This window comes from Euprymna scolopes, chromosome 5 (assembly GCF_053919585.1).
Source record: "Euprymna scolopes isolate OS-2025 chromosome 5, ASM5391958v1, whole genome shotgun sequence".
Lineage (NCBI taxonomy): Eukaryota > Metazoa > Mollusca > Cephalopoda > Sepiida > Sepiolidae > Euprymna > Euprymna scolopes.
Genome location: NC_136486.1, coordinates 108811410 through 108955588, shown reverse-complemented (window position 1 = coordinate 108955588; position 144179 = coordinate 108811410). Strand labels below are relative to the sequence as shown.

Sequence of the window (144179 nt, the reverse complement as noted above, 5' to 3'; positions counted from 1 at the left end):
AAACTAAGGAAGGGCGGTTGATTTTGTGTGGACCAGCTGGGACAACCCACGCAGACAGCACTGCGTTGCGCACAAGTATCCGACAGAACAAACAAACACAAGCACGCACGCACATACACACACATTTGATGCATACATTTCCTTCTCTATCACACAGTTTCGCGCTTTTTGTTAACGTACACGCGCGCACGCGCACGCACACATCCGCGCACACGTTTCCTGATAATTTTGTATTGGACCCCTGTTTACTCGTTTCCCAAAGAACCAAGGACAGACATTAATTAGCTTAACATAATATAACTTGTTCCCCAGAACCGAAAAAGTTAATCTGAATGGGATAAAAATGTAACCGATAAAAGGCATGTCGGTATTCGTCAGTAGGGGTACCTCAGACAATCAGTAAAAAAAAAAAAGCCGCCCCCTACTGAAGGAGGAGGTAACTATGAAAGGAATGAAAAAAATAAGCCGAGATCGGACTCATCAACTTTCCCCAATAAGCGCACCTGCACCTGAGACAACAGGCAAAAACGCCCTTGCCCCTCTCGAAAGAGAAGGTAACTTTTAAATGGATTAAAAAATAGTCGAGAACCAACTCGTCGGTATTCATCAGTTGGAGCACCTCAAGCAACGGACAAAAACCCTCCCTCCATCTCGAAGGAGGATAACTGAAAGGAATGAAAAATATCCGAGATTAAACCTGTCAGCATACCGCAGTAGGAACACTAGCCCAAGAAAACAAAACAATAAAAAATACCTCTTCCCGAGGGAAAAGGTAATGCCTGGAAGAAGTATCCCCCCCCCCCAGGATCGAGCCCGCCCATACCTCGTCCTGGAAAACAAATGGCTGATGGTTGAGGGAAGTTTCTAAGCTGTTAGAAGGATACCAAACACAGACATAGTCCGATAGCGTTTATATATATATATATATATATATATATATATATATATATATATATATATATATATATATATATATATATATATATATATACTAGCATTTCAGCCCGGCGTTGCCCGGGTGTTTGGAGGTGTATGCTGAGCAAAAAAAAAAAAAGAGTAAATTTTTTTTTTAATTTGACCCCTATTATGACCCCTTAAAATTTATAGTTTTGGGCTCAAATTACTTTATTAAGTTAGATCCAGGTTCAAGGAACCTATATCTAAGATTTCAAGTGTCTAGACCCAAAATTGTCGGAGGAGTTTGGTAGAGTTCTTAAAGGTCAAATCGTTGAAATTTGACCCCTTAACAGCCAAATTTCTGGCTGACACCCGTCACATCGATTTTCCCAAATCTCAGTACCCGGTATTTCAAATTTCGAGTCTATAGACTAAAAATTGACAGAGTTATTGCGTAGGGAAATGTGCACAGACAGACAGACACGTTCACTTATATATATATATATATATATATATATATATATATATATATATATATATATATTCAAAAAGAACATTTCAGACTTTACATAATTTTTACAGGAAAAATAATATAAAATATAAAAATGAATCTTTCCAAATGTGGCATGAGGCCAAAAATGGTGTGGGGGGGGAATGGGGGTCGGGGGTCGTCCGCTTGGTCTATTCCCTATAACTAGTTGCAGTCACCACAATACCGCATGCACTCTAGGGGTTGGGTCTACTTAAAGCCCCAGATGACATGAACAATATTTACAATATGTTTTTTTTTTTTTGTTTTTTTTACAATGACTTTTTTTTTAAATAATTTTATTTACAATGACAAAATGAAGGTGATGCGTATGATATATGAAGGATGAAATGGTGATGCGTATGATATATGAGGGTGATGGGCGGGGGTAATGAGAGCCTTAAAACACCCCAAAATAAAGAAAAAAAAACAGTAATAAAAAATAGAGAGAGAGAGAGAGAGAGAGAGAGAGAGAGAGAGAGAGAGAAAGAAGGACAAAACAAATTATGTGTTCATCAACGTCACGTTTTTATTCCGAGACTTCCTCTCGATGAATGAAATTAAAAAAAACAAAAACAGGTGCAAATATTTGAAAATATAAATGTAATGAAATGTATGACCTTGTTCCAATTAAAAAACACAAAAAGTCGTTGGAAATTCAAAAAGGGGGGTATAACGTTGTGACATTTTTATTTTTTATTTTATTTTTTTTATAACGTCATATAGACGTTATTATATTTAAAAAGATATGATGCAATTCATATACTTTTTGGAACAAACATGTCTGTTATAATATAAATGTGGAAGTGTAATATATATATATAGTCTTGGACTTCCGGTTCTTTGACTGTCATGGCTCTTGAGGGCTGCGACGTTGTTTGGCTGTGGAATTTATTTTATATATATATATATATATATATATATATATATATATATATATATATATATATATATATAGTTGGTAAAACTGGTAATTAGTAAAAGCCTGAAAAGAGTGCTCAATACTATTGCAGAGCAAATATGTGCTTTAACCAAACAGATAAAATGGTAAGAAAAAATAAAAAAGATATGTATATGTATGCGTGTGTTTGTATCTGTGTATGTGTGTTATTTATTATCATAATTATTCCTTAATTTTATTAATCTATTATTTAAGTTACTTACTGAAATTTTCACCTATTTTATTTTATTAAAATAAACCTGTAACGTATAATTTCTACCTGCCCGGTTAATTTATATATATATATATATATATATATATATATATATATATATATATATATATATATGTGTGTGTGTGTGTGTGTGTGTGTGTGCGTGTGTGTGTGTGTGTGTGCGTGTATGTATATGCATTTATATATATATATATATATATATATATATATATATATGTATACATGCATATGTATGTATATGTGTATATTTATATTTTTATGTTTACGCATCTGTGTTTTTTTATATATACTTAGGCATGTGTCTCCGTACGTTGTACAGGTGTCCGCGTGTATGTGTATTTATGTGTGTGTTTTATTTACTTATCATAAACAATTATTTATTAATATTTTAATTTTTAATTTATTTTATTTACTTACTGATATTCTTACCTACCATTATACTATCAAAATAAACCTGTAACATATAATTCATTAATTTGTCCTTCTATTTTTCCTTTTCTTTTTCTTTCCTTTTTTATAAACAATAAATATCCTTCAATCTCTCCCCGCCCGGCTAAATCACTTTAAACCCCATTTTCAACCCGTTCCTTCCTTCTCCCATCACACCATGCCCACTAACATTAACTCTCCAACCTGTTGCCATGGTGATCCTTTAAATTAACTGTTACTTATGCCGTTATAAATATGAATAGCGTCTTTTAATTTTAAACCGTCATAAACTAAAAAAAAACGTTTATAAGAATTAACACATAATTAATATTTAATTATAAACTCCTCTCTTATCGTATACACTCCTACTACTTTAAATTCCAACGTCCTTTCCCCTCTCAACTCCCCCTTCTTTTCCATTCTTATTTGATTTTATAACTTCTGACGATGCTAGTTGGATATTTCCTCTCTTTGAGGATCTTCCTCTAGCTGAAACAATATGTAAACTCATTCTGGACTCACAGTAATAAATTTCATATATATATATATATATATATATATATATATATATATATATATATATATATATATTGACTTATAGTTTAAAAAAATCACCACACCCTTCTTTATCCGTCCCTCCCTAAGATAAGACTTAAATCAAAATAACTAAATAAAATTCCAACAATAAATAAAAACCAAAATAAAATTAATTACATTTAAAAAGGCAACAGAAAAAGGCTTCTTTAACAACAGCAAACTTGCTCCTGACGACGATCAAAGAAAGCGTTCGAGGAAAATAGCTGACAAAAAAATCACTCGGCAACCTAATACACAACTTAAACTGAAACGAGAAAAATGCTCGGCAGATCGAGAAAATCAACAAAAAAATAAAGAAGAAATAAGACTGTGTCGTATTTAATCAAATGTGCCTTGATAACGACTTGCTGTCAAAATATACGTACGGATATATATATATATATATATATATATATATATATATATATATATATATATATATATATATATACGTATATTTTGCTAAGAGAGAATTACTGAAACCACTAAAAACGCATCGAAGCACAAAATTTAGGAAATCGTGACTTCTGGAAAATCTACAACAGTGTAGTAAATAATCGGCAATCAACAATTCCTCCACTAACCCACAATCACGAGGTTGTTTGCTCAGCAACCGAGGAGGCTAACATGCTTGCCAGTCGGTTTGCCTCAAACTCCACACTGGACCCTCTAAACCACCCCCTACCTGACTTTCCTATGCGGACAGCCGCCACGCTAGACGATCTGGAAATCACCCCTGCTCAGGTGCATGCTATCATAAAAAACACTTCAAAAGCATGTGAACTCGATGTCATACCAGCTGTGCTATTAAAAAAGTGCTCAGCCGAAGTAGCTCCAGTTCTCTCCAAACTCTACAACAAATGCCTTAATGAATCTTGCTTTTCGGTCTGTTGGAAAACTACTTCTGTGGTACCAGTATTAAAGAATTCTGGCGAAAGAACGGACCCATTAAATTATTGCCCCATTAGCCTCCTCCCAGTTTTTCCAAAATATTTGAGACCTTAATTAACCATGCAATCAACAGATGCTTAACTTCTGACGGACCAATAATATAGATTTAGACAAGCCCGTTCCACAGCAGACATTCTGACTCTAATCTCTGAATGTATATACCACTCACTGGACAAAGCCGGGGAGAGCAGATCAGTAGCTCTAGATATATCTAAGGCTTTTGACAGGGTATGGCATGAGGGTCTCCTCGGGAAAATTATATCATACGGTATCACTGGTAGAATACTTAACATAATTAAATCCTTCTTAGATAAGAGAAAAATCCAGGTTGTCCTTGACGGTCGTACATCTAAGCAATATGATATAAATGTGGGACTTCTCCAATGGTCTATCCTTGGACCTCTGTTATTCCTAATATTCATAAATGACCTCCCCGACAAAATCGCCTCTGAGATAGGTATATATGCTGATGACACCACACTCTATAACAAGCACGACAGGAAAACAAATGAACACATATCTAAAGAAATAGCAGAAACACTAGAGGATGACCTCCAATCTGTAATGGAATGGGGAAAAAAATGGATGGTCACGTTCAATGTCGCCAAGACTAAACTATGCCAACGACACTTTATCTGAGAGTACATCTTTCAAACTCCTTGGCCTAACGTTCACAGGAAACATGAGTTGAAACAATTACATTGAAAGCATTTCCAGGACCGCTGCAAAGAAGGTAGGCTCTCTCTACCATGTTAGAAAATTACTAACACCCGAAAGTATCCTGTACCTCTATAAGGCCACCATTCGCCCATGTATGGAGTATTGCTGTCATATTTGGGCTGGTGCATCTGCTACTAGTCTCTCACTCCTAAACAAGGTTCAAAAGAGAGTCGCCGATCTGATAGGCCCTGAACTTGCATCTAAGCTCCAGCCTCTGTCCCATCGACGAAACGTTGCATCCCTCTGCCTGTTCTACAAGTGTTTTAACGGTGAATGCTCTGACGAACTGCAAGCACTTGTGCTCCCACGACGTAAACACCCTCGACAAACTCGACAGGTGGCTAAATCTCACCTCCCACACAGTAGAGATCCCTAAATGTAAAAGATCTTTCTACTCCAGTAGTTTCTTCCCCAGAACCGCTAGACTCTGGAATGGAATTCCAGGTCCCTGCTTTCCTAACTGTACTGACGTGCAGAAGTTCAAACAGACATCTTGCTTACAAAATCCCCACATAGTATTCCAGTAGATGTTACCCCTGATAGTAGCCCTCTACACCAAAGTGGCAATGTGCCTTGTTTCGGGTGAAAATGTAATATATATATATATATATATATATATATATATATATATATATATATATATATATATATATGGCAGTAGAGTCTAGTTTCCTAGAAGTACATCCAATTAAACAACATGTGTCTACCAAAAAGTGCTCAATGAGTAAACAGAGCAGGCATATTAAATTATTTATGCACACATTGATGGCTACATATGTGCATACATGTTTCTGTAATCACTTGTTACTGCGGAGAACACGTCTTCAGACCAAGAATTACCATTGAAAACTCAAGTTTTCAAGGGTAATTGAAACTCAAGTTTTCAAGGGTTATTGAAAACTCAAGTTTTCAAGGGTAATTCTTGACCTGAAGACGTCATCTCTCCAGTAACGAGTGATTACAGAAACATGTATGCACATACGTAGCCATCAATGTGTGTATAAATAATTTAATATGCCTGCTCTGTTTACTCATTGAGCACTTTTTAGTAGACACATGTTGTTTCATTGGATGTTCTTCTTGGAAACTAAACTCTACTGCCATAATATATATATATATATATATATATATATATATATATATATATATATATATATATATATATATATATATATATATAAATTACAGTAAGTTTAACAAGGTAATCAAAATGGTAGACTTAAAATATATTATAAATATTAAAGAGTTAATATTTACAAGTAAAATAAACTCAGCCAGATGTAAAAGCTCAATAAAACCGAAAAGGAAATAGAGCTTATAATATGAACAAATGATTAATAAAACATGTTAAAAGACATCTTGAAAAAGAGTTAAAAACATATTTAATTTTAAAAAAGGAAGCACAAGATAAGTGGATAGTCCTTAATCCGCGGAGTTTCGAAGAAATACTCTCCTTCTCATCAGAGGGCAGGAATTAGCAAAATGCAGGATCGGATTTTGCATATAAAAGTATTTAATGAAACTACAAATAAGTCACAGATCTTACTTGGTTAAAAAAAGGGTGAGGTAAGGGGATTATATATATATATATATATATATATATATATATATATATATATATAAATTACTTACTTCCCCAATAAGGGAAAGTTAAACACGTAGTTCCTATTTATTTCTCCACCCAAACATAGTGTTAGACATAAGATCCGTTTTTCAATGTGGAGGAAATCCACCTCCCCCAAACTTTTATTTTGGATTGGGAGAGAAATAAAAATTACCTTAGTCTAGAAGGATCTCTAATTCTCTAATAGAAGAAATAATATATTACCTATAATATCAAAATAAATAGGCCTACTACACTTTGATCGGAGTACGAGAGGTTAGTATCAAGCGACCTAAAACAGGTCACATTAGATGGGATAAAAATAAAAAATTCCCCAAGTCGAACAGGACATAAAAGATTCTACACTCCGATCTCAACCAGTAAAAGTGTAACGCTTTACAGACCCTATATGGTCTATTCTAACATTAAAATAGATCATTGTTCGAAATTATTTATTTATTAACGTTTCGTCAATTTTAATAGTAATAAGAGTAGCCTCTTTCTCGCTCTAGAAGGCTTATTCCACCACTCTTTCTCATCGTGTTCAAAAGAATAGATGGCATGAACCGTCTATGTGATATGACGCTAGTCATAAATAAACACTTATTTTCTCTCGCGAATAAATGTCCCTGCTGGGTGATTTGGTCATACACTGACCAATCAGTTTGCAGGGCACATAAATTTCATTTTTCTCCTAAAACACTTCCTTAAACTCTGGGAATCACGATCGATAAGTTGAGAGAACCCTAAAACCAACAAGGACATCCCTCCCTGCCTCCCTCTCTGTCTGTCTGTCTGTCTGTCTGTCTCTCTCTCTCTCTCTCTCTCTCTCTCTCTCTCTCTCTCTCTCTCTCTCTCTTTCTCTTCTATTCATGTATGTATGTATGTATGTATGTATCTATCTATCTATCTATCTATCTATCTTGTCAACGTCTAAAGAGCTTTCCTTTTCTTCATTTATACATTGAACTTTCTTCTCTTTAAATAAATCCTTTTTTATGTTGAAAGAGGTTTTGATTTTCCTTTCATGCGACGTTTTCGTTTACTACTAATAGATAAAAAGGCATCTCACATTTCTTTAGTTTTAGCAGGCAGACCTGAAGTTGCCCGGGATTGAGCGAGAATCAACGAATGTTGCACGCTATACTTTTATTGTCATCAAAATCGGTGAAATTGCCCACTTTTCAATCGAATCGATTGATTGCCTGCTTTAGTTGAGAACCCACTGCGATGCGCCGAGAGAAAACGTCACGTGCTTTCCCGTAGTGACTTTGTCGATGATACATTAGAGTCTATATTGCACTGTTGAGATTCTACTGTTGATTTTATATATATATATATATATATATATATATATTGCCATACAGTGGCTTGAATTAAAGTATCAAGTATCATGGTTCAATTGTGTTCTAAACGGAAACATTCATTTCGAACGCACCCCTGTCTTATCAAAGAACCTATTGTTGATTTTATACGCCTGGCCTTTCTGCTTGTACAGTTACAACCCTTCTACAAATACACTTGTGATGTTAAACTTTATAAGATGTTAACTTTGTTGAAAATCAAATTGTTCCTTCTTTAATTGGATTTTTCGATTATCGATTAACAATTTTTGATACTTATCAGAAGCATTCTGATACAAAACCTATCTAAGAACACACCCAGGCACATGAAGTATAGTTGCGTGAAATTTCATAAAAATCGGCCTAGCCATAGGGAACTCTCTCTCTCTCTCTCTCTCTCTCTCTCTCTCTCTCTCTCTCTCTCTCTCTTTCTCTCTCTCTCTCTCACACACACACACACACATACACACAGATCAAGTGCCTATATAGATAACCGAAACGTCAATTATAGGAGTCAATACTCCGAGTAAGGTAGCATTGATGTCAGTTGTATGAAAACAGTAAAAAAGAACAAAAAAGCCATGCTTTCTCCGGAAATCATAGTCACATGATTAAGTTCTGTTATATTGCCACATGTGTGGATAAATAGTTTATATGAAAATACTTGAAAACATCGTCCGGATCGAATTATTTGCGCTATTCTTCCAAATAGACACCCATTTGGTTCTAACCAAGCTCAGCGCTGCTTAACTTCGATTATCTTATGTGAATTCTATGTCAGCATGACTATACCGTATATTTTATTGTGATGTATATAAGAGTCAATAATTATTTTCGCTATCTTTCCGTACAGAGCGCCTAGCATTAAAAAAATAAATACCCATTTTGTGTTGAATAAGCTCAATGTTGCTTAACTTCCGTGAGCTTATGAGAACCAGTATGTCAATATGATTATGCTATATATTGTGTCGGATAGAGGAGCCAATAAAATGTTTGAACAATTTTCTTTTCTATTTTTTAATAGTATTTATAAATAATAGATATTTTCATCCTATCTATTTATCTATATATCTATACATCGTATATTAATTCATAGAGCACACAAAACACTTATTTCTATAATTTTTTTTCTCTCTCTCTCCCTTTTCCAGTTTGTTTGAAGCGCATGCGTGTTCGGCTATTACGAAAAGTGTGGCATCTTTTTTTTTTTTTTTTTTTTTTCGATTCTTTGCCGCCAACTTTTAACGGCGTTATTTAATAAATAGACTTTCTTGTCTATTCCCTTTTCTTCTTTATTTCTTTCTTTTTTCTATCTTTCCTGTCACTTTCTCCTTTTCTTTGCTTTTTTTTCTCTCTTTCTCACTTCCTTGTTTTTTATTAATCCATATTTACCTCCGCCCAAAACGAATACTATGATTTCCGTTGAGTTTCTTTGTGTGTATGTGTACAGTCTAGCGTTCACATCGCTTGACCAAACACCACCGAACTTGGTCAAAATATCGGCAACAATCTAACGTAGAAGCCTTTTAATTTTTGGGATATCTAGTATCAATAATAGTATGACTCTCAACGGTTTTGAAGGGGATTCCATCCTTATGAGTCACTCAGAGGTTAAAGACACATAAATATTCGCCCATAGAAAATAACGGAGCTATTTAGAACCAATTTGATTGTCTTACCAGAAGAATTTCGTGCATATGCTATGAATTTACTCAAAATAGGTTATACGTGGTGTTTTACACGATGACCGACTTCAATAGCTTACTCAAATTAAGATGCAACTAAAAGTGTAACGTTGTCTGGGAACTAAGACGTTGTAACCTCATTCGCAAAGCAGAAAAAAAAACTTTCCATTCTATCGTTACCGCTGTGACGCCCTTCATATGATCGCCTTCTCGAGCGTGCTCTCGAATGTCATCCACGTCTCTAACGTGATCGTCATTTCTAACGTGTACTTTTTTCTTTTTATCATCTTTTTCTTTACTAGTAACGTCATTTCGTAGGCATTTGCAGACGCGCGTCTGCGCTATGTTACAAAATATCTGTGAACACTTAAAATAAAATAAAATAAAACTCATCGACACAACATAATATTTTATAGAGCACTGCCGGGGGATGCCAAATAACCTGAACGATTGTTATCATGATCGTTGTTGATGTTAGGAAAATAGAATGTTTGGAGGCGAATTGGGTATTTTTACAGATAAAAATATTTATGGTCGAAACGTATCGAGAATGCTAGTGTTGAATGTTAGAACATAAACAATGGAGCTGAATTACGAGGGGCGTGGAATAAGTAATGCCCCTAACTCACTTCCAGTTGTCTGATCTAGCTGAAATTTTGCATATGCAATGATCTATAACTCTACGGGTTATGTGGCAAATTACAGCTCTGAACTAAGTGTGGTTTCTGTTTTACAGGTGTTTGAACAGAGTCAGGTGTGAAATAGAGCCTGTTAAATGTCGAGCAGTGATCTGGTTTTTGTATTTGAAAGGACGCACACCACAGGAGAATTTTGATGAAATGAAAGAAACATACAGTGATAATGCCCCATCATATGATATTGTAAAACGCTGGCATCGTGAATTCAAACATGGCCGGAAGTCTGTAGAAACAGCTCCCAGACCTGGTCGCCCCCTTTTACCATTGATGAGGCATCTGTTCGTCAAGTTGAGGCTGCTATTTTAGAAGATCGGCGCATTACTATTCGCCAAATAGCCCAAGATGTCAAGATTAGTACAGGGTCTGTGGAAACTATCATTCATGACCATTTGCATATGTATAAGGTGTCTGCCAGATTGATTCCCAGGTTGCTCACACCATTCCAGAAGCGAGAACGCGTCGAGTGCTCGAGAATGAATTTGGAGATGTGCCAAGAAGATGAGTCAAAGTTTTTCAAAAGACGGATTAAACAGGATGAAATCTGCGTCCATCACTATGATCCAGAGACCAAAGTTCAGTCAAGGCAGTGAAAGCACTTGGACTCACCACCTCCAAAGAAGGCAAGGGTGCAGCCCTCCGCTGGCAAGGTCATGCGGACCGTCTTCTAGGACCAGGACGGAGTAGTGATTACAGATTTCCTGGCAAAGGGTATCACAATTACAGGAGCCTATTATGCTTCACCTTTGAGTAAATTAAGGGAAGCTATCAAAATCAAGAGGTGGGGCAAGATCAGTAAAGGTACCCTCTTCCTGCAGGACAACACTCCGGTCCACAACTCGCATGTCGCCAGATCAGAAGCACGAGCGTGTGGTTATGAAATCTTCCCCATCCTCCCTACTCTCCTAGCCTTGCACCCTCTGACTTTCACCTCTTCCCAGCCATGAAATTGTTTTTGAAAGGAAAGCGTTTCCCAGATGATGCAGCCTTGATTTCTGAAGTCACGTCGTGGTTGGAGGACCAACTTGGGGTGTTCTACAAAAACGGTCTCCAGAGCTGCATCAAACGATGGGAGAAATGCATAACTCTGGGTGGTTCCTATGTAGAGAAAGTCTAATAACTGTGCCAAGTTTCGTTGCTCTACTGCTATATGAAGTGGATCAGGGGCATTACTTATTGCACGCTCCTCATCCTTATGCTGCGTGTATTAATCACGTAATAAGATAGTTTAGAAGAGACACGTAGTTTAAGTTTAGAGTTGAGAGTCAGACTGGGAGGGTTGGAAGTTGATACGGAAGATATCGACTCCGCGTTTGGAATCTGGGAGAAACGCGACCATAGCAGAATGTAGGGGGAAAAAGCCGTCGCAAATTTCGAAACGTAAATAAAGGTATATCAAAATGTTGTTGGTTTCCTTCGATAAAAGAGGAACTTGGATAATGAGAAGAGAAGATGACACAGCGGAGAGAGATACCTTCTTTGCCTGTGCGATACACAGACTGACTTTAATTAACTGTTTTATTATATGTGTCGCACACACACACACATTGCATAAGCTAGACGCTTCGCACACACGTTGATCATGATAGACGCTTTTGTTGATACACACATGTAAGGGTACAATCACATACACCTTGGTATATATAATATCATCATCGTGCAGTCTGTCAGTCTTGACGATAACTAACTGGGGGCCTCAGTGCTTTATCCTTCGGTGTTGGCGTAGTCCTCTTTTTGTGTGAAACGTCCGGTCACAGGCACCGCATATGTGGGTGCCGGGGTTGTGTCGTCGATAGTGTCCCAGCTCTAAGGCTCTATTTCTTCCTTCCCTTTGTGGAGACTCTTCTGCCAACTACTCCTTTCTTTGGCTTGTTCCTCCCAACTCTCAACACTAATGTTCATCGCGTTCAGGTGTCGCTTTGTTAGATCTTTGTAGCGAAGCTTCTGACCTCCTACCTTGCGGATTCCATTTTCCAGTTCCCCGTAGAAGATCATCTTTGGGATTCGGTTGTCTTATATATAATAGAAATATGTAACAATAGCAAAGTATTACTAAATAGGCAATTATAAGAGGTGTGCACTTCTAGGTGTATCAGAATTTTTATAGGAATTTTTTACACCCCTAACACGAAACTGCGAATAAAATATTAAAAACTCGTAATTTCTCTTTTAAAAGTGGGTTGATTATTTTCTTTATGGATTATACTTCCAAAATAAACTATTAAAGTTGTATAAAAAGTAATAGAAATATTATTTTTTTTTTTTTTTTTTTAAACAGTAATGAAATTAATTGAATTTTACGAGTTCAGTATTTTTCATTTTTAAACTTTAAAAATCTATCAAAATTTTTCTATTGATTCTATTTTTACGATATTTTCAGGGTCAATATGAAATTTTATGCTCTTTCCAATAAACTGAATATAATATTTTAGACAAACGTTTTTTAAATTCACGCCCCCCTCTATTTTGAAATGTCTATTAAAAATTAAATAATTAATTTATGTACCAAAGTTTTATATATCATAAATATAAGATAAAAGATCAATAAATAATATATTCAAATTTTAAACAAAAAAGAAAGAGCAGTTTTTTTTAAATTTACCTGTAAAGTCCGAAGTTTAAAACCTTTTTTTTTAACTACGTTGCTGGTATTCTTTTTTATGAAACCTTGGTCCTTGCTCCTTTAATTGAAAAAAAAAATAGGGGTTGAATTACATTTTTCGAGTAGTTATAAGCTTCGAAAGACAGGGGGTCGAATTATTCAATATTTGTCACGAAGTTTCTGACACACCTAGTGCACTTCGGTTCTAGGAACTCGCTATTTAGTCCATGCTATAGCCAATGAAGTTCGGTATATTATGACATTGACCTTGATCTTTGACCGTAACATTAAAAGGTTCAGACTTGAAGTTTTGTTGAGATTTCAATTTCCGATTATTCCAAAATTGACGTATGAATCCAATGCTTTTTTATAATAGAAATCTCTAGTACTGGGAAGATTAACCTGAATCGGAATCGGGAATTGAAAAAATTGGAACTTTTGGCGGTATCGGAATCGGAAAAATGTGCGTCTGTTTTCTTCTGCCATAAATGATTATTTTTCTTTTTCTTTTTTTTTTGTTGTTGATTGTTTTTATTTAAAACTTAATTTTTCACGGCTTCGATTAAGGATGGAAAAATAAATATTTATTGATTTTTTTGTTAAACTATAAGTAAAACTAAAATCTGTTAATTATCATCAACAAGTGTTTTTTTTTTTACATTTGCGAAAATGTATGCACATATTACATGAGTTTTGCGGTAATCTGCCCCCGCCCCAGATTGAAAAACAATTATATATTAAGAAATTTTTAAAAAATCGAAATCGGTAATTTTATCGGAATCTGAAAAGTAAAAGAGAATCGGTATTTGTATTGGAATCGGAAAAAATATTGGTACCATCCCATCACTAGTAATCACCATGTAAAATTCCAGCCTGATCAGTTAAATACCTTTGGGGGGGATATCAACATTTTTATGGCATAACTTAGGGAATACTTCATAAAATATAGAGAATTATGGTCCACATATCCTTTGGTTCATCCTTACGTTGTCAAACAGAAAAATGCAGTCTTACGACTGAGTTATTTTCTATTTTTTCTAACTTTCTCTTGTTCTACATTTCTTATCCCTCTTTTCTCCTTTTTTTTTCTCTCTACTTTTTCTCCTTTTTTCTTTTCTTTTTACTTTTCTTTCATTCTGTCTTTCTTTTTATCCTTTTCACGTTTTTTTTTAATTTTTATTCATTTTCTGTTTTTACTGCCCCTTTCTCTCTTTCTCTATTCCTTTTCTCGCCCTGTGGGATCAACGCGTATTAAGTATCTTAATAACGCAATTCATACGAATTAAAATAGGTTCACTAGCATTAGAACGTAACACAATGGGCGATTTATATGTTCATATAAATCGAACGAGTTGAGTTGAGAATATTTCGGTTAAAATAAACTCGAGGAGTTCTGATCGTATGAATGCGGTCAGTACAGTATTTTTCTCCTACGAGTTGGTTAAAGTAATGATTCATTGACGTCATGTGTGTGTTGCTGACGCCGTTGTTGAAACTGCTGAATGTCGTCGAATCCTTTTGCGTGGTAAGGAATTTCTTAGAAAAATGGACTAAAGGCAGCATATGTTTCGTTCTAAATAAGTTTAAAAAGAGATTTCTTTCCTGTCATTGTTTTTACTACTTAATTTTTTTACAAGTATAGAAAACATGTGTTAGCTTTTCTTTGCTTCGAAACTGTCAATGAATCACAGTATGGCATAACTTGCTATTGTAGATTCGATTTTATTTGACTTGATTTAAATTCACAGTGGATTTTACGCAAAGTATACAACTCGCTCGTTGCTGTGTGTGTGTGTGTGTGTGTGTGTGTGTGTGTATTTCTGTTAGTCGTCGCACCTTATTTTTCCTTCCTTTTTTAAATTTCTTCTGCTTAATCTTCCATTTCTTTATTATTTTTATTAACGTTTTCTTTTGTTCTTTCGTTTTCCTCCCTCCGTTGTTTTCTTTTTTTAACCCAAACTATCCTGGGTGCCCGGTGTTGCTCGGGTGTTTGGAGGTGTGTGTTGAACAACAACAAAAAAGTGATAGTAGGCAAACAGGCTCGAACTCGTGCCGCGAAGGCGAAAAAGAAAGTGAAAGAAAATCTGACGTATTAGCCGATGTTTCCATGATCCGACCGGAAGTTAAAAGCGTTGAAATTAACCGAAGTCAATCCAACCGTGACGTTGACTTGCTAAAACGTCGGCGGAAAAAAATCGACCCCTCCTTGTACATAACGGTTAAGTTTAGGGTGGAGGAATTAATGTTTTGGGCCATTTTTTCGATATTTGTCGTCCGAGAAGTCGAGCTTCAAAATGATACCGATCTTGTCAGGATCTATCGCCTCTGTCGAAAGTTTTTGCAATACATACATACATACATACATACATACATACATACATGCATACATTAAAACAGACTGGTGAGATTTATATTATAGATGTCAATTCTTAACCGAACCGTAAAACGCAGAAGTATAGCACCCTCTTCATAAATTATACTTGTGTGGGGTCTTTCGTTTAATGTTCGTAACCTGATATTCTACCATAGCATCTGTTCGTAATGATAGCAACCTCTAAAGCAGTACCTCCTCCTTCTTTGGGGAGACAGTGTAGTATATGTTCGGTCGACATGAACACATTGTCTCAGGCATTACAGCCGCCTTTGAAGGGCCAGTATTGTATATGTTCTGTTGTCATGAAACTATACTCCCAGACATTACCTTCTTCACTGAGGATCTAGGGTTAGCCATAATGAGGATTATGGGTAGAAAAGTAACAAGATTTTCATTAGTGGCGATAATTAAACGGAAATGACCCCCACCCCTTTTTATAGAATATCAAATATAATTATGGTGTGATGCTGAACTACCTCACTCGCTTCTAAATGAACTCTACCAGACACTATATAAAAATGAGATTATAAACGCTTGAATGGTATTATCCAGTCGAGGATCCGTTCTCGATAATTAATCCAGCAGAAACTGGGCCATTTAGGTTATATTTCATCGAATGGGTTGAGGTATTGTCCTGGGTAATACTAGAAGGCCCACTTATTAAGGCTTTTCCTCCACTTTTAGGGGAGGGGGTAGTTTATTGATAACTATCTGAGGCGCCTCGACCGGGAAATGCCGACGGGGCTGTCCAGGCAATGATATTACTTAATTTTGTTTGTTTTGGTACATTTTTTTTTCGAAGATACCTATAACATATTTAAATAATTGATTAGGGAGAGGAAATTAATATTCTTAATTTAATATTCTTAACTGGAAGGAGAGTTAATGGAATATTCGAATATCAATGTATCTTGTATAGAGATCAAGGGTTACTCCCTAGGAAAGGGCCTGTTGATTTTTTAGAACTTCGACTAAGGAAAAATGAAACAAAAAAAATATTATCTATAGGGCATTTGTTTTTATCAATGCAGTTACAGCGATTGACTTTTTGATAGTAGGTTTGATTATCATCTTGTTGGATTTTACGAATTTAAAACACATTGATTTTAATTCGATACATTTAAGTATGACAGGTTAATATTATTTCTGGTAATATGAGTTTACTGTATTTATGTAGGACTTTTATAATTATTATCAATGATTTTAAAAAGTTCTTTAGGTATGTTGTTTTTTGAATATTATTGAAGAGAGAAAGATTGAAATACGTTGTGTCTATTCTTCTTAATATTTTTATTTATTTTAGAACATATACCATTTAGAGTATAATTAACTGTTGAGAAACGATTATTTTAGTTAATTAATTGAGGATCTTTACTTTTGTCCAAAGAGACTTTCTAATTTATATTTTTATTTAAGGCAACTTTATTTTATTATTTTCTTTTAAGAACCTAAATTTTCTTACATAACCAAAATTAGCAAGAGTATTATTATAGAATTTCATATGCCAGAAAAAAAATTATTCGGTGAATGAAGACAGATTGTGTTAGATACGGAAGCAAACTAGATTTAATTATAGAATGTGAGTGGTTTGAACACTTACGAATAATAAGTTGAGATTATAGTCTCTCGAAAAGAAACTATTTTCTAGGGTTAGGGTTAGGGGGAGATCTGAGGCCACTGTCTACGGTTGTTATTTATTGGTGAACAATATATTCAGTCACATGATCTTGTGGTAAAAATGCATCGTCTTTTTATGATAAGCCTCGCATTAGTTCGGATATCAGAAAATTAATTTTCTTCCGTCAAAACAGTCTGACCAGGTTAGTAAGCTTTTGAAAAATCAAACGGACCTATAAAAGTGTGAATTTTTTTATGTGTCTGGTGTAGTTCAGTAAGAAAAACCATTTCAGCAAGAGAAATGTAATCAATTTCTATCTGAACAATATCCATATTAGAATTGATAATATAAGACAATGCTAAAAAATTTTAAATTATAATTATAAAATTATAAATATATAATTATAATAATAAAATTATAATTAGAAAATTATATTTAGAAAATAATGAAATTATAATTAGAAAATAAAAAATTATAATTAGAAAATTATAAAATTATAATTAGAGAATAATAAAATTATAATTATAATAACAAAATTATAATTATAATAATAAAATTATAATAACAAAATTATAATTATAAAATAATAATTATAATAATAAATTATAATTATAAAATTACAAAATTATAATAATAAAATTATAATATAATAATAAAATTATAATTATAAAATTATAAAATTATAATTATAATAATAAAATTATAATTATAAAATTATATAATTATAATTAAAATTATAAAATTATAAAATTATAATTATAATAATAAAATTATAATTAAAAAATTATAAAATTATAATTATAATAATAAAATTATAATTATAAAATTATAATTATAATAATAAAATTATAATTATGATAATAATATTATAATTAAAAAATTATAAAATTATAATTATAATAATTAAATTATAATTGTTATAATAAAATTGTAATTCGAAAATTCGAAAATTATAATTATAATAAAATTATAATTATAAAATTATAAAATAATAATTATAATAATAAAATTATAATTATAATAATAAAATTAGAATTATAATAATAAAATTAGAATTTTTTAAATTACATTTTAACCCCAAACAAAGCACATTGCCACTTCGTTGTAGGGGGCTACTATCAGGAGCATAAGCATCAGGGGTACTGTGTAGGAAGTTGGGCAGCAAGATGTCGGTTCACGTTGAACTTCTGCATGTCAGTATAGTCGGGGAAGCAGGGACGTGGAAGGGAATTCCAAAGTCTGGCTGTTCTGGGAAAAAAAACTAATGGAGTAGAAGGCTCGCTTGCATCTAGGGATCTCTACTGTGAAAGGATGAGATGTACCTGCTTGTCGGGGTTGTCGGGGGTATTTGCGTCGAGGGGGCACAAGTGCTTGCAGTTCGTCAGAGCACTCACCGTTAAAGGTGATGGACTAGAGCCTGGTTAATTATGGTCTCAAATATTTTGTCGAAAAGTGGGAGGAGGCTAATGGGGCGATAATTTAATGGGTCAGTTCTTTCACCAGAATACTTGAAAACTGGCACTACAGAAGCAGTTTTCCAGCAGGCAGGAAAGCAAGATTCGTTAAGGCATTTGTTGTAAAGTTTGGAGAGAACTGGAGCTACTTCTGCGGCGTACTTTTTCAATAGCACAGCCGGGATGAGGTCAGGTCCACATGGTTTTTCAGTGTACAGCTTTCTTATGATAGCATGCACCTTAGCAGGGGTGATTTTCAGATCGTCTAGTTTGGCGTCTGTCTGCAAAGGAAAGTCAGTGAGGGGGGTGGTTAGCAGAGTCCAGTGTGGAGTTTGAGGCAAACCGTCTGGCAAGTATGTTAGCCTTCTCAGTTGCTGAGCAAACAACCTCGTGATTGTTGGTTGGTGGGGGAATTTTTGATTGCCCATTATTTACTACAATGTTGTAGATTTTCCAGAAGTCTCGGGTTCCTAATTTCTGTGCTTCGATGCGTTTTTTGGTGGTTTCAGTAAATTCTCTCTGAGCTGTCGCTATTTCTTTCTTACAATTATTTCTGGCTTCTATGTATTTCTGTCTGTTTGAACTTGACTTATGTCGGTTAAATTTGCGGTACGCATGCTGCCTTTGCGCTATGGCAGCTACACAATTTGAAGTGAACCATTGGGGAGAGTGGGGCTTGCTATAGAATTTGCGCGTGGGAACATGTGCTTCAATTGCCGCTTTGAACCATTCAGTGGTCTCATTTGCGCACTGTTCAGCAGGAAGTGAAAAGATATTTTTGCCATTGAGCGTCCCTGATGGCTTCCTAGTCAACCGTTTTATAATATATCGTTTTGAGCAGTGGCTCTTCAGTTTTGGCTCTAGAGTTTTGGGCGATGTCAATCATTACCACTGCATGATCGGCATTCCCAAGAGGGCTGTGGACATTCGTTACACAGTCATCGGGAACTGTTGTCAGAAACAGATCTAGAAGTGATGCATGTTGTTCTTGCTGGTCTTAGAAACGGGTTGGAAACGTAACCATTTGTGATAGGGAATGAGATATAGAGAAGTTACGTGTTGTGGTACCAGCTGCGTCTGCGTAAGTAGAAAAGCCAAGCCAGTTGCTGTGGTGGGCATTGAAGTCACCAAATACATACACTTGTGCGCTAGCGTCGAGGGAAAGTGCTGTATCTATTTTGTCAGAGACTTTGTTTATTAGGGTACAGTCCTGAGTCGAGGGAGAGCGGTAGAGAAAATAAAAGTAGCTAATGTTATGTTGCATGTTAAGTCTAAAGCACATAAAGGATTGATCGTCCGTTTCTAGTTTAGTTTCTCTAGTCAAGGGGAGGGTGTTTCGAGTGTAGACTCCAAGCTATGCATATGTCTGTCAGAGTCCTTACGCCAGAGTGGGAGTTATCCAGACATGTTAAAGTAGTTAGAGGGGATGGAGGAGTGTAGGTTAGTCTCACTTAGTGCTAAGATATCCGGGGTGTTTGTTAAGAGAAATGCTTCAACATCGATAAAATTAGTTCTAAGCACACGGATGTTCGTAAATGCGAGCCTCAAGGAAGAAAGCATGTTGTTTTTGTTTGAGTTTTGGCCTGGTTTTAGCTTAATTTTTTAATGTACTGTCATTTTTATTTTTAAGAGTTTCAGTTTAGGTAAGGGGTGCTGAGCAAGTGGTTATGCAGAATACAAGACATGCAACACAGGCAGATCATCAGCTGTCCCTCCATCTACTAGGGTTGTGGCCTCAGGATAGCCCACCGGTGATGAGTGCAGGGTCCCTTTCCATGCGCGACATGGCACTACAAACATCCCCATATTATACAATAATAATCATAATAAAATTATAATTATAATGATAAAATTATAATTAGAAAATTATAAAATGTAGAAGTCTCTGTTTTTGCTGTAATTTGAAAAAAAAAAAAAAAGCTAACCTATTATGTGAGTAAATGAAGACGGATTTTTTATTTTAAATTTTATTATAGGAATTACTCTATCTAAAATGTTTTGTACTAATATCTCGATATCTGAATCAGATGGGAAGTCAAACTTATGGATGTAAGCATCATGTTTATGATTTTTAAGTGTATTTGTTTTATTCAGGGTTGTGTTATTATTTCAGTAAACTTATATGTTTTTAATTTTACAAACAATTTTTGGAACTTGTACAGCGTAATCAAGACATTAAAAAATGAAAATATTGAAAACAAAAATTATATTGTACGTACTCGTTATGGAATAAAGTTTTCATACAAAAAAAATCACTTAATTTGATCAGGCAGTTTTTTTTTTTTACCGAGGAAAATCAAATTTTAATGAGATTGATCGGGTAGCGGCCATCTTTTTCTTTTCGCTTAGGAGAAGGGAACGCAAGTGGGAGATAACTTCAATCACTTAAATTAAAGTTTGTCAAAATTTGACGAAATTATTTTGAAACATGAGCAGAAAAAAATACTTATATAAATATTTTAGCTTTTTTCACTTATTTTACAGAGTTTCTGTGCCCCCTTTTTAAGATCCTTTTTTCATTTTGTCCTTTGTTAATCAATTTTTCGTTTAAAGACCCTCCCACTGCTCTTGTCCGTAAACAGATAAATAGCGACGATATATCGATCTCATTAAAATTTGATTTTCCTCTACAAAAAAAAAAAACAAAACTACTTGATCAAATTAAGTGAATTTATTTTCCTGAGAACTTCATTCAATAGTGACTACGTACAATATAACGTTTTCTCAATATTTTCATTTTTAATGTCTTGATTAAACTATATAAGTACCATTTTTTGTCAGGAATCGATCAAATCTCTGCCAAATAACTGTTTGTATATTGTCACATACATATGTGTGTATATATAATATTAAAAAAAAAAGTTCCCATTTACAATGCCTCCCCACGGGACAGAGTTAGACACCAGGGTCGTTTTTTAATGTGGAGAAAAGGAACAAAAATAAAAATTGTCTCAGTCGTGAAGGATTTCTCCTCCACCGACAGAGAACAAGAAACTGAAGTGCAGCATCTGAAGAACAGATATTAAAAAAAAGTTATTTTACAAATATCTGACCGATATACATACACATATATCTCTGTGTATGTAGGTGTTTATTTGTTTATTGTATTGTGCTTTTAACGTATGTGTTTGTTGTGTATGCACGCGTAGGATAAATAAATATCCGATACAAAATCGACCATGAAAAGACGTAATGAAATATAACACTTGATTTACAAACCTATTCCAAAGGATGGAGTGCTGTTCATCAATGCCGAATAAAAGAGAAATAACAATAAGCGATTATAACAATAAGATGACATTCCTTGCGATTTCCAACGGGAAAATTCATTGAACTTTCACGCTTATTATGAATGAAGGGGTTTCATTTTATATTCTTTCGTTCTACGCACAGACACACACAGAGAAACATAACAATAAATAAAGTATTATATATATATATATATATATATATATATATATATATATATATATATATATATATATATAGTCATCCACATACATTACTGTTTCGCTGTTTCACAGCTCATCAGTGCGGCTAGACTGACAACTACCTCAAGCCAGGATTGAAACCCGACCGTCTGTACGACAGTGAAGGCTCATATATATATATGTATATATATATATATATATATATATATATATATATATATATATATATATATATATATATATATATATATATATATATATATATATATACTTCAGAATAATTTTATTTAGCAATCAGTTGGCATGAAAACCTGTGATTATAAGATTTACAAAATATTACTGGCAGTAATATTCTATAAGTATTATCCCATCAAAATAAGAATTGCTCGATATGCAAGCTAGAGAAAATAAATTAATTGTAGTGATTTAATGAATTACAAAAATAACCCTTTTTGAAATGAAATGTTCGAGTTTCATATCAAATATTTTTATTATTCTAAGCAAGACAAAGAATACTTTAGAAATTTTATCTCCTTCACCTATAGAGTTTCGATGTCTACCATCTCATCAGAGGAGAAAATATTAGCAAATATTTATAAAGGGATGTACCCTATTTGCTAAATCAGTGAGATATGGAAAGTGAAAGTCAAAATAATTAATTAATCAGAAGTCATGTAGCAAGAGAATTTGAAGAAAAGGATATGAAAATTTTCTTTCCACATTACCTCTGATATATATATATATATATATATATATATATATATATATATATATATATATATATATATATATTATCTCCACCTGATGATGATTCAAGAAAGAATCGAAAGCGCTCGTGTGAACCATGGAACATTTGTAAATACCTTCCATCTTGAAGTTAAAAAAATCTTACGAAAGATCGAAAAAATGAAAAAAAGAACCATTAAGCAAGGTATCTCTGTTGTATTTAATAATGTTTGCTATATATAGCCAATGTTCATAGGACGAATGTCGATGAAAGCCTCGATGAGAAAGTTGGTATCTCAAAAGCCAGAATTCTTCTTGCAAAAGCAATCGCACGTATTGGTTATTGGAACTGGTAAGCTTCTCAAGGAAATTGTGAATTAAAATTGAACCACCTTTGATCTAAACGAACTTCAATGGAATGATTCTGGGATGTTTATACGTGGGAACATGATCATCGTATTCTCAGATCGACAGGATCGGATTCGTCAAGCTGGAGTTACAATCATCACGGATAAAAATTTAAACAGTTCCTTTGAGAAATGGACATCTAATAATGAATGCATGATAACAGCAAGATTAACCACTTCTCATTTCGTAATGCTATGCTCTCATTAGTGATCAATATGACAATGAAAAGGATAGTTTCTACCAACAATTTAAATATCTAGTAGAGAAAACACCAATGCACAAAAGGTAGCTCTTCCAGACTGTTTGAATTAACTGAGAGTTACGACACTCGATGTAGTCAGTGGATTTTCGTAGTCCGCCATTTTGCTCTTGGTATAGGCTGCTTTTTTGTTTCAATATATTTTACCTTTTCTAACTCATCTACGTGTTCGTGTTTTCCTTAGTGACCTCTCCAGAGCCACGACAGATATCCATCATGGACGTACAGATTAAAAGAAACAGGTTAATATGTCGTAAAACAACCAGACAACCAAGGACAATACATAGTCCCCATCTTCTTACTGTAAAAATACTTTTCACTTAAAAAAAATGCTTTCAATCTTAAAGAAAGTAAAATTTATCGCTAAAAAGGACAAACGAGAATGGCTTGAGAATATGCCAGAGGAGATCGAGATACTTGCAATACGCAATAATATGAGAACTGTGTACTAAATTGCCGAAAAGACCACAGGAAAATTCCAGAGTGAAATCAGGTTTTATAAAAACAAAAGATGGAACATTGTTCTCAAAATGATAAGACAAGTTGGCCAAATGACCGAACACTTCAGGGAAGTATAGAACAAACCGAAGCCACCTACCGAAGCAGTCACTAAGGGGCCCTTCAATCTTCTATAACATCAACGAATTTACAGAGGATGGTGTCTGTTTAGCCATCAAAACCTTAAAACGAAATAAGTTACCAAGGATGAACAGAATTTCTGTAGAAATGCTTATGCTAGAAGGTGATAGCATTATGTAATGTGAAACAAAGATGAAGTTCCAGAAGATTGGAAAATTTGCAAAACTGAACGGTTGTATGGATTCCAAGAAAGACAATATTGTCAATTGCGACAACTAGACGGGGTGAACTATTTCTCAATACCAAGAAATCTTTATATTCAAATGACTCTGAAGAGTTACGTGAACAACAAGCCAAATTTCGGCCAAAACATTTTTATACAGAACAAAACTTCACTTTACGCTGTATAATTGTGAAACATGTCAAATTGCTAAACGCCTCTTGCCATCAAGTATATAGATTTTTCCAAGGCATTTGACAACATTCATCGACCATCACTCTAAAACATATTGCGCGATTGCTTACCGGAAAAGCCATTACTGCAACAAAGCAAATTTATGTAAACTTCAAATCTTGCATGCAAACAGAAGGTGGTTTCAGCGACTGGTTTGAGTGGATCACTGGAGTCAGTAAAGGATGTTTGCCTTCGCCATTACTCTTTGTCATAGCTATTGAAAAAAGGAAACCAAGTAAGAAGGTATAAAATGAGAAAATAAACAAACTTTTTGATCTAAACTTTATCGACGATATTTCTGTACTAGCAGTCAATATGGCTGCCATACAAGGTCCAAGCTTAAGCAGGGAGTATTGATTTCTACATCAATACTAATAAAGCAAAATTACTCTCTGAGGCACATCAGCCACCTACAAACTTCTTCATCAAAAAGAAATGGTCACATTGACAACTTCACCTACTTAGGAATCTCCATAAACAAGGAAGGCAGTGTGAATTACTAGTTGAGGTACAGGATAAATAAGACCTCGGCAACATTTAAGTATAGGATAGGTAAGGAGTGAAGAACATTCAGTAAGTTTTCCAAGATATGGAAAATTAAAGCTAAATTGATAAATAAATAATAATAAAACTAAATTAAGATTTTATAACAGCAATGTCTGGTCCACACGTTTTTTTTTTTACAAGAGAGTCACAATTTATCAAGGGTCAAATTACTCCAAGATAAGGGGTAATGAATTTAATGTGATAATTTAGTAATCGTTAATAGTGTAGATTTGATAGAATTCGGATTATTTAAGGGGGCGGCTCAACAAGAATCTGCTTAAATTAGACTTGAAGGCTATCATACTGTAATCAACCAGGAAGCAGGCCAATGAAATAGTATTTTACATATGGGTAGTTCTAGAAAGATGTTTTCTTCATGGAATCTGCGTTTACATTTAGATACAAATAGAGAGTGAAGGAAATTTTTAGTAGTGGTTATAGCTAGTCGAGTGTTTTGTTTGTGAAAGTTTGGCAAGGGGGACCATAGATTGAAGCCCAGACGGACACTTGCCATGAAAATAACGATAGAGCAGAGACAGGCTCGCAACGTCTCGTCTGTGGGAAAGAGGTTGCATGAAAAAGAAAAGAGCATCGCCCACTAGGTTTCGAAGCCGGTTTTGAACTCTATCAAGGTAAGATAGGGCGCGCCGAGCAGCTCCTTCCCAGATGTGACGACAGTATTCCATTTTAGGACGTATTTAGCTCTTATACAATAGAGAATTGCATCGGCAGTGAGATATCTACTGGAGCGGTAGAATAATCCAACCATTTTCCCCAGTAATCTTGGCAACAGATGTGTTCCATTTCAGATGAGAAATGAAGGTCAGTGGCAGAAGCTTGTCAAGACATGGTGCTTCCTCAAGACGAGGGCCATTCTCATTTGAATTGGAACCAGATAGGGGTCAGAGCGATTATGATGAAAAGAGAGAAGCTTAGTTTTAGATGTCATAAAATTAACCAGCCACTTTTCCCCCTCATTGCACCACATGCTCAAGATCAGAAGAGAGAAAATCAGAAATATCTTGGTCATTGACGGCCTTTGAAGTATTGCCAAAGATTGTGGTGCCGTCTGCGTAAATACCTACGAATGATCTAAAAATATAATTCGGGAAATCATTGATGAACATCAGGAAGAGAGTTGAATCAAGGATAGAATCCTGGGGAACGCCAGCATTGATACCATGAACTTTTGATTTCTGCCCTTCGTCGACTACTCATATAAGCCTATCAGAGAGAAAGGATTTGATAATTGAGATAACATTTCCAGCTATTCTGTAGAAGTATACCTTCATGCCATACCCTATCAAAAGGCTTTGATATGTCAAGAGCTATTGCTCTAGAAACGAGACCTTTGTCGAGAGATTAACTAACCCTGTGATATATAACAGTTAGCACATCATCTGTATAACTAACAGAACGGAAGCCATATTGCGTATCACTGAGTAGGTCATTTCTGCTAAGGTGGTTTACCACTTTTCTATTTATCACATATTCCAGCAACTTACTCATGACACACAGGAGACTGATATATGGAAGTGAGACTTGACATCTCCAAATTAACCAAGAGAAGAAATTAGATGCGCTTAATTCCAAGTGGCTTAGAAAGATTCTAAGGATCAAATAGAGCGATCTAACTACTAAACAATAAATAAGAGACTGCAGTAATGAACAGGTAGTATCGTTAATAATCTGCGAACTACATTGTTTGTTTCATACATATCCTAAGATTAGTCCAGAGAGAGTTACCAGCCAAGCGCTCCAATGGATTCCTGATAAAAAAGAGGATAACTAAAAATGAACTAGAAACAGACACTCGAGAGATTTGATCGCAACAGTAAGAAGCTGGAGGAACGCTATGGATCTGGCTTCAAATAAAAAAACAATAGCATACTTTGACTGTCTCATGCGTCACAAGACGCTGGAGTTCCTAAGTTTAAGTATTATTACTAAAATACTATGGTCTAGACTAAATAAAAACTTAGGCATCTTGGTCAGGAGACAATGAAACTAATGACCATGCACAATGCATTACACACGAAAGATGATACTGACTGGCGGTACGTGAGAAAATAACGAAAGGGGAAATAGGATTGATAAGTGTAGAAGATTATGTGGGAGACACAGAAAAGACTCGGAAAAGTGCATAACTCGAAACACAGGAAGATTGATCATTGCAGTGAGAGACACTGTCAATATTAAAAATAGAGAAAACTATGAAACTAGAAACAAAAATTATGAGTTGTAAGCCATGTTTAGTTTCAGAACAGTTTCCAATGGTTAGATGTTCTATACAAGTCCTGGAGGTGAGTGGTTCTCAGTAGACAGAACAGTTTCCGAATGGTTAGTTGTTCTACATATGTCCTGGAGGTAACTGGTTCTCAGTAAGCAGTTTTTGAGTTGGAAGCGACAGAACAAAAGATTCTTCCCGTGTTGACACGAAGAAAACATATGCGAAGTTGCTACAGAAATGGTTTAATTTTTATGGAGCAATTCTGGTTTCTGATTGGTTGGTAAGAGAACGTGAATTAATTTGATTCGTCAGTTCCTAGCAGCATCGTTTATAAATTGAATCTCCCGACTGTACGGGATCATATCCCCATTATCTCTAAAAAAAATATTGCAACAAAAATGAAAATAAAATGAAAGACAAAGAGCTACATGATCGATCTATAAGAATGAAAAGAGAAAAGAATTACGAAAACACTTGGGTATGGCTAAAGGACACATGAAGAGAAAAGTAGAATCTCTACTGACAACTGTACAGAACACCGCGATTAAAATTAACTACAATAAGGCTCAAATAGATAAAACACGGAAAACAGTAAATATAGACTCTATGGACAAAGTAGACGAAACAATACACTACATGATAAGTAAATGCAACAAACTAGTCCAAAAATAATACAAGAACAAATAAGACTACGTGGAGAAAGCAGTACACTGGAAACTTTGCAAACGACTATAATTCGAACATGCGGACAAATAGTGGAGCCAAAACACGGAGAAAAAACTAGAAAACGAAATCCATAGCATTTTTGGGACATGTAAATATAAACAGATAAACTCTTTCAAGCAAGGAAACCAGATGTCATAATAATTAAAAAGAATTAAATAAATTGATAAATTGTAGATTCTGTAATCTTAGCAGACTACAGAGTGAAGATCAAAGTTATTTATTTTATCATCATATCCGACTTTTTATTAAGCGTTTGCATACGTTTCCTTGGTTGCTTCGATATATTTATATTGTTGTCGTTTGGTGATTAGCTTATACGTATTTTTGTTTAGAAATGTAGGCGGGCTGTAAGAATGTTTCTTAATGTATTCTTTGGTTTTCTCTAAGGCTTGTATGTGTTCATTGCTTAAATTGAAGGTTATATCTAAAAACATAACTTATGTTGAATTAATCTATATTCATATGAATTAATCTATATTCATATGTCAAAGCGTAATATTTCAAAAAAAAATGTATTATTCCTTTCTTATCTTCTACTAAATTTGTTATGAAACATCAATGGACGATCATCCCTTTAATGACCAATACTTTCCTCGTTGATTATCCATGAGAGCTTATTAATTGTATATACATGCAGTCCTGTTAACTCGGATGCATTTGTTTTTACCTGGGAGTCACCACTTATCAAGGTCAGAAAGCCATTCGAGGACAATGGGTTAATGAATGTCAGGTGATTGTGTAGTAATCGTTAATGGTGTAAATTGGATAGAATTTGATTATTTTGAAGAATGGCTCAACAAGAACTTGTTTACATTGGATTTGAAGGTCACTATGTTATATTCAACCGGGAAGTAGACCAGCAGAGCAGTGTTCCACGTGCGGGTATTTCTAAGAAAGAAGCTTTGTTTATGAAGTCTGCGTTTAGATTTAGGCACAGATAGAAAGTTGGAGAAATCGTGTATAGTGGTTGTAGCTAGTTGAGTGTTTTTCTGAAAGTCTGGCAAGGTGGGACCTGAAATAGATAAATACAAAGAAAGAGCGATAGATAGATAGATAGATAGATAGATAGAGAACAAATCATGCACATGGTATTGTATCAGAGATATAAAGGTTCCCATAGCAAATACATTTAAATACAAACATATATTTGCACACACATGACCTTCAACCTATTAAGTAAGCAATGTTTGATGACAAGTACGATTACATAAACTATTATGCAAAGTGACACGCATGGATTTCTTCTTTAATGTTGTCCTCTCTTAACTGTCAACCGACAAAGCATCTGAGAACAATTCTTTTCAATTTCTTGTGATGATTTCCAAAATTCGGGTCGTATGCACTGTTTATATAATTGCATAAGCCACAATGTAGTTGCATGCGTGTGTGTGTGTGTGTGAGAGAGAGACGAGAAATTCAATATGAATATGTTTGTGCAAGCGGGAGCAATTATGTGTGCGTCGTTTATTGTTACTATTGAGTCACGACTTATCAAGCCGAAAATCCACTCGATTATAATGGTTAATGAAACTGAAATGGTTTTCAGTTGAAGAATGGAGAAAACTATGGGAGTAATAACAGAAAATTGACGCTATAATAATATATACGAAATCTTCATGAATTAAAATATCATATTTAAGCGTATTTTACGACCGGGCTACGCCGGGCGTTCCTGCTAGCTTAGATAAATACTTTTGCAGTTTACTAAAAAAGCTACAATAATATCAAGGCGTGTCCATTTACGCTGAACATCTACAGAATGCCAACATCAATATATTACATATGAAAGAGTCCGCTGTGGAATTTCCACAGGTCCCACTAATACTCTTACTAATTTAGGATTTCGACATATGTACATAACATGGCATTTCAGTCCTGATAGGGTATATTTATTTAAAGATTTATGTATGAATAATTTCGTTTGATCATCGAATGGAAAACAATACACAGATATAAAAATATGAAATAGATTTATTCGGCTAGGTACAATAATAGAAGTCCGTGCCGAGTAGCAACAACTGATAAGCGAGTTGGCAATAAATCGCCGAGTGTTCGCATTACAACTCGAAGCTTCAACTGATTCCAATCTTTAAATATACGTGAACTGTAGTCACGTGTTCGAGCCACGTTACAACAGATTGTATGAGGTGCTAAAATATTGATATGAAAGAGAAGTTTTCGGTGTCCAATATGTTATCACTCATGAAAACAATTGTGAAGACTTAAAAAACTATATCAAATTTGTTGCTTGGGTTGCTGGAGAAATGGTTGGTTAATTTTAGCGCTCCAGAAAGTACTTGACCTCTGACATAAACCTCTATGTTTATAAGGGATAGATACTATCTACTTTGGAGTATTGCTGCCACATCTCGGGAGTTGCTGCTCAGTGCACTTTTTCTTGCTTTTAGAAAGTATAAAATCAACTTCGCAATCTAGTGGGGGATGATCTCTTTTCTTTCTTAGGGTTGCTTTCTTATAGAACAGTCATTGTCTCCAATCATATTAGTTTACCACCGCGAAAATTAAAAAAAAACAAAAAAACAAAAACAAAAAAACATGGTGTTAAAAATCCTCTTTGCTGTTAGTAGCTCACTTGTTTGTTCAGTCATAACGACTAGCATGGATATTTAAGTCAATCATTCTAATACTACTCAGATTGATCGATCTCCTCACAAGGGCTGGATGTAACACCGGGTTCAGCTTAGTGTAAGGTTTGTTAATTACCAACAAGGGCACTATACGAGTACATGCAAAAATTGCTTGATTCGGATCTATCGGCAACCCACCCAATGGTAAAAAGAAGTAGGTAATCCTTTCACCGCTTTCGAATAAAGACGATAATTCTTGAGAGTGACGTCATATACATATTCCAGAATGCCCATGTATTTCAATTAAAATATATTTAAATATCGCAATCAACATTTTTAATTGCGTTCATTCTGGACTCTCATTTATCCTAGAAAATGACACTCTCATTGTTTATGCTATAAATTTTGTTACTCATAAAATGTGTCAGTTTTGATTCATTCTAACCGCCGAGTTGTATGACCTGAAGGTCAAAGTTGCTCTTCGCTGGGGCAAGTTGCAAAGAACACGACATTTTATTTTCATTTTATTTATCTTTTTATTTTCAATACTTTGCAGACTTTACCAAGCATACTCTTGATTTTATTATTGTCGCTTAAATGAAGTATTTAGGGATAAAATGAAATATTACAAATTTGTTTTGTCTTTTGAGATTATGGAAAAACCTCTACGGTATTTTCTCATTTCACGAGTGTGTATGTATATTTTGGCAGCAAGTCTTTATCAAGGCATGTTTGATTAAATACGACAGAGTTTTCTTTTTTCTGTATTTTCGTGTTGATTTTCTCGATCTTACGAACATTTGTTCTCGTTTCAGTTGGCAAGTTGTAGGTTTTACAACAACAACATTGCTCCTAATGACGATCAAGGATCGAAAGCGCTCGAGGAAAACGACTAAAACACATCACTCGGCAATCTAATACACAACTTACCAACTGAAACGGGAAGAAAATGCTCGACAGATCGGGAAATCAACATAAAAATAAAGAAAAAAGAAAACTCTGTCGTATTTAATCAAACATGCTCAAAGGAATGAAACTTGTATGTTTCGCAATTAACCAAAGATATTCGACATGTATCCGGTGAACAGAATGCCGCAGTGACGCCTTGTCTTGCCTTCTTCGAAAAATCTATATCCTCACCTAAGGACATTGACCAACAATAATTAACCTTAGACCAGCTATGTCTGGGCACTTTGGATCTGCCATTACCTAAATTTGCAACAGTCAATTGAACATACGTGTCTTTGCCAACTTCGGACACGTAGATCATCTGTAACACCACAACAGATTCACCTCGATCTTTTGTTCGAATGATTCATTGTTGGGTTTCTTGGATCATCTCCACAATCTGACACACCTCGAACATAAAGCCATAGCGAAGCTTATTTAAGCTACATTTTCCTGATCGAATTTAAGGTGCGACATAACTGTCTGGACACAATCCTTCAAATCCTACCAAAAGTAAAAAAATGAACAAGCATCTCCTCAAACCACTCGGAACATTTATAACGTTGTTGTTTGTAGAAACAATCGCAAAGGAAATAAGAACTTCAACACAAACTTTCCTGGTGCAAGAGAAAGTTATTTATTTTCTTCGTTTATCACGCTAGTCGCCGACACGTATTTAACACCAGTATGTCCTCTCTTTCTGACCGCCACGTCGACCGGCTGTTATTACACAGCACCAAACACAGTTGGCTGTTAATACACGGCGTCGACATTGCTGGCTCTCAATCGAAAGCGTAAGAGGAAAAACCGCCGCATGCTTGCCGAGCGTAACTTCCCATGTGACTTTGTTTCTTTTTCTTCTCTTGTTTCTCTCTCGATCTTAATCTCTATATGTGCATTTGAGTCTTTCACATCACGCACACGTCACGCACGAAAATTCTGACGCGACTATGTTACACATTTAGGACTCCAGCTGCAGAGTTCAGGGGAATCGTAAAGAAATATCTGTTTGAAGGGGAATACCTGTATTATAGTTTAATAAAGAAACCTACATACGATGGCTGTTTCTCGTCATAATAGACGCTGTATGGGAGGCAGACGTTTCTTATCGTTTCTTGCTTACATCCTTCTCTCTCTCTCTCTCTCTCTCTCTCTCTCTCTCTCTCTCTCTCTCTCTCTCTGTTTCTTTCTCTCTCTCACTCTCTGTCTCTCGCTCTACATTATATATATATATATATATATATATATATATATATATATATATATATATATATCAGGTTGACAAGAAAGTTCTTGCAGTTTTTAACTTTTCAGTTCAGATGAACATATCTCGGCTCAAACAAAAGTTCATTGGTCGAAATAAACGCCATCAGAATGAACACACTTTTGCTAAGATAGAACAAGTGTATTTATGCCAGTAACGTAAAAATCTTGCGTTCTGGTGGCGATGAAGTCGCTGAAAAATTTTTTTTAATGTCACTTAATTTATTAAAGCATTTCTCATGCAGAATGTCGTTGAGATGCTTGAAAAGTGATAGTCGGTAGATGAAAGGTGTAGGGAGAATGGCGGATAAGGCAGAGTTTCGTAGCCCAATTTGTCAAGGTTGATTTAGCACCGTGTGATTGGGCATTGTCTTGATGGAGAATCTGGCCTTTTCTGTTGACTAAGGCTGAGTGTTGTAGAAGTCTCTGATGTATTTCATCCTTTTGTTTACAGTACTTCTTCGCCGTAATAGTTTCGCCTGCATTCCAAAAACTGTAAAGGATGAGGCCGGTTGCGGACCACCAAACAGTCAGCATGACCTTCTTTTGATGCAACTCTGTTTTCGGAAAGTGTCGCGGAGCTTTGTCAGCCTCTAAACACTGAATTGAACGTCGCCAGTTCTCGTAAAGAACTCACTTTCGTAGCAAGTCACAACCCAGTCGACAAACGAGGCATTCTTGTTGTGTAAAAGGGAAGAAGATAACACTTCAGAACATCGTTCTTTTGGTTGTCGTTCAATTCATGGAGCACCCATTTATCCATTTTTTTTTCTCTTTCCAACCTCTCTCAAGTTGCTGGAAATCGTCGTATACGTTATGTCTAATTCAGAAGCAAGTTCTCGAACAGTTGTGCGTGGATTGGCCTTGACTAACGCTTTTAATTGACCGTTGTGAACACCCGATGGCCAACCACTACGCTCATCATCTTGAAGATTCTCGTCGCCACCACGAAATTTCTAAAACCACCATTGTGCTGTACGTTCAGTCATGGTTCTTCGGCCAAACACTAGTTGATATCTCGAACTGTTTCAGCTGCTTTTCGGCTTAGCTTGAATTGAAATAAGAAAATTATGCTAATTTGCTTTATTTTCATCTTGTACTAAACGTTCTGAAAAGAAGAGTTAATTGTTTTAGCCGAGCGTAAATTGAATGATTAGATAGAGTGAAAGCCGCTCTTTAAAATGATATATAAAGTAAACAGATTGTAACGAAAAATTTGAAAATACATAATTTGAAATCCAAATTAAAACTTCTGCAAGAACTGTATTCTCAACTTAATATTTTCTACTATATAAAAATAAACTTTGTCTGTGTATCTGTAATTTTATTCCTTATGGACTCTGTTGTGTCGTAACACAATAGTAAAAGAAGAAAATCAAGTCGAGGTTGGTTTAACAAACGAAGTCTATTGACATCACATGTACAAAAGTAGGAATACGGGTATAACTGACTAGCGCTCAGCTACGCAGTGGAGTACTGTCGCTCCTTCTCGCCGGTGTAGACATTACTGGCACTATATATATATAGTGAGAACCGGTGTAATTTCCCTTATGCATAGAATGACCGGTATAACAGACTCAAAAACGACAGGGTCGATGTTTATGAAATTTCACACAAATGTTCTGTATGCCTAGCAGTGTTCTTAGATAGGTTTTGTATCAGAATGTCATCGATAAGTATCGATAATCGATAATCGATAATCGATAATCGAATAAATCCTATGAAAGGAGAAACAGACGGTTTTGACACAGCCTAACATCACAAGTGCATTTGAAAAGTGTATTGCCACACAAGCCAAAGAGTCCCAAATATAAAATCAACAGTAGGTTCTTTGATATGATAGAGGCGCCTTCAAAATGAATGTTTATGTTTAAAGCACACTTGCACCATGATACTTGACTTTTTCATTTTAAACTTAAAGTCAAGCGATTATCACCGCACCAATAGTAAGGTCAGGCATATAAAATCAACAGTAAGTTCTTCTTCGATAATACAAGAGCGCATTTGAAATGACTGTTCTTGCTAAGCGCACAACTGAACCATGATACTTGACTTTTGCATGCTATACTTTTCATACGCTATGTTCTCTACAGTGCAGTGTAGAATACAATGTATTGCGAAAGGTATGTGAAGCTTACTCCAAGGGCAACGCGAGAGCAGGGTATGAATCAATTTGATTGGTAAATGGGCAATTTCACCGATCATTCAATAATAAATAACATCGGGTCACCATGGTAGTATATATAGAAAAGAAAAGAATTTAATCAACCATATATTACATCTCATTTGACAATATAAGGGCAAGTTATACTTACTCTCAATGGCCTCTTGTTTGGAGAGACAGATGTAAAAGCCACTTTTCTCCTTTGTGATTGGTTTTCCTGCTAATGAATAAGCCTTGGTTTTCTTGCTAATAAGTATGTGACACATAGAGGGAGAGAGTAAAGAACAAAGGATATAAAGAAGCAAGAAGAAAGAGAAGGCGCGGATAAACAATGACATATAGAGAACGGGGGGGAGAAAGGGAAAAGCGATGGGAAAACAGAGAGAGGGACAAGTGATAAAGAAGAAGAAGAAGAAGAAGAAGAAGAAGAAGAAGAAGAAGAAGAAGAAGAAGAAGAGTGGGAGAAAAGAGGAGAGATAAAATGAGTGAAAGCGAGAAAGAGAGAGTAGAGAGAAAGCAGAGAAGAAAGAGAAGAGATACAGTAGAGTGAGAGATGGTAAACGAAGGAATGAACATAAAGAGATAGAGAGGGAGAAAATGGGAAACAGAAAATGGGCGATAGGGTCGGTTATGATGTCACAATGAATTCTGAAATCCTTTGACTTTGCGAAAACTGAACACGTCAAAGAATGGATATTCTTTCTATTCTTCAGATGTTGAAAATGTTGATACACTTAAGCCTGTATATTTATTTGACTTAGAAGGTCACCACATCTCAAGGCCCGGAGACTATTCAAGGATAAGGGTTTTATGTTAGGTAGATGGTGAGACAAGATCAGACACGGGGAAACTAGGATAAAACTAGATTATCTAAATGGGCAACTTATTGGGAATTTATTCACATTAGACTTGAAGACGACTACGTTATAGTCAGCTGGGAAACAGATAAACGGTATTGCGTTCCGCAGATGATTTCTGTTTTGTCACTCTCTCTCCCCCCTCTCTCCCCTTATATATATCTTTATATATATATATATATATATATATATATATATATATATATATATATATATATATATATATATATAGTAAGTTATAAAATACATATGGCGATTAAGCTACATTGAATATTTCGCGTTTCATCCACTTTAGGACTCTTCAGGCATATGCGCGCATAAGCCTGAAGAGTCCTAGAGTGGATGAAACGCGGAATATTCGGTGTAGCTTAATCGCCATATATATTTTATAACTTACTAACTAGCTCTCCCTACGTATTGAGCACTTTTGAAGTAAATACTTAAAGTTTACGCATAAATTTATACTTTCGTATATTAATTTTATGCGAGTAAATGAAGTAGTTATATATATATATATACATATATATATATAGATGTGTGTGTGTGTGTGTGTGTGTGTGTGTGTGTGTGTGTGTGTGTGTGTGTGTGTGTGTGTGTACATGCATCACAAATGCATTTAAGAAATTTTATTACCACAAGTTGAAAGGCCCGATATTTAACATAAAAGTAGGTTCTTTGATATGACAGGGGCGCGTTCGAAATGAATGTTTCTGTTTAAAATACAATTGCACGATGATACTTGACTTTCATTCAAAAAGTTTAATTAAAGCCATTATCACCGCGCCAACAGTAACGCCAGGCATATAAAACAGGGCGCGTTCGAAATGAATGTTTCTGTTTAGAGCACAACTGAAGTATGATGCTTAGTTTTTGCATTTTAAACTTTAATGCAGGCCATTATATTTTAAAATATAATTTTATAAAATCAACAATACGTTCTCTAGAGTGCAATTTAGACTGCAATGTTTTGTGGACTAAGTTACTAAGAGATGCATGTAAAGCTTCCTCTCGCGATGGTTCCACCTTCCACCGCGATTGTTCCCAACTAGAGCAAGCAATCACTCGATTTGATTGAAAAATGGGCGATTTCACCAATTTCGATGACAATAAAAGTATTAGAAGTGTAGAAGATTCCTTGATAATCATTAAATCCCAGGCAGTGTCGAGTCTCTCTGCTAGTATATATATATATATATATATATATATATATATATATATATATGGTTGACTATTTTAAAAAACTGATTACATATAATGATAGAAGATGTATCGAGACACAGGAATGGGTATGTTTGACCTGGCAGAACGGTGGTTCATTAAAATTGTGGGGTCTGCGTTCGCGCCTGGTCCACAAAGTATGGAAATAAAAAATTAAGAAAAAAACGTTTACAAGGGTTTTTGATATAGATGTACATAAGAATATTTTGATAAGTATGTTTTAACTTAAATAGGGATGGTATAATAAAATTGTGGGGTCTGCGTTCGCGCCTTACCTCCATAGAATGGAAATAAGCACAAATTTTTATAAAGACTTAAGACGTAAGTATACTTTGATAATTATGTTTCAGTTTAAAAAATATGGTATAATAAAATTATGGGGTGTTTGTTCGCGCCTGACCTCCATAGAATGGAAATATGTCACAACGTTTAACAAGGTTTTTTAATAAAGATCCACAGAATATTGTGATAAGTGTTTCAGTGTGAACAGGTATGATATAATAAACTATTTATTTTTACTTTCATCATATTTTGCTTTGGTTTTGATACCCCCAAATTCGAAGTTATCTCTTTACAACCCTTCCTTTTCATAACCTATCATACTTTCATAAATCAGAGTCCATTTTCTGTAGGCTGTTTTTGAACCCAGTCAACGACGAGTACTTTTGCTACCTAATACATAATGTACCAACCTGAATTACGAACCGTATAACTTAACTGTAAAATGTTGTTTACGTCGTATAAGCAAGTCACAAAATAGTGCATTGTCATTTTGAAGGCTGTAAAATAAAAGAGGTCGAAGATATTAAAGTATTTCATTGTTGTTTTTTTTTCTTTCACTTCTAAAACAAAAAAGTAAGTAAATAACAAAATTGTAATTGCATTTTTAAAAATAGAATTCATCTTAGTTTTTGTAAGGCGCGTCTTATGAATTATGTTCTTACGTAATAGGTTCGTTAAGACGATGGAAAGACAAATCGGTTATTGGTATGGTCACATATTTTAAAAACATCGTTTCATTTGGTTAAATTTGCAAGCCCTAGAAAACCGAGTAGTACTATATGATTTTTTATTAAATGAAAAAAATGAACAATCATTTTTTTTCTCTGGGATTTTTTTATGATTAGAGTTGATACCACCAAATATCGCAGAGATTTTTTTTTTTTTTTTTTTAATAAAATCATACAACATTTCTCGGTTTTCTAATGTTTTCTTTTTCAAACCTTACAATATGATGCTCTCAAAAAATGTGACTAACTCTTATTCAAATTTACACGCTAACCACGTGACACACATCAACTAGATTTGACTGATGAAATCATCAACAAGATTGGGTGTTCAATTTTCTCTTCTAGGAACAATCCCTTCTGGACTTAACATGAATAAAATCAGAAATAGAAAAAAAAATTCAAAGTTTTCTTTTATGATTAAGGTGAATAGCACCGAAAGTCTCCAGGAACAAAAATTATTTTTCATTTTTTTTTTTTTTTTTTGTGCTTCTACATTATTGGGACAAGATTTTGTAGTCGATAAATGAAGTTTTCAGATAAAAAAAAAAAAAAAACAATGGTTTCAACTGTTTTTTTTTTTTTTTTTTTTGTCAATTCTAATAAGTTACAATGGTAATTTCCAAATTATGCAGTCGAAATTACCTGAATTATTTTTAAAAAAAACAACTTAATCGTGTTAGCAGGTGAAAAATTGCCGCCATCTTTGCTTAATTCGAACGGAAAATTACCTTCCTGTTGAACTCTCCTGTGTTTTACGATCGTTTTCATCAAATTCTATTTTTTATTTTCTTTAATAAAATTTTTTTTATACCTTATCGATTTTCATAATTTTGGGATATAATCATCTTAAAAATACGAGGATTTAGTAGATACCATTGTTTGCACGTGAAATTCAGTTTTGCGATTTCCGAAAATCTCGTCCCAATTCTGTAGAATCACCTTTTTCCTTTTGCATTTTATAATATATATACAGATATATTGCTCAGTTGTCTGAGGTTTTCAAAGTTAAGATCACTGATATGTTTGCCATTGCCTTTCTTTCTCTTCTAGTTTGGAATTACTCTTCCCTTTCTCTCTTTTTTGTTTGTTTTCCTTTCTTTTCATTCCCCTTCCTAAAGAAACACAGGAGGAAAGGCAGGTAATATAAGGCGCTTGTGTCGATTGTTGATTTTTTTTAAGCCAACGCATTCGAAGTGAAATTTTTATTACGTACTTACGTGTCATGTCGAAATTAGTATAAATGCCAAAACTTATGAAAACTGATCCAATAGAAGATATGGTAGGTGTATTTTTAAGAAAGAGCATCCACAATTACGCTTTATGTTTAAAAATGGCGGACCATCAATTTAAGTGACTGTAAGTAAGTAAGATAAGTCAATTAGCCATACAGAACTGGTCGCACAACTCTTCCACATTAAAACATACGATAAAACTGCATAATATAATAAATTCTATTTTTACTTTTGATTATTTTTAATTGATCATTTTGCGTAATTTTTGGAATTTATACTAATTTCGACATAACGAGTAAGTACATATTAATTTTCTGGTCTGAAATTCGTTGGTTAAAAAGATCACAAATCTACACAAACATTTAATACAACAACTGTTTACAATTACGTCCGCAATAAATACAGGAAATTACAAACACATAAAATAACGAAGTCCACAACAAAAGACTAATCGCGATTGCTGAGCTGATGATGTTTTATGAAAAGGGAAAGAACCCAATAAGTAAGAAAACAAACTAGAAAAGTTGAAAAGGAGATTCAGAAAAGGTTAGAATCGAACCTAGTAGGCAAGTGTTAAAAGGTAATGGATATTTAATCCTAGGAATGCAGAACGATTGTCGTTGTTCTCGCAAATAATTAAATATTATTTATGTAAGAGATAGATATTTCATTTAGGAATGCAGTCGATTGTTCATTCTTTTAGAAATAACTGGATATTAAATATGTCAATTAAAGGAATGGACAACACGAGTTTAGAAATAATGATTAACAAACAGATTAGATTTTCATATAAATAGGTTATAAATGAAACAATTCAATTTGAGAATTCTTTGTTTGTTAAAAGTGTGTTTGGACATACATAGGTAAAATCCATGTGAATAAATTTCACGTGGCGAGGCGTGTCTCTGACGTCATTGAGAAAGGAGATTCTCAATATATAAAGACAGGGTTCGAAGTTAGGAGATAATTACATTCACGGACAGACAGTTAGCAGACGAGATTCGGACAGCGACTTAATGAGAGCTGATGCCCTTTTGGAGGCGAGAGAGGGAGAAGAGGAGACCATGTCGTCATAAAGGCTTGAATCCCTGACTATCATCAATCATCCAGCTGGTATTAATAAAGAATAATCTATATTTGTAAACTGTTGTCTTCGTCTGTCGTCATTCCACGAAAAGGAGAAGGTAAATGTGTTTTGTCTATCATCTTTTAAACGAACTTTGTATAGCTCCCTTCCAAGCAATGCCCCACCATCATCATCAATAATGTATCTCCCCGCTATCTGTGTTAATAAGAACTGTTGCATAAATCTCTCAGCTCCATAATATAATATGATAAAAGAATTATCATCACAGTCGTCATGATGTACCAAGAATACAAATGTCACTCCCTCAGTATTGTCATTATTATCCCTGTTCTGAGTCCCCGTTATATGTTGTCTCAATATGTACCCCGCTACACAACAGAGGATGCTTCGTGCATGACATAACTAACCAAAATTTGGACCCTCTTGAGTGAAATAAAATAAATAAATAGTTGGCTCACAAAGATGCTCCCAGTCATCACCTCAACGTTATGAACATAGGATGCTGAAATAAGTTTGAAAAAAAAAAAAACAATCATAAAATTACTTTTTCATTAAAGATAACACTAATATACACTCGCACACACTTTGGGGAATTCACACTATAAAAACAATGACAACAAGTCCACGTTCTACCACACAGAAGTAGAGAGTATGAGCCACCTAACATTCAACTGCAAGCTTCTGCTGGGGGGGGGGGGGGCTACTATACGACGCGACACAATGAAGTGTGTAAATATCTCCACTGGACGATCAGTAAAAAAGTTGGATAGCGAATACAGAAGCAAGTACTGGGAACATATACCAGAAAGAACAATTAGAAATAAATCTTACACCATTTATTATGTCTAAGCAATCCCCACAGCTACGTACCTAGAAAACAGAATCATAAAACCTGACACAGTGATAATAAGTATAATAGTATAAGCTGTATCCCCAACGATGTTGGTTAAATAGGGCTGAGAGGGAAAAGATCGCGAAATACCAGAGTCTTATGCATGACATGAAAACTGAACTATTTAGACTTTTAGAGCTTAAAATTTTTCCTTCGGGCCAAGATCAAAGTGTAGCATCTGTTCCGACAGATACTGCGAGCAAAGACCATATGTGGGGGCAACTCCACATATAAGACCTTGGTCAATGTAGGGGCAACCCTTCATACCAATTGTCACTATCCAGCTCCCCTACTCCCCGGGGAGTTGGTCCCCATTTCCCCTTCACTCCTCACTTTAAAAATCGGCCTTGTGCCTAATTTGCTCGGTGGGGGAGCAAATAAATACCATCTGTTCTTAAGATGCTGCAAGCTATGACTAGCAAAGACCAGCTATTACTAGCAAAGACAAGATGTGGGGGCAACCCCACATGCCTGACCTTTAACCAGCTCCCATTTCCCACCTCTCGGGAGCTGGTCCCCTTTTTCCATTCCCCCTCCCTTCACTCCTCACATTAAAAATCGACCTTGTGCCTAATTTGCTCGGTGGGGGAGCAAATAAATACCATCTGTTCTTCAGATGCTGCAAGCTATGACTAGCAAAGACCAGATGTGGGGGCAACCCCACATGCCTGACCTTTAACCAGCTCCCATTTCCCACCTCTCGGGAGCTGGTCCCCTTTTTCCCTTCCCCCTCCCTTCACTCCTCACATTAAAAATTGGCCTTGTGCCTAATTTGCTCGGTGGGGGAGCAAATAAATACCATCTGTTCTTCAGATGCTGCACTTCAATTTCTTGTTCTTTGTCAGTGGAGGAGAAATCATTCACGACTGAGACAATTTTTATTTTTGTTCCTTTTCGCCACGTTAAAAAACGACCCTGGTGTCTAACTCTGTCCCGTGGGGAGGCATTGTAAATAGGAAAAAAAGGCGTATATCTTTGGCATGACGTCATAGATGGATTCAAATATAAGCCATAATATATGAATTAAATGGATGGTTAAAAGTTATCTATAGCATTGGGAGTTTTTTAATAGTTCAAAATAATTTACTTTGCTTTAACTGCATTATTATTTTTTACACAAGCATCACCTCTTATCAAGGCCCAGAGGCCACTCAAGGATAAGAGTTAAAAAGTGTACAGTAGTCAATTGGACAATATAGTAATCGTTAGTTATGGAAATTCGGTAAATTTGTTAACTAAAGTGGAACGGCTCATCAAGAACTTTACGTTGGACTTGAAGACAACAATATTGTAGTCAGCTGGAAAGCAGGCAAACGGAAGATAGTTCCACAGGCGTGCAGTTCTAAGAAAGAAACGTTGTTCATGGAATCTACGTTTAGGTTTAGGCACAGATAAAGAGTGGGGGAAACATATATATAAAGTCTGTTGCCCGGGCCGCTGGGAAAATGGTAGGATCCTTCTACTGCTCCAGAAGATATCTCACTACTGATGCAATTCTCTATTTCTATAAAAGCCAAGTACGTCCAAAGATGGAGTACTGCTGCCACATCTGGGCTGGAGCTTCAAAAAACAGCCTAACCTGCCTTGACAAAGTACAAAATAGACTTCGTGGCTTAGTGGGGGATGCTCTCTTCTCTTCCCTGCAACCTCTCTCCCACAGAAGAGACGTTGCAAGCCTGTCTTTGTTTTATCTTTATTTCCATGGCAAGTGCTGGTCCGAGCTCCAATCTCTGGTCCCCTCTCGCCAATCCTTCATGATAAACACCCGTCTAGCTACAACCACTGTCAGTAATTTCCCCCACTCTTTATCTGTGCCTAAATCAAAACCTAGATTCCATGAACATAGCTTTTTTCTGAGAAGTGCACGCCTGTGGAATTCTCTTCCGTTTGCCTATTTCCCACCTGGCTACAACTTGGACATCTTCAAGTCCAACATAAACAAATTCCTGATTAATCGCCCCCTTAAGCAAGACGCTTTATCAAATCTCCAATACCAACTATTACTACGATATTATCCCATCGATTATTGTACACAAAATAACCCTTATCCCCGAGTGACTTACGGGCCTTGATAAGTGGTGATCCCCATGTAAAAAAAAGAAGAAATTATTGATAGTGGTTTCAGCTAGATTAGTGTTTTTCGTGACTTTCTCGCCATAGGCACCATCTAGTTTATACGTTAACACACACAGCTTACAAAAGCATGAAGTGAACACGGCGAGTGTTCTCTTAATCTTTGATTTCAGACTCATCTTAATAAAGTATAAATGTAACGTACATTTTTAATAAATCATTGGTGAAATTCTTATTTAAATGTGATAATTGTTTGATATTTGTGAAAATTTTAGACACTTCGAAGTAGTGTTTTGTCTTGATTTCTAGCACGTTACATGACATTCGTACAGTTTATGAACTTTGTTACAATATCAAGCTCTGCGGCGTGTATCACAGCAGTCGATAATGCCTGTTGTCTTCATCGTCCTAACAATTTTTACTGAAACTCAGAGAATTAATGCAATGACAGATTTTTTTAGCTCAGATAGTGTGTCAAACTCCTTTAACAATACTCAAAGACAGACGTTATCTGGGAAATAAAAACTAAAAGTAGTCAACTATCGTTTATGCAACGTTCACGACTTCTGTTCGTTTGGACACTCTAGACTGTCTACTGTTTACGACAGAATTTGGTGTTTATAAGCTGTTACTTCCTTTAATTCTTGTGGCAACTGTTTGGTGACCCGAAGATAAAGGTTTAGCAAATTGAGTCAAAGATGGTTTTGTAGTTTTGTGGCTGAGTTCAAATTTCTCGACTGACAGGGAGTTTTACAGCCTACACTGATGATCACATAAGCATGAAAGACTTGTTTTTGCAGGTATAAAAAAATAACTATTATAATTATATATATATATATATATATATATATATATATATTGGTTTGTGCCTCCTGACCAGTAGTAATTATCACTTTCTACACTGATGATTATGTAAACATAACACACTAATGTCTGTAGGTATAAGAATAATAGTTAATATTTATTTAATAAATATTAAGTCCCTTTTAAGAAATTAAAATTGTTCCTTCTTAAACGAATCAAGACAAAAGCGGTCAATTTTTATGAAATTTCACACGATGGCACTTTATGTGTCTTGCAGTGTTCTTAGATAGATGTTGTACCGTAATGTCTTCGATAAGTGTCAATAATTGAACTAATCCAATGAAATGAGGAACAGACGATTTTGACAAAAGTTAACACCTTAAAAAGCCTATCATCACAAATGTATTTGATAAGTTTTATTGCCACACACGACGAAAGATCCAACATATAAAATCAACAGTAAGTTATTTGATATGACATAGGTGCGTTCGAAATGAATGCTTCTGTTTAAAGTACAATTGCGCTATGATACTTTATGGTTTCATTTAAAACTTTCATTCAAGCCATTATATATGAATAAATTTTATAAAATCCATAGTAGGTTCTCTATTGTGCAATGTATTGTGGACTAAGTCACGGGGGGAAAGCTTCCTTCTTGTGCACCGCGATGAGCCCACAACAAGAGCAGGCAATCAATCAATTTGATAAAAAAAAGGCGATTCCTCCGAATTCGATGACAGCATAATATGGAAGTGTGAATCATTCAATCCTAGGCAACGTCCGGTTTCCCTGCTAGTATATATATATATATATATATATATATATATATATATATATATACTTTTAAAATATATACCCCGCATCAGAGAGAGAGAGAAAGAGAGAGAGAAAGAGAGAGTAAGAGAGAGAGAGAGAGAGAGAGAGAGAGAGAGAGAGAGAGAGAGAGAGAGGGCGACTTTTGTTAAGATTGTGCACCTGTCTTTCCTCCACTAAGGTATATTGGGTGATTTTTTCGTGACTTTCCAACTTGATTGTCTGGCTGGAAAGAGAAAGAATTATTTATTCTACTGAAATCACGCGGTTCCATCACTTCTGTTCACTAAGGTCAACCATTTGAACCCAAATCCGTCAATCATTCTCATCGACCAAACTTTCAGATTTCGTTATTAATTTAATGAATACGAGTACATCCGAGTTCCTACTCGCAAGAATATGATTATCTAATTAAGCCATCAATACCGACTTGTAAACCAGCTTGGGAGAGACGTCGAATGGTACACCAAAAGCCTCACACTAAAGATATACTACCTGCGACCATGATCACCCGTTCAATAAGGTATATTTCTAGATTATTACTCGAATCTGTAGCCAAGTACGCTAAGCTACGCCAAACGAATATATCGCTTTCGCGGGACATATCAGTTATGCAACAACTTATCGATACCACCCCATATGCCTAAAAAGTTGCTTTCGTTTTTGTTATTTTTATCTCTACAAACTTTGGAACATAAAAAAGATATGATGTCACTTTGATCAAAGTTCATGACTATATTTAGACAATGTTATTGGTTCGTTTACGGCCGCTTTGATTTTTTAAAGCTTTGCATCACCAGAAAAAATAACTAACCAAATCAAAGTGTCACAAAGGAAATCAGTGTCAATAGGAATGCTGTGTCGTGATAAAATAACTTTCGAAGTCACTTGCATCAAACAAAAAGGTGAAAAAAGAATCAATTGTTGCTTAAGATTCATATCAACGAATCGTTTTTTTTTTTGTTTGTTTTTTGTTTTTTTTTGCTTTCTTTTGTTTTTTTTTGTTTGTTTCTTTTTTTTTGTTTGTTTTTTGTTTTGTTTTTTTTTTTTTGTTTTTTTTTCTCCCTGTATGTACATTTTTTTTTTTTCTAATACATAGAAATGCGCCGTCATCCTGGAGCATATTACCGAAACACAACTGGGATGAAAAATACTTACGATTTACCAACCGACGTCAGCGATCAGCATTCAAATCCAGGTAAAAGCCAATTCGTCTATTTATAGAAATTGTCTTAAGTTTTCAATTTAAAAAAATAGTTCCATTTCATCTAAGAATTTATTGTAAAGACAAAATAAACAAACGAAGTATGCATGGTTCCCCATGAGTGCAGAGTGAACGAGGCATAAAAATAATGACTAAGTTCAGCATTGCCCATCCCCACCGATTTAGTCCCAAAAATCTCCAGAAATGAACAAACGGTGCAGTTTTAAGCCTTAACATATGTAAATTTGAGTTCTGCACCATGCAAAAAAGAAATGACTAAGTCCATCATTTGCACCTCCTGCCCTATTTAGCCCCAACAGTCCCCAAGGCCTTAACATATTAAAATTTGAGTTCAGCACCATGCAAAACTGCTAAATAGAAAATTTTTGACTAATATGGTCAAATAGTCTTTGTTCGCGGAATCTACGTTTAGATTTAGGTACAGATAAAGTGGGGAAAATTATTGATAGTGGTTTCAGCTAGATTAGTGTTTTTTGTGAAAGTTTGGCGAGGGGGGGCATAGATTGGAGCTCAGACGAGCACTTGGCGTGAAAATAACGATAAAGCAGAGACAGCCTCGCAACGTCTTTTCTGTAGGAAAGATGTTACAGGGGAGAGAATAGGGCATCTCCCACTTTGTTGTTTTGTCATAATCTCTAGTAGATCTTCAATTACCGAACGCAATCTCTTGGATCAGCATACTGTGTTGGGATTTTGTCCATCACAATCAATAATACAGTTAGGAAGGGTATATATATATATATATATATATATAGATATATAGATATATATATATATACAGGGTGACCCCCCCCAAAAAAAACGGCCCCCAACTCTAATTAGGCCCCGTTTCTTAGTGTTTTGTCTGAATGAAATGAAAATAAACTAGTTTATTATATTCAAAACATCACATCAAAACACTAGGGTCTTTGGCCTTTTTTTCTGCGTTCTACAGCATATGTTCTAGATGGCCTCCATTTAGCTCCGTGCATTTCTTGAGGCACAGCACGAAGTTGTCCATGATGTTCTTACAGACCGAATTGGTAATGGCTTTCATCTCCTCCCTGATGGCTTCCTTGAGTTGCGTGATGGTTCTGGGTTTCCCTGTGTAGACTCTGTCCTTAAGATAGTCCCAAAGAAAAAAATCTGGGTGGCTTAGGTCCGGGCTATGGGGTGCCCACTCAAAATAAGTCTTGAGGCTGATCACTCAGTCTCCGAAGTTCTCTTTCAGCCAATCTTGGGGCAGGTTTGAGGTGTGAGAACTTGCTCCATCCTGCTGGAAGTAGAACTTGCTCATGAGCGACGGGTAGATGGTCTGGAGCTCACTCTTGAAGGTTTTGAGGAAATCCACATACCCCTCCTTGGCGACTGTCACTGCTGCGCCAGATTCTTCAATGAAGATTGGTCCAATGATGCCTCTGGCCGAGATTGCAGCCCACACCATGCACTTAGGAGAGTGCAGGGGCTTAGTGGCTACTTCATTGGATCTGGAGGACCCCCAGAAGACATTTGTCTTGGAATTCGCCTTTCCATCTAATGGAAGTGGGCTTCATCTGAGGTCCAAAGGAGGTTAAGGAAACTTGGTGTCTCCTTGATCTTCTCGAGTATCCTGACTGCCATAGCCCTCCTCTGATTCTTGTCTGAGTCTGTAAGGGTCTGCAGCGTTTGTATTCTGTATGGGTAAGCCCTGATTTGGTCATCAGCACTCTCCTGCAAGTCTCACGGGACATACCGAAGGACTGACTTCGCTTATGCACAGAGCGTTTCGGACTCTGCTGGAGAGACTCTCTCACTCTTTTGACCAGCTCGGCTGTTCGCTTCTTGGGACGTCCCGAGTGGCTTGGACGATTCTCTCTGGCAGCGTTGAGGTTCTCCACGGGCCCATACTACTCGAAGTGATCCACCCAGTTCTGAATTTTGCTTTTGGATGGAGCCTTTTCACATTCGAACTGATGCATGAAATTGTCCTGGGTTTTCTTAAACGAGCCTGTCTTGTAGTAAAATTTAATACAGTGTATTCTTTGTCCCAGCTCCCACTGGGGTCTTGGTGTACTCACGGTCGTTGATTCTGCCATGTCCTGTAAAATAAGGGCAATCGGTGAATAAATAATGGAGATATCACATAAAGTGTACATTGGGCACTTTTTTTGGTCACTCTGTATATATATATCATCCATACATTGAAATATACCACGACAGTAGCATTGAATATATTTAAATTAACAACATATATTCAGCTTACATTTCGAATTACAAACTTTCGGAATTTGGTTTCTTTTAATAATAGTTAAAAAATATGTTATGATTTGAAATGTAATTCATCAACTTACTAACGTGTTTCACAATGAATCTATTCTTGTGAGGTTTATTTTCATTTTGGTGGAAAATGAACTATTTTGACATTGTTGTTGGTTTGTTTTTCCAAATACTTAGAAAAATTCGGTTCTGAATATGATCCGATGTTTTGAAAAAAAAAAACGTTTCGGTGCATGACCTAAAATAAACACTACCTTGAAACAGCTGTAAACAACTTTAATACATTTGTGCAAACTCTTAAATTTGAACATGGTTTTGAAATGATTTCAATCATCAAAAGCACGCACACACAACCTGAAGTCCTACCTAACGAATATTCCTGGTGAACCAAGTGCAAAAGAGATCAAGACAATTGCACTTAAGGGAACAACGAGGATACTAAAAAGAGCTCTCGGTTGGTTTCAATAAAAAAGCAGGGCAATTTTGGCTGCTGGTTTGGCTGCCCTATACCCAGCGTTACAATCTTCACAGGAAGAAAATTAAAAAAAAGATAGATAGATAGATAGATAGATAGATGTATAAAATTAATATAACGATAGAGTCCGACAGAATGTAGAGAAAATCAAAAATGAATATATCACAAAAATATAAAACGCATTTATAAACTTATATTTCTGTTAATAAAAGAAACGAAATATTAGTTTTCTAATTGGATTTTTATTTGTCCACTATTTAATCCTTCTCTCTTGGATTGAAAGTGTTTCCACTGTTTAAATGCATTAAACATTGGGAAATTATATCGATTTAAAGATTAAACACAATGCAGAACTGTGTTTTTAATGAACATATTTATTTATTTCGTATTCTATATATATATTTTTATTTAAAACGTCCTGATCAGGAAAATACAGATATTTATTTTTACATATTTTTATGCGCGGTATGTTGTCATTTAGGATCTTCTATCCTTATTTGATTCAGTTTTAAATTCCGATTCGGTTCCAATGGTTTGTACCAATTCTTTGCATTGTCATGCCTCTGACGTTTTAAGTAATAAATCAGAACACTCATTAAATGCACTGCAGAACCCCGGGATACGGTGGCCCTAGGATACGTTTTTTCAGGTTATGATGTGGAATACGATGTTGTTCTGGCCCCTGGTTACGGTATTTACCCCGCCTTACGGTGTTATTTATAATGTTATTTGATTATATACATGTCTATGTACTGTACTGTAATTTGTTAATTTTTTATGTCGTATCCTGGGGTTCTATTGTAGATATGTTTATTTAAAGTAAAATCTGCATTGTGTCTGGTCTGTGAACAGTTATATATATATATATATATATATATATATATATATATATATATATATATATATATATATATATATGTGTGTGTGTGTGTGTGTGTGTGTGTGTGTGTGTGGTACTTTGTCTCTGTGTGTGTTTCTTTCCTTTGAACTCCAAGACGGTTGATCTGATTCTTTTTAGAATTCACAGAATGCCTAACAGTGTTCTTAGATAGGTTCTGCAGCAAAATGCCTCCAATAAGTATCGAAAATCGATAATCAGAAAAATCGATAATCAGAAACATCGATAATCAGAAAAATCCGATTACAGAAGAAACAATCCATTTTGGCCGAAGTTACACAGTCTAACATCACAAATGCATTTGAGGTTTTATAACCGCACAAACAGAAGGGCCTGGCGTATCAAGTCAACAGTAAGTTCTCTAATAAGACAGGGGCGCATTTAAAATGAATGTTTCTGTTTAGAGCACAACTGAATCATGATACTTGACTTTTCATTTTAAACTTTTATTCAAGTCATTATATATAAATAATTTTAAGTTCTCTACAGTGCAATGTACTGTGGACTAAGTCAGTGCGGGGAGGCATGTGAAGCTTTCTCGTGGTGTATCGTGGTGGGTCCTTGATTAGAGCAGGCGATCAATCGATTTGATTGAAATATGGGCGAATTTGTAGTATTGGAAATGTGGAACATTCAGTGAATCATTCAAATCTTAGCAACGTCGTGTCTCTCTGATAATATATATATATATATATATATATATATATATATATATATATATATATATATATATATATATATATATATATATAGTTATATTTTTGTGAAAAACGGATTCCAGCAGAGTGTTTTGTTATAAGGAAAAAAATTCCGAAAATAAGAGCAAATTATTTATATATATTTTTTTAAACAGAAAATTTTTTTAATTTTTATTATTTGAATTTTAAGTTGTTCAAAAACATGAGATTCGAACGAGATCTAGTATATGGTTCCAATTTCGGTTATAAAACAGATGCGCATTGGCTGAAGAGAGCTTTATATGGCTACCTAAAATGGTCTGCTCTCATAAGGTTTGAAACCGACAGTCACGATGACTTGTCTCATATAAACTTTCTGTAAAATATCTATATATATATATTGTTTTTAAAATATTGTTTTTAAAATATAATTATCCACTGACACATGTTTTTTCGTCCACGTCTCATCAGAGTGGCTATATATATATATATATATATATATATACACTAGCAAAAGTACTCGTCGTTGACTGGGTTCAAAAAAAGCCTACAGAAAATGGACTCTGATTTATGAAAGTATGGTAGGTTATGAAAAGGAAGGGTTGTAAAGAGATAGCTTCGAATTTGGGTGTATCAAAACCAAAGCAAAATATGATGAAAGTAAAAATAAAATAGATAAACCCCATAATTTATTATACCATACCTGTTCACACTGAAACACTTATCACAATATTCTGTGGATCTATATTAAAAAACCTGTTAAACTTTGTGACATATTTCCATTCTATGGAGGTCAGGCGTGAACGAGCACCCCATAATTTTATTATACCATATTTCTTCAAACTGAAACATAATTATCAAAGTATACTTACGCAGATAAATATGAAAAGTCTTTATTAAAGTTTGTGCCTATTTCCAGGTTATGGAGACCAGGCGCGGACGCAGACCCCACAATTTTATTATACCATCGCTATTTAATTAAAACATACTTATCAAAGTATTATTATGTACATCTATATCAAACCACTTGTAAACGTTTTTTTTTTCATTTAAAATTTTTTTATTTTCATACTTTGTGGACCAGGCGCGAATGCAGACCCCACAATTTTAATGAACTACGATTCTGCCAGATCAAACATGCCCATTCCTGTGTCTCGATACATCTTCTATCATTATATGTAATCAGTTTTTAAAAATAGTCAACCATATAGGAGCCTATTCGTGACCAGACACACACACACACACACACACACACACACACACACACACACACATTCAGCTTTATATTATAGATATATATATATATATATACTAAGTTATAAAAATATATGTGGCAATTAAGCTACACATAATATTCTGCATTTCAGCCACAAATTCTAGCGTGGATGAAACGCATAATATTCTATATAGCTTAATTGCCATATATATTTTTATAACTTACTACCGAGGTCTACCTATGTATTGAGCACTGTTGAAGTAAATACTTAAAGATTATGCATAAAACTATACTTTTGTATATTAATTTATGTGATTAAATGAAGTAGTCATATATATATATATATATATATATATATATATATATATATATATGTGAGCAAACAGTTAATAAAATATGTTAAAAAAAGACTTTGAAATGAGTTAAAAACATATTTAATCTGAAAAGGAAACACTAGATAAATGGATAGTCCTTAATCCGCGGAGTTTCGAAGAAATACTTTCCTTCTCATCAGAGGGTAGGAATTAGCAAAATGCGGGATTGGATTTTGCATGCAGAAGTATTTGATGAAACAACAAGTATGTCAAAGGTCTTACTTGAAAACAAAAAATGTGAAGCAGAGGGAATATGGTAAAGAAAAAGGTGATTACACACGAATGGATAGTCTGGTGGAAGATAAAAAATCCAGTGACGGTAAAATCCAAATGTAAAACTTCAAAAAAGTTTAAAATATTTCCATTTGTACAAGTAAAATCCAAGGAGATCCCGTAATTGGAAGAAGATGGTCCATAATAATCCAAAGGCAGAAATCCATGGAATAATTCACAAAAATGTGTACAAGGGAAAAAAAGAAAAGATTCCAATAATATTAATAAAAGAAAAATAAGATGCTTTTCACTCTACTTCCGAGGCATAAATATAAATAAGAAAGATCTGGGAAGAGAAAGAAGAGAGAAAAAAAATGATGATAAAGTTAAATATAAAATATAAAATAAAGGGAAACAAAAGTCAAAATGACCCAGACAGGAAATGTTAAAAGCGCGAAAAAATATATAGGGCAAAATAATATAGGTCAACTGAAATGTACAGGTCATCACTTAAAAAAATGTCAGCAAGAGTTGTTATTAAACGACACTAAAAGGAAAATAAAAACAAATAAATAAATAAGTAATAAATATATAGAAAATAAAGAATAAATAAATAAATAAAAAATAAAATATGATATAATAAAAAATAAAATATAAAATATAAAATAAAATAAAATAAGATCAGAATAAAAAAAAAATACAAAATTATTTAAGGGGAGAGGATGGCCGGTATCTGCAAATTCAGGAAAAAAAAAAGTAAGTAAATGCATATAGTAAAATGAAAGTGTGGGTAGATTGATATATTAGATAGATAGGAATGTTTAAAGAATAAAACAGAAAATGCAGATAAAAAACCGGCCATGCAAAGAAGAGATAAAGAATTAAAATAAAGGATTATTAAATTATAAAGTATTAAGAAGTATGTCAAAAAACGATAAAGTTAAAGAAAAATCTTTATATCTATGTAAAGGGTAAAAGTAATAACTATGTAAGTTCAAAATTGCCATAATTAAATTTGGACTTGTGTTTACAGAAAGAGATCAGTTCATTTTTAGAATTTATTATATTGTTACTTTGAGGGGAAGTAATTATAGTTATAGCTTCGGTTGTGCAGAGGCGACATGATTTAGAGCCTGGAGTATAAGACTTAACTTTTTTTATAATATTCCATTTGATTGAGAAGGGAGTATTGTTAGAGTTAAGTTTTTTAATTAAAGTGGTTAGAGAAGTTCCTTGGTTATTATTAGAATTATGGTTGTTAAAAGAAGAAATGTGGTTTGATATTTTTTTCTTAATTAATGTTGAAGTAGCGCCGATATATGTATGTACTTTATTAAAAGCTCGAGGTCTGGTATTGATATTAATTTGCTGGTTTGTATTAGTTAAATAGTTTGAATTTTGTTCATAGTGTTCAACAAATGGTGGGACAATGTCTGTATGGGGACTATTTTGGAGGGGATAATGAGTGTTGTTAGTGTTAGGATGGCTGAGAGAAATATTATTATTCTCATTAATATTATGATGATGATTATTATTATTATTATTATTATTATTATTATTATTATCATCATTATTACTAGTTGTATGATTGTAGATGGAAGGGCTGCTCGAGTGGTGTATTGGATTAGTAACTATATCAGACGGAGGATGGGAAGAAGAATAACTTAAAGACGAAATATTAGTGTCTGTTATGGGAGGATTGCGTGGGAGCTCAGTAATAGTGCAAGAATATATAACATCTTTATGGATGCAATCATTATTTAGTGGGCAAAGATGTGTGTTATTACAATTACAATTAGTTTTGGGTTTAATTGGGAAAGGGATTTTTTGGGCTGATTTAATTTTTTTGTTATTAAATGTTAAGATTCTTTGTGCTAAATTAGGCATTGTTGAATAAGAAATCTGGATTGAATTTTTATTGAAAATAGAACTATATCTGTGTGGGTATTTAAAAGAGTTTTGTACAATGTTGAAGAATTCCTTAGGTATATTAGTTTTGACATTTAGGCTAAATGGAGGATTAAACCAAATATTTTTCTTTCTCCTGATGCGGCTAGGTGGGTTAGAGGCATTGCGATTAGTATTTTGGATTGGATTATAAATGTAAACTGGTTCATTGTTATTGATAGCGGCAGGTCTTGTTATTTGAACTGGTTTCTTATGAGTCATATTGTGTGCGATTACAGATTTAGGGCGGTCTGCAGGAGGAGCATAATTGTTGTATTTAATCTTTTCCTTGTGTCCTAAGTTCCATAAAGCATTATTGAAGAAAGTAGCATTTGATTAAAAGTTTTTTTATCGGCAGAAAGAGCAGAAATTCTTCTAGAGACAGATGGTACTATAGATTTTATAATTGAGTTGGAGTGGTTAGAAGATTTATGGACATATAAAAGCGTAAGATTAGGTTTATGATAGGGGCTATGAGTTTCGGTGTTAAGATTAAGTGTAAAATTAAAAGAAAATTTGAAGTTTTTTTGTTTGGTTCGATTATTATAGAAAGGCCAAAGTTATTGAAGAAGTTATGTAATTTTTTAATTGTTTTGTTGTACTCTCTTGGCCTGGCTGTTGTAGTAAAAAGGGCATCGTCTCTATTATAAGCTCTATTTCCTATTACGTTTTATCGAGCTTTTTTATCTGGCTGAGATAATTTTATAAATATTAATTCTTTAATATTTATAATTTACTTTAATTTTATCATCTTGGATCATTTTGGTAAATTCAATTGTAATTTTCATTGTTTATATATATATATATATATATATATATATATATATATATATATATATATATATATATATATATATATGTATGTATGTATGTATGTATGTATAAGAGAGAAGTGAATGCTCTTTGTGGATATAAATAGAGCAAGCTGTTTAATGTTGAGTCAAGCTAGTCACATTTACTGCAACCATTATCATCACTTCCATGTATGTGATACCTTTTCTGTATGTGATAATATCAGACATTTAGTATTGGTACAGCTTTTTAACCGAACACAAACTGATTAGGTTATGGTTAGGTCGGGGTTAGTTTAAGATTAGGGAAAGTTAGCGTTAGTTTGAGTTAGTTAAGGGTTAGGTTAGTGTTAGTTTAGGGTTGAGGAAGGATTAGTTTACGGTTTTGTTAGGATTAGGTCCGGGTTAGGTCAAGATTAGCTTGGGGTTAAGGTTTATTTGGGGTGGGAGAGAGGTTAGTTTAAAGTTAGATCATGGTTAAGGTTAAAAAAAGAGTTTTTTTTTGTTTTGTTTTAGTCTTTGTTTTTTGGCTGGTTCTAAAACTGCTTTACTGGGCATTTATATGCTAATGTCCTTTATGGTTTTCTGAATATGAGAAATCTATTTCAAATCTATGTTGAATGCAATGTTTTTTTTTTTACTCTACTGGGTGTCTTGAACAAATACAATTTAAATGTTTAAGCATTCTCATCGATGGATAATACAGTGGTATTTTGATGTTTAATATTGTTTTTTTTTATAAAGTTTCTCTTAACTTTATCACTGTCAGCGATGTTCTATTGTATTCAGTCTTAAAGCTGTACTGAATGACCATGCATTGTCACTGTAAACGTGGGTGCACATACCATATATTCTAATTAGTACTTGTAAAAAAGGTTTTAGTACTCCCGTTCTGCACTATTTCCATATGAATACTTCTTATAGTTAAGCAGGCAAATATGAATAAATGCACTTTTTCTGCTTCATCATTTTTTATTTAGTCAAATATGTACTGTATGGTCAGTACTAATTTGTTGGTAAGGGTTAATCAAATTTACTCAGTATTTTGCCAGATTGACAAATTCAGACATTTTGAATATTAAATTTTTATACAAGGATCATTCAATGTATAATGGAGATTTTTTTTCACTATTAGTGTTGCACTGTTGAATATATATATATATAATTTTGTAGCTTGCATTTTTCAAATGCTTGCTGAAATCATATATACACCTGACAATTCTTTTGTCACTATTCTCAAAACCAACACAAAGACGAATTTATCAACATATAAGTTTTATTTACAAGTAGCCTGGGTGCCTGGCGTTGCACGGGTGTTTGGAGGTGTGTGTTGAGCAAAAAAAATAAATAAATAAATGGTAGTAGGCAAGCAGGCTCGAACCCGTACTATGAAGGAGGAAAATAACTTAAAAAAAAACAATGTAACATCTTTGCCATTGCATCCATCGCCAAACCAGCAGTGGCGAATGTTTAAATTAAGGCTAGTCAATCGAAAAGAGGGGATGGATTTCGAAAATATTGGCGAAAAAAAGCAACCCCTCCTTGTAGAAAAGTGCCCAGTTGAGGGTGAAGAAATTAATGTTTATCGGTAATTTTTTGATATCTACCGTCCGAAGGGTGGAGCTTCAAAACGATACTGATCTCGTGAAAACCCGTCGCCTCTTTCGAAAGTTTTAGGTAGACATACATACATACATACGTTTAAACAGACAGGTGAGATTTATATTATAGAAGATTACGGTTTTGCCCATTGACAAAGAGAGAGACATTAAGTAGTAGGGTTTGTGTGTGGCAGCTATATGAAGAAATGCCCATCATGCTCGACAACTGTCAGTCTGCTCTGTTCTCTCTTTTTCTCTTCTATTGTTTACGTTATCTGTCTTGTATAGACATCAATCGCTATTCCTTGGAATCTAAATATTAAAATATTACAATCTTGTTTTTTATTTTGCGTTGCCGTAATTCATAACATCCCTGACCTGAAATGTAAATATATTTTTTTGTGATAATTACAATTCCGGTCTTTTTATTTTTATCAAAAATCCATCTGTGCATGTGTGCACACCTCCACTTTTCATCGACATTGCCCCGGCTCCATATCCAACATAAAGACTTCTAATACGGTAGAAGCTTATCTTTTTATTTATTTTTCAATATAGTCTCCCAGCAATATCACACACACAAGCTTCCATATCCCCTCAACATAAAAAAAATCTTTGGGCTAATGTTTGAGCCAATCGCTCACAACATTTTTGACTTCATCATCACTTTCAAACTTTGTGCCTCTCAAGCATGTTTTTAGGGGACCAAACAGGTGAAAGTCCAAAGGGGGCAAGATCTGGGCTGTAAGCGGGATGAGGAAGCAGTTCCCAGCTCATTGATTGTCTGCATCGTTTGGACTGCTGTGTGACACCTTGCATTGTCATGATGCTAGATGACTCTTTCTGACTGATGACCCTTGCGTTTGTTTTTTATGTCTTTCTTGACCCCCAACTGTTCACAATAGTTGGTACTGTTTACATTGCCTCCTTTCTCAAAGAATGAATTGGTGATTGAGCCTTACATATCCCAAAAAACCGTGACCCTCACCTTTTTTGTGAACCTCTGGGGCTTGAACTTCTTCCCTGGAGAGCCTATATGCCTCCACTCCATAGACTCAGGCTCATAGTGCCAAACCCATGTTTCATCACATGTTACCATCTTCTTCAGAAACTCATCACCACCCTTCTCATAGAGGGAGAGACACTGCTGAGACAACTTGACCCTCCCCTGTTTGCACTCTGCAGTAAGCATCTTTGGCCCCCCCACCGGCAGCTGACCTTTGAGTAATCAAGGTCATCATTAGGGCTGAGATATTCTCATCACTCTTTTGACTCTTGAGTATATATCTGACACAGTTATTTAATCAACTAAGATCCACAACACTGTCTATAAAAACATATAAGATATGAACGGATATATACTCTAGAGTGAAAACAATGAAAAGAATATTCTGTTGTCATAGCTCTAGTCATCATAGGGAATTTTGTGGGCTGTCACAACAGATAACCTCAAAATCCTTGCAATCTCATCCACTGTTCTTCTGTCAGACTGAATGAAGTCATTAACTGATTCAGTCACCTCAGGAGACCTCACTTGTGTAGGCCTCTCAGGCCTAATTTCTTCCTCAACACTGCTCCTTCTTTAAATAATCTAACCCACTTGTAAACATTTTATCTGTTGAAACATGTGGCACCATGAACAGTTGACATTCTCCTTTCAATTTCAACTGGTTTGCACCCTTCAGCAACCAAAAACTTGATAACTGACTGCTGTGCAATCCTGAAGCATGCTTCTTGGTTAGCCATCTTTGTTAATTCCTAGAACTCTTAAAGTTTTCTTAAATCTGCAAAAGAAATTAAATTCATATAAAAAGAAGTAAAACAAAAATTTTAAAAAAGATAAACTTAAATCTGTATTAGAACAAAAAGAAATCACCTTATTTATTGAATGACCCTCATATATTTTACAGTTAGTATATTTGTTCAGTTCAGTTGAGATATTCTTATTTTAGAGGTGGTAATATTGACTTTTAAATGTTTACACAGATGGAGAAAGTCTTTACTGACCATGTTGTTAGTAAATATATTCTTGATTTTATATCGTCTGTAAAAACCTGCACAATCGGAGAAATTGGGAAAAAATTGCAACCCTATTGGCTTTATTGTAATGAGCTATCCATTGATAATAAGATTGTGATTGGACGATTATCCTGTAATTCATGCAGCAAGAGATGTTGTAGAAAATACATTATGGTCATAAAGGAGTCAACAAATGTAAACTTGGAACCAAAATCACATCCTAATATCATTCATAGACATTTATGCTGACGACACTACCATCTACGGCAACACTTCAAAGGCCGTAAACGACCAATTTCTCTCTGATTCTCTCTCGTCTAATCTTGAGCATGTGGTACAACGGAGAAAGAGGTGGTTGGTTAATTTTAATGTATCTCAAATCAAGTGTCTGTCTTTACATCATCAATGCTCTGATACCCATCTGGTATCAACTGAAATGAATAGCTCTCGTCTTTGAGAGGCCCCATGTTTTGACAAGCTTTTGGGTTTGACCTTTACTCTTGATTTGAAATGGAATATGTACATCAAATCCGTTGCCAATGCTGCTGGAGAAATGGTGGGATCGTTCTACTGCTCCAGTAGATATCTTACTGCTGATGCAATTCTCTACCTGTATAGGAGCCAAGTATGTCCAAGGATGGAGTACTGTTGACACATCTGGGCAGGAGCTTCTAGCCTAGTGGAGGATGCCCTTTTCTCTTCCCTACAACCTCTTTCTCACAGAAGAGACGTTGCAAGTCTGTCTCTACTTTATCATTATTTTCATGGCAAGTGCTCATCTGAGTTCCAATCTATGGTCCCCCCTTACAAAACTTTCACAAAAAACACTCGTCTAGCTGAAACCACTATCAATAATTTCTCCCACTCTTTATCTCTGCCTAAACCTAAACATAGATTCCATGAACAAAGATTCTTTCTTAGAACTGCATGCCTGTGGAACCCTCTTCCATGTGCCTGCTTTCCAACTGACTACAATATAGTCGTCTTCAAGTCCAACATAAACAAGTTCTTTATGAGCCGTCCCCTTAAGTAATCCAATTTACCAAATTTCCACTACTAACGATTACTACAATATTTTCCCATTGACTTCTGTACACTCATTAACCCTTATCCTTGAATAGCCTCTGGGTCGTGACAAGTGGTGACACCTTTGTAAAAAAAAAAAAAAAGAAAACCATTTACTAGTTGGTCAGTTGTGTACAAATCCCAAGAGCGATAGGAGTCTTCTATCACGTCTGGAAGTGACACCATGTTCAACAAGCGAAATCGAAGATGCACTGCTGTATTGATCCAAATTATAACAACTAGACCATTGCCAGTACCCTTAAAACTCATCACTGGATTATCACAAATCACATAAACGTGCCCAGGGTGATGGAAACAAAGTTTCTGGCCACAGTTATGGTCTTTGGTGTGCTTTCAAATGAGAACCAAATCATGCCACCTCACATCTTTGAAGTTGGCTTCAAAGTAAACACCAAAGTGTACCTGGATGTGCCGAAGAGTATGGTTATGCAATAAGGTGGCCGCAAGCAGACTCTGGATGTGGCAGCAGGACTTGGTGCCAGCCCACATGTCCAAAGAGACTCGGGCTTGGCTTCAGAAGGAGTACAACGACTTTGTACCCTTCCTCACTGGACCCCCTCCTCCCCAGACCTAAACCTGCTGGACTACTTTCTTTAGTCACACCTCAAAAACATTACCAACATGACCTCTCACCACACCAAAGGCAACCTGATCACCACCATCTGCCGAGTATTCACCAAGCTTCCACCGGCACTTGTGAAAAAGGCATACTCCCAGTTCTGGACTCATATCAAGGCTGAAGGTAGCTACATTGAATAGATGTCAGCTCTACTAGATAATCAAGTTACCTGAATTTATTTATTCAATAAAATTTTAAAAATATAGCAGTAGTGTTGTTTTCTTTAGGGTGACACTTTTATCATTCCACCCTGTATATGTCGATATACTCTCTATTGCGGAGTGATACCTGTTGAGAGTGTTAAGGAGATGGCCATTATACTATGTTGACTGTGTCTGTTTGTATCTGACTTAGAAATAAAGAAAGGATCACCAGAGTTCAAAGAAAAAAAAAGACTAACCGCTTCTTTACAATAATATAAATGTGTCTTTTATTTAACTGGAACAAGAATACAGGACGTGCAAGTTGAGTTGCAAGGTCAGCAGGCATCATTGTAGAAATATAATTCTAGTTGGTTTAGAGTTTATTTCCATGATGATGATGAGAGGAGAGAACATTCCAATCCGCCTATGTTGTCTGGAAAATCAGCTGGGCAAAACTTAGTAGTGCAGTGAAGAACCGTAGCATCAATATATCTATTTATGCCGACCAAACTACAACTCAACATAACACTAGATATTGCGCATACATATAAACATGTGATGGGACGATTTCAATATTTTTCCTGATTCCGATACAATTACAGACTCTGATTCTAATTCTTTATAAGTCTCTAAATATTTAACTATAAAGTTACTATTCTTTCCTGATTATTGTAAAAATACATGTTAAATGTGCATATATTTTCTCAAACGTAAAAACACACTTGATCTATAGATCTATATAAAAACAGGGTGATCTATAGATTTTGGCCTTACTGGTAGTTTAAAGTCAATAAATATTTATTATTTTATTATTTCTACCAGCAATGGAAGAGTTTGTTTTCAACAAAATCAAATAAAAACAGGCAATTGAAGGAATCGTTTTTGGCATCGGAAAATAGACACAAGTTTTTCCAATTCCCAATACTGATTCCAATTAATCGTCCCAACACTAATATAAACAAAAGATCTCGCATGTAACTGCTACACTACTATTTGAAATATTCCTTTGTGCAGAGATTATGAAAATGCTCCAGCCAGGAAGTAATAAGTATCTCCAGGTTTCTAACACTTAAATACCTTTGCAGAATCAATCAAATGTTCCACAAAGAAAGCTACCTCTCTTGCACCTAGTGATGTCCTCATGATAATCCCAGACGATTATGCCATCCTCCTGGTATTCCTACACCTGGTTAAATCCTTCTGCCTTTCCTGCATCTGGTAATATCCTCCTGCTTATCTAGTCCTTGGTGATGTCCTGCTATCTCAGTTCTGGATTGCACCTAGGTCTTTATATTCTAACTCCTCGTAGCATCCTTCTGCTTCTCCTGCACGTAGCGATATTCTTTAATCGATCTAAATGCTGACATCATTTGACTGCCATTTACATTTATGTGCCAGCATTACTATTTGTCACTGTATTAATATCATGGAATTATTTTCATATGCACAATAACTGCAAGCCCTTGACATAGGAATAAGGAAAACCAGCCTTGGATACTTGGACATAGGTTAAATAACACGTGTGTCTCCTCTTATGTATATGTGTTAAATAAATCTTTAATCATATAACGATGTGTCTGTTACAATTTACCATGCCTCAATAAAATAACATTATTACATGGTGGCCGCTTGGGAGGTAAAATAAAAAGTGAAATTCAGGAATGCATGTCTGAATTAGATAAGAAAAGAAACACAGGTTGATCCAATACTTGATCAACCACAAGAAATCATAAGAACAGGATGCCGAAACTCGATAATGGAAGTATCACTTGCAATACGGGCATAAGCATAAATTCAACCCTTGAAATAAAATCTAAGAACAGATGCCCGGTTTCTAGATAGATTGTTTCTGATTGGCTAAACTCAGATATAGGGACCCAATCAAAATTAAATACTAAAGTCAAGAAAATATCGAATGATATAGAGATCGCATCTCTGTTATTTTTTTTACTTTGTAATGGTAGGAATAGTGGTAGTAGTAGTAGCTATTACTGCTTATTATTTAGAAATTGTAGCGTTTCTTATGAATTTGAACCAAACTAAACTGGATGAGATTGTAGCAGAATTAGCAATACTGAAATGGGTAGAAATAAAGAGCTTACTTCAGATACGTCTGTTGTGTTGCGGGCTGAGCAGAAGAGAGAGTTCCCAGAGGGTTTCCATGGGTTTTTATTGGCGTTGACTCCATGCAATTCTCGTAGAATCATGTCTGCTCTCGCGCAGTTATGCAAATATATAATTCCCGGCCGCTATAAAGGCAGGTCGCTGGGAAGCTGTCAGGTGGTGTTCTGCTGATTGTGTGTAGGTGGTTCTGGCGGTTGGATTGTTCTTTGTGATGAACCACGTATCTGTGAGAAGCGAGTTTTCTTCTGTTTTTTTTTTTGTCTCCTTCTTCTTTTTTCTCTACGGTTATTACAGCCAAGAAATCCTTCTCTTCTAGAGGTGGGCGGTGCAGGGTGAAACTGACTATTTCCTGTCTTTGTTCCTTATTGTTTGCCTACTATATTTTGCTACAGAGATTTACATAAACAGCCGGAAAAAATCGTGTCAAACTAAGCTGTTGTCAAACAAAGTTTAAAAAAAAACAAAAACACTTGAATGTACTTTAGGGTATTTGTTAATGTAACAAACATATCTGTATACATATATATATATATAAAAATGATTGTAGATATACACACACATGTATTGATTGAATAAAGTGAAACTGCAAGGCCGTTTCCACCATTATACCTTAAGTTGCTTCAGTGTGAGTCTATCCGTTACATATCTGCCTTTTTCTACCTTCTATAAGCCTAAATTTCTTTTATATACACGAAACAATGCTTCAAACATATATACATGAAACAATGCTTCAAGCAAACTACTTTAATCCCTTAACAGTTTTTTAGTCTTTGGCATGACTCCACTAAAGATTGAACTCTGGTCTCTCGACCCATTAGCAAATATTCTTACCTTTATGTCAAAGAGGCAAGTTTAAATATAAATTTAGATTTAATGTTTGCCCCGACAAGAAATGCGATATTTGACTATCACCAAGCATAAACACAACACAATACCTTTTTAAACACACAGAGGAAAAGTCTCTTTCTTAAATAAACGAAAAACTGTGTTTCTTAATTTTTGAGATGAGGAATAATAATTTGTATTATTTAGGCTATTGCTCTCACCTTAAGTGTTATTCTAACAACGTTTTAACTGATATATACTTCGATCTTCTTCCTGTGTATCTTGTAAAATTAAGGAATCTTTCTGTTGAACTTGGAAATCGCTATGGAATTTCGAATGGAACTCTTTATTTAATCCATGGTGGCAGTATGCTCTAGTTCTGTTATCTATTACAGTATTAGAAATCTTTAGTGATTCACAATTCTTGAGTTTAGTTTTAGACACAGTTTCCGATGGTTAGTTGTACTATACAAGTCCTGAAGGGCACTGGTTCTCAGTAGACAGTTCTTTTGTTCAGGTTCCTGACTTTATAATTTTTGTAGCTACAGAGCAAAGGATTCTTCCTGTATTGACACAAAGAAAACATATGCAAGGTTGCCAAATAGAGCAATTCTGGTTTCTGGTTAATTGGTAGCAGAACGTGAATTAATTTAATTCGTCACTTCCTAGCAGCATCATTTATAAATAGAATCTCCCAACTGTGAGGGACAATACCCCCATTATTAATGGTGGGGATGTGTCTTCTAGCAGCTTCAGCTGCAGGGACACTGGGTAGAGTACTCGTCAAGGATCCGTTGTTGACACTCAACCTGACTGAGGTACTCCGCCTGGGTATTACTCAGGAGGTCCACCCTCTCCGGCCCTGTCACCTGGCTTTCGGATGTGGCAAGTTAATTGCTTGTCGCCCGAGGCGCCCTGGCCGGGGAATGCCGACAGGGACACTTTAGGCAATTTTTGTAATCGCAAGAGTGCTGCTCCTTTATGGGAGCTTGCTTAGATCCCCATTTTCTGACCTTGTGTCATATATTAATGAGGTGGGCACCAATTAAATATCTGCCCCCATTATTAATCAAAATTATTGCAACACTTAATATAACCCGCACTGAGGATTAACCTTTCAACCTTCAGAAGAGTGTCATTTAAAACATAATATTTCTTAATACTTTATTTGTTATACCACAGGTCTTGATGGACCCTCAACACCCCAGATACTTTTATATATCATTGTCTATATATTTTGTTTGGGGTAAGCAAAAATTAAAAATAAAGAAAAAAAAATTAGTATTATTGAAAACTATATTTAGCCAGCGTTTTCCAGGATGTAGTGAAGATATCTTAGTTTTTAATTTTTATTTGCACCTTTTTAGAAGTCATATGAGAAAAGCAATAAAATTTTATTGATATTTTTATATTCGTCAATTAAAAATGTGAGTTATTCCCCTTGCTCGTTTAGATTTTTAGTTTATAATTGAAAAATGTTTCCATATTACAAGATGTATGCGCAGAACAACATCATTTTTAATATAAACTGTATCAAAGTGTGCCAATAACATAGTAAAACAATAATAAATGAAAATTGGTTTATCAGGAGCAGTTTAAATGCCATCTAGATCCAAATTTTAAAATCTTGCAAAATAATTTTATGTTAAATTAAGCAGAAATCAGACATCTGATCAAAGTGTAAGTATAGTATTTGCTTGTTCTGAGAAGGCCATAGTCTTAGGCATTACCTCCTCTGTTTGGAGGAGTGACCAATATAGTAGAGAAAGTTGAAAATGCACACGATAAAAAAAAAAAAAAATTCTTAAAAGCTTACTCTAAAATTGTATTAACAATATTCCGAAACACAGCAACATCAACTCTCCAAAAGTTTGACCCTCCAATTGTAATTAAAAATTCTCCAAAATATGAACCTCATCAATTGAGTAATCCGCACAAATAAAACCAACTCAGTTGTTTTTCCTTAGCTCTCACTGAACACTTTCTAGGGTCATACCTAGTCGTATCAATTTTGTTCTCTCCCTGAGAGGAAAATTTCAACCCATTTTATTTCAATAAGGATTTGCACATGCAAAACAATGTTCATTTACATAAATGAAATTGTGTCATTGCACAAAAATAACAAGTAAGCAGAATGGTCTGGATTCAATCCCTGATGGTCGGCACACAGCATGACTCTCACTCATTTAATCCATGGTGATAGTATGCCCTCATTCTGTCAGCCATAAGCAAATTAGAGGTCTTAAGTAATTCACAAATGTATGGACCGACATGGTGGCTACTACAAATGGGTTTGTAGTGACCAGTTAAATCAAGTTGCTCATCACGTAATCAGAGAATTTATTCGTCCGAAATTTATTCATTTCAAGAACAATTTGATTTTGTCACCGTTCACCCAATCAGTTCTGTCTATAGAATTGTGATTGTAATGCAGTCTTTTTACACACAAATCCATGGGACGATATTTTTGTTTATTTGCGTATGTAGACAGTGAACGAGTTAGAACATTCTAAAAAGTCAATATGAAGGGGCCAACACACCAAAAACAAACCACATTTCCAAACAACGTTTCCGAAAGTCACCATCGCCTCTGCCCATGATTATCACACGTGTTGGACTCCATCTGAAAAGGTGTAAAGCCTGAACCACAACTCTCTTCCTGATCTACATCAAGGATCTACCAAATAACATCCTTAGATCATTCATAGACATTTATGCTGATGACACTACCATCTGTGGCAGCACATCAAAGGCTGTAAATGACCAAGTTCTCTCCGATTCTCTCTCCTCTGATCTTGGGCACATGGTACAATGGAGAAAAAAGTGGATGGTTACTTTTAATGCATCTAAAACCAAGCTTCTATCTTTACATCATCACCACTCCGATCCCCATCTGGCATCAATTGAAATGAATGGCTCCATGTTGGAGGGCTCCATGTTTTGACAAGCTTTTGGGCTTGACCTTTACTCCTGATCTGAAATAGAACACGTACATTAAATCTGTTGCCAAGGTCGTTGGAAAAATGGTGGGATCTTTCTATCAATCCTGTAGATATCTCACTGCTGATGCAATTCTCTATCTATATAAGAGCAAAGTACGTCCAAGGATGGAGTACTGTTGCCACATCTGGACAAGAGCTGCTAGAAAGATTTTAGGGAATGATCTTATCCTGCCTTAATAGAGTTCAAAATAGACTTCGTAGCCTAGTAGGGGAATCCCTTTTCTCTTCCCTATAACCTCTTTCTCACAGAAGAGATGCTGTGAGCTTGTCTCTGCTTTATCGTTATTTTCATGGCAAGTGCTCGTCTGAGCTCCAATCTATGGTCACCTGTCACCAAACTTTCATGAGAAACACTCATCTAGCTGAAAACACTATCAATAATTTCCCAACTCTTTATCCATACCTAAACCTAAACATAGATTCAATGAACAAAGCTTCTTTCTTAGAACTGCACACCTGTAGAACTGTCTTCCGTTTGCCTGCTTCCGATTCCTAGCTGATTACAATATGGTCGTCTTCAAGTCCAGCATAAACAAATTCTTGATGAGCCGTTCCTCTTAAGTAATCCAATTTACCAAACTTACACTACTAACGATTCCTATGATATTGTCCCATTGACTACTGTACACTGTTTAACCCTTATCCTCGAGTGGCCTCTGGGCCTTGATAAGTGGTGACTCCTATGTACAAAAAAAACCCCAAAAGACACAAAAACACTAAGAATACCAAGTTCAAACCGCAACGGACAAATTACTCAATCCTTTACCAATAAAGTTCATACAAACAACAAAAAACAAATAATTTTCCCTGCAAAACTCTTATCTTACTGGCATACTTTCATTCATACTGTTTCTTCATAAAATATATGGACAATAACAATTCCTTCAGTCATGAAGGATTTCCTCAGTCATGAAAGATTTCCAGTAAATGCCCTTACAATTACGCAAATATTATTTTTTCATTTGGATTATAATTCTGGATTTTCCTCTTATAAAAATACACATCTCACAGCTTATTTCATGGACTTTAATTTTTACAATTTTAATGCTCATGGGAGGTCACGCACATCCAAGATTGAATCCAAATTACACATTTCCCATATATGAAAATAAACTACTTAAGTAAAATTTATTATTTTAAGTTTTAGAATTTGTTCCCGAGTTGTTGCTATTTACTGATTATTTTTGTTTTTCTTGTTAGGGAAAGGAATTTCGACCTATGCACCCGTCACCATCATGAATTCGGAGGCCGATCAATGCCCCTTCTATCTACAGGTTTATTGTCTGTCATCTGATGCATCATCATTGATGAGTGAATATCGAGGGGACTATGTAGGTATTTTTGTCCCCATCCAGAGTATTCCATTTTTAGATGGTGGAGGAGCAGACTGGAATTCTCCCTATATTAAAAATCTATTTTGTATCTAACATTGCCTTTGTGGAGAGCTATCAGATCTTTCAATGAAAGTGTGAAATTTGTAGCGACTGATGTTTACTCTTTGGTGTCCAAAATCAAAATATGTAAACTTGTTTTCTTTTTAAAAGGAGGTCACCACATTATCAAGGCCCAAAGGCCACTTAAGGATAATGAGTGTACTGTAGTCATCAGGTCAACAATGTAGTAAGAGTCAGTAGTGGCAATTTGTTATAATTTGATTATTTAAGAGGACGGCTCAGCAAAAACTTGTTTACATTGGACTTGAAGACAACCATATTGTAGTTAGTTGGAAAGCAGGTCAGGAGAACAGAGTTCCACAAGCGGGTAGTTCTAGGAAAGAAGCTTAGTTCATGGAATCCATGTTTAGATTTAGGTACAGATAGAGAGTGGGGGGAAATTGTTGATAGTGGTTGTAGCTAGATGAGTTTTCTGTGAAAGTTTGACAGGGGGGACATAGATTGGAGCTCAGACGAGCAGTCACCGTGATAATAACGATAGAGCAGAGACAGGCTAGCAACATATTTTCTGTGGGAACGAGGTTGCAGGGAAGAGAAAAGGGCTTCATCCACCAGACTTTGAACAATTTTGAAGGCAGGATAGGATGATTCGAGCAGCTCCGACCCAGATATAGCAACAGTTCTCCATTTTAGCACGTACTTAGCTCTTATACAGGTAGACGATTGCATCAGAAGTGAGTTATCCACTGCTTATGCGCACATCGTCTGTGTATAAACTATCCTGAATAAAATCAAATAATTATATTTGGGACCAATCTGAAAACTTTCTGAATTTATTTGAAATGATCTTTTTGTGAGTCCACTTTGATCTCTTAAAAAGCCAGAGTTTTCTTCAATAAATCAGTTGAGCAGAAATACAAGGCCCGACGTCTTCGATACCCCCCCCCCCATATCGGGCTTTGAGCTTGCTGGCATATCAACTCGCGGATACTTTTATTTATAAAGCGCGACACCGCGACAGCGACACACACACTGCTTGAATCGTTCGTTGTCGTCTGTTCATTTAACCAACTTATTCACTAAAATATTCCTAACCTTACCCACTGAACCCTTTCTTAATATAAACAAAAACAATGAACACTGACTCTTATTAACAACTTTTAATGAAATATAATCTAGACAATTGAGAAGAGAAGTTTGGATTACGATTTTCTAACCCTTGTAACGCACGGGCACGGCCCTTAAACTATCGACTGACTTCTTCGATATCTCAACTAATGACCCCCCCCTCCTTTATTTTACAAGGACTCTAAAAATATTCACAAACTGCCACAATCTCTCATTTTAAACATATTTAGGAAGAGAGGGTATTGTTTTACCTTCCTAAATTATAGCAAAGAACAAGGCACAAAAGAAACACAAACTTCCTTTTAAACAATAAAAATGAAGAGTATTTTTATTTGTAGCAGGAACTGGCAGGTCAGGCTGCTTAAAAGAGAAGAAGGCAAAGCTTTTAAGGTCGTCGTCGGTCAGTTAGTACCGTGTCGTCCCCGGCTGGATAACAGTTGTCTCAAATCGAGACCGTCAGTGCTATAACGAGATGTCCGGCGGAGCTAGCTACAGTCTACACGTGTATAAACTATTTCTTTTGTGAATATATGCCTTCTAAACTCATTATTTTGTTTTTGTTTATTATATAACGTGTCATTTTCTTGCATCTAATTATAAACCCTTTTGTCGCTTGGGTGACACTGCTGTCCGAACTTTCACCTTGCCGTTCCCGCATCTTCTCTCCACTCCAAAACGCACTTTTGCAGCTTTAGCTTTTCTCTTCTCCAAATACACCTTCTCTGCTCGCAATCAAACTTCAGTGTCCCCTCCTTCCCCAAATCACTCCTCTTTTATTTCCAATCAGGAGCATCTCATTTGAATACCTCGTGGTCACCCTGTAGGCATATAAAGAAACAGGGCAGCCATTTTTGTTTCTTTCTTCTTCATTATGAACACGAGGTAAGCCACACAAAAACGCGGTCGGTCGTTCTTGTTTCTCTTCATTTACACCACACGCCCCCCTGATCTTCGAGATCAATAGGATACTTCGTAATCCTCCATCCAAGCAGGCCGCCTCCTCTCACGTCGAGGCCTCAGGGGGACAACTTCTCGGGGGTTAACGTTTTCAGGTTCACTACAACGCGGGCCTAAGTCAGGTCGAGCAGCATCATCTGCTTCTCGGTGGCCCTCGATTTCTTCTTCTTCACTGCCCTCACTGCATACCGGCAATGTCACACGACGCAGGTCTAAGATATGCCGGGGAACGCCATTCACCATCACATTGTTCTTCGACTGCAATCCTGTTATGACCCCTCTTTTCCAACGAGTGGTACACTGTGCATTGGGAGGTTTCACCCACACCTCTTCACCTACTTTGATATTGGCTTCTTCACTCTCAATTCCTGCTGCTTTGTTGCACGGATGCCGCCACTTATATGTGAAAACGGCCCTATGAGGCACAGTTGTCTCATCTTGTTTGGTCTTCGGCGAGATGTTATACCAAAACACCGCCTCTATGGGTGATATGTTGCTTTTTTCCGCAGCGGCTTTAATGGTGCGATGATTCCTCTCCACTATTCCGTTGCCACTCGGCCGATACGCTGCTCTGAAAAATTGCCTTACTCCCCACTTATCGCACACCCCTTTAAAGGCTTCTGATCGGAAAGCGGGGCCATTGTCCATTAAGAGTTCCTCAACCGGCCCTCTCTCCAAAAATATCTCCTCGATGACCCCTCCGATCGCCCATGCAGCTTCTGCCCTGATCTCTCTCCAGATGGCAAACCTTCCCGGTCCACAGTCGACCATCGACAGATACAATTTGTGGCGATAGTGTGTCACGTCAATGGCCAATCGCTTCCAGCCCTCCGCAATGTGTAGCTCTCCTGCTTCGTGTCTGGACGGTCCAGGGTCAATTGATTGGCACTCTCGACAGTTCTTCACCACCTCCCTAACCTCCTCCTCGGTGGTCTCCGGGTAAACCTCTCTGGCTAGGAATAACGTTCGTTCTCGACCAAAGTGGTGCATTTCGTGTGACTCTTTGACTTCTTCCCCTGCACAGCATACCGAGGAGACCTCCTTTCCCTCCTGCAGCCAGGCCTTCTTCACGCGTGTCATCGAATCCGCCTTGTTTTTTTCTGACGGGACCAACACAACAGATACTCTCAACTGGAATTCCGCTATCAGGTCGGTGAGCGCTCCGAGTCTGCGCTTGATCAGCATTTCCGCAGCACCCCTTGTCTTAACTCTCTTATCGCCAGTTACTGCCGACCGAATCCATGACGCTACCGTTGCCGAATCGGTTTTGACTTCAATTATTTTCAATCCCCATTTCAGGGCCAGATTGATTCCTTTTATAGCGGCATCTAGTTCTGCTACGTTGATATGGGAGAAGTCGTTGTTTTTTCTTAGCCACGCCGCATCCTCCACAGTTACACCTCCTATCTCTAGTACGACGCCCAACGCCAGGTTACTGGCATCGCACCAAACCACACCCGCGTCTTCGCCACTGACATACCATTTCCCTTTCACTGGGTCCTCATTCCTCACTCTCGCAATGACTTCTTGCAGCATGTTCGTGACCTCCTTCGTCACACGGCCTTCCCAGTCATCAGTGCCTGTTTGTCGTTTAATAAAGCTGCATGCTATCCTGAGCCAGCCAGCGATAGGATAGTGCCCGACCAGCCTCCCGCAGACTGAGAAGAGTTCTCGCCTCGTCAGCTCAGATCCGACTTCGGGTATTGCATTCCCTCGTTCGAAGACAAGGCTGTCTTTTCCATCTCGCCTTAGTTTCAACCCCAGCACCGCTCCTCCATCTAGGGCCTTCGCCGGTTTTGCGGTTAACCCATACTTCTCGACATGGCTTCTTACTTTCTCTGCTGTCACCTCTGCCTCCTCCACCAGGATGTCGTCAATGTACGAGCTAGTGGCCTCCTCCACTGTACAGTCTTTGCTCAGCACTGTCTTCAGTACGGCAGTCATAATTTTGGGGGCTGAACTCAGCCCAAAGCCTAACCTCGCCAGACAATACACCCGCCCCTTGTACCGGACCAGTTGGTACTGCCAGAGTTTTTCATCTACATGGATCTGCAGATATGCCGATTTCAGATCGACAATCTTAGTGGCCCGCCCCATTCTTCTCCATTTCCTCATGACATCCTCACATACGTCGATCCCCGTTCCAGTGTGGCAGGCTACGTGTCTGTTCAATTCCCTAAAATCCAGCACGGGCCTAATCTTGTTTTTGGTAGGCTGAACAACTGCCAGTAGTGGCAACACTCCTTTTTCTTCCCCTGTCCACGGTTTCAGAATTCCTTCTTTTATCCACCTCTCAACTTCTTCCTCGAATCCTTTTCTTATTTCTCCTCGCAGGGTGTTTTCGTAGCAGCCCACCTTATTCTGTAGTTCTGGGGGCCCGGAGATCCATTTCCATTCCACCGTCCACCTCACGCCATCAAACTTCGCCAGGAAATCTTTGTCCTCAATGCAGCAAACCTCCGGTTTTGGGGTTCTGACAGTTCTATCACCTTCCACTCCTGCCATCCCCACTGTGCCAAGACGTCCAAACGTCACTTGGCCCCCTCTTAACGTAGCGCCCCCCAGTCGGTTAATTGCACTCATACCTATAATCACATCGACACCACCGACCAGATGATTCAACACTAGGGCTTGCAGTTCAATGGGCACCCCTTGCACCATTACTTCCGCTGTCGTCTCTCCTAGGCATTTCACATCCCTGCCATCCACGGTCCTAATAATCCTGGTTCCGCTCCATGACCTCGTGACATTCCTTGCTAACAGCGTTGTAGTGCAGCCTGTGTCGACAAGGGCTATGGCTCTCTTCCCATTGACTACCACCGGTAACCGAGGCAATGTTCCATCATGCACCATTTCCACACAGAAGGGGTAACCACTGGTGCAATAGCTCCCCTTCACTCGTTTCCCTGGTCCCGTGCAGCAACACAATAGCGGCTAATATGCCCCACTTGTCCACATCGGTAGCACGTGATCCCCGGTCTCGGCTCTTTGCAGTCCTTGATCAGATGAGGACCCTGGCACCGGAAACACTTGATGGCAGGTCTCCCCTCCTGTCGCCTCGCCGGCTGCCTCTCATTCAAGTGAGGCCTCATGCACATATTTCCACTCACAGCTGCAGCCACGATTGGGCTTTTAACATTTTTCACTAGGACTCTGGCGTGGACCAAGAGATCGTCCACTTCCATAGAATGGATCCCCATGATTCTCTGCATGTTCGCAGAGATTTCCTCTGGGAAGCCGTTCACTAGGTACAGCTTTACCGTCATCTCCAGGCTCCTCCCCACGTAACCAGCCAACCCTGCCAGTCTCCTGATCTCTGCCGCAAAGACGTCAACGGACTCGCCGGTCCACCTCAAACTTGACAGCTTGCCAAGTGCTTCAAATGGGCCCTCCGCGAAGGCCAATTTCAGCCTTTGCTCCACTAAGGCAAGGTCCTCCTTGTCTTCATCTCGCATCTGCTGGTAAATCGTGAGGGCTTCCCCCTCTAAGTATAGCGGTAGCAGGGTGACCACATCTTCTATCTTTTGCAGCTTCGCCACCATTTTTAATTTCTCCAGCCACTTAATCAGGTCGCCCTCCCCAGTAAAGGGTCTCAACATCTGAGTGCTCAGTCTCCACTCAGCCATGTTAATTGCTTGATACGCCGGAATAGCTTGTCGCTTGGGTGACACTGCTGTCCGAACTTTCACCTTCCCGTGTCTTCTCTCCACTCCAAAACGCACTTTTGCAGCTTTAGCTTTTCTCTTCTCCAAATACACCTTCTCTGCTCGCAATCAAACTTCAGTGTCCCCTCCTTCCCCAAATCACTCCTCTTTTATTTCCAATCAGGAGCATCTCATTTGCAATACCTCGTGGTCACCCTGTAGGCATATAAAGAAACAGGGCAGTCATTTTTGTTTCTTTCTTCTTCATTATGAACACGAGGTAAGCCACACAAAAACGCGGTCGGTCGTTCTTGTTTCTCTTCATTTACACCACACCTTTTCACTTGAAAATATTTCTCTAAACCCAACTCGTCCCCAAAATATTTCGCCAAAATCAAAACATCTAAAAAAAGGCATTCCCTAAAAATTCATCAAAGCAGGAAAAAAATTTGGAACCGAAAATGATTTTCAATATGGTAATATTAACGTGAAATCCCCCACTTTCTCTATGTTAAGAAAGGCTTTCTAAATATATCTATATAAAGCTATTTTTAACATGTGAAGGGAGATACGCCGTGTTTCGAATTAATCGTTTGACACTTTTTGGTTCGATATCTTCTAGCTGCTTACATAACCTGCCAGGAGATCCCGACACGGAGTTGCCGCAAATTGGGTCTTAAACTGGATAAGTACCGTAGGTTGTATGAAAACGGCTAATAGAGACGAGTTGGAACTCTCTAGCTTTTAAGAGTAAATGAGGCAATAAAGTGTTTAAAAGGATTTAGAACCCGGAAGTCCAAGCAGACCACGTGGTATTGATGGCGTTCTCTTGTTACTTATTTACTGTGAATTAATAGATTTTTATTTACTGCAGTTGATCGTTGGAATATATTAATATTTATTATTACTACTACTGATGTGACGAGATATTTCAAGTGTCGGTGGGTCGAGCTATTCACACCGGTGGAGCGATTGTAAACACGTTGCTGTGGATTTCTCTAATGGACAATGGAATGAACTATTTGGTTAATTTAGAAGACGATATGCAAGGTCATTATTATTATTATTTATTTATAATTTATTTGTTTATACGTCTGTTTTCTCATTTATAAGTCATTTATGAAAAACGGTTTTTTCCGACGCAATCTATTTTTATACTGTATATTATCCCGCCCACTTATCTGCAGGGTAAGAACAAAAAATGATACACATTATTGCAAAAACAAGCATTATGGAAATATTTGTAATTTTTGTGCTTCTACAGGATTTGAACTGAAGCAAACCGACTTTTACCGAAGTAAATCCAAAACTTAGGTTATGATCAGGTTAGGGTTTAAACAAAACGAACTACAGTTCGGTTCGAATTCTGTAGAAATACTGTATTTTAAAAATACTATTTTTATAACCTTTTGATAAATTTTTACTTCGTTTCCATCTTTGACAATTACATTTATAATGACGAGTCTTCTAGGTTTTCGGGTATGCGTTAAAAATATGCGCGTACTTACGCATACAGAAATGGCCACCACTAATAACATAAGGAATTACCTTGCTTAATGTCCGGAAAATTACTCGTTTGCGGTAAATTTTAATGCAGTATTCGTTTTCAGCATCCCCGAAAATCTCTAAAATTCGTCATTTTAAAGGTGATTATGGTGAAAAATTAGTAAAAATTTACCAAACCTTTTTATCTACGTTGGAGCATTTTTTTTTTTTTTTTTTTTTTTTTTTTAACGCAACACTTTCCTTAACTTTTTGGCTAGGAGCAAGGTGTAGTATCTGTTCTGCATTTCATCTTTTATCCGCTAGTGAAAGAAAGATCCTTTTAGACTGAAGACATTTAAAGTTTGTCCTCATCCAGAGTGCCCTTTTTTTGGGGGGGGAGGGGGTGCTAGATCTTATCCATATTAAAAACCGATTTTGGGTCTAACTCTATCTTAGATTCAGCTCTTACTTGCCTCTCTAACACAAGATCAGTTGTTTAATGTGGTTACTCCAGCTAAGCTCGCCCGAAAGTTTACGAAAGAATTTGGATCAGATCGCTTGTGTGCCTCTGCCTCAGGCGATCAGCAATAGCCCTCCCCACCTTCAGGAGGCAGATGAAGATCAGGTCCCTAAGACTTACCAGGAGCACTCTGATTTTTTTTAGTCCCTATTGCCTTTTCACGAGGGCAAAGTTAAACATAAGCTATGTTTTTTTAATATGAGGATATCCAACCCCCCCAACAGGGCATTCTGCCTGGGACTGGGCTAATGCAAAGAGTGATCCGCCGCACTATTTTTAAAATCGTATTTCAAAGTTTAATTTAAGTTTTATGATGTTTTATTTTTTTAATTTTTTTTTTTTATAAGTATAGAATAGGTACAAAACACTCTCCCCTCTCCATGTTAAGAATGGCTTTTTAAGCAATAACGTTATTATTTCAGCACGGATAGTACCGCTGGGACAAAAATTAAAATCGCCCCAGTCATTGAGGGATTTCTCCAAAACTACATCCTGATCCCAGGTTAAAAGATGCGGAGACAGAAAATGTTGAAGTGATCAATTATTTTTTACTTCATAACATCTTCAAATTAAGCACGCTTCAATTTTATGCATTTTATGGCGTAAAAATATCGGTCTTCTAACACTATAAATAATATTTATTACCCTAAAAAAGTTTCTTATTTTGTGTCCCATACTCCCCCTAAAACACACACACACACATAATAACAAAAAACAAAAAAAAAAACCCTAACTCAAGTTTTAGGTTTGGTTCGGTACAAATTCTGTAGAAGCACCTAAATCTTTACTCAACGAAAAAAATATATATATTAAGGAAATTTTCGAGGTATTTATGCAGTATGCCCTTATTGTACTGTGCTGAAACAATTAGGTTATTTAGAAAACTATTCTTAACATGAGGAGTGTGTTTTATAACTATTTTGTACTTTCACCTAACAATTTAAAAAAAATGTTTAACTTGTTGCTACCATGGTCATATTGATAATTATTACCCTTTTTAGCAAAAGTTAAGTACATTTATTGTATTCATTATTTTAAGACTTTAACTTAATACTTCACTTGGAAATAATTCCAGAAAACTTCTCTTGCCAGAAAAATGTAAACGCGATTTTTGTCATAATGAATTTTTACGTGAAATATACGGTTTTTCAGATTTGAGGTAAAATTATTCCATGTATTTTTTATTTCACACGCTATTTTTTCTTTGAGAAATTAACTTTAAGTTGTAATCTTTTAAACATAATCAAAAAAGTAAATTTAAAAAATATTATGATTAACCGGCGTTCAAAACCAGGTCCCGTAAGCAACCATTAGAATTGCCCGTACCTAGAAAATACTATTTCAAAATAATGCGGTACAATAATTGTATAAGCACCATTTTTAATGGCATCTAATTTTGAGGAAACAAGTGATTTTAACTAATAAAAACAACATTTTTTCTTTGCACACATTCTGTTTTAAAAAAACTACACCAAACAAAACCACTTGTTATGGCGGACCTGAACGAGCTTTCTCCCTTCGGACCTGAACGAGCTTGCCCCCATGCCGTAAAATTACTTCCTTTTCGTGTTTTCTTTCTTTTTTTTTTTTTTCCTGCGAATTATCGTCGATAAGACTTTACTTTCATATTAGCGGGAAACATTTAAAATCAAGCAAACAAAAAACAAAACAAAAAAAAAACACGTTTATTTAATGCCTTTTAACGTGGTGGTGGATCCACTTTTCAATTATACTGTTCTACTAAATTGATACCCTTCTTCTTTAATAAATTATTTCAGTTTGAATTATTACAGTTTCTTTTCGTTCTTCCTTAAAAATTGAAAAGTGGTCTCCACGTTAAAAGTCATTAAATAAACTTACAAAAAAAACAACAAACTTTTCGGCACTTCTGCATGACTGTGACATGAGGTGAATGTGTGTATTTTCGTTTCAAGAACGGACGACAGATGTCACTTGTCAGCCAAAGAACAATTACTCTTCTAAAAGTGCGTGCAAACTAAAATTATATTTTGCTATATTTTTATGTCTTTGTACAAAAAAAAAAAAAAAAATTCTTAAACCTCTATAAACGTTTGGAGGTTTAAAATTCTATTTTGCTACATTGACAAATTAAAATTATATTTTGATACATTAAATCATTAAAAAGAAATTATATTAATACATTTAAAATGTTGATATTTTTGTGTTATTTATTTCGTTGGTAAATTTTCAGATTAGGTCTACCTCCCTAATTTTCTTTTAAATGACGACTTTTATAGGTTTTTGACTATGCTGAATACGAAAATCGCATTGAAATTTTGCAGAAATTAGTTATCGAGATATAAAAAGTTATATTATGCATTGTATTCTTTGGTGGCCATCTTTTTACGCGCGTGCGCCATAAACAAATCTACTCATCCATGACTAACACTACACGCGCGTAAAAAAGATGGCCGCCAAAGAATACAATGCATAATACAACTTTTTATATCTCGATAACAACTTATTTCTGCAAAATTTCAATGCGATTTTCGTATTCAGCACAGTGGAAAACCGGGTTTGTATTACTGTACACATAGATTCGAAAAAGTTGTGAAAAACAAATATATAACAAATGTTATCAAAGGCAAGATAAGTTACTTTTCTACCTAACTGGATATATTTTTCGTGTTTTTCTTCAATGTAACATGTTTATTCAGCTCGAAAACCATAGTGTTTACCTATGTATTGGAAAATTCAAGATGGCGTCTGACTCTCTCTTTAACACGGTAAGTTTGGGAAATGGTGTTATAAATAAAAAACTGGATAAAATACTGTTAAAACTCGCTCAATATATGTTACTGTGACATAGGTTGACATATATTCGGCGGGTTTTTAATAGTATTTTGTCTGGTTTTTTTATTTATAATACCTTTTCCCAAACATACCGTGTTAAAGAGGGAGTGAGGCGCCATCTTGAATTTTCCAATACATCGGTAAACACTGTATGTTTTTCGAGCTGAATAAACATGTTACATTGAATAAAAACACGAAAAATATATCCAGTTAGGTAGAAAAGTAACTTATCTTGCCTTTGATAACATTTATTTGTTATATATTTGTTTTTTCACAACTTTTTCGAATCTGTGTACAGTAAACCCGGAAAACCTTTAAAAGGTGTCATTTAAAAGAAAATTGTGGAGGTGGATTGGATACCCTTTGAAGCTTGAAAAAGGAGTTCGCTAACTTTTTTTTATTGATATTTTTTTTTTTTTTACTTAAATTTCATTTTTGAGACCCCCCCTCTTATAAACCCCCACCCGCACCCCAAAACTAGTTTTTCGCGACTTTCAAATCATAAACTATTTTCGGTAATTTCGTAGAGACGGATTAAATACTCTGGATACGCATCCGTTAAAAAAAAAAATCACCGTTTATTTTTTTAATTTTATTTATTTATTACGACTTATCAGGGTTAAACGTTAGATCAATGATGTTTTTGTTTAATTTTTTTTCCAATAACTAAAAAAAAAAAGAAAACAAAAACAGGCAAAAAAAAAAAGAAGCTATCAGTTGTTTAAAATGGGTATGCATGCATTCATGCTGAAATAATAACGTTATTATTTAAAAAGCCATTCTTAACATGGGGAGGGTGTTTTGTACCTCTGTACTTTAACCGTACAATTGAATAATAAAAAAAAACCCCATAAAACTTTAATTGAACGTGAAAATGATTTTAAAAAATAGAGCGGATCACTCAGTGAACTCTGCAGTATATATCACCTTAAAATATAAACAAACCGTTTAAACAATATTTATGGGCATTAATGGGTACTTACGCATCTGTTACCGCACTATATATTTTTTAATAGTATTTTCAAGTTAAATTCAATTTTCAGGATAATTTTTTTTATTTAATTGTTACCCCCGCCCCTCCGCACGTTAAGAATGGGTTTCTAAATAATAACGTCATATATTTCAGCGCGAAGTAAGTACCGAATTAATATTAAGGTTTCATCCACGAAATAAACTATCTCATTAAATAATACGGGACGTACTGAAATAATAGTTATTTAGAAATCCATTCTTAACATGGAAGAGCGTTTTTTATAACTATTCTGTACCTTCACCTAACAATTTGGTACTTTAGTAATCAAGACATTAAAAAAATGAAAATATTAAAAAAGGAAAATATATTTACATGCTCGTTATGGAATAAAGTTTTCATAAAAAATTGCTTAATTTGATCAAGTATTTATTTTTATTTTATTTATTATTTTTTTTACAAAGGAAAATAGAATTTTAATGAAATCTATCGTGTCGCGGCCATCTTGCTTATTTCGCGAGCGAGGAAAGGTGCCTTTAAACTAAAAAGTGATTTACAAAGGGCACAATGAAAAAGGATTAAAAAAGGACAGATAAACTGTAGAATAAGTGACCGCCCCCCCCCCAAAAAAAAACAAAGAAAAAAACGGTCTTTTTTTCTGTCATGTTTCAAAATAATCTCGTCAAATTTTGACAAACTTTAAGCGGTAATTGGAGTTATCTCTCTTCCTCATCCGCGAAATAAACAAAATGGTCGCGACACGATCGATCTCATTAAAGTTTGATTTTCTCTGTAAAAATAATTACTTTATCAAATAAGATTATTTTTGAATGAAAACTTTATTCCATAAATACGTAAAACTTGAATTTAATTTGGTAATCCTATCTAAAAATCGCACACACGACCAAATATTTTGTATAAGTACGAAAAAGTGTTATTTTAAGTATTAATAATAAAAACTATGCTACATATCAAATACTTCAACCATGATTTATCAACTTGAGTTATTCTTCTTCCTTAGGTAGCCTTTTTACGTTACTTTTTATAAAAATGTTGATCATATTTTAATTTCGTCGCTTCCTTCATGTGTATGATGAAACTTGCTGAAATTTGGTGTTTCTAATGTTTTTTTTTTTTAATTATTATTTTTTTATTATTAAAACATAGTTTAAAGAATAATGTCGAAACCTAGTACTCAATAATTTAGGTAACTGAAATATGATTAATCGTTTTTTGTTTGTTTTGTAATTTTTTTTGTTCTTTTTACACCCGCGCGATGCTATATTTATTTATTGTATAATTCCACTTAATAGTAGTATCGATCTCCACCTGATTCGATATCGATCCGTATTCACGAAAATGAGTCACGGTGACTCAGAAACGTGAGTCATCGTCAGTTTGTGTTGCTAACGCGATTTTTACAAATATTCAGTTTCGTACAATAAAACAAGAAACAGAAACACAGATTCTCCCAGAAATAAATAGTGTTGCAATTTATTACAGCGTTATTATATTTTTATATTCCTTATTTGCATTTTTGTTGTTGATTTGTTTATGAGGTGTGTACGTAAACAAACATGTAACGGAATCATTGGTGTTTTTATTGCGGGAAGGGGCTTTATTTTACCCTTTGCCCCCACGCTGTAATTTCAGGAATAAAAATAAAATATCATTTTTATTATGATGTTGACAGCGGGGGGGGGGGGGGCAAAACGAGTATAATTTTACCGAAATAATTTTAATTTGTTTATTATTATTATTATTAGATTAATTCTACAAACTAATCTTTTGCCTTTCAAATGTCTTCTTTATTTCAATTACAAAATATGTGCTAAGATATTTCTGTTTTAGGATGGAGTTATATTGGAAAAAAAAAACTCCAATTACGGTTTAATTAGCTGTAATTTGCAATTAACTCATCAAGTGGCCAACTCTTAGTTTTTATTTTTCACTCTTTCTCTCTCTGAATGTTGTTTGACCGCCCCCCCTTCCGCACTTATTTAATACGGTCTCTGCATCTCTCTCTCTCTCTCTCTCTCTCGTCTGTCGACGGTAATAAAAGTATAGCCTCTTATAAATAAAAAAAGAATATTATTAAAGGTAGTAATATTACATCTGTATCGAGAGAGGGATTTTGGATTATGCCTTCATTATAATCAGCTAACTTTGCAAATTCACTTTTACCTAACCTGAGCCACCACCGTCATAAATAGGTGGTCGTGCCTGAGCTCAATGGGTGACCCGACAGGTAACATTTTTTCAGTAATATATATATATATATATATATATATATATATATATAGTGTGTGTCTATTAAACAAATGTTAAATATTTATGATTAATGTTGTTTGTTTACATAAATATCGCGTGTCACAAAAACAAACTATATCCGACTTGAATGGGTTATCTTTCCTTTGTTTATATTTTCAAATGTCTGTCGCTGACATATTTAAAAAAAATTTTTATCATAAAAAAACAAAAAAGACCAACCGATTTTATGTTCCCACCAGCGGGTATTGTTACTGCCAGTAAATAAACAATAATATATTTTAGTGCTTGTGCTTGTGTAGTTTACAGATGCTGCTGCTATTTTTGGAGAGGATTTTACAGTTAAATTTTTAATGGTATCTTTTGTTTATTAAAATTGTTAGGTGAAAGTACAGGTTAATTAAAAAGCCTTCTTCTCGCCATCTAAAGAATGGCTTTCTAAATAATAACCTCATTATTTCAGCACTAGGTGTATCAGAATTTTTGTAGGAATTTTTGACACCCCTAACATGAAACTGCGAATAAAATATAAAAAACTCGTAATTTCTCTTTTAAAAGTGGGTTATTTATTTTCCTTATGGAGTATACTTCCAAAATAAACTGTTAAAGTTGTTTTAAAAGTAATAGAAATATTTTTTTTTATTAAAAAAAACCCAAAAAACTAATGAAATTAATTGAATTTTATGAGCTCAATATTTTTCAATTTTTAAACTTTAAAAATATTTCAATTTTTCTATTGATTCTATTTTTACAATATTTTCAGGATCACCTTGCTCCTTTACTTGAGAAAAAATTAGGGCTTAAATTTCATTTTTCGAGGAGTTATAAGCTTGGAAAGACGGGGTGGAATTATTCAATATTTTTCACGAAATTTCTGACACACCTATTTCAGCACGGTCCGTAAACTGGACAAGTACCAGTTTTATTATTAAAATTTTTTTTTTATACCATTTTCTTTGTTCTAAGAGGGTTCTTAATTTTCTATATATAACTCCATTGTAACATTTTGTTATTTTTTGATTGAACAATTTCATTTTATCTTTTCTTATTCAGGGGAGTATTTACTATCGCTCACTGGTAAAAACAAGGGATTTTTCCTGGAGGTGTGATAAGTCTCCCTAGATATCAGTATTCATTTTTTTTTTTTTTACTGTTGCAGATCATTTGACATTCTCGCATCAGCAATTTGCCATAGAATTTTTGCTGATAACGGCTATTAGCTTTCTCTAAAATTCGAATTATTATAGCTCTCGTCAAGATTCTAGTAATCGTATCCTTTCAGGGAATAGCTGGATGATGTTTTTCTCCTCGTTCTTTCTGTTCTCCTGGGCCCTTCATGAACATTTTCTATAACATAACAAATGCTGGTGCATCTGCACTTATTGTTTTTTTTTTTTTTTTTTTTTTTTTCTGTTGGTGTGTACACAATTTCAACTAACTTAGTTGATTGCTGTCACTTGTCTGTTTGAACCTTTTTATTATTATTCAGTTCATTTCATCTCTGCTTTGATTGCATTTTTCCTGGTGCTTCTTGACTCATTTTTATCATTGTAGATTTCTTTATTCCACTTTAACTCTGGCAAACTCCATGTATTGGTTTCGTTTCTCTACCTCTTTCACTGCTGCTGGTCAACAACATAGAAAAAAAAAAACGAAAACAAGTCCAATAGATTTCACCATACCAGCAGATGACAAGGTGAATTAAGTATTGGTGGCGTTCCAAAAATAATGCCACCTATGGTTTTATTTCACCTGACTAGATCAAAGAGGATTGCAAATTGCACTGTTATGATGACTGAACTTATGCATTCATGACTTGAAAGTGTCATCTCTCTGTTGCAGATAATGTCAGTGTAAGACTCTCAGAAAGCAACCCCTATCACGGAGAGAAGCATAGATGTCGTTGAATTCCTGACAAAAGTGACATTAAGAATGGTGGTGACTGTAGAAAAATAAATTCTGGAGCACATAAGGTCACCTGTTTTAATGGTATCGCTCATGTTTTTGTAACTCTTCAACTTTTCGAGTTAAAAAAAAAAATTGGAGGCTTTACTTTTGGATTGACGTTTATAGAAAAATTAAGCTAATAAATGGAGTTTGCCAGAGAGTTAAAGAGAATATGGAACGTAAAAAAACCAAAAAAAAACAAACCCTACGACGATACAAATGAAGGGTCAAGACAAGAATAAGGACCCAATCTATCAACAAAAACAAAAGAACAGATTTCGATCAACGGTTGACCTTGACCTATGCACATTTCATATTTGTTTAGAGGGCAAGTGAAGGTTAAGGTCAAACAAATGTTGATTGAAATTTGTTCTTTTGTTTTTATCGGTCGATTGGGGTTTTTCTTCTCTGGATCCCAAATGAGACAGAAATAGACCTGCTGTAGATGAGACTGATTTAAACTTTTGAAAAATGTAAATTTAGTTCATCAACTTCGCAATGAAAATGCAATATCTGTTCAATCCTCACTCAGTGAAGATGTTTTCTAGGCTGATGTAGTTTTTATTTTAGTCCCAATTAAGAGTGTTAAGTTTTTAGGGGAAACTGGATTTTCCCCGTGTTAAAAAAAATCGACCTGTTGTTGAACTCTGTCCTTGTGGGGACATAATAAATAGAACATTGATGTGTTGGTGCATTACACATCTGTTAGAGGTCGCCGCCTGAAAAGTAGCAAAATCTTGTGTTATTTAAGTCGAGTTATCATCAAAGGTTTTGTCTATTTTTACGACATATAATAGCCTTATTGATTTATTTTCTATACAAACAAAAAAACTATACGCCATCTGGCAGCTATTAACCTAGCTCTTAGTATTCTTTTTACATTATATAACTTTTATGTGGATCAATTGTAATTTTTAGAGGATGTTTGAATTACCTCCCTTGAAAAAAAAAAAGAACAATATTTTAAAATGTTTTGGTAATTTATGCATTTTTAAAAAAATATCAATAAAACCTATACTGATGATTGCATAAGCATGGAATACTAGTATATGTAAGTATGAAAACAAATGTTAATATGGGTTTGTATTACTGTACACATAGATTCAAAAAAGTTGTCCAAAAAACAAATATATAACAAATGTTATCAAAGGCAAGATAAGTTACTTTTCTACCTAACTGGATATGTTTTTAGTGTTTTATTTAATGTAACATGTTTATTCAGCTCGAAAAACAGTGTTTACTGATTTATTGGAAAATTTCAAACGGTGCCCAACTCTCTTTCACACGGTAAGTTTGGGAAAAGGAGTTAAAAATAAAAAGAATATGCCAAATACTGTTAAAAACCCACCGAATATATATATCAGCCTATGTTATGGTAACATATTAAGCGAGTTTCTAACAGTATTTTTTTCTAGTTTTTTATTTATAACTCCTTTTCTCAAACTTACCATGTCTCGACGCCATTTTAAATTTTCCAATACATCGGTAAACACTGGATGTTTTTCGAGCTGAATAAACATGTTACATTAAATAAAAACACTAGAAAATTATCCAGTTAGAGAGAAAAGTAACTTCTCTTACTTTTTATAACATTTATTTGTTATATATTTGTTTTTTGACAACTTTTTCAAATCTATGTGTACAGTAATTAATACAAACCCGTTAATATTTATTTAAAATTATAGTTGGGTAAAGCCTGTTTAAGAAATTAAAGTTGAGCTCTTGTTAGGAATTAAGAGAAAGCGGTTAACTTTAGCGCAAATGCAATGTTCTGACTTCCGGTTGTTGAATACTTTCTGAATGTTTTGTATGTATGCATGCCCACTTACCTGACATTCATAGGCACTTATTCACCTCAATTCTTGTGTTAATTGCTGGTGACTTTATGACTGGGCTCAAATCTCGCAATGAACAGTAATTATCATTTCCTACACTAATGATTGCATAAGAATGGAACCCTGGGGTTTGTATGTATAAAAATAATCATTTAAAAAACATAGTTATATATAGGACAATAAAATTACAAATAAGTAATATCCATCACACTTGTATAAAAGTAATATGCACATTAGGCAAATAGCTGTATTTGGGTTGTTGCTTTCTACTTTAAATAATTTTTAGTAATTCTTTTTAAAATAATATCCTATATATAAATAAATCGATCCATCATGAATGTTTGAAAATCAAACACCCGCATGATGAAGGGTAGTATTTCCTGAAATATTGTAACACGGATGTGCTACCTGATTATCTGATGCAAGTAAAAACATTTCACATGTAAAATGTTATGCATTTATTGAATCAATAAAGGTGAAACTGTATAACTTGTTTGTTCCACTATTACATTTTAAGTTGCTTCAGTTTGTGTCTATCCATTAAATCGCTGCATTGTTTTGCCTCCTATAATCCTAAATTTCTTTTATAATAATTACTAGCAGTTTAGCCCGACTTTACTTGGGCCCTATGTACTATTCATAACTTTATGTGCATATATATATTAAAAAGTTTGACTTGTGTCCAGGTAACCTACGTCTAAAATTTCAAGTGTTTAGACCCAAAATTGGTGGAGGAGTTTGGTAGAGTTTTCAAAGGTCAAATCGTTGAACTTTGACCCCTTGACAGCCAAATCTCTGTCCGAAAACCGAATAAAGATTTTCCCAAATCTCAATACTACTTATGTCAAATCTCGAGTCTCTCTGAAAATTGACAGAGTAGTTTGGTAAGGAAATGTATACACACACACACACACGCACACATTTTCACTTTTATAGATATATAGATCTTGTCTTGTTACCATAAAATAATTATCAGCCAAATATTCTTCAAAATCAAAAGAAATGTCAGTTTTTTAAATGTATTTATTTAAAACTAGCATTTCAGCCCGGCGTTGTCTGGGTGTTTGGAGGTGTATGTTGAGCAAAAAAAAAAAAAAGGTCAATTTTTTAAACTTTGACCCCTATTATGACGCCTTAACATTTATTGTTTTGGGCTCAAATCAAGTTAAGTTAGATCCATGTCCAAGGAACCTATATCTAAAATGTCAAGTGTTTAGAGCCAAAATTGGCGGAGGAGTTTGGTAGAGTTCTCAAAGGTCAAATTGCTGAACTTTGACCCCTTAACAGCAAAATTTCTGAGTGAAAACCGATCACAAATATTTTCCCAAATCTCATTACCCTGTATATCAAATTTCGAGTCTGTAGACTGGAAATTGACAGTTATTGGTAGGAAAATGTACACACACAGACACGTTCACCTTTATATATATAATATATTTTACATATTTAGTTTACAGGATGATATAATTTAATTTTGGAACAATTCCTTTTTAAATAAGTAGAGTGAGGGTTATCTTTTTATTTTTTTTTGCCTTAGTGGCATCCGATTACTCCCCAATTATCATCCTTGTTGATTAAATCAGCTCATTTTTTTAAATGTCTGTGAAAAATGATAACGTATATATACAAACATGAAATATTTTCATATTATTATATACTTGCATGACTCGTGTAAATTCCACGGAATGAAAAATATATTCAATTAATAAATGTTTTCATAAAGCTGATATTTTTCTGTAGAGCACAACATTTTTTTTTTTTTTTAAAGAAAAACCAATAACACGCAGCGAATAAGAGTTTATAAAAATTCTATGAAAATGGTGTCCATTGTATTTTAAATATAGAACTGACCTAAATAAGATAAATTAATAAGTATTAATAATTACTCAAAAAGTAATATTGTGCTACATTATTCAATACAAATAAAATCACATTGTAAAAGAACAATCTTTAATCCACTCTTTCAGTCCAGCACCTCTTGTTAGACAATGTTTTCCTTTTTTGGCACTGTTTCTTTTGAATGTCTCCAGTTTTTTTATGTAATGTTTTGCTAATTTCTTTCTTTAGTAAAGAAGCACTGCAGGTAAAAATGATGTGTTCCTTTTTGGATCATTACAACAATGATCATACATTATTATAATGATATTTGAAAACAATACTACATCAAAGGGAGCTCACTCTCCTATTTTTTTGTTCCAGGGTTGCCAGATTGGACTTTTTAAAGCTAAATTTTGCAAATTTGTCCTTTTTTTTTTTTTTTTTTTTTTTTGAAGCGGTTTGGCTTTCAAAAATTGAATTTGGCCTTTTTAAATCCTAACTTATGGACTAAGAAAGGAACAAATAGAATGTTATATAAATAAGTGAATATTAGTGCGAACATTTGCAAAGTATAACTGTTTTTCTGTCATTTGTGATAACAGGTATATATCGTGATTAAATAATCTCTTTATAGGCTTTTACTTTTGTTTTTCATGAATATGAATTTTTTTTTTTGTATTTTATCATTGCAAAACAACACTCTAGGTAAGAGCTCATCATTGAAACTCCTTGGCTTAACATTCATGGGTAACATGAATTGAAACAAATACTTAGAAGACATTGCCTAGATAGCTGCTGCAAAGAAGGTGGGCTCCCTCTACTATGCTAGAAATATACTCACATTTGACAATCTCCTGTATCTCTATAAAGCCAGCATTTGTCCATATGTCATACTAGTCCCTCTCTGAACAGGATCCAAAAAGCAGTATCCAATCTGATAAATCCCGCATTGTCACTCAAGCTCCAACCCCTGTCCCATCACCGCAATGTTGCACCTCTTTACTTGTCTTGCAAGTATTTTAATGGAATATACACTGAATTCCTAGCACCATGTCCTCCAAGATCGGAGACCCTTCTACTTTTAAAGTTTCTTTTCTCGTACAGTTTGGAATCTCCTCCCAATATTCCGTTCTGCCAACTGTACTAACATGTGGAAAACTGTAATGTAAGCAAATCTCTCTCTTTTCAACTCCCTATTTACAGTGTTGAACGAAAAAATTGTAGTCCTAGAAAAGATGACATGATTCCATTTCTATTTGATGAAAACCAGTTTTCTTTTTTCGTTGCAGACCATCTGCTTGTTGGTTAGTTGTGTACAAATCCCAAGAGATCGGAGATTCTATCATGTCTGAAAGTGACGATGTTCAACAAGTGAGATCAGAGATGTGCTGCTGTATAACTCCTGTTCTCCGCTTATCCAAGTTATAACAGGACCATTGCGAGCACCCTCAAAATGCATCGCTGGATTGCCACAAATAACAGATGTACCCAGAGTGATGAAAGTTTCAGGTCACGGTTATGGTCTCTGGTGTGGTTTCAAATGATAGCCACATCATGCCATCTCACATCTTCGAAGTTAGCTTAAAAGTCAACACCAAATTGAGGATGTGCTGAAGAATGTGGTGAACCCCTGGTGCAATCAGGTGGCTGCTGGCAGATCCTGGGTGTGGCGGCAGGACTCGGAACCAGCCCACAAGTCCAAAGAGACCCAGTGCTATGACTTTGTACTCTTCTCTCACTGCCCCCCCCCCCCCCCCTATTTTCCCCTGACCTTAATTCGCTGGACTACTTTATTTGGTCATACGTCGAGAACATCACCAACATGACCTCGCACAACAAAGTCTGTCTGATTGCTGCCATCTGCTGAGTATTTGCTAAGCTCCTGCCAGCGCTTATGGAAAAGGCATGCTTCCAGTTCCAGACTCGTATCGAGGCATTGATTGAGGCTGAAGGCAGTTACATTGAATAGATGTCAGCTCTACTACATAATCAAGTGACCTGAATTGATTTTTTTTTAAATAAAAGTTTTAAAATAAAGCTGTAGTATTGTTTTCTTTAGGGCAACAACTTTATCATTTCACCCTGTAGAGTGTCCCTGTAGGCGTGGTTCCTAATTCACAATCATCTCTTATTACTCCATGGCAATTTGCCTTGTTTGGAGAAAATCTGAGTAAAAAAAAAAAAATAAACAAATAAAATGAATATAACATTTCAATTTTAAAAAAAAAAAAAAAAAAAAAATCTATTTTTACAATAGATTCATTCCTATTTTTATTTATTTATTTTTTTGCTAGGTAGTGATGGTTTGCTTCGGAGAGTGGCTGGTACAGGACCGGCATCCCGAGGAAACCTTGCTTCCCGTGAAGAACCAGAATTAGACATCAGAGCTCGTAAAGGTAGAGTCCTTCCTTTTTATTGAAAAAAAAAAAAAAAAAAATACAAAGAGATTTCTTCGTTATAAAAATAATTACACTTTCTTTTTCTTTTCAGTGTAATATATTAACTTGGAATGTTTTTGCAAGTTCAGTGTAGAAGGTTAGTTAATGTGATTAACAGGGCTATAGCAATCAGATATGGCAGAAAGCTGATTGATTGATCAAGTCATCTATGGTAGTACCGGCAAGGGGAGAATCAAAACAACAGTAGACAGAGGTGTTAAAAAAAAAAAAAAGTGGTAGTAGACAGGCAGGCTTGAACCCGTAACGCGAAGGAGAAAAAAATAAGATTAAAAAAGACGTGACATCTTTGCCGATGTCTCCATCATCCGACCGGAAGTTCAGCACATTGAAATTAAGGCTAGTCAATTGGAAAGAAGATGATGATTTGCTAAAAAAGTGACCCTTCCTTGTACAAAATGATTACGTTTAGGGTGAAGGAATGAATGTTTTTGGCCAAGTTTTCGGCATTTGTCGTCCGAAGGATCGAGATTTAAAACAAGGATTTTGTCAGGTTCCGTCACCTCTGTTGAAAGTTTTTGCGACACACACACATTTTGCCTTTTATATATTAGATGAACGCTAAAAAATACATCACTGAATCAGAACCAGCTACAACCACTAAAATATTTTCTATTTCTTTGTTTACCTAAAATGGAACAGAACTTCCATGAGCAAAGTTTTTTTCCAAAAACTATTCTTCTGTGAAATAATTAAATAATTTTCTTTTATCTAACAATTTTCTCAAAGAAATAACACGCATTCTTTTGAAAAGTTATAAGATTAAAAGAAAAGAAATCATGTGAAAATAATTAAAAAAAATTAATGTCAAATGTATTTTCTTTATTGTAAAAACACAATACATTTAACTATTGCATTTTCCCCCTCTCTAGGATATTAGACGCAAGGTCAGGTGTAAGTTTTGATGAAAGTGTTTCTGTGTGACAAACTGGATTCGAACTTGGTATCTCTAAGTTGTCTGTCTGTGTCGTTAAACATTTAGCTAGCATCGTCCTCTGCATGCATTCGTTATAGCAATTTTAAAATTTTGTACTGCATAAAACTTAGACTTTTCTTTTATACTAATGGTTCACCACTTGCCAAGACCAAAAACCACTCAAGGATAAAGGTTAGTGAGCTTTTCAGTGAGATAAAAGAATAGTATTATGAAATGAGTGAGAATTAATCATAATTCACAGGATTATATGACTGATATTCATTGATATTGGATTTGAAAACAACCATGTTGTAGTCTGTAAAGCAACAGTTCTGTTGTGGCAATGTGTTCCATGGATGGGAAGTTTATTTTGGTGATGCAAAAGAATAGGTGACACAAAGTCGGCAGCAAATAGTATCAGATAAAAGATTTTATTTTTCTAAAAAGAAAATATAAGGAAATTAATAAATATTTCATAGAGTAATATATTATTATAATACTAAAACTTAAAACAATAAAGCAACAGCATTTTATTTTTATTTAAAAAAAATAATCAAGTATAATGCAAATTTTTATCTGATACTGCTTGCTGCCGACTTTAAGTCACCTATTCTTCATTGTTTTCATTTTTTTTTTATTTATTTATTTTTTTTTTAAGTTTAATTATCATTTTTTTCTTTCCTTTTTGTATTTTTTTTCCCCTGTTTTAGTCTGTGATAAATTTTCTGAGAACCTACACATCATTGCTAATGAACCATCGTTAGCATTTTACCGGATCGAAGAGCATGTGAGGAAATCTCTTCCCCAACTTGTCGACCAAAAAGTAAGTAATAGCAAAAAAATTTTTTTTTTTTTTTTTTTTCGTCTTCTACTTTTAAAAATTGACACTTGTCCAAAACCTCCCATGAAAAACAAAAACAAAAAAAACAACGCAGAAAAATCTGTATGATGCTTGGACCTGTAACAGAAAACAAATATTGGTGACCAAAAATCATATAAATTGAAGTATTTTGTATTTTCATAAGGAAAATCATTTTCGAGTGAATTTGAGTTAGGAATGGCTTTCTAAATTCTTGCAAACGTTTTAATCATTTGGAGCTATCAGAATGAACATTCAGACAACTCCAAATGTCTTTTTTTGACAAACCTTTTTAACTTTTTTAACCCTAAAATTATTTGATTTTCCTTATTTAAAAATAAAACTGTTTGATCAATTTATGTAAGTTTTCGTGTATGATCGTTTCTTTCTGTCAGGAGTATGTACATAATATAAATTTTTCTATATTTTTGTTTTTTTTTCTGGAGAAAGTTCCAGATAAGCAGGAAAAATTTTTCCAATTCACAGGTGATGCACGGCTTCAATCTTCATATCTTTTATACATTTGTTTCTATTGGTATTTTTCCTGCTTATCTGGAACTTTCCCCAGGAAAAAAACAAAAATATAGAAAAATCTGCATTTAGATTTAGGCACAGATAGTGGGAGAAATCGTATATAGATATAGTGGTTGTAGCTAGTCAAGTGCTTATACTACTTACATTTTATATCTATATTACTTTTGGTATAGATCCTGTATTTTGTATATGTTTTAAATTCATTCTTAAGCACAAAAACATGTTGATAATTTCTTCTTTCTATTCCCAGCATACAGTATCTTCCCTCCAACAAAAAGTACAAGGGGCTTGTTTTGATGCGGAATATGCCAAAAAGTAAGCATGTTTTTATTTGGTTACAAGTGTATTTATGAGTGCATGCCTTCTATTAAAAACTAGTTGTCCGAGTGTTTGGAGGTGTGTGTTGAGCAAAAAAAAAAAACAAAAAAAAAATAGGCAGGCAACTCGAACCTGTGACGTGAAGGTAGAAGAGAAAATAAAAAACAAAATCTGTCTTACTGCTACTCCATGACACGATCTGAAGTTCGGAACGTTGAAATTAAGTAAATTCGTTCCAACTGATAAAATGATTTGCAAAAAAAAAAAAAAAAAAAAAAAAAAAAAAAAACACTTGAAACAATTGTTTTTTTCTGAAAACTCCATTTATCGACTACAAAATCTCATCCCAATTCTGCAGAAGCACCAAAAAAAAAAAACTGTTGACACTAATAAGTTACAATTATAAACTTTTTTTTTCTCATTTGTTTGTATTTTAGTGCTGTAAATGCGATGCAGAGCAGCAGTGTTCACTTCCAGAATATCCAAGATCTGCTGAAGAACGCTATGTTCATGAAACAACAAATTGAATACGAAGAGAACAGAAAGTGAGTTGCTTTTATGAAATGTTCTTATTCAGTTTTATTTCTTTGTGATGCTTTTTTTGGTTATTGTAAAGTTTGATAAGGCAGACGTGACTTTTACCAGAGATTAGAACAACAATAAAAGAAATAGAATATGAACCAAGTATGTATTCATGAGAATCAGTTTTACAACAAAAATGAAGTCAAAAACCATATCCTCTCCTTAAATAAATAATGCTAAATGATTGGCTTTAGATGTCAAGAAAAAATAATAAGTGTCAAAGAAGCAAACAGGAGAGAGGAAAGAAGAAAAACTAAAGTATAAACTTGGGTAAAAAAAAATAAAAAAAGTCTGCCAATTAGTTCAATTGCAAGTACGTAATCAACAGTTCAAAAGGATAAAGGAGTTGTAAACTGCTCAGTCCTTATCCATAAAATTCTTTATTTGGCCAATCAACTCTGGTTTTCTGACTTTCTTACTCCTCCCACACTAATCATCATCCCTCACAGACTCCCTGCCTTCCTTGAATCTCTTATGCCACTCAAAAACTGGTGCTCAATTTAAGCAAGACCGTTCAAAAGCTTTCCCTACGTTTCTATGGCATTTTTTCCAAATTTAAACAGAATTTAAGTGCATATCGTTTTTTGAAAGTGTCCTCGCGTCCAGATGCATTTTTAAAATTCACAAGTTGTGACGATCAAGTTTTAGTAGGGTGTATTCCAATTCCTGCTGTAGCTGTTCATTTGAACCTGAAATCATAAAAATTGGTCAGATGTCTCATAAGATGTGTACAGCAATAACACACTGAATTTTCAAGCATCTAAAACAATTTTAAATGCCTGCATAAAAAAGATTGGGAACTTATTTAAAGCAGTTTGTATCTACTAGCAGGGAAATCCTGACGTTGTCCGGGATTGAATCAGGATCAACAAATGTTCCACCCTCCCATATACTTTTTTCATCAAAATCTGTGAAATCGCCTATATTTCAATAAAATTGATTGATTGGCAATTCTAGCTAGGACCCCCCCCCCCTCATAGTGACTTAGTCTACAATACATTGTAGTTTACATTGCAGTGTAAGGAATCTACTGTTGATTTTATAAAATTATATGTAAATAATAGCTTCATTTAACGTTTACAATGCAAAAATCAAGTACCATGGTTCAATTCTGTTTGAAACAAACATTAATTTCGAATGTGTCTCTCTTGTATCAAAGAACCAACTGTTGATTTTATGAAATTATTTTTACATAAATTTAAGTTATACGTACAAAAGTTAAGTATCATAGTTCAATTGTGCTCTAAAAAAAAAAAAAGAAAAAGACCCATTCATTTCAAACACGCCTCTGCCTTATAAAAGAATTTATAATTGATTTTTTTAAGCTGAGTCTTTCTGCAATGCACTTGTGATATTAGGGTTCATAAAATTGTTAACTTTGGTTAAAATCGGATTTCCTTCTTAAATTGGATTTCTTTTTTTGGTTTTCAATACTTATCAAATGCAATTTGGTACAAAACCTACGTGAGAACATCCCCAGACACTTCCTTCTTGTGAAATTATAAAAATGGCCTATCCATTTTAGAGTCCATAAGAAACAAACTCGACCACACACACAGTTTCTTGTATATAATAGCAGGTGTGTGTGTGTATATATATATATATATATATATATTAATATCTGTGAGAGGTTAAGTAATCTTCATATAAAGTTAGTTGACTATTTGTGATCTATCAAATGATTTGATAAAAAATGTAACAAGGGAAGTAACTCTACAAGTTCGCATACAACTTTTGAATGTGAATTTTTATTCATTTTTACATTACAAAAGTTGAAAATTAATAGCAAAATATTAGTGACTTATTTTACTTGTTGATGCAATCTTTCCTTTTTTGTATATTTTGTAAAAGGTTTCTATCAAATTTTTATGAAAACATGTTTTCTTGCTTTTTATCAACTAGTTTGGATATTTTATAACAAAGTTATTTATTTTTTTGAGTATCAAACTTTTTTTTCATCCTGTGATATTGAAATTTAATTATTTTGAGATTTTTTATTCTATATTTACTGTTTTTAAATCTATACTATTTTAATCAAAAAGCTAACTTGAATTATAATAAAGACACATCTGCAATATGAAATCGAGATGATTAGTAACAGGTCTCTTTCTTTTCACAATTTATCAAAGTGGTTCAAATTTACATGAGTGTTAATCCATTTGCACCCATGCTCCATTTTGTTTTAGGACAGAAGAGTGAATAACTAACCATATTTCAACATCTGTATTTTTCGGAGATGTCTAAAGTTAGTCCTAAAGGTTGAAGTGTTTTTAAATATTATACCTAACATATATTGGCAACACTGATGTATCGGTTTTCATTATACTGTGAAAATCTAGAGTGGAAGTATACAGTCACTTCCATCTATTGTTCAGATTTTTTTTTTTAATGAAAGTAGTTTTTATTATCAGTCCACCATTTTACACAAGGATTGTTCCTAAAGTAAGGCCTCCTATTTTTTAACTAAAAAAAACTTCAATGTTAAAGAGCTACAAAGACTCGAGTGATACCATTAAAACGAGCAACATTTTGTGCCCCAGAATTTATTTTACTACATGGTCATCACCATTCTCAATGCACTTTTGATGCTTCAATCTAAAAGACTGGAGAGTGCTTTCTCACTCACATCTGTCGCCACTCTGAAATCTACGAACTCATCAACTGTGCTGACATTAATTGCATCGGCTTCATAAACGTTCAACAAGCACTCGTGAATGTTGATCAGTTCAACTTTTTTTTCTGCATCAAGGAATTCGATGACGCATTTCTGCTTCTGATGCATTTCTGCTTCTCATAGAGGTTGCTTTCTTAGTTTCACACTATCAATATCAGCAACAGAGATGAAACTTTCAGGTCATGAAGTAAGTTGCAGCTGAAATTGTTTGAAAAAATATGCATAATAATCATTATGTATAGAATTATATTGATTGTACATGTTTACTCTCATTTAATTCAGTTTTATTTGATGATAAAAATTTAAAAATTGTCCATCATTGCAATTTAAATGATGCTCACTTTTCACATCTCAAAAATGAAGGCCGAAATTTAATTAGAAATAATTGTACTTTATTATTCTTATACTAGAAGTGATGAAAACATCTTTTTGTGACGTTTTTACTGATTGTTTGTCAGTTAGTTTCAAAGTTGTTGTTCGTGCTTCTTCATCCTCAGCAGGGTAGCATATCCTGCTGATTCTGCTTCATTAGCATCAGTGGAAAGTAGATGTAGAATCCAATTTCTAAATATGTTTTTTATGCCAATCTTTTAAAATTAATATTTGAATCATGGGTTTAGGAAAGTTCACTGATATGACTGCAATTTACAATCCCTTCTGATCCATATTGATAGAATAAAAGAAGTAGGAGGTATTACTTTTGTAATGCCTCTTGAATACAGTATAATGCTTCAGCCTCTGTCCCATCAACGAAATGTTGCATCCCTCTGCCTGTTCTACAAGTATTTTAGTGGTGACTGCTCTGACGAACTGCAAGCGCTTGTGCCTCCACGACATGAGCACCCTCGACAAACCCGACAGGCTGCTAAATCCCACCCCCACACTGTAGAGATCCCTAGATGTAAAAGATCTTTCTACTCCAATAGTTTTTTTTTTTTTTTTACATAGGCATCACCACTTATCAAGGCTGATAGGCCACTCAAGGATAAGGGTTAAAGAGTATAGAGAGTCAAAGGGACAATATAGTAATCGATAGTAATGGAAGTTCGGTAAATTTGTTAACTTAAGTGGAACGGCTCATCAGAAACTTGTTTACGTTGGACTTGAAGACAACCATATTATAGACAGCTGGAAAGCAGGAAAACGGAAGACAGTTCCACAGGTGTGCAGTTCTAAGAAAGAAGCTTTGATCATGGAATCTATGTTTAGGTTTAGGCACAGATAAAGAGTGGGAAAAATTATTGATAATATTTTCAGCTAGTCTAGTTTTTCTTGTGAAAGTTTGGCGAGTGGGGACCATAGATTGAAGCTCAGTCGAACACTTTCCATGAAAATAATGATAAAGCAGAGACAAACTCGCAACATCTCTTCTGTGAGATAGAGGTTGCAGCGAAGAGAAAAGGACATCTCCCACCAGGCCACGAAGTCTATTTTGAACCCTATCAAGGCAGGACAAGTCTTTTCTTGCAGTTCCTGCCCATATGTGGCAACAGTATTCCATCCTTAGACGTATCTGGCTCTTATATAGATAGAGAATTTCATCAGCAGTGAGATATCTACTGGATCGATAGAAGGATCCGACCATTTTTCCAGCGGCCTTGGCAACAGATTTGATGTACATATTCCATTTAAGATCAGGAGTAAAGGTCAAGCCCAGAAGCCTGTCAAAACTTGAGGCCTCCTGAAGACGAGAGCCATTCATTTTAATTGATGCCAGATGGGGATCAGAACGTTGATGATGTAAAGATAGAAGCTTGGTTTTAGATGCATTAAAATTAACCAGCCACTCCTTTCCCCATTGTACAACATGATCAAGATCAGAGGAGAGAGAATCAGAGAGAACTTGGTCGTTTACTGTCTTAGATGTGCTACCATAGATGGTAGTGTCGTCAGCAAAAATGTCTACGAATGATGTAAGGATGTGATTTGGAAGAGTTGGGCCCAGGATGGACCCCTGAGGGACTCCAGCATTTATACTTTGAGCTTCTGATTTTTTCCCATCAACTACTACTCTTATGAACCTATCAGAGAGAAATGATTTAATAATTGAGAAGACATTTCCAGCTATATCATAGCTGGAGATCTTGTGAAGTAAACCTTTATGCCATACCCTATCAAAGGCCTTTGATATGTCAAGAGCAATTGCCCTAAAAAGGTTGCCTCTGTCGAGAGATTCACTAATCCTATGAGATATAACTGTAAGCACATCTGCTGTAGATCTAGCAGAACGGAAACCATATTGTGTGTCACTAAGAAGGTTATTTTTGCTGAGATGGTTGATTACTTCTCTATTTAACACAGATTCCAGCAACTTACTCCTGACGCACAGGAGACTTATTGGCCTGTACTGAGAGGGGGATGAACGATCACCTGAATTCTTAAATACAGGGCATACTGATGAGATTTTCCAGGGTGATGGGAAGCAATTCTACTTAAGACAACATTTAAACAGTTTTGTAAGTATGGGTGCTAGTTCTGATTGAAGTCTTTTGAGTACTATAATTGGAATACCGTCAGGGCCTGTTGCTTTACTGGAATCAAGGTTTTTGATTAGCTTGGCAACATCACGTGCAGATATTTGTATATCACATAGTGTTTTCTGATACAGGAGGAAATATTGGGGGTTGGCGGCCTTGGTCGCAAAGGGTAGAATTGGCTGCAAAGTTCTTGGCAAAGAGTTTGGCTTTGTCTGATGCTGACGAGATTAACTCCGGTCCATTGATGATAGTTGGGATAGAGCACACACTTCTGTTCAGGATTCTGTTTGCAATTTGCCAAAACTGATGGGAACCAAGCCGCTGCTCAGCTACTTTGGACTTGACTGACTGAGCATACAACTCTCTTGCGTTCTTTATTACTTTCTTACAATGGTTGCTGGCAGTCCTGAAAGCAGCTTTAGTTTCCATACATCTATTACGTTGGAAGCAGTGGAAAAAGTGATTTCTGTGCGCAATAGAACTGCTAGACTTTGGAATTCCATTCCAGGTCCCTGCTTCCTCAACAGTACTGACGTGCAGAAGTTCAAGTGTAACGTGAACCGACATCTTGCTGCCGAAATCCCTACATAGTACCCCAGTAGTTGTTGCCCTTGATAGTAGCCCCCTACACCAAAGTGGCAATTTGCCTTGTTTGGGGTGAAAATGTAATTAAAAAAAACAAAAAAAAAAACTAAATGCTCTATTCTATATATCCCAGTAAATCTCTGAAAGTAATTTTGCTCACATATGGTATGCTTGGAAAGATTAGTCTTAAATTAAGTGCCGTGGATTTTTTTTCTTATGTTGTAATAAAAACTTATATTTTACTATTAGGAGAGAAATTAAATATCGAAAGACTTTAAAATAAGGACTCTGAATTGGATATTTGTGAATTCTGGGAGTCTGATACTTTCTAAATCTTCACCCTTGAGAGCGAAGATACTAGTCAACATGTGCCAGTCATATTTGTTTCTGTTGCAATTATCTGCTGTGTTACAAGTGACTTCTTGGTGTCGTGATGGTCTAAAGAAAAGAAGTGTTTAGGCTATAACATTTTTACTGATACAAGGCTATGTTTCTATTTACTTGCCTCCCCACAAGGTCAAAGTTGGACACAAGCCCAGTGTTTTAAATATGGGGAGAATCCAGCTCTCTAAAACGAGCACTAGATTGGAGCAAAAATAATTGCCTCAGTCAGGAGGACAGAAAAGACTAAGTGTAGTATCAGAGCAGATACTACACTTTGTTCCTAGCATTCAGGAGTCTTCACTTATTTTTGATAACCAACATGAAATACCTAATTTTTAATCGGAATCCCCTTCAGATATTATAGATATTTCCACACTAGCCTAAAAAAAAAAAGAAAATGGTTGGATCACAACAATTAATCTTAGCAGAGTTAATATAGTTAATATACAATCAAACAAATATGAAATTGTATCAATAATTTTACTACATATGTCATTAATTTCTAATATGTAATATGAACATTAGAAAGAATTTACATGGATCAACCAAAGTTTTCATATTAATGAGTCTCACTGGGATTCTAACTTGATTCAAATAATTAAAATTAATCAAGACATAGCCGAAAGTTAACCTCATTAAACATGTTATTCTTTACCCTCACGTTTTTGTTACCACTTTTTATAGCTATCAAGTTTCAGAGTCATCAATTATTTTTGATAGCCAGCGTGAAATACTTCATTTTTAATCAAAGTTCCCTATGGATAATATAGATTCTAATAAAGTAGGGAGTATGGACCCCAACCAACTTCAATGCAAAGAAGGAAACAAAAGAACAGATTTCGGTTGACACTGGTTTGACCTTGACCTTGACACAAACATTACCTCTGTAAGTAACAAGAGTACTTTTTCTTTTCTTTTTATATATATATATATATATATATATATATATATATATATATATATATATATACACACACAACTTTAAATAAAACTTTGGATGGGTGTTTTTATTAAAAATAACGAGTTATATTATTTATTCGCAACCAAGATATATTTTTATGTAGAGTGCGTTTATGGATTTTCACAACCAAAAGTACATTTAAAAAAATTTTTTTTATATATATTTACACAACTATAATTGAACTTTGGATTGATATTTTTAAAAATTATGTATTTTTCAAATCTTGTTTGTTTATACTTGTTGCTTATATTTCTGATTCTATTAGGCATGAAAATTGTCTCGGTCTAGAAAGATTTCTCCTTCACTGTCCACCAACAGGAGAGATCAGTATCCTAAATTTTCAGTTATTACTTCAGTTTTTATATTTTGTTTTGTAAATATATAAACGCACTCTACATAAAAATCAAGTTTGGTCATGAATAAATGATTTAACTCGTTTTTATTATTTTTAATAAAAAATAATCCAAAGTTAATTAAAGTTGTGTAAATATATAAAAAATGCACTCGCTTTCAGAGACGGTGTGTGCGAAGGTCAATTTAAAACTGGTGTTGACCGAAATCTGTTCTTTTTGTTTCTTTCTTTGCATTGAAGTCGGCTAGGGTCTGTATTTCCTATATGTCCATAGATTCTCTATTTCTAAATGTTAAATAAGTCTTCAAAATAAATCTGAGCAGAGTTAAAATAAAATCAAACATATGATATTGTATTTGTTTTCTAAACACTTGTACTAAATACGTAATTAATTCTTAATGATATTGTTATTGTTATCTTGCTGTCGTGGCCGGAAGGTTGCAGGAGAAACGCCATCCAAGTATGTATAAAACCCATGTTAAGAACGGGTCTGTGGGGGCTGACGATTCTCTGGGGAGTGTCAGCTTCCTCAGTGACAGTGTGAGTGGCAGTAGTGAGGTACCCATGGACATCAGCTCTACTGACATAAGTACTGATAGCTCTTTCACTCGCAGTGGAGGCTCAAGCCACTTTGGGTAGGTAATCTGAGCAAGAACAATGGCGTAATGTAGCTGCTATGTGCTATGGAATATTCGTTCATTTATTTGACATTTTGTATGCTGTATGTTTATTTCTTCTTTCCTTTTTTTAAATTTCTGACCTATTATTGTGTGTTTGTTTTTTTTATTGCTAGTTAAAATACAGTCGACAGATCAATCAAAAAAAAAAAATGTTGTTTTAAGCAAAAACAATATTACGCACTTGTCATGCCGAAAATAGTAATATAACCAAAAGTTATAAAAAAATCGAGTAGAAAGTTATTCCTAGTTAAAAGTAATTTTTATGGAAAATTGTGTAAAAACGCATTTTTCTTAGGCGTTATAAAGTAGGCAGTAGGAGGCTATATGCAGGGGACATAACTATGAAACGAATATTTTAGATTACTTGATTCATGGCTGCTATATATATTGTCTATAGCAATAGACTTTCTTTTTTATTCATTTATTTTTTTTGTCCCCTAATTTATTGGCGAGGGACCTATGTTTTCAGTGGTGTCCGTGCGTCCATTAGTCTGGGCAATTGCCAGATAACTGTCTATTAGTTTTTCCTGAAATTTTGCCACAAATTGTATTTCATTAAATAGTGCACAGTAAAAAAAAAAAACTTTTTGAGAAAATTCCCGTTGCGTTCCCAGGGGCTCAAAAGAGGTTAAAAATGCTCCAAAATGGCCAAAAATGACACGTTTTCCCCCATAACTTTTGATCCATCCATTAGATTTTTCTGAAACTTGGCAAAATATGATGGCAAAGTTGGCCCTTCACATTTACATTCATCATTTCTTCACTATTTTTGTGGTGTCATCTTGCATGCAGCACCAGAGGGGGACCACGCATGTGCGGCTTGTTTTTTACTAAAAATGTAATAGCAGTTCTTCTACTCGATGAATCTTCATAGTTTTTGATATATTACTATTTTCAACATTTTGATATTTTACTATTTTCAACATGGACATATTTTTTTTTTTTTTTTTGCTTAAAATGACATAAAATGACATTTAAAAAAAATCGATTTGTCGACTATATTTTAAAAATTACCATATTATTTATTTATTCATTTTCTTTTTTTGTATTTTCTTAATTCAAGATTACCCTTTTTTACCGTTGTATCAGGCTTGTCCCCTAAAAGCCATTTTAATCAATTTATTCTCCCTCAAAAAAAAAAAAAAAAATCTGAGCAGAACATGACAAGGTTTTTCTTTATTTTTGTTTTTCGAAATAAGTGCAAGTCTAAATCAGCAAATGTTATGTTATTATCATATGTAGTTAGTAGATGCATAAAAGTAAAAATACTATTCAGAATTTCTTATGCAGAATAAAAACTATATTATGTTTCTTTCACCTGATTTTTTTTTTATAAGAAGAATCACTTAAGGATTTCATTTATTTTTATACAACCATAACTACGAGTTATTTTCGTCAAAATTGGAAATATTTTAAAACTTTAACAAGCTATCTTGTGGATGCCTTGGCAAAGGCCAAGGGAGTAAATCCTAACAAAAGTCTGGTTTGGAGTCCCAATATGCAGGCACTGCAACACCTTTCGGGCAACTCCTGCTGCCGTGTTGGTCCCAAGCATATTCACTTGCCTTTCCATTAGACTTTTTCTGCGATGCCGAGGGGGGCATCCTAGTAACTGGGCAGACCTAGATCTCCTTATCACCTGCCTAGACCTGCATCCTGAGAGGGAACTCCAGCTTCGAACTGTATAACCACAGCAGATGCTGCAGTGTACCAGACTAGATGCAGATCATTGTTTTCACAAGACAGAAAGTTGCCACCATTGTTGGAATTTTCCGGGTAGTTTACATAAAACACTGTAAGGTGCTGCAATGCTGAGTTAATGAAATCGCAGCAGCCAACGTCATTTAAGAAAACATTTATTTGCTATCATTGGTTTGTTATTAAAAAGAAACTAAATATACTCACACTTCAAATGACAACACTTTTATTAATGAATATAGTAAAACGGAATAGCTTTGAATGTAGAAGACAATTGTCACAAATGTTCCAATTGATGACCATTATTGCTCAGACTGATAAAGCGAACCAAAAATGATATTCATGATAATAATATATATTTGTCATCGAAAAAAATTGGTCAGCATTTGTGCGAAAGACAAACAAAAACAAAACTTTTGTTTAGCACCTTTTGGCGTTTTACATAAACTGCCCGGAAAATTCTGCCAATGGTATGGTCCTTATTCTGCATAAGTACTGATAATTTGCGTCAATGGCTGATATTTGAGACTAGCTTAAGTCTTTAGCATATGTCCAAGCTTATATAAAGTATCCAAACAAAAATTTTGTTTAATTATATCTAAAACCTTTTAAATGTAGGCACGTTGATCTTTGCAAAGCATAAATAATGATACAATTTTAACTACTGAATTTTGACTACTCCAAATTTGTTAGAAATTGGAAAATTTGCCATCTTGTGTACTTATTTATACATAAGGCAATTTTAACAATATATAACTTAAAATGCAGGTTTCAAACATTTGAAAAATCCTTACAGATCTAATGTCGTTTTGGAAATAAAAAAATAATAATGGATGCAATAATTATTAAAGTAAATGAAGGTATTAAAAATCTTTATTTGCCTGTCTTTGTATTGTAAAACACAATCCTTCTGAACTAACCTTCTGTTTCTATCTTTTGCCCTTTTCCCTACCACTTGTATAATAGGACACTGTTAATCATGATGCCTAACTTTTATTTTTAAAATGATGCTATTTTTCTTGTGTTTTAAACTAAATCAACTCGCTTCCTCTTTGAACAAATTGTCACAAACACACATACATATTAGTATGCATAAGTACAAAATGAAAAAGATATCAGCGAAGAGATTAGCTAAATAGAGCCACAAAAGATTAAAAATCATGTAAATATTTATTTTAATTCCATTGAAAATACTTTGTCAAGAAAAGCATTTTGCTTTGGTGGTTGTGGGAGTGGTGTATCCTAAAAAAAGTAAGAAATGATAATTAGGCTATCTAGCTCTCTTGTACCCTCCCCATTCTTTTATAAAATGCATTCCCTGATTTACTACTAAAACATTGCTGTGAACACATTCTTTGTCTCCACCCCCACCTACTGTACTCTTTCCCATCCTGATATTATCTCTTTCCTCCTGATCTTTACCCTTTCTAGCTAATATCGAAAGACTTTAAAATAAGGACTCTGAATTGGATATTTGTGAATTCTGGGAGTCTGATACTTTCTAAATCTTCACCCTTGAGAGCGAAGATACTAGTCAACATGTGCCAGTCATATTTGTTTCTGTTGCAATTATCTGCTGTGTTGCAAGTGACTTCTTGGTGTCGTGATGCTCTAAAGAAAAGAAGTGTTTAGGCTATAACATTTTTACTGATACAAGGCTATGTTCCTATTTACTTGCCTCCCCACAAGGTCAAAGTTGGACACAAGGCCAGTGTTTTAAATATAGGGAGAATCCAGCTCTCTAAAACGAGCACTAGATTGGAGCAAAAATAATTGCCTCAGTCAGGAGGACAGAAAAGACTAAGTGTAGTATCAGAGCAGATACTACACTTTGTTCCTAGCATTCAGGAGTCTTCACTTATTTTTGATAACCAACCTGAAATACCTAATTTTTAATCGGAATCCCCTTCAGATATTATAGATATTTCCACACTAGCCTAAAAAAAAAAAAAAAGGTTGGATCACAACAATTAATCTTAGCAGAGTTAATATAGTTAATATACAATCAAACAAATATGAAATTGTATCAATAATTTTACTACATATGTCATTAATTTCTAATATGTAATATGAACATTAGAAAGAATTTACATGGATCAACCAAAGTTTTCATATTAATGAGTCTCACTGGGATTCTAACTTGATTCAAATAATTAAAATTAATCAAGACATAGCCGAAAGTTAACCTCATTAAACATGTTATTCTTTACCCTCACGTTTTGGTTACCACTTTTTATAGCTATCAAGTTTCAGAGTCATCAATTATTTTTGATAGCCAGCGTGAAATACTTCATTTTTAATCAAAGTTCCCTATGGATAATATAGATTCTAATAAAGTAGGGAGTATGGAGCCCAACCAACTTCAATGCAAAGAAGGAAACAAAAGAACAGATTTCGGTTGACACTGGTTTGACCTTGACACAAACATTACCTCTGTAAGTAACAAGAGTACTTTTTCTTTTCTTTTTATATATATATATATATATATATATATATATACAACTTTAAATAAAACTTTGGATGGGTGTTTTTATTAAAAATAACGAGTTATATTATTTATTCGCAACCAAGATTGATTTTTATGTAGAGTGCGTTTATGGATTTTCACAACCAAAAGTACATTTTTAAAAAATTTTTTATATATATTTACACAACTATAATTGAACTTTGGATTGATATTTTTAAAAATTATGTATTTTTCAAATCTTGTTTGTTTATACTTGTTGCTTATATTTCTGATTCTATTAGGCATGAAAATTGTCTCGGTCTAGAAAGATTTCTCCTTCACTGTCCACCAACAGGAGAGATCAGTGTCCTAAATTTTCAGTTATTACTTCAGTTTTTATATTTTGTTTTGTAAATATATAAACGCACTCTACATAAAAATCAAGTTTGGTCGTGAATAAATAATTTAACTCGTTTTTATTATTTTTAATAAAAAATAATCCAAAGTTAATTAAAGTTGTGTAAATATATAAAAATGCACTCGCTTTCAGAGACGGTGTGTGCGAAGGTCAATTTAAAACTGGTGTTGACCGAAATCTGTTCTTTTTGTTTCTTTCTTTGCATTGAAGTCGGCTAGGGTCTGTATTTCCTATATGTCCATAGATTCTCTATTTCTAAATGTTAAATAAGTCTTCAAAATAAATCTGAGCAGAGTTAAAATAAAATCAAACATATGATATTGTATTTGTTTTCTAAACACTTGTACTAAATACGTAATTAATTCTTAATGATATTGTTATTGTTATCTTGCTGTCGTGGCCGGAAGGTTGCAGGAGAAACGCCATCCAAGTATGTATAAAACCCATGTTAAGAACGGGTCTGTGGGGGCTGACGATTCTCTGGGGAGTGTCAGCTTCCTCAGTGACAGTGTGAGTGGCAGTAGTGAGGTACCCATGGACATCAGCTCTACTGACATAAGTACTGATAGCTCTTTCACTCGCAGTGGAGGCTCAAGCCACTTTGGGTAGGTAATCTGAACAAGAACAATGGCGTAATGTAGCTGCTATGTGCTATGGAATATTCGTTCATTTATTTGACATTTTGTATGCTGTATGTTTATTTCTTCTTTCCTTTTTTTAAATTTCTGACCTATTATTGTGTGTTTGTTTTTTTTATTGCTAGTTAAAATACAGTCGACAGATCAATCAAAAAAAAAAAATGTTGTTTTAAGCAAAAACAATATTACGCACTTGTTATACCGAAAATAGTAATATATCCAAAAGTTATAAAAAATCGAGTAGAAAGTTATTCCTAGTTAAAAGTAATTTTTATGGAAAATTGTGTAAAAACGCATTTTTCTTAGGCGTTATAAAGTAGGCAGTAGGAGGCTATATGCAGGGGACATAACTATGAAACGAATATTTTAGATTACTTGATTCATGGCTGCTATATATATTGTCTATAGTAATAGACTTTCTTTTTTATTTATTTTTTTTGTCTCCTAATTTATTGGCGAGGGACCTATGTTTTCAGTGGTGTCCGTGCGTCCATTAGTCTGGGCAATTGCCAGATAACTGTCTATTAGTTTTTCCTGAAATTTTGCCACAAATTGTATTTCATTAAATAGATGTGCACAGTAAAAAAAAAAAAAAAAAATTTTTGAGAAAATTCCCGTTGCGTTCCCAGGGGCTCAAAAGAGGTTAAAAATGCTCCAAAATGGCCAAAAATGACACGTTTTCCCCCATAACTTTTGATCCATCCATTAGATTTTTCTGAAACTTGGCAAAAATATGATGGCAAAGTTGGCCCTTCACATTTACATTCATCATTTCTTCACTATTTTTGTGGTGTCATCTTGCATGCAGCACCAGAGGGGGACCACGCATGTGCGGCTTGTTTTTTACTAAAAATGTAATAGCAGTTCTTCTACTCGATGAATCTTCATAGTTTTTGATATATTACTATTTTCAACATTTTGATATTTTACTATTTTCAACATGGACATATTTTTTTTTTTTGCTTAAAATGACATAAAATGACATTTAAAAAAAATCGATTTGTCGACTATATTTTAAAAATTACCATATTATTTATTTATTCATTTTCTTTTTTTGTATTTTCTTAATTCAAGATTACCCTTTTTTACCGTTGTATCAGGCTTGTCCCCTAAAAGCAATTTTAATCAATTTATTCTCCCTCAAAAAAAAAAAAAAAAATCTGAGCAGAACATGACAAGGTTTTTCTTTATTTTTGTTTTTCGAAATAAGTGCAAGTCTAAATCAGCAAATGTTATGTTATTATCATATGTAGTTAGTAGATGCATAAAAGTAAAAATACTATTCAGAATTTCTTATGCAGAATAAAAACTATATGTTGGTTTCTTTCACCTGATTTTTTTTTTATAAGAAGAATCACTTAAGGATTTCATTTATTTTTATACAACCATAACTACGAGTTATTTTCGTCAAAATTGGAAATATTTTAAAACTTTAACAAGCTACCTTGTGGATGCCTTGGCAAAGGCCAAGGGAGTAAATCCTAACAAAAGTCTGGTTTGGAGTCCCAATATGCAGGCACTGCAACACCTTTCGGGCAACTCCTGCTGCCGTGTTGGTCCCAAGCATATTCACTTGCCTTTCCATTAGACTTTTTCTGCAATGCCGAGGGGGGCATCCTAGTAACTGGGCAGACCTAGATCTCCTTATCACCTGCCTAGACCTGCATCCTGAGAGGGAACTCCAGCTTCGAACTGTATAACCACAGCAGATGCTGCAGTGTACCAGATTAGATGCAGATCATTGTTTTCACAAGACAGAAAGTTGCCATCATTGTTGGAATTTTCCGGGTAGTTTACATAAAATACTGTAAGGTGCTGCAATGCTGAGTTAATGAAATCGCAGCAGCCAACGTCATTTAAGAAAACATTTATTTGCTATCATTTGGTTTGTTATTAAAAAGAAACTAAATATTCTCACACTTCAAATGACAACACTTTTATTAATGAATATAGTACAACGAAATAGCTTTGAATGTAGAAGACAATTGTCACAAATGTTCAAATTGATGACCATTATTGCTCAGACTGATAAAGCGAACCAAAAATGATATTCATGATAATAATATATATTTGTCATCGAAAAAAATTGGTCAGCATTTGTGCAAAAGACAAACAAAAACACAAAACTTTTGTTTAGCACCTTTTGGCGTTTTACATAAACTGCCCGGAAAATTCTGCCAAAGGTATGGTTCTTATTCTGCATAAGTACTGATAATTTGCGTCAATGGCTGATATTTGAGACTAGCTTAAGTCTTTAGCATATGTCCAAGCTTATATAAAGTATCCAAACAAAAATTTTGTTTAATTATATCTAAAACCTTCTAAATGTAGGCACGTTGATCTTTGCAAAGCATAACTAATGATACAATTTTAACTACTGAATTATGACTACTCCAAATTTGTTAGAAATTGGAAAATTTGCCATTTTGTGTACTTATTTATACATAAGGCAATTTTAACAATATATAACTTAAAATGCAGGTTTCAAACATTTGAAAAATCCTTACAAATCTAATGTCGTTTTGGAAATAAAAAAAATAATAATGGATGCAATAATTATTAAAGTAAATGACGGTATTAAAAATCTTTATTTGCCTGTCTTTGTATTGTAAAACACAATCCTTCTGAACTAACCTTCCGCTTCTATCTTTTGCCCTTTTCCCTACCACTTGTATAATAGGACACTGTTAATCATGATGCCTGACTTTTATTTTTAAAATGATGCTATTTTTCTTGTGTTTTAAACTAAATCAACTCGCTTCCTCTTTGAACAAATTGTCACAAACACACATACATATTAGTATGCATAAGTACAAAATGAAAAAGATATCAGCGAAGAGATTAGCTAAATAGAGCAACAAAAGATTAAAAATCATGTAAATATTTATTTTAATTCCATTGAAAATACTTTGTCAAGAGAAGCATCTTGCTTTAACAATCAATATAGTCAGTGGTTGTGGGAGTGGTGTATCCTAAAAAAAGTAAGAAATGATAATTAGGCTATCTAGCTCTCTTATACCCTCCCCATTCTTTTATAAAATGCATTCCCTGATTTACTACTAAAACATTGCTGTGAACACATTCTTTGTCTCCACCCCCACTTACTGTACTCTTTCCCATCCTGATATTATCTATTTCCTCCTGATCTTTACCCTTTCTAGCTCGGTAAAAACTTGATGAAATAAATAAAAAAAAATAAATAAAAAGGTGGCAAGGGCAGACAACTCCAAATGAAGGGAGATAATAAGCACAAAATAAATGAACTTGACTTAATACTTGAACATATATAGTAAAATACAAATATGCACCTTTCTTGAAAAAATTTTTTTTTTTAGTTTTATTCAACTATACAAATAGCCAAATGCATATGTAGTGGATATATTGCTTGCCTGTTTACTTCCAGAACAGTCATTCAAAGGAGAGAAGAGTTAAAAAAAAAAAAAAAAATTTTTTTTTAAGAAATTTAAAAAAATTGCAAGCATTTATTCTATGAAAATCAAATGTTTTTAGTTACAAAGGATTCTAATATTATAATCTTGGATGTTTCTCCAGTATTCCTTTTGTACCTCAGTCCTAATTCAAATACACCAACCCACCTGACTACCAGCAAAATTATACCCCTTCTCTGTATGCTCAAAGATTTTCTACTCTAATTGGTTATTTCCTCAGATCATTTGCCTTTGAAATCCCCTCTTTGCTTCCTGCTTTCTTGACCATATTAACCTGCAGAAAATAAAATCTGATGTGAACATTGTGCTCTCCATCCCTCAACCTGGTTTTCCCGCTCCTCCTATTAATTTCGCTCTTATCACAATAGTCTCCAATACATTGTTTGAAGTGAACAGATGTTAAAAAAATTTTTTTTAAATTAGTCTAATGATGTAAAACCAATGGTGACAATGACATAAAGCATTACAAAGGCAGGTTGAACGAGCTTCCTTTTGAAGAAGGATGTTTCATGGGAATATCAAATTCACAAATGGTCCACAGTTGTTTGTATATGCCCACCAGGGTAGATAACAACATGAGGTTTTTGCAATTCTTGCAGAGAGGTGTTGATGTACTCCTGCATACAGGGCCTGGTATTATCAAATAGTCCAACCATTTGGTACTGATAAGGTTTAATGTTGCTTGACTTTGGTTATCTCACATGAACGGGTATGTCAATATGTACGCACTCTGTTATACGCTAATCATTTTTTATTTTATTTTATTTTTTTTTTTACACTATTTTTCTTTGTTTTCTTTTTGTCATGGTCTTTACTTTTCTTGTCTTAGCATCACTTTTTTTTTTTTTTTTTTTTTTTTTTACATGAAAGCTGCCACTTATTAAGGCCCAAAGGCCACTCGAGGATAATCGTTAATGAGTGCACAGTAGTCAATGAGACAATATCGTAGTAATCGTTAGTAGTGGAAATTTGGTAAATTGGATTACATAAGGAGACAGTTCTTCAAGACTTTGTTTACATTGGACGTGAAGATGACCAATTTGTAGTTAGCTGAAAAGCAGACAAACAGAAGAGTCCCGCAGGCATGCAGTTCTAAGAAAAAAAGCTTTCTTTCATGGAATCAACGTTTAGGTTTAGGCACAGATAAAGAGTGGGGAAATTAGTGATAGTGGTTTCAGCTAGACTTGTGTTTTTTGTGAAAGCTTGCTGAGGGGAACCATAGATTGGAGCTCAGATGTGCACTTGTCATGAAAATAACGATAAAGCAGAGACAGGCTCGCAACGTCGTTTCTGTGGGGAAAGAGGTTGCAAGAAAGAAAAAAGGGCAGCCTTCACTAAGCTACAAAGTATATTTTGAAATCTGTCAAGGTAAAATAAAGTCTTTCTAGCAGCTCCTGTCCAGATGTGGCAACAATACTCCATCCTTGAATGTATCTGGCTCTTATATAGATAGAGAATTGCATCAGCAGTGAGATTTTTACTGGAACAGTCGAACGATCCGACCATTTCTCCAGCAACCTTGGCAACGGATTTGATGTACGTGTTCCATTTCAGATCAGGAGTAAAGGTCAGACCTAGAAGCTTATCAAAACATGGAGCCTCTGCAAGATAAGAGCCATTCATTTCAGTTGATGTCAGAGGGGGATCAAGGCGTTGATGATGGAAAGATAGAAGCTTGGTTTTAGATGCATTAAATTAATCAGCCACCTCTTTCCCCCTTGCCCAACGTGGTCAAAATCAGAGGAGAGGTAATCAGAAAGAATTTGCCTTTGAAGTGTTGCCATAGATGGTAGTGTCATCAGCATCAATGCTCACGAATGATCTTAGGATGCGGTTTGGGAGATCATTGATATAGATCAGGAAGAGAGTAGGATCCAGGATGGACCCTTGAGGGACTCCAGCATTAATACTGTGAGCTCCTGATTTTTGCCCATCAACCACTACTTTTATGAACCTATCAAAGAGAAATGATTTAATAATTGAGATAACATTTCCAGCTTTACCGTAGCTGGAGATCTTGTGAAATAGACCTTTAGGCCATACCCTAACAAAAGTCTTTGATATGTCGAGAGCAATTGCCCTAGAAAGGAAGCCTCCATCAAGAGTTTCGCTAATCCTATGAGATATAACTGTAAGCACATCTGCTGGAGATCTAGCAGAACGGAAACCATATTGTGTGTCACTAAGAAGGTTATTTTTGCTGAGGTGGTTGATTACTTCTCTATTTCACAGATTCCAACAACTTACTCCTGACGCACAGGAGACTTATTGGTTTATACTGAGAGCAGATGACAGAGCACCTGAATTCTTAAATACAGGGCATACTGATGAGATTTTCCAGAGTGTTGGGAAGCAATTCTCCCTAAGACAACGCTTAAACAGCTTTGAGAGTATGGGAGCTTGTACTGATTGAAGCTTTTTGAACACTATAATTAGAATGCCGTCAGGGCCAGTTGCTTTACTGGAATCAAGGTTTTGAATTAGCTTGGCAACATCATGCATAGATATTTGTATATCGCATAGTGTTTTCAGATACAGGAGGAAATATGGGGGGGGGCGGCCTTAATTGCATAAGATAGAATTAGCTGCAACGTTCTTGACAGATTTTGGCTTTGTTTGATGCTGACAAGATTACATCAGGTTTATTGATGATGGTTGGGATAGACCACATGCTTTTGTTCCGGACCCTGTTTGCTCTTTACCAAAACTGGTTGGAACCAAGCCGCTGCTCAGATGCTTTGGACTTAACAGACTGAGCATACAACTCTCTCGTGTTCTTTATTATTCTTTTAAAGTGGTTACTCGCAGTCCTGAAAGTGGCTTTAGTTTCAGTACATCTATTATGTTGGAAGCAATGGAAAAAGTGATTTTTGTGCACAATAGCAGCAGCACATTCTGGAGAGAACCACGGCTGGCTGTTAGGTTTTTGCTGGAATGTTTTGAAGGGTATAAAGCAGTCTATACCTACAATTAAACATTCCATCAGGTCTGATACTATAGAAGACACATCCTTTTTAAACATGAGACACAGATGTAGATCTGATGTAAATGTACATAAGCTATCCCAGTCAGCCATAGAGTATCGATATTCTGTACAATGGAGAGGTACGTCAGAGGATTTATTACATATAGTTTTTATCTTAACTGATGCAACTGAGTGGTCGGAAGATCCAGGTGGAGACAGAATAAAAGATGAACATATCTCTGGCAAGTTGTGAGAAAGAGGTCTAGGGGACTTGCATACTGACCGTCAATCTCGGGTGGGTTCGTAAACAATCTGAGTTAAGTCATAAGCAATGGAAAAATCATGACAGAACCTCTCCCTCATCATCTGTATTGTTTGGGTGAGCTAACCATTCCAAATTGTGAACATTGAAATCTCCACAGACATGAATATTAGCCGAAGGATGAGTAGACAGGATGTGGTCAATTTTCTCAGATAGTAACTCCGCTGTTGTGTGGATGATAGAGGGTACACAGTGGTGTGAGCAAGTGCAATTCAAAGCACATATAGGGCAATTTAGGGTCTTCTCTGGAGATGTCCCTACCACTTGGAAAGCCATTTCTAATGTAGGCACATATTCCATACCCATGGCAATTACTTGTTTCGGGAGGTGATGCAGTGGTCTAATGGTTAATAACATGGACTGACGACCTGGGTGTCCCAAGTTTGAATCCAGTTTGTTCCATAAAAATCACTTTCACTTAGGATGTTGGCAACCTTCACATGGTCTCACTCGTAAGTACCTGATATCTTTCTAGAAATAATTCTGACTAGAAAAATATCAAAAACTAATGACAACAAAAGAATCTTTGAATTCATATGATGCTGATGATTTTATTTCAATCTATACTTTATATTCTACACATATACCCCCATTGTCACGGCTGGTTCTGTATTGTTAGATTAGGCTAATGTTGAAGAGACATGAGGACAAATGTTATTCTGAGAAATGTAACGAACTGACTAAATCCCATGGTATATGACTACAATCTGCTTTATAGCAAGTTGATTATGTCAGTGTATGTGCATCCATAGATTTGTGATGCTTTCAGCCGAGAGGGAAGATATTTAATTTAAAATAAAATATTTTGTAATCAGATTGGAGTAAAAAAAGAAAGGACATTTTTTTTCTATTCACAAGTCAGTTTGTCAGCTCGCACTAATAAAACAAACAAGAATCATTGGAAATAGTAGTAAAGCCATGATAAACTACAAGTTATTCGAGCCATCTGTAATTATAAAAGTTTGATTTTTCTCATTAATAAATCCTTTGAGGATAGTCTGGATTTTATAAATTCATAATTGCACAAACTTTTACTAAAAATTTTTTTAAAAAAATTGACAAATTCTGTCCTTTTAGTTATTCATTCTGGAGATCGAAAGTTTTACTAATTTCATCTAAGATGTTTTCATTGTTAAAAATTAATTTCTGTCTATCTTATATGATTTGACTGTTTATGACAGTAACAAATTGTTTTTATAATTCTATGTAAAAAAAAAAAAAAAATTGTCTATTTTTTAAATTTTTTTAGCGTTTATATTTTTTGTGTTCGCTGTTTCTCATTGTGGCTTTTTCTTCTATCTCCATAATTTCATTGATGTTGTTGACATTGTCATAGTTTTTATTGTTGTCTTGCATGCGTTTTTACTTGCATGTTTTTCTTGATCAGGAATGCATCAAATGGAAAATGTCCTCCAAAGAAAACGTAAATATCATGAAGAATTGTGTGTTGTAACCTCATTAACTTTTCTTTTCTTTTTTTGTAAACTTGGTTTTGATCTTGATATGTTAACTAATCAATAGTGATGTTCTCTATTTAACAAAAAAAAACTTTACATCTTTCTTTACCATCATTAATGAGTGAATTAATTCATGACCTAATCCTCCCTCTGAGCTTGAATGGTTCAAGCATATCGGTGAACAGTTGAGAATCTGGACAACCACCATCAAAAAAGACTTGGCTGAACTATCAAATCGAGTGCAATGTTTTCATTTTGTAAAAATGTCTTCATGTTATTTGTTTGTATAGAATAAGGAGACTAAGATGTTCATTGTGAGTTTTAATTTTAAGTTCATTTCGAGAGATATTTAACACGAGACTAGTATTTTCTTAACTAATTGTTTAATTATGTTACGAACGATAAATAGGTGAACTCCTCAAATGGATCTTAGGGCAGTGCTCTGCGAACAAATTTATCTTCAACCAAATAGAAAAGTTACTAGTCAACAGGTTTTTTAAAAAACTTTTTTTTTTTACACAGGTATCACCACTTATCAAGGCTTGGAGTACACTCGAGGATAAGGGTTAGTGGGTATAGATTAGTTAATGTGATTATAGCGTAGTAAACATAAGTAGTGAGAATTTTGTAAATTGGCTTAATCGGGGACAGTTCAAGAACTTATTTACGTTGGACGTGAAGACGGTCATATTGTAGTCAGCTGGAAAGCAGACAATCGGAAGAGAGTTCTACAGGCATGCAGTTCTAAGAAAGAAGCTTTGCTCGTGGAATCTACATTTAGGTCTGGGCACAGATAAAGAGTGAGAAATTATTGATAGCGGGTTTGGCCAGATTGTTTTTCATGAAAGTTTGGTGAGGGGGGACCATAGATTGGAACTCGGATGAACACTTGTCATGAAAATAACGATAAAGCAGAGGCAGGCTCGCAACGTCTCTTCTGTGGGAAAGAAGTTGTAGTGAAGAGAAAAGGGCATCCCCGCTAAGCTACGAAGTCTATTTTGAATTCTGTCAAGACAGGATAAGCTGCTTCTAGCTCCTGCCCAGATGTGGCAACAGTACTTCATCATTGGCCGTACCTGGCTTTTATATAGGTAGAGAATCGCATCAGGAGTTAGATTTTGGAATATGACATCTTCGTTCCAGGACAAGTACATACATCATAGAGATTTTTCTTTATTTTTTTTTTATTTTCTTTATTTTTTTTTTATTTTCTTTATTTTTTTTTTATTTTCTTTATTTTTTTTTTAAATAATGTAATTCTAAATTTTATGTTAAGATTTGAAGGTATAAACATTCAAATTTCTTCAGATGTTTTTTAAACAGCTTTCATTAAAAAAAGTATATTATTTCAGTAAACATTTTATTGTTTAAATAATCCAACTTTGCTCGTTTTAAAAAAAAATAAGGTAAATGTTGAAAAGACAGTTTACACTCGGTAATGAGATTTTGCAGATTGTTGTTGAAAAAGATAAGCATTCTATTATTTTTAGTTGCCACTTGGAAAAAAATTATTCACAAATTGTGACTGCTTCACTCCCAACGTAAAGCCCTGTAGAGGAAGGGCCATTTCACTCTTGGCGATTATCAATGATAGCATTAATAGTAAATAATTTGGCGACAAATAAATGAAATGTCATGACTAGAAATCTAAATTAAAACTTTGAGAACTTCAGTCTAAGCTTCTACCAACTGAACTATTTGGACTTTTAGAGCTTAAAACTTTTCCTTAACAAAAGACTTATGTCTTTGGCATGACGTCATAGATGAATTCAAATTTAAGCATCCATTTAATTCATATTATCACTTATAAGTTATCTATAGCATTGGGAATTATTTTAATAGTTCAAATTAATTTATTTTGCTTTAACTGCATATTGTATATAGTTCTTTCATATAATTATGTAATCCTCTTAGCCTATTAAAAAAAATGCGACTAGAGGGAACATATTTTTGTAGGAAAATAATAAAAGATGCTTTAAGTAAATTAACTAATTTTTAATACTAAATTTTCAAACCGAACTCTTATTTTTGAAACGCTAGTATTATGAGCTAAAGCTTGATAATTCAATGGAGATGATTTTTTATTATTCAAGGGAGATAATTTGTTATCCAAATGGTTCAAGGACATAACTTATAATTTACAATGTAACAGTGGTTACCATACTGACTGAAAGGCTACTATACAGCGAGACATGATGCTGTATGTAAGTACCTCCACTGGCCTATCTGTAAAAAAATTAAACCTCCAGTGTAGCAGCAAGTCCTGGAAACATCAACCTGAAAGAACAGTTGGAAATGACTTGTATACAATACATTACGACCATGTAATCTCTACAGCCACCTACCTTGAAAATGCTACTGGCAAACCTGACATAATTATATGGAATAAGTCAGAAAGAGTGGCAACTTTGGTTGAAGTGAGTGTCCCTAATGATGGCAGTCTGAACAGAGCTGAAAGAGAGAAACAGACCAAGTATCAAGGTCTCATGTATGATATGAAAAGAAACTGGAATCTTAGAGAGATATCAATCATACCAGTTATCATAGGTGCCACAGGACTTATGAAGAAGAACCTGAAGTCCTACCTAACTAATATTCCTGGTGAACCAAGTGCAAAAGGGATCCAGACAATTGCACTTAAGGAAAGAGCGAGGATACTAAAAAGAGCTCTCGGTTGGTTTCAATAAAAAGCAGGGCAATGTTGGCAGCTGTTTGACTACCCCATACCCAGCATTACAATCTTCAAAGAAAGAAAATGGCCCCCCCCCCCTGAAAACTTGTGTGTGCCAAGTTGGAATCTTTCATTCCACATGAAACACTCCCATCAAATTCGCACTTTAACTTGTGTCTAATATGGAAAAGAGGTAAATAAAATAAATAAAATAACTTGGAATCCATCAATTAATCTTGAATAATAATAAAAAAAAAAAATAAAAAGTAACATATTCCTTTGTCGTTTACATAAATTTCAAGTGGGTTTGAGCAGGTGTAAAATATTGAATGACCTTGTGCCAGACTAGGCTGGTTCCCTTATTTTATAGGAAGTAAAAATTTGATCCAGATGAATTGAGAAACAAACAAGTGTTTTATTTAAATATCATCACAGACTAGAATCGGTGATCACGTCTGGATACAACATGCAAAATTGTCACTAACTCTGACACCCTCCTTTCTTTTGACTTTCCTGATTTTACATGTGATGGCTGTCTTTAGTTTAGTTTAGAAATAGTCTTGAAATAGTCTTGATAGGCATTATCTTTGATAAAAAAATCTCTGTGATTAAGATCTGGTGAATGAGAAACTCATTCAGAAACCTATCTCCTACTGATGAGACGATCACTCAAGCTCCACTTCCCGTGCACTATATCATTGAATGCTCAACAAAGACTTTTGCATATTAGTGACTGAAATTTGTTGGACAAGTCAGGTGTGTGTATGTGTGTGAAGCATATTTATGCCAAATATAACTGCAACAATAATTGTGAATTTTATTGACAAATTCATAAGTGCCATTTAAAAAAAAATTTAAATGGGAGATGCCCCCTTGTCATATACATAGCACTAATACCTTGCCTTGATAAATTTTGTTAAAAAGAAAGTTGAATTATTGAAACGGTTTATCAGCCATTATTTTCCTTCTTCCTAGCATCAATTTATTTGACCATGTCAACTGTCTAATAATGTATAGAGATAAAGTACAAAATCATTGTATCATTACAAAGAAGATTCCTTTCATCCTCTGTTTATCCAAAACAGAATTTTTATGAATTGAGGTTTTCCCAAGAACCTCCATTCTTTAGAATACATTGCCATGGGTCAGCCCCCCTGCAGACTATAACAGGGGCATTCAAGTATAATGTAAACAAGTACTTGTTGAGCCAGCAACTTTGTAATATTTATTTCTATCTTGGCATTTTTCAAAGATGTATCACAAATCAAAAAAATAAGTTCAAAACAAATGCAGTTGGAACTCTATTCTTCGATTTGTTTTCATTTTGTGAGTTGCTGATGATTTGAATGGATTTTTAAAAGCCTTTTAAATGGTCAATCCATATCAATGAAACCATGTGTCTCTTAAAATATGTAACAGTTTTTAAACAAACAATCTGCATTTTGGCCTTCACATTTGCAATCAAGCAGTTTGATTCTTTTTCAGCACATCCTGATGCCCTATATATATATATATATATATATATATATACTCTCAATCATTTTGGAGCTTGTACATAAAAATATGATTGTAATTTAACATTGCTAAATGTTTATTGGAAAACAAATATCCATTTTAAATACAGTTATTTTCCAACATCATCAAAACATCTTACATCTTAAACTAATGTACAATATTGAATCGGTCCTGATTGTGTTAATTTTATAAAATTAAAAATTTTTATTCATTTTAATCTGACTATTTTCCTCTTTTTTTTTTTATTGGCAAGACAATTTTCAGTATTAACTGTTAACACGCTATACTGCTTGAAACCACATCAACCGAAAATGATGTTTGTACTCTCTATTCATCCGGCAACACATATCATAATGTTATGGTGAATTTCATCAATATATACATCATTTTGGAAAAGAAATTCTTCCAAAATGTCTTCTATGTTTCATAGCAGTGTTATCAGTGCTTGTCTATAATTGTTCCGAAAAAAATTTTTGCAAGAAAAATCTGAAAAAAAATCTTTATAATGTACGTACTTGTCACTGCATGAAGATGTCATATTCCAAAAATCATGTTAATCGATCAAGTAGTTTTTTTTTTAATTTAAGAAAATCAAATATTATCACACGTTTTAACGAAGATTTGCTTCACGCCATCTTTTTTTTGGGACGTAACGACACCTGTCGGAAAAATGGGATCAACAAGGGCAGACAATCGACCTTTACAATTTTTTTTCTTAAATGTCAAACACTTTTTTTTATAATACAAAATAATAAATTAACATAACGACAGTTTTTTTTTTTTTTTTTTTTTTAAATTGACTTTATTAAGCGAACATGAAAAACATGAAAATATAAAAAAGATAATGGTATTTCTTTACATTGGATCCACCTTTTGCAATTTTGTTTAAAATGACGATTTTTAAGGTTTCCGACTATCCTGACCAGGGTCCACTTAAGTCTACTTATTTAGTGAGTTAATTTATTTTGTATTTGTATTATAAAAAAAAGTGTTTTCGACATTTAAGAAAAAATAAATAAAAAAGTCGATTGTCTGCCCTTGTTGATCCCATATTTCCAACAGGTGTCGTTAGTGTTGTTTGGTCTCAAACAAGATGATGCGAAGCAAATCTTCGCTAAAATGTGTGATAATATTTGATTTTCTTGAATAATAATAAAAAAAAAAAACTACTTGATCGATTTACGTGATTTTTGGAATATGACATCTTCATGCAGTGACAAGTATGTGCATTATAAAGATTTTCAGATTTTTATTGTAAAAAGGTTTTTTTTTCGGCCCAATTATAGACAAGCACTGTATTATCTTTAGTGCAGATAATGTTATATTAATGAATAAAGTCATTCTGATCAGAATCAAGTATAGCTATTATAAATACCAGCAAGACCCCCCCCCCCACTTCCATTGCACATATTGTTGAGATGGGGTTAGCCTGTTATTAACTGCATGAGAAATGATGGTGGGACTGATCAGGCATATTTTGTTGGTCAGACTACACTTTTAGTGTGTCAAGATCAGAATAATGACTAAGAACATGTACTACACCCCCCCCATCCTGACCAAAGTTATGTCTGCATGTATAGTATTAATATGAATTAATATGTTACACTATTCTACAAAGGAGGAGATAATGCCTGGGAAGATGGTCTTATTACAACAGAGCAGATACTACATTAACCTCCTTGAATAAGAACATTAAATAAAACTGAAGTAATTCCTGAGAGGATAGTATCATGTCAAGAGAATCTATACTCCCCCTCCTCTCCCCAAAAAACTAATGCCTGGGAGTATGGTATCCTGACAACAGAGCAAATACTATATCTCCTCCCCCCCCCCCCCGAATTGAGCATTGAAAGATAGCACACTAGTCTGAAATATAAATATAAAGTAAACTGGATAAAGCATTAAAACATAATTTAATTTCTGTTTCTAATGGAGATATCTCCATTAGTAATAGATTCAAAATAGAATAAAACGTGTTTAGCTTTGAATTGAAATCTTAAATTTTTTAAATGTCTTTTACTCTTCTATTAAAACTAACAAAGAATTTAATAAACTACATACTTTTCTCCATTTTTTAACATTAATAAAAATAAAATACCATATTTAAAATGAATTGATGCATGGATACTAAAATATATTATTTATCTGGTGCTTATGCAATATAATTGGATTTCAAATAAATGTATTTTAGGTAAAAGCACTTGCATGTCATGTCAAAATTAGCAAAATTCCAGAATTTACAAAAAATGATCAAATAAAAAAAAAACATGATTAGAAGTCAAAATTTATCAAATTATAATTTTATTGTATTTGTTTATGTTGAAGGATTCTTTAAATCCAGGATAGAAAACTGCAGTCTGTCTATTACAAAATAACTGTAATCCGCCATTTCAAAGTAGAACATGTCAGACCGCTAATATCGTGCATTTTGTAGTGTTTGGACAATTAATGAAAATCAAGAATCTGAAAAATCGGAACTTTTTTGGGAATCGGAATCTAAAAAACGTGTGCCCCTATTTTCTAATGCTAAAAACGATTCCATTCATCTTTTTTTTTTTTTTTTTTCAAATGTTTTTATTTTGTTTAAAACAAAATTTTCCACTGCTGGTAGTAATAGTACATATTTATTGATTTTTAAACCATTGGTAAAGTTAAAAACTAAAAGATCACCCCCCCCTTCTCCCCCCACAAGTGTGTTTTTTACATTTGAGAAAATATATGCACAATTAGCATATGTTTTAAAGGGAGTGAAATATGTAGAGATTTATAAAAGATTGGAATCTGTAATTTAGTACGGGGTCGGTAATTGTATCAGGATTGGAAAATATTGGAATCGTCCCATCACTAGCTTTATGTAAAAAAAAAAAAATAAAAAAAATGCTTTTGGTAGATCTTCATCATTATTTCATAATTTTTGGAATTTTTACTAATTTCGACATGACTGAGACATGTTTTTATATAAAATTCATTAAAAAAAATGTTTCTTTTAAAAACACTGCCTAAGCACCAAATACTTTTCTTAAAAATAACCAATTGAAAAGTCAACGTGAAATATATGGAACATTTTTTTTCTTTTGTTGTGACTTTTTGGGTTAAGATCAAAATGTCGAAAACGTTCAAGTTAGTCAATTTTATTTTCAGATTTTTTTTTGGGGGGGTGGGGTTCATTTTGCGGTATTGAAAACCAAACTAAAAATGTGGTCAAATAGCAAATATATAACAAATGTTACCAAAGGCAAGATAAGTTACCGATAGAAACTCCATCAATAAATGTCACAATGACATTTATTTGTTGGATTTCTATCAGTATTTTGATTTTCAAATTTTGAGCGATTATTGACATTCCCGTGATGTCATTTTTTTCTTGTTAGAATGTAAGGCACTAATTGTGGTTTGGAAGTAAATAAACACTTTAAAATAAGTTTTAAAAAACCAACAAAACTCATCCAAGTAGGTAGAATAGTTTCTTACCTTGCCCTTGGATACATTTGTTATGTATTTTTTTGATTTTTTTAGCTTTATTGTCTTTACTGCAAACTGCACATTTTCTTTTTTTTGTTTGTTTGTTTGTTTTGTTCTTTATAAACAGATTTAAAAAAAAAAAATTTTACATGAATAAAATATTGTAGAATTGTTTTTGATTTTTTTTAATTTAAGATTTTCCTGTGAATATTGATTTTTAGAACTGTCATTCAATTTTAAACATGCAAACATATAAAAAAAATTTTTTGATTACGATGCTTTAAAAAGGTTAAAGCGGTGTGATCATTTGATCTTCTGAATTTAATGAATTGATTTATTAACATGCATTTGACTTTTATTTCCTTAAGTATTTGATTCAGCTCACCAACGTACATACTTCAATGAGCCGAAACAAGACAAATAGCAAATTCCATAATACAAAACTTTATAGGCCAAACTTTTTCAAGCTATTTATTTTCATGTACTAGACCTTGATATGTTCATAGATTGTGTGACTCTTGTAGAAAATGGATTTTACTTGGTTAACATATCGTTAACTAAAATCTTTATATTTAACTAGCTGGACGTGTGGAAATCCCACAGAGGACTCATTCATATGTAACCTATTGATGTTGGCATTCTGTAGATGTTCAGCGTAAATGGACACACCCTGATATTATTGTAGCCCTTTTGTTAAAACTGCAACAGTATTTATCTAAGCTAGTACAAACACCCGGCAAGGCCCAGTCGTAAAGTATGCTTAAACAAGTTAGAAAAACATTTCATCCAAGGCATGAAAATTGTTAAACAAAATGTTTTTACTCTCGGCTTTAAAAATAAATGTACAAGATTCAATTTAAAGTGCACTTTTATAAATTTTACAAAGTAAGGTATAAAAATTTAATTTAAATTGAATCAAAAAAATTACCTTGGATTTATTTTATGTAATGCACATTCTTTTGCACTTTTTAAAAAAAAATCATTGAAAATTTTATATCTATATCATTAATTGCTAGATGAAAGATAATGTTTTTAAATTGCAACAAAATGTACATTACATAAAATAAATCCAAGGTAATTTCTTATCTTTTTAAGATTATATTTTAAAACTCTCCTACTCTCTTTTTCAGTTTGTATTTCTCCTCACACCATAACTCATTTTTTGCACACACCCTTTGTAATACAGGTCTGAATAATGAGAAAATCTGATATTTTTTTTAACAAAAACTTTAAAATAACTTTTTTAGATTATTTTTAAACTTCTTTCAGAATAGAAAATCTTTAAAATTTAATAAGGAACATATTTCATATAGGTTTCATTAACAAATATTCAGTACATAACGAGAAAAATAGGGATGAAAATTTCAAAAGGACTGTATAACTGGTTACAGTCAATAGTAGTCCTCGCCAGCGAAAGTCTTTGTTATTGTTATTCTATTATTATTATTTAAAACATTTTGTGCCCTGCTCTTTCATGCAAGGACTAATATGATATTTTAATTCTTGCAGATTTTGTATATATTATTACAGAGTTAATGTTCTATCAATTTTTATATATTATAAAGTTACGATTTCAAAAATTTCAAAAATATATCCATATTATTTGGGTGCATTAGCTTGAATTGAAACTGAAATAAAAACTTATGAAAAAAATATGTATATCATTCAGCCATAATCAAAACCGAAAACAAAACTTATGAAGAATTCTTGATAAATTATTTATGACAAGAAATGAAAGTACATAAGAATTAAACGACCCGGGCTAAGCATGACACAGAAAATAACACAAACGGTATGTATTAATATATAAATAATTTTTTAATTTCTATACAATGTTTATATAAGGGAGATAATTATACTTTTTCTATTTCAAGTTATTTCCCTTTAAAATCAAATTTGGAAATTGCATTTAATAATTTTGTTCGTTCTTTAATACTTTTTTTCTTTTAAAATATTTATGTTAAACATTTCTCCCTTTAAACAAACAGACTTAAAACACATACAAATTTTAAACAAGCTTCAATAAAATGTGCTGGACTATTTTCATATATACTGGTACAAATCGCATATTGATAAAGTAAAAACGTATTACTAGTTATATGTAGTGTATATGTTAAGTACGGGCAAAAAATGGTGGAATAAAGATGGGGGACATAGTTTTGAAAGCTGATTTATCATTTTTTTTCTAGGTTTTTTGATTGTATTTGAAAGATTAAAGGAAAGTTAATTTCCAAAAGGAAAAAAAATATTTTTACACGTGAAAAAAATATAAGTTATGAAAAATGTTTTCACAGCGAGCTAACTAATTCAACTAAATTTTGAAGGTAAATAAATACATTGTAAAAATCCTTTGAAAAATAAGTATTAGTTTTCTGAGTCTATTTCAAAGATAATTAGTAAAGTCCTAAGATATTGAATTAAATAAAAAAAAAAAACACTTTGTACAAAAAAAAAATAGCTTAATTAGCCCCCAAAAGCGAAAAATTCTTGCTTTGTTCAACCAAAACAAAACCATGTCCTCATCACATAGATTATACGGAAGTCCAAAATTTCAGACAGTCGAAAGGCTGTTTGAAAATGATGTCGGGTAGTTAAAGGGAGGTAGGGGGTGCTGTTTGTCTTTTTTTTTTTTTTTTTTTTTTTCCCCTCCAGCCATACATCCATACATTCATATCATGAACGTTTATAAATTTTTACCATTTTCTTAATTTAATTATTTTTCTCTGTTCCCGCTTTTAAATTAAAAAAAAAATATAAAAAATTTTCAAGATCATATAAAAATCATGTTACGTTGAAAGTTTCACATTCATGTAAGCTTGGAAAATATTAAAATCTTACATATAAAAATTATGCAAAACCTGTAATCTAAAAAAAAAATAAAAAAGTTGAAATATTTTTTGCAATTATAATTTTTTGTGTGAAATGCTTACTGCAATGATAATATCGGTAGTTCAAGAATTTAATTTCACTTCGGTTATATCAAATTCATTAATACGGACTTTAGGGGATTTTTTGGTAATGTTCCTGTAAAAATTAAATAATTTTGTTTTAATTGTTACAATTTATGATGCTCTATTTTTATTAAAATAAAATAAATCCGTGCATTTTTTTATTTAAAAAATTTTTTTTTTTACTACTGAAAACCATAACTTTGGTAAAGGCATTTTTTATTTAGACAAAATAATACATTTCCACTAAGATTTAAATAAAAATCATATTCTGTGATTATTATTCGTTCATTTAGTCGTGTAATAATTTTGGACGCTAAAAATTAACATTAAAAATAAAGTTTGTCTCTAATAAGATTCTTATTCATGTCCAAATTTTGGACGCTAAAAACCAACATTACAAAAATGAATTTGGTCTTGTTTACTAAGATTTGTTCATTTAGTCATCTCATAATTTTTGACATTAAAAATAAACATGTACAAAGTGAAGTACGTCTCATTTACTAAGATTCGTTCAGTTAGTCATGTCAAAATTTTGGACGCTAAAAATCAACATTAAAAAAGTCATGTTTGTTTCATTCAAGATTCGCCATGTAATAATTTGGGATGCTAAAAATCGTTAAGTGAAGTTGGTCTTGTTTACTAAGATTTGTTTATTTAATCATAATTTCGGACGCTGAAAACAAACATTGAAAAAGTGATGTTCATCTTTTTTACTAATGTTGGAAACTAAAAAAGAAACATACAAAAAAGGAAGTTTAATAAGATTCGTTCATTCAGTCATGTCATAAGTTTGGATGCTAAAAATTAACATTAAAAAAAAAAAAAAGAAATCCGTATTGTTTATCAAGATTTGTTCATTTTGTCATTCAATAATTTAGGACACTAGAAACCAACATCAAAAAAGCTTATCGCGTTTACTAAGATTCGGTTTTATAATCTAGGATGCTCATGGCGCTAAAACTAACAAACGAATCGATGAAAACATTTAAGAAAGAATATTCAGCAATATATTTCTAAAGCTTTATTATGAATACTTTTTGTTAGGAAAAAGTAAATGTTACGATAAACAGTCGTCGTTAACCTCTCGGAAATGCGACGATAGGAAAGTATATTATTTTAAACACTATGTGACGATATTGTACATGTATGTAGCGAGTGTAACTACATAAAGTCATGATTATGAATGTTCTAGCATATTTTTATTTGGTTTAATATTCAGGAAAATGTTGATTGAGGCCATGTTAGTGAAGATGCAAAGCATTCATTTTTAGTATGAATGTGTAAACCGGAATAACAGATTTTTACGTTTTCAGCCAATGAAAATACCTAGAATGTAAGTGGGGAGAAATCATTATTTTCGAATAGGGAAGTGTAAAGGTCTATCAGTGTTTGATGCAGTTAATAAGGGTATCATGGCAATATAGTGCGTATATTTTTACCCGGTCTTCACTGGGGTAGTGGGAGTACTTGTGAGGTAGAGGGAAAAATAAGAACCACTTCGTCTAAATATGTTGTTGGTTGTGATGATGGCGCTTGTAGGATATAAAGTAAGATTTTATTATAACGAATAAATGCATCTGTAACGGCGTGCAAAAGTTACATAAGATGTTGGGTAACAGTTTAAATGTAAAAAATTGTATATGACATCTGTCAGTGCAAACCTACGGTAATTTGGTCCAGAGGGGAATTTCTGCAATCAAAATATTATATATAGAAGATAAATAATCAAATATTATTTATTAACATACATAGATTATAATCAACATAGCATATAATTTAAATAATTAATAATCATTTAAATAATCAAACCAAATAAAACTAACTAATTTTGTTATGGTAATTTTGTTTTTAACTTCTATTCAGAAAATTATTGGATTTAATTAGCTTCCCAAACTTTCAATCTTTTAATATATGAGGATTTACTAAGAATTTTAAAGCCAGAAATGATTTCTTGTATCATACCTGCATGCTAGAAACAGTTTAAATGCTTTATTTCAAATTTCGGAAGGCAACACAGTAATTAATTCTATTTTTTTTTTCATTTGTTAAAACATTTGAAAATAGTTTACTTTGATATCATGATATTTTGAAATTTGATAGCACTTTTACAGCCTTTAAACAGATTGAAATGAATTATTTTCTGACTTGAATTAAAGTTTAAAACAAAAATCAAATATGTTTCTCTTGTGCACCTCTTAAGCAAAGGAATCAGCAATTTTACAATAAGCTTTCCCATAATGCACTTTTTCTTTTTTTCTTTTTTTTTTTCAGAAATGTTGTATTAAAAATTTAATTGAATGTTTCCCTTTTGAGATATGCTTTAAAATCAAAAAGCTAATTCAATAAGCATACATGAATAATTAACATGCATATGTAAATATGAGAGAAGGCCCATACATAAATGAATGATGCGCGTTAAGAAAACCAGAGAGCACATCATTTAAAATGTAATATCAATAGCAATCTGTTATACAAAATGAGTTGTCTGTGTATATGTTTGTTGTTTTTAACTTTTACCTGTCCTTTTTTTTTTTTTAAAAAAAAAAAAAAAAAAAAAAAAAAAGAAATACAATCAAGCTATATTACAGTTCAGAATTTCTATTTGTATAATTGTATCATATAATTTCATTCTTTTTTTTTTTTTTTTTTTTTTCCAGGTTGACGACAGAAAACCTTGAATCTCCAGAATCCCAAGCACCAAAGGAACAAACAATTGCCTCCGAATGAAAGCATTAACATTTCTGCTAAAAATTGTCAAGCTTTTCATTGTTTTTCTACAAACGCATGCACACTACTTGGATACATATACACATACACACACACAAACTATAACATTGCACACAATGCATATCCATGCACTCACAACACATGTACACTACACATATGCACACAGTGGACACATACCTGCATATATGCAGACAACACATGCACAGATGTTGAACTTATGCAGTGAATGAATACACACACATGAATAGATGGAATTTGGGGTGGGGGTTAAGACTAATTTTTTAATCATTATATTGATGCTGCTGTCTCTATCGTCTCCATTTTGGACTCCTTTTTATTTCCTGTGTACTCTGCCCTGGAAGGTTCCCTGCCTTTTCATATGCTTTCCTTGTTGCCTGTATTTGATCACCGTCCACTGCCAAATTTTTTCTTGCATGTAGACTCCATCGGATTGCTAAGGAAGGACAGTCATGATTTTTTTTCTTTTTTTCCTGGCCTTAAAAACACCCAGGCTTGACCCCCTCCACCAATAAAACCTTCTGCAGTCTGTCATCATTTTAAAAACAAAAACTTCCTATGTGTATATTTATATTCTCATTGCTGTTTGCTATCCGCCCTGAAGAGATTTTTTATTTCTAAAAATAAAATTAGATTTTTATGAAAATTTTGTAGAAGTCTTACAGATGACCCAAACAAATTATAATTTTTCTCTTTTCTCCACTGAACACTGAAAATATAAAACAACATATGTATATGCTCTTTGGTGAGCTTCACCACATGAATGAGAACAAAACTTTTGCGCTGGAGGGGAGGGAGCTATTGCATGAACATGTGTGTAGATAAGCAGGTCATACTGAATGATTCATAAATAAATTCTCTATGAGAATGCTGTTAATTTATTTTAGTGCTTTTCAGATTGCCATTTATGTTGATAAATAAAAATGAAGAAAAATTTTACCTACTTGTCACAGAATGAAGATGGTATATTCCAAAAATCATAAAAATTGATCAAGTAGTTTTTTTTTTGTTTTTTGTTTTTTTTTTTACGAAAAAAATAAATTTTCCATGTTTTACTGATAAGTGAATTTCGAATCCATTTTAATATTCTTCAAATTTAGTTTTTTTAACTCGTATAAAATGACCCTTTTAAAATAATGTTTTATAATCTGAAAATTTTATTTTCTGAAAAAAAAAGAATAAAAAAGGAATACATGTTATATTAATAAATTATTGTTTGGTTTTAAATCTTACGTTTCCGATGTCTTTCTGACATTATCAAAAAGAAAAAATTAAAATCATGCAATATGAAAATCGGTTGTCTGCTCTTGATTTTACCAACGCCAGTACCCCCTCCCCCTTATGAGCATGGAGTAAAATTTAATTTTCTTGAAAAAAAAAAAAAAAAAAAAAAAACCTACTTGATCAAATTATGTGACTTTTGGAATATTTCATCTTGGTTCTGTGACTGGTACGTATATCATACAGACTTTTCTGTATTTTCTGTACTTTTAATTGCCGCTATAAGTGCCAATCTGAATAAGCACCTTTATTTTGTATACAGTGCCTATAGTTGACCATATGACAAGCGTTTAATTTGTGAAGTGAAGTGAAATACTGTGCTACTCAATTACAGAGACATTCGAATACTCCGGACTAAGTGTGTGCAACTTACAATAGTATTCGTTCACTTCTGGTTAAATTGATATAAAATAAATAATAAAAGTACTTAATTGATAAATACTTTCTATTCAAAATAAAACAATAAATAAGGACAATTGCTTTCAGGATTCGAACCTGGGACTTCTTCACTAAAAGTAGGAACTAAACTATATCAACAAAATTTTGAAAAAATGAAGATATGTGAATAATAAAATCTAAGGTGTTTGTCATGAGTGTTATATGCCAGGAAGTATTACGTATGAAAATAAAATCTGTATAGTTTTATACTGCTACCATGCGCAACTTATTTATTGAGCACAGTTCGGTAAATATTGAAAAATAAATATCTCGTAATATTAGTGTGTGTACATGCTTATATATGTTTTTTCTTTTGTTTTTTGTTTTTTCCCTAGATAAAATAGTTATTTAAGCATGCCACAATGTTTTGTCTGAAATTACATGATAATTTATCGTTTATAAATTTGTATCATTGTTATTGTTAGTGACAAATGGCTGAACTACAATTACTGGTACTTTTTACTCTGAGCATTTGAGTTTTCACCCTATATATGTGATGTCGTCCTTTTTTTTTTTTTTTTTTTTTTTTTTTCTGGATCCTTTTTTCTTTCCTTTTTCTTTTTTTCCTTTTCCTTTCTGTCCTTTTCTTTGTCTTTTTCTTTCCTTTTAGGGGCGACATTCCATATGTAAGGGAGGAAACTCAAATGCTGCTAGAATAAAATGGAGCTGTAGTACAGTCATTTATCACTAACAAGAATAACATACATTTATCACTAACAAGAATAACATACATTTATCACTAACAAGAATAACATACATTTATCACTAACAAGAATAACATACATTTATCACTAACAAGAATAACATACATTTATCACTAACAAGAATGACATACATGAATTTTGTTAGGAAAGCTTTTGCACATTTAATGAAATAAGATGGATAAGTAAATATTTAGTCTTGCTCTACATGGCTTTTCATGTGGTTTTATGAATACGGATTTCTTTCTTACTGATGGAATAAATAAAATTTCCAACTAACATTTCAATCGTTTTAGTTGTGCTATTTTTAAAAATTATTTTGAGTGCTTAGATAGATGCTTTAGATAGTGTATATTATTACTATATATCAGTGTATAAGCTCTGTCAAAATGGTGAAAAATTGTTTTGCCAGTTTTCGCACTAATATTTATAGTTATGTCAATTGAATTTTTCCATATATAAATTGTCAGTTTTTGATGACTTGAAAAAAAAAAAAAAAGTCTACTCTTAACTTTTTCTTTAGAGTGGTTGATGTATTTCTATTTCAGATGACAGAGGTTATCTGCCTTGCTATTTGCATTCTTGCTTAGTCTCACCATTTGAAATGGGACTATAAAAAGGCAATCTTCTTAGTTATTAATAGTTCTATGACAACAGCATATTCTTTTCATTGTTTTGACTCTTGAGTATATATCCGACACAGACACAATTAATCAATCGAGAACCACATCACTCTACATAAAAACATAAGATATCAATGGATATATACCTGAGAATCAAAACAAGGAAAAGAATATGCTCTTGTCATAGCCAGTTATTAACTATTCTGAGTGGATAGATTTATATTTCTATACAAAGAATATATTTGCCTTTTCTTATAGAGTGGAGGATGCTTGTTTATAAAGCCATTCATATTAAACGCTATGCCTTATTAGCCAACGGTTTATCAAGCTACTGTCATAGCTTTAGCATATAAAATATCTACTCTCAGTCTATATACTATTGTTGCATTAGTGAAGGTATATGTACTTTTCTAGCTTGCACTTTTCAAATGCTTGCTAAATTTTATATATGCCTGAAAATTCTTCAGTCGTTTTCAAAATCAACACAGAGACTAATTTGTCAACATAGCTTTTTACAATTAACTTTGCCCATCGATAAAGACGTTTAGCTGTAAAGGTGGGTTTGTGTGGTGGAGACAGTGGAGAAATGTCAATCACGTTGGAATACTGTCAATCTGTTGTCTTCTCATTTTCTCTCGGTTGTTTATTAACTTATATAGACATCAGCTTACATTCCTGAAATGTAAATATTCAATTATTACATTGTTCTTTTTCAGATTGTGTTGTGCAATTCTAATTTCCAGACCTGGAATATAAACCTGTCTTTGTTTTCAGTGATAATTACAATTCTGGTCATTTTTATGGGACACAAGAATGTAGATCAAAAGTCTATCTGGAATGTGTGTGTGCACACCTCCGCTTTTCACAGTGTTGCCCCCAGCTCAATATCCAACACCATTAGAGTATACATTACTAAGGGAGTTTTGCAAAATAAATATCCATGTTTAAATTTCTCATTAGTCAAAAGGATTTTTAAACAGGATATGCATTTTATACATTTAAATTAACATAAAGACATTATATATAACCCAGTGACCATTTTCTTTTTCTTGTTTTGCTTTTGTTTTGATTATCTATGGATAAATTGCGTTATATGTGCTTCCGGGTTGCACTTGCTCACACCATTGCATTTATATTTGCCTTCTATCGCCCCCACAACAATGGAGTTACTATGTTTAAGAGCATATCTGAGAAAATTGACCACATCCTGTCTGCTCATCCTTCGGCTAACATTCACGTCTGTGGAGACTTCAGTGTTCACAATGTGGAATGGTTAACCCACTCAAACAAGGAAGATGATGAGGGGAGGTTCTGTCATGATTTCTTCGTTCTTTATGACTAGGGCTAGGACAACATCATATTTTTTTTATTGTTTAGACTCTCTAGTGTGTATCCATTGATATCTTATATTCTTTTATATAGAGTGATGTGGTTCTTGGTTGATTAACTGTGTTGGATATATACTTGAAAGCCAAAACAATAAGAATATTCTGTTGTCATAGCCCTATTTATGACCTGACTCAGATTGTTCACGAACCCACTTATGTGTCCGACACTGACGGTCAGTATACAAGTCTCCTAGACCCTTTTCTCACAACTTGCTATGTTCATTTTTCGTTCTATCTCCACTGAGATCTTCCGACCACTCGGTTGTCTCAGTTAAGATAAAAACGAAATGTAATAAGTTCACAGATGTACCTCTCCATTGTACAGTATATCAATATTTTATGGCTGACTGGGATAGCTTCCATACATTTATATCAGATGTATCTCTGCATTCCATGTTTAAAAAAAAAATGTGTCCTCTATAGTATCAGACCTAACGGAATTGTAGGTATAGACCACTTCACACCCTCCAAAAAATTCCATAAGTATACATAAGAGTATTTGGCATAAGCTTCAAACTAGTGTGAGGATGGTTAATCGGGATCTGGAATTGGAAAAATCAGAATTTTTTAGGGTATCGTAATTGGTTTGGTTGTTTTTGTTTCATGACATATCAGCCCATTTCAGATTATTTAATGCCAAATCCAGTTATTTTGAAGAAAATTTTTTTAATAGAATATATATATATGTTTTTATTTGTTTTTATTTGTTCTTGTTAGCGATACTTTCTTGAATGAATTCAAGTATTTATACAAAAGTGCATTTTTACCTAAATGCTTGTTAGGAATAATTTTCCTATTGACCAATCTGGTACCTCCTTTTAATGGGGAGCGGCATATATATATTATTTTTAAAATATAATTATCACCTGACACATGTTTCGTCGTCCACGACTCATCAGAGTGACTGAATCTAGCGAGATTCGAAAGCGGCACCTCGTGATAAGAAGCCTAAACCTCCACCACGGTGCTAACCTCGCCGGACTACTAAATGTATCACTTTTACGAAGATGTTTTTATTTGTTTTTGTTAGCGATACTTTCTTGAATGATTTCAAGTATTTATACTAAAGTGCATTTTTACCTAAATGCTTGTTGGGAATAATTTTCCCATTGACCAATCTGGTACCCCCTTAATGGGGAGCGGCATATATATTATTTTTAAAATATAATTATCCACTGACATATATATATATATATATTTTTCAAGTTGGTTTCTATTTAACCCATAGTTAAGACCCTAACAGGTACTACCACTCCGTGTCAGAGTGGACCTGGGAGTAATGGCAATTAAAGGGTGACCCCACACTCCACAAAGCCCACAAGCTGGGGCCTCCCCATTGGATATAGTCTAAGGTCATATTCAATTGGTATTGGAATCGGCAAAATGTGTGCCTGTTTTTCGATGCCAAAAATGATTCCTTTTTTTGTAATTTGATTTTGTTGAAAAAAAAAAAAAAAAAAAAAAAAATCTTTCGCTGATGGTAGTTATAATAAAATAATAATTACTAATTTATTTTTAATTACCAGTAAAGCTATAGATCACCTCTACAAGTGTGGTTTTATGTTGGAGAAAATATATTCCTGTTTAACACAGGTTTTTATGGTAATCAGAAAAAATAATTTTATACTTAAATGTTTTGAATCAAAATCGGGGGGGGGGGGATATTGGAATCGTCCCATAACTATTTGAAACATTACTTTTGCTTAAACACTAAATTTCTAATGTTTTTGTTGCCAATAAAAACAATACATAATTCAGTTATTCACATGTAAATACTAAACAGCGTATGATTTTCCATTTTTCTTCCTACTAGCTGTTAAGCGATGAAAGTTGGGTAAAGATGGTAAGAGCAAGTATCAACTATGTTCCAATGATAATAAGATTTATATTTTAGGGAAAACAGAATACTGTGGCAGTTATTGCCATTTGGGGGCAACAACGTAGCTTGACTTTTTTAGTTAGGAGAATAATAATAATGTATCTATTTAGATGGTGCACTTAGTGTTTTTTTTTTGCCGGGGAAGAAAAAAATCTTTCTTTACTGAGGCAATTTTAATTTTTGTTCCAATCCGCAGTTCCCGTTTTTTTTTTTTTTTTTTTTTTTTTTTTTTTTTTTTAGCTAGATTTCTCCATTAAAAACTGACCTTTTGTCTAACTCTGTCCTCCTAGTAAAGAGGCATGTAAATAGAAATCTAACGAGTGATTTACTTGATCGCAATTGAATAGCTTGATTAACAAAAAAATATAAAGGAGTTTTGGCTTTATTGTTTACTAGCGGGGCTACCCGGCTTTGCCCGGGACCGAATAAACAATGAGAAAATTGAAGTTGATTTTGAACATATTTGTTATTCTTGGGATAGAGGAATTTTTAATGTCTATGTATTAGCTTTTTCGAGCAAATGAATATTTTACCTACCCTAGGACGGGTATTACACGTATCAAATAATTGTACCTTATCTAGGATAAGTAATTTATAATATATATATATATATATATATATATATATATATATATATATTAAATAATGTTTCCTTTGCTGGGATTGGTAATATACAACACCTATTTAAAATAATTTTACCTACCCTCGGACGGGTAATTAAAATTATTGTTTACGTCCACGAAATTGTGGCTGAAGTACACTGTTGTCTACACACATTTTATTTCTGGGGTTTCATTATGTGAAAAATATACTCCTGGTGAAGGAACTTGTAAAAATTCAGAGAAAATTGTAAAAAAGATATTTTTGTACATTTTTGCCAGAAATCATGCTTTTTTCTAAAACTCTATTTTGCAAACGTGCTATTTTATTGTGGACGTTTTTAAATATTTTTTATTTATGGTTTATTGATTAACTAAATAATTTGGAAACCGTTCAGGGTGTTTAGTTGGGTGTTTAGCAACGTGTTTAGTAGACTGTTTACCGTATTTATTGTTAGATTAGGATGCTTCTTCCTAATTTCTATTTTATTTTTGCAATATAATATAGTGACCCTCATAAATACCGCCCATAAAATCATTAAGAAAACTCAAAATCATTTCTACAATCCAACCATATTTGATTTAAATGAACGTCACTCTATGTCTGAGTTGTTGATGCAATGTATGAGTGCATTGCAGTTCCTTTTTCACAAGAACATGATTGTGTTGGTTCAGCCATGAATACAGAGTGGTAGGGCAGTATGAGAGATGTCGAAAGGTACACTGAAAGTCTTACACTAAGGATGTACCAGCTCCGACCACAAATACTCGTTCAGTTAATGGTGCCATTTTAAATCGAGATACGAACTTCATTCAAGAACGTTTTATTATGCAAATAGTAGCCAAGACCACTCAACTACTTCAAACGAATATATACCCTTTCATGAGATGTCCAAGTTTCAGTCATGAAAATACAGCAGTTTTTGTTTTATCACTATTAAATAATCTGTGATGATCATCTCATAAGTTGAAAGTGTGATCGTGGATGGACTTTGTGTTCACCACATTTTACTTCCCATCCTCCTTGATTTTTTTTTTTTTTTATATCTCTAATGTAATGTTTATTTAAATGATCCCCCAGACTATTGCAGAACCAAAGAGACATGACTGCCAAAGGCCGTCACATCCAGGTGTACTTGCAATGCAAAGGTGCACATCGCTAGCATATTGAACGGTGATAAAATACTGTTGGACATTCGTGGCTGAAATTTGGTGGACAAGTAAGGCAGAGAGTGAAGTTTATTTGTAACAAATATGGTAGGGTTAAAAAGATTGAATTTTATTAAGGATTGTATTGGTGGGAGACATAATTTGAAGCCCCTTTCTATTATACAGGGTGTCCCAAAATGAATAGTCTATTTTGAGATATAGATTAGTATTTAAATAGATGGTTCATTTTGGGACACCAAAATACCTTATAATGTTTTCAAGGACTTCAAAACATTTTTGGTATCTCCATCAGAATGATGATTTGTCATGTTTAAAGTGGTTGGTACTGATCTGAATTTAAATCACTGGTAATATTTAAAGTTTTTTTTTTTTTTTTAAGATCTGATCTGAAGTAAGGATGAGTTAGTAGCATAATCAGAATTGGAATAAAAATAACCGACTTTCTGCAAGAAAAAATGGAAAAGGAAAAATGGATACATAATGAAAAATATCTCAACCAAGTTAATATATAAATATTCTTGTGTTATCAGTAAGTGTTGGTTATCTTTGCAAAATAATGACTTGGATTTTTTATTTTTGCTCTGATGCATTTTACGGCATGTATCAGTTTTTAAAAAAAAATCCTTTAGATTTTTTCCCCTTACTTTTTAAGTAGAATTCACAATGGGAAGCATTAATTATAAATAATAGATAGTCCCAGTTAAATAATAAAAAAACAAGCCGAGCATGTGGGGTCTCCCTCCACTAGTGAACAATTTAGGGTCAATTTTACCCCTAAAGGGGCAACAAGAGTTATCCCGGAAAATCCGTTTTGGCAAAAACTTACTTTCACTATGATTAATGTATGTGCAAAATTAAAAAAATCCAAGGCGTAGTTATTGAGAAAAGTGCGAATGGGAGTGAATTATTAGGTCCAATCCCTTCTTTGTTGGGGGACCAAAAACTAAAAGTGTGTGTATAATCTAAAGTTGTAAGTATGATAGTAAAAAAAAAAAAAAAAAAAAAAAAATAGGTGTGTGTATGTATATAAATATGTACAGTGGACCCTCAACATACGAGCTACCGGAGTTATGAGAAATTCGAGATATGAGATGGCTTCAGAGCAAGAAATCCAAATACGATGCCTAAATACAAGCAAGAAATCCAGGTTACGAGTTTCCAGATGCAACTACTAGGGGGTCGAGTGTGTTGTTTCACTATGTTTCTTTAATAGTGCCATTTTAGTTAGCTTCATTCAGGAACGAATTAATCTTGTATGTCGGGGGTCCACTGTATTCGTAATAAGTAGAGATCTATATGGATAAATAGTAAGATTGTGCATCTAAAAACAATCTTTTGAAGGCTCCCAAAATTCATAGAATTGTCTGCAAGGACTTGTGTCCATAAAGTACTTGCTAAAATTCAGTTGTCAGTGACACTCTTTGGAAGGTTGAAGGTTCAATCTTGATACTCAGAATACATACGTGAATTACTTAGGACTTCTACCTGGTGATGACTGCCTGAATAAGTGTATGCTATCCCCATGGATTAAATAAAGGGTTCCATGCAAATTCTTGAGTTGGACAAGATACAGCTGACGAAGATTGGAAGTTACATCGAGCAAAACGTTGTGAAAATAACACTTAAGATGAGAACAGTAATCCGATGAATCCAAATAATACGAACTCACAAAACCTTAGGAAACCTCCCCATCCTTTTTCAAACTCAAAATTGCTCGAAATAATATTTAATAAGATAATATACTTATCCACATTTATATGGAGATTATCACTTTCTACGGCCATTTTAAATAAAAACGAGATAATCCGATCGCCAAAGTTGAAATGATTTGGTGTTGCTAATTTAGACTTGGGTATAGAATGAATTGTTCCAAACTCAAATCTATTCTCCTACAGACGTTTTCAATAGACCATTTTTTTAATGCCTGCTCGTTGCATTCTATTTATTTATTTTTTATTTTCATCTTAATGTGATTTTAAAACATATCTAATTGTTAAAATTTAAAATAAATTGATTAAAAAAATCTGACTTGTGTTTTATTTATTTAAAAATAACCTGGCATTTATTTTTATAGTAAAAAGAAAGAATATTAGGTTCTTCTCCGGACTTCCTGCTGTATTGAAAAACAACAAAAAAAGCTGTATTATGTACGTACCCATGATGAAACAAAAACATATTAAAAAGAATCACAGGAATTCATTAAGTAATTTTATTTTTAAATAAGGAGAACACATTGCATGAATAATCAAAGAACGGCTGTCCTGTCTACCATTTTGAAAACAATCTAAGAAAAACTAAAAAAAAAAAAACTAAATAAAAAAAGGATGAGTTAGTCGCATAATCAGAATTGGAATAAAAATAACCCCGCATAGCATTCCTATAAAAATTAAAACTTACGAGATTATTGTAATGGGGTTCTTTATAAAAAAAAAACAAAACAAACAAACTACTTGATATCATACAAATTTTTTTTTTAATTTTGTTTTTTAATATAGGGGGACTTCTGGACAAAATCTAAATATTGACTAAATAAATTTTAAATTCTTATAACTTTCATTATAAATAAATATTTTATTTATTTATAATACCTGTGTGAGGGGCGCCTAAAATAAAATTAAAAAAAAAAGAAGTAAAATACACTTGTCAAAATTTCGTGTACATATATTATTAGTCATGATTTCAAAAGTAAAAAAAACAGTATTTGGGTGCGTCAGCTAGAATCGAAACCGAAAGTAAAACCATAGCATTCCAAGCTGGTGACGTTACCACTGTACCAACGTGACACACATATGAACTGATTAAAAATAAACTAAGATGAATATACAAAATGTATAACTATTTTTTTTTCAATTTTGACTCATTTTTGACCTCTTAAAAATTGTTTTCATCGACTAAAAACCCATAATAGAATGGTCTGTAAAAATCTAATCATTTGAGGCCCCTACCACCGTTTAGTGACTTTTAGTTTTAGAGGAGATAGAGTTTGAAAATATGGAGACAGACATACATAGGTATAGCCTTTTATATATTAGATTTATCAGATAATGTTAATTACTTTTACAGGAGAAGAGAAAACATTTTCTTTAAATGTATATAAGGTTTAATAATATTTTGAGAGAAATGTTTTTGATGGTGAATTATGTAGATAGATAAAAAAACTGGAATTTCCATGGGTTCTTGCTTATGTATAAATTATTTACATGATGAGAAGATTGCATATGCACCTTATCAAAGAACATATAAAATAGGTAATCCAAATGTTAGACTCCAACTCCAAAATTATAAAACATTAGACTGATTTTGTCTAATGTTTTATAATTTTGGAGTTGGAGTCTAACATTTGGATTACCTATTTGATAAGATGGATATTATACGGACAATCAAAGATAAAGTATTCCATGAAAGGAATAAATACATATACACTGTGGTTTGAATACTGAAAGAGAAGTTTATTTACGTATTTACATAGAGACAAATAAAGCGCGTTAACGTTCAGGGAGAAGTTTCTGTTCAAAAGGTCCGGTGAATCCAGTGACTCGGTTCCTTATATAGAATGTTCCGGATTGGTTACCTATCTCCACATAACACCTCTCCCCAAGCCAATTTCTCTTGGAGAATTTTGCTTAATATCGTTTGCTTTTAGGTCTGGGGCTCAGTTGGTTAACTTTTCTTTTCACCCTTGTACTTTTTCTCCTCAACACCGTTTGAGGGGGTGGAGTTGGTGGTAAAATTGGTACTCTCTGACCTGGAGTAGAAGATACTATTCTCGGATTAGATTGTGCTATGGGTAGAGGAATATTAAAAGAGTCATACAATACCTCTAAGGGCAGTTCATTATCTTCTGCCTGTTTGTAGTCATCAGTGTGTTGAGGTCTTAGCTAATTCATATTCCTGCGACAGTCAAATTTACTACTTCTTACCGAATATAGACCAATGTACCCAATTCTTTTCATAATCATCCCCTCCTCCCAAAAGCTTTACCCAGTCCTATAGTTCAAGAAGAATATTTTGTCACCAGGTGTGTAGAAACTTGTTGAGTGATATTCTCTCGTTTCTGTTGTCTTGGTTGCATTTCGTAAAATCCTGTCAAATACGGATCTGATTTTCCGTGCGAACATTAGTTCAGCTGGTGACAAACCAGCATTCGTGTTTGGATTAGAAGTGATCCTGTATACAGATAAAAAAAAAACTTCAAGACTCTTCTCGTCAGTGTCCATGCCTTTGTGTTTCCTTAAAGCTCTTTTGAACGTGTCAGCAAATCTCTGTGTGAGGCCGTTTGACCTTGTATGGTATATTGCAGTTGTTAAATGTTCAATGGATAGGGCCTTGCAGAATTCTTCAAACTCTTTGCTGGTAAATTGGGTGCCGTTGTCACTGACAATAGTTTTAGGTACTCCAGAACGACTGAAGAGACGTCTTAATGCATCTATATTACTAGTCGATGTCGGATGTTTACACTTAAACACTTCCGGCCATTTTATAAAGCTGTCGACAACCACTAAGAAATAATGTCGATTCAATGTCAATATGTAACCGCATCCATGGTGCATCCATGTTCGGCCACGGTTGTATCTGTACAGGTGATGCCTTTGCTGCTAGCTGACACCCTCGACACTCTCTTACCATTTTTTCGATGTCCCAGTCCATATTAGGCCAATATGTATATCCGTGCATCAACACCTTCATTCTGGACATGCCTGGATGACTGCTATGGAATTCTTTTAGCATTCTCTTTTGCAGTATGGTCGGTATGACGACTCTGTCTTCATACAATCAAGTCTGTGAGCAAATCGAAAATGGTGAAATTTTTTGAGTCTTTCTTTGACTTGTCATTTAGCTGCACCTGGTTTTTCATTCTTACAATGCATTCATCTGTTTCTGCTGCCTTATTGATGTCGTTCAGAGTCACTGGTAACTCTTGACTTGTGTTGCACAGCATCCCGGAGAGTTCTTTTTCCTCTCTCTCTGCAGCTATCACTGTGTCCTCTAAAGGTTCTGCACACATTCGAATCAATCTGGATTGTCCATCTGGACGTCCAATATTTTTGGATGAAATGTACTCCATTTTAAAATTATAATTCAACAGAAATATGCTCCATCGTTGAATTCTGTTTGCAGTGTGGGTGGGTATGCCTTTTTTATATCCAAAAATAGTCAATAAGTGCTTGTGGCCAGTTTGCAACGTTAAAATCTTGCCAGGAATAAATCTATGGAATTTTTTAATTGCATAAATTATTGCCAAATTTTCTTTTTCAATTTGAGAATAGTTTCTCTCTGCAGGCAAAAGTGATCTGGAAGCATGAACTATTGGCTTAGTTGATCCGTCTTCCAATCTATGGAGAAGTACTGCTCCTATACCATAATCACTTTCATCTGACGCCACAATCAATTCCTTCTGTGGATCGAAGTGTGCCAGTGGTAAATCAGATAACAGGCATTTCTTAATCTCTTCAAATGCACTTTGGCACTCGTTTGACCAAATCCACTTTCGCCTCTTTTTTAATAATTTGTTTAATGGTGCTCTCAACTTATGCATTTTTGGGATATAGATAGCATAATATTGTGCTAAACTAAAAAAGATTGTAACTGGGCAACATTGCTAGGTGCTGGCATCTTCTTAATGGCTTTTGTTCTCTGAGGATCCGGTCTTCTGCCTTGACTGTCAATGATTTGACCTAGATATTTTATCTGTTTAAAAAAAAAATTCACATTTTTCGGCCCTCAGTTTGAAACCAAATACCTCAATATTTTGGGAAACTGTTCTGATATGCTCCTTATGTTCCTGCTATTTATAAGAATGTCATCCAAATATGCGATTGCCAAACCAAAATCGGCAAGCAATGTGTCCATTATTTGCTGAAATAACGCTGGAGCTACTTACAAACAATAAGGGAACCTTTTGAGTCTGAAGAGTCCTAAATGGGTATTGATACACAAATACTTCGAACATCCTTCACTGACTTTTACCTGAAGGTAAGCCTCAGATAAATCAATTTTGGAGGAAATTTTCCCTCCATTCAGCTTTGTAAAAATGTCTTCAGGAGATGGGAGTGGATAACTTTAATCCATAAGACAGTCATTGAGGCCTCTAGAAAAATCAGCAGATACCCGAATCCTCCTATTTTTCTTTTTAACATATACAGTGGGACGTGCCCACTCAGAATAGTCAACTTTTTCGACTACACCATTTTCCTGCAGTTCAATATCAATATCTTCTTTTAAAGAAAAAGGCACGTTTCTTTTTGGCTTTAAAACAGGTTTCACATTTTGTTTTAGTTAAAAATTCACTTCAATCTTAGTATACATACCTAACCCCTTAGCAAAAAACCTGGGGAATTAACTTTTTAAGTAAATTATACAAATATATATATATATATATATATATATATATATATATATATATATATATATATATATATATATATATATATATATATATAATTGTTAATAATTTTCTGTAGACGTAAAACATGATATATATATATAGGATTTGAGCCTGCGCACTGAAAAAGCCGCATCAAATTTTTTTATTTATTTATTTTTTAATTTTTGTTTCTTTTTGAGACTTTCATACACAGAGTCGGGTCGGTATTAAAATGCGAGAGACCCTGTTACAATACTCTCTTTCACCATTCCAATTTTCTGCAAAAGGGACACAATTGAGTGTAACAAAAATAAAATTGTCTTGGTCTACAACGATTTCTCCTTCATTTATCGAGGGCAGAATATATTAAGTAGCATATACTGCACGTTGGTCTTGGCTAAAAGGCCAATGTTACAACTGTAAGAAAGTCGTCCTTAATACCTACCGTCATGCAGTAGTAGTCTCCCTTACACTAATATAACGCAGGGCGGGAGTGATTTCCCTTGAAGTCTCATACCACGTTAAACAGTCGCACTGATATCTTAATACATCGTCGTAAAGTGCGAGAGTGATCTCCCTTGTACCAAAGTATCAAACAACTGCCATACGGTCGTCTTAATATATAGCAAAAAAGCAGGAGTGATCTCCCTTATTTACTGGGAACAGCTAAGTAGGTGTTTATATCTCGTGGTTACGTCCTTAACATCCAGTTCAATAGTGAATTTGTTGACAAGTCGGACTCTTAACTTATTGTTCTAAGAAAGGTAACTCTATTTTACTAAAATAATTGAAAAAATATATTTTCTTCTTACAATTACTCGAATGTTTCGTTTAAGAAAAATTACAACATCGTTGCGTTTTACATTTTTTGTTGATAATGTTATAAAACGTTGCTACATTAAAATAAAGTAGTTAGAAAAAATATTTTTCTTACAATTATTAATAAAATAGAGTTACCGGACTTGGGACAATAAGTTGCCAGTTTGTTTGTGTCCAGTTGGGCTTTGGTCCAGTTCAGTTCGGTGTAAGGAAGTCTGCACTTAAAAACTTTACCTTCGCTTTTCAGAAGTTTATTGCTGATTGCCTGTGATAACCCCCCTCCCGGAGAGAGAGAGAGAGAGAGAGAGAGAGAGAGAGAGAGAGAGAGAGAGAGAGAGAGAGAGAGAGAGATTAAACTGTTGAACTATAATAATGTAATTATTTTAATACATAAAGATGAACGTGGAAGTAATCTCCTTTGTAGCAAGTTATTCCCGTTAAAAGGTGTTAATAATGTAATGTTCTTAATAGATAACAATTAGGACAAGAATGTTCTCCCTTAAAACGATCCAAACTGTTAAATGAGAGATGTGATTGGAGATTGCACAGAACTTGCCTCACAATCACATACACAGCTACCCTTACAGGGTTTATCCATTGTTTCTTAAGATTGAAACGATAACAACATAATCATCTTAATTCATAAAAATGAAGATGAGAGTGATCTCCCTTGCACTCACACACAGTGATCTCCCTTTCATCGACTTGTTAAACAGTAGCCATTATATGTAATCACTCATTTTAATTTAAACTAGTCCATTTAATCATTTCCAGATATGATGAGATATTAAAAAAAAACCTGATACTCTTTAGGTTAATCCATCCAATGCAAATGCTATTTCAATATGTAGTATTACACACAATGAACTAACAGCTGGCGAAAATGTCTTAATGACGAACGAACGCCTCATGCATCAATGCATCTACAAACGTTTTTTCCTAACGTAAGTGTAACAAATTGATTGAAAATGTTTAGCTGCATCTACCAATTAATTTTAGAATTTGTATTCAAATGTGTTTACTTAATACGGTTTTACGCTCACAAATGATCGTTATATTTTCATCAAACGAAAGATCACACATACGTAGGTTGCATATGTTTGTTCCCGCTCGTGAGCGATCCAATAATCAAATTGAATGAACAACAGTCTTTTTCATAAATACGCTGCCAGAGGCTGTTTACATGTGCTGGT

The 144179-nt window shown here is 34.1% G+C and overlaps 2 protein-coding genes across 8 annotated transcripts in view; one reads left to right on the top strand and one right to left on the bottom strand.

The window, feature by feature from the left end:
- Nucleotides 1-689, bottom strand: part of LOC145276949 (tripartite motif-containing protein 59-like) — a 310332-nt gene extending 309643 nt beyond the window's left edge. Inside the window, exon 1 of one of the 2 annotated variants that reach the window (XM_080128463.1) lies at nt 1-689. This exon is cut by the window's left edge and continues 515 nt beyond it. The gene's annotated coding sequence lies outside the window, so the exon portion shown is untranslated. The other variant, XM_080128460.1, reaches the window with a different exon arrangement.
- Nucleotides 690-45707: 45018 nt separating this feature from the next.
- Nucleotides 45708-130431, top strand: LOC145276948 (BLOC-1-related complex subunit 8-like). 6 transcript variants are annotated; one of them, XM_080128453.1, is made up of 9 exons: nt 45708-45864; nt 46059-46157; nt 89504-89605; nt 91292-91404; nt 92225-92289; nt 92730-92837; nt 100745-100942; nt 105957-106154; nt 127637-130431. In XM_080128453.1, exons 1-9 carry the CDS (start codon nt 45813-45815, stop codon nt 127704-127706), a joined length of 1005 nt encoding a protein of 334 aa, XP_079984579.1. In that variant the 5' UTR covers nt 45708-45812; the 3' UTR covers nt 127707-130431. The 6 variants fall into 6 exon arrangements, with proteins under 6 accessions (XP_079984579.1, XP_079984583.1, XP_079984584.1 ...); XM_080128457.1 differs by lacking the exons at nt 100745-100942; nt 105957-106154 and adding an exon at nt 114311-114346 and having other exon boundaries at nt 45709-45864; XM_080128455.1 differs by lacking the exons at nt 45708-45864; nt 46059-46157 and adding an exon at nt 74314-74602.
- Nucleotides 130432-144179: the final 13748 nt, after the last annotated feature.

Coding starts and splice junctions, on each gene's coding strand:
- LOC145276948 (XM_080128453.1), top strand. CDS start 45,813: ATGCTGTGTCGTGATAAAATAACTTTCGAAGTCACTTGCATCAAACAA. Junction 92,290..92,729: donor GATGCGGAATATGCCAAAAA/GTAAGCATGTTT, acceptor TTTGTATTTTAG/TGCTGTAAATGCGATGCAGA. Junction 92,838..100,744: donor GAATACGAAGAGAACAGAAA/GTGAGTTGCTTT, acceptor CGTGGCCGGAAG/GTTGCAGGAGAAACGCCATC.